The following is a 115,041-nucleotide window of genomic DNA, read 5'->3' as shown; positions in this document are numbered from 1 at the left end:
AGAGCTTCTCTGAGCTTGTTTTCATGAAGCTTTCGAAGAATTGATGGGTTTGAATCCGACCCATTTCTTCTTTTGCTGCTCTTCTTCTCCATGAGCAGAGCAGCACAATGAGATAGGGCTTCCATACTGAAAAATGCATGAAAGCTTATGAAAAATTCAATCTTAGAGAAAATTGGCTCAGAGCACAAGAAAAGCTCAGAGGCTTTGCCTTCATCCCATCAACTACAAAACCCTAATTTGATCTTTCCCCAAAATCAAAGAAACCCAATTCTGGATTTCATTAAAGAATTAAAGCAACTTTACCCAAAAACCAAAACCCCCATCAAAAGAAACAGGTGGCTCTATCAATTTCCAGGTCAAAAACCCACCCAAGAATTTCACTTTCAACCAAAAAGAAACCCCCAATTCCACACCAAGCGTCAACTATGTGACTGAACCACAATTAATAAAGAAAGAAAAAGCAAACCCACAAAAAATATAAAGCATTTACTGTGCTTCAAGTAAAATCCAAAACATACTGGTGTTAATTTTGGCAACCCAATATCTATCTTCGCCTCTCTGTTTTTGACCAATGATAAATTTTTATCACAGTACAATATTGCACACCAATCCCTCTTAACAAACACAGAGCAAGGACATTGACCTTCAGAAACCCAATGCTGGGTTAGGTTTTTGTCTTTAGCATTTATCAAGGAGAAGATGGATATTGAAAAGACAAAAATACCCTTCAAAAGTTAACGGGGTTAATGTTTTTACTGTTGCTAGGTACGAAAATTGGGTCGGGCTTAAATAGCCAGGTACCATTTTGATATTTGAAAAAGTATAGGTACGAAAGTTAATAGTCGAGCAAAGTCCAGGTGTTGTTTGGACGATTTTCCCAGAAAAGAAAGAAAATCATCCTAGTGTAAGCATATTTGAAAGTGGCTTTATTGATTTGTGCTATCGATAAGGTGAGCAGCCTTGCCGAACAAGGTATGAACATCAGTGGCAATCACCACAGCTGATTACACGCATTTTTATGCGTGTAATTGTATCTAAAACACTAGAAATAAGCTAATCCTTGAGCCAATTATAATGTAATTAATCTAATTTTATTTATTTTGTAGGAAATAAGCGGAGTCAAAGATATCGGAAGAAAATAATGCGAAATCGGAACAAATGATTAAGAAATGAAGAAAAGATTGATTTCATTAATTAATGATTAATTAATCATTGCATAATGATTAATTAATCATTCAAGTTTAGCATCTGTTCTATCATCACGTGAGAGGTGCATCAATTAAACATTATGTTTAATTGAATTAGCCAATTAAATGATGACACATGGCCATCCATACCTTATTCTTGCACGCCAGACCATTTCCTTCCTTTTCTTTGGCACCAATCAATTTCTGACACGTGCGCATCACCTTATCTCTCCTCTGCCTCTTCCAACTGAGGACGGCCACAATTAAAAAGGAGAACCCATACTCATAATCAGACCTAACCCCAAAACAGCCGCAACACCAAAACAGAGGCAGCCCTTTGGGCTGCTCTCTTTTCCCATCTTCTTCCTCCATTTTTTTCCCTCTTCATTTTCTTTAGTTTCATTAGTTTTATTTTGGGAATTTAGAAGGACTCACTCAAGCCTTCAAGGGAATCATCATCAAGAGCACCACACCTCTATTTTGGGTAGTTGGGTGAAGAAATTGTTTGGTTCATACTAGCTCATAGCTAGAAGTGACCAAGCTAACTCTCCCCTCTCTTCCTTATTATCTATTCCATAATTTTATTTGCCATTGATGATGTATTTAACTATGGATAGTGAGTAGTTCAATTTTGGGAGTTAAGGTTGTGAAGCCCTAACTCATCTTGTATAAATATTGATGCTTTAATTTTAATAAATGCAATTTCCATTATGTATGCTTTAAATCCGAATTTATTGGTCCTTAGAAGCATGTTTCTAGGCTTTGTCACCCTTTGAAATTATGTTGTGGGCAATTGTGATGAATGGATTGATAAATTGACAAGTTATTGGTCTTGTTGCATCTAGGATTTAAGTGTGGTAACCATTAGCTAGCTTAATTGTAGCTAAGCTTGCTTGGGTCTTTATTATATTGCACTCTAGGCCTCTAATTTTGGATATTGCGGCCTTAACCGGCGTAATGCCCAAATTAGAGAGTTGATTGTGGCCCTAACCGGCATAATCGATACACCGAAAGGATAATTGGTTTAGTAGCCTTAACCGGTACTAGATACGGGACTTGACACATATAGGAAATGCATGCATTTGTAAAATTGGCATTAATATTTGCAAGATAGTTAGTGTGAATCACCCGACACTCCCATGTTCCCATTAATTTGAAAACCCAAATTTAATTTTCTAGGTCGTTAATTAGTTGTTTAGTTTACTTTTCAGTTGCGTTTAATTTAGTTAATTCACAATTCAAAACTTCCTACAATTTTCGACTCATTTGTGCATATCCACCACTAGGTTCTTAGTTTTGATTAGGCTTTGGTGAAAACTAAAGCCGAGCATTGCTAAGGCTTGGTGCCTTAGAATAGCCTTTTTATTTATTTTCTTTTTCTTTTTCCTTTATTTGCTTAGTGACTCTAGTTCCGACTATCCAAGGATTGTGGGTTAGCCACTAATCCCCGTGGTACGATAAACTTTGGGCTCAATACTTCCCTATCTTGACAATGATTCGTACGCTTGCGAAAGCATATGTATCAAGTCAACAGCTTCAATCTCTCCTTGTTTGCATGTAGAGCCCGAATACACACTGTCACCAGGGCCTTTGGTCACAAAAAGTGACTCACCGGTAAGTGCAAACTACAAAGACCGAATGCAAAAAATTAGACTAAAATCCAAATAGCTCCATTCAATCATTATAATCTTGCGAAAATGTGATTGTTAAATCACCTGATCAATTTTCAGTGGATCATCGTCGAGGAGACGAGCATCTGCTGGAATAATATCCCCAAGCTCAATGCTGATTATATGATTTATATCACCAGGAACAAGGACGAAAGCATCCTCCTCAATCCACCTCCCAATCTCCCGTGATACATGAACAAATTCAACAAACCCAACCCACCCAAGAACTGGGATTTATCAGAATTTACAATTTCATTAGCTTAAACAATTTCAATTTGGGTTTTATCAATTTGGAGATGAATTAGGTTTTACTAGAATACCTCTTTCGGTAGAGTGACTGGAGTGAATAACCCAGCAATTTCAAACACTGATCAAGGGCCGAGCCACGAGCCGCCGAAGAACGGAAGAACTGAAGAAGAAGAAGAATGGAATTCAGAAATCAGAAACTTAAAAAAAAAAATGGAATATCCGAATATAAAGGAGAAGAAGAAGACGGAGAGGGGGAGAGAGATACCTGGAGCTGAAGGCTGGACCGCTGGAGCTCCGAGATGGAGAGGAGGAGAAGAAGTGAAGAAACGGCGCAAGAGTTCGGGAGTCTCGTAGTTCGGTCACTTCGGTGGGGCTTGAGAAAGGAAAAGAGTGTTCCATACCGCATAGTTTTTTTTTTTTTTTTGAGCCCAAAAATCTTGTTGGGGTTTGAGCCCAACCCATTTGGTACTTGGATCCGCCCCTGATATGTATATTTATTTATGCATTTTTGGTTATGTTGACATCTCTTAAGTTCTGTATGTTGTGGCATATTGTACCTGCTTTCCATTTGTTTCTTGGGCTGTTTTGAAATTTTGTGTTGGCTACGAATTAATGTAAAATAGTGTATTTCAAGTAGTTTAGCCTGCCATCTTAACCGACGCATTCAGGTTACTCGCCTTCTTGAAAGTGTGAATGATTATGCTATTTCTACACATCTTATAATTGACAACAATATATATCCTCTATTTCTTGACTGCCTTATAACAGTAGATGATATACATCATATAACAGCAGATGATATACATCATATAACAGGGCTCCCAATTAATGGCTGTAAACCATCTGATGTTTTGAAAAAAAGTATCAGAATGCTGATCTTAAGAAACTCTATGAAGAGCTTCTAGGGAAAGTTCCCGACGATTTTGGGAAAAAAGGTATTCTTCAGTTTGCTTGGCTCAGAGAAAATTTTATGACTGTACCTCCTGATGTGGAGCTTCATTCTCCCATATTTGAGTGATACGTACGTGCGTATGTATTGTTTGTGATTGGCTCAACGTTGTTTCCTACATCTTCTCCTTCATTAATGCATGCCAGTTTTTTGGAATGCTTAAGAGTTATTAGTGAAATTAAGGACTTTAATTGGAGCGGTGGAGTTTTAGATTATATCCATACATCCCTTGGAAAATGTAATAAGAGGAAGGATAAAAGTATTGGGGATAGTACATACACTCTGTTGGTAAGTACCGATATTAATCACGAGTTGCTAATAATTTTTTCCATCAGCTGCTTTTGTTTTATGTGTACTAACATTTAATTTTTGTTTTGTAGATTTATTTTTTCGAACACATCCCAAAGTTAGCAGACAAGTTTTGTAATTCTAAGCCAGATTTGACACTGACACCAACCTTGGTACACTGGATACCAATTACTGAGGACAAGCTTGATCGCTATTCAGTACAGTCCAAAAGAACAAAGGAACAAGAGATTTGAGATTTTCTAATGTATATTTACCTTCTCCAAGAACGGAGTATATATACAAGATACATCAAGACCTATTAGCTAGGAAACTAATTACAACAGAATAATCCTAATAATACACAATATTCACAATCCTAATTACATGGCATGACTCACGCCAATACTCCCCCTCAAGTTGGTGCATACAGATCACGGATGCCCAACTTGTCAAGTGAGTCACAGAAGGCTTTACTCGAGAGAGCCTTTGTAAGAATATCCACCAACTGTTCTTCAGTAGGAAAGAAGGGAAACATAATGACCTGTCCATCCAGCTTCTCTTTAATGAAGTGTCGATCTACCTCCACATGCTTCGTGCGATCATGCTGAACAGGATTGTGAGCAATTTCAATTGCAGCCTTATTATCACAATAAAACGGCATAGCCTTTTTCTATCTGAACCCTAAATCCCTCAACAAATTTCTCAACCACAACATCTCACACAGTCCTCGAGCCATTCCTCTATACTCCGCTTCTGCACTAGAACGAGCCACCACCTTCTGTTTCTTGCTCTTCCAAGTAACCAAGTTACCACCCACAAACGTGAAGTAGCCCGAAGTAGACCTGCGGTCTGTAATATTACCTGCCCAGTCCGCGTCTGTGTACCCGGAAACATCCAAGTGACTGTGTTTTGAAAAGAGTAATCCATTTCCTGGAGCAGACTTTAAATACCGCAAAATACGAAATACAACATCCATATGAGTCTTACTGGGATTATGCATAAACTGACTCACCACACTAACTACATAGGCTAGATCAGGTCTAGAGTGGGATAAATAAATCAACCGGCCAACTAAACTCTGGTATCTTGCTTTATTCGTAGGCACTTGATCCAAATACTTTGCTAACCTATGGTTCTGCTCAATAGGAGTATCAATAGGTTGACAGTCAAGCATACCTATTTCTGCTAGTAAGTCGAGAACATACTTCCTCTGACTCAACACAATACAGTCCTTCCCACGAGCAACTTCAATTCCCAAGAAATATTTCAAATTACCCAAATCTTTCATCTCAAATTCAGAAGATAACTGACCTTGTAACCTTTGAATCTCCTCAAAGTCATCACCTGTCACAACTATGTCATCAACATAAATAATCAAGGCAGTCACTTTACCACACCGATGTTTAAGGAACAAGGTGTGATCTGAATTGCTCTACCGGTACCCAATTTTCTTCATGAACTTGGTGAACCTGCCAAACCAAGTTCTGGGAGACTGCTTCAAACCATAAAGAGATTTTTTCAATTTGCACACCACCTGCTCTCCAGTAGAAGTACCATATCCATGAGGCAAATCCATATAAACCTCTTCATGCAGATCACCATGCAAGAATGCATTCTTAACATCAAACTGTTGTAATGGCCAATCAAGATTAGCAGCTAACGAAAGAAGTACCCGAATTGTGTTAATTTTGGCCACTAGTGCAAATGTCTCATCATAATCCACTCCATACTTCTGAGTATAGCCTTTACCCACTAGTCTTGCCTTGTACCTGTCCACTGATCCATCTGAATTATGTTTCACGGTATACACCCACCGACAACCAGCTGTCTTCTTCCCGGGTGGTAATGATACTAACTCCCACGTACAATTCTTCTCAAGAGCATCATTTCGACCGTCATTTCTTGCATCCACTTCTCATCCCTCATTGCATCCTGCACTTTACTAGGGAGAGACACAGAAGATAATTGATTCACAAAGGCTACATACGGTTTAGACAGCCTATGGGTCGACACGTAATTAGCAACGGGGTACTTAGCTTTTGCACTTAGAGTAGGTTCATAGTGTTTTGGGGGATGACCACGGGTGGAATGACTAGGCAGAGTTTTGGTGGGAACAATATCTGACACAGAAGAAGGAACACTAGCTGACACAGAAGGAGTATTAGATAAAGAAGGATTAGAACATACCTCAGGTGATAATTGAGCAGGTGAGACCGCTGAAGGAGAGGGAGAGACAGGAGAACTGTTCAAAACGGCATTGGCGGCATCGGGAATTTCATCTGAAACATAATCGAGAATTTCCTCTCCGGCGGACCGGTCGGACTGATCTGGTCGACTGGTCGGTGGCTGAATGCCCAAATGCTCTTCTTCGGTCGGTGGGCTGCTGTCCTTTTTTTCAAGTTCTGTTCCCAAATACTCCAGCCTTGAGAACTCAGATGATAGTCTCACATCATCTTGCCCACTAAACAAATCTTCATAATAACAAGACTTCTCCCCCTGACGAGGAGTCACAGGAGGCAAAAAATAACATGCATCTTCACTGAACGTAACATCCATGGTGACATAAAACTTCTGGGATTGAGGATGATAACATTTGTAACCTTTCTGATGAGAACCATACCCCACAAACACACACTTAAGGACTCTAGCATCCAACTTTGACCTCTGATTCTTATTCAGATGAACATAAGCAATACAACTAAAAACACGAGCAGGAAGAGTATTAGAAGATGGAATAGAAACGTAGTTAGACATGACCTCAAGTGGGACATGACCTTAAAGAGGGGCAGACGGAAGATGATTGATTAGATGAGAAGCACACAAAACGGTCTCTCCCCAAAGATACTTAGGCATATTAGCACTAAGTAGAATAGACCGAGCCATGTCCAGAAGATGACGATTTTTCCGTTCAGACACCCCATTTTTCTCAAGTGTCTGTGGACATGAAGTTTGATGTATTATGCCATGGTGTTGGAAATATTCATGAAAAGAATGATTGACAAACTCACCCCTATTATCGGAATGAAAGACCTTAATATGATCATCATATTGAGTACGAACAAGCTTATGGAATGCTGTAAAAGCAGAGAAAATAGAATCTTTGGACTTAAGTAAAACCACCCAAGATAATCGAGTAAAGTCATCAATGAATAACACAAAATATCGCATTCCAGAAAGGGTAGAATGTTTAGAAGGACCCCATACATCTGAATGAATTAACTCAAAAGGCATAGTACTAGAATGAAAACTCAAAGGATAACTAGACCTATGATTCTTAGCCAAAGCACAAGTTTCACAATGTAGGCTAGACTCACTAACTCCCAGAAACAACGAAGGCATGGACTTCTTCATAACTCCAAAAGATGGATGACCCAAATGCCTATGCCACAACCATAGCTCACTCAATCTGTCAGAATTCAATGTCAGGGCCAAAGGCTGTTCTGGTGCTTATGTTGGCTCTGCGTACATGCAATCCAAGTGAAACAATCTCCCCCTCAGGTCTCCCTTGCCCATGATCACCCTGGTGCATAGATTCTGAAAAATAACATACATTGGATAAAAGATTACAGAGCACTTATTTTGTGACCCCAACTGGGAGACAGACAAAAGATGATGAGACAATGAGGGTACATAAAGCACATCATGCAATACAATGGATGGTGTAACCTGAACAGACCCAATACCTAAGACAGGAAAAGACGCACCATTCGCATTAGAGACATGGGATATAGAAGGAGATGAGATAGAAATAAAGAAGGACTTATCATAGGTCATATGGTCAGATGCACCAGAATCAATTATCCATGTACCACTACCAGTAAAGTCAAAAACATGTAAAGCAACACCAATTTTACCTCGAGTTAAGGAAACATTACCCTTTGAGGGATCTTGCCCTGCAATGCCGTAGAAGTCAGGTTCTGGCACCAATTGGACTGCTGCTTTGCCTCTTTGACCACCACTACGTCCTCCACTATTATTGCCTCCTCTCCAACCAGAGTTGTTGTAATTAAACCTTCGCAGCTTAGGACATTGATTCTTAAAATGGCGAACTTCCTTACAATAGTTACAAGTCATTTGGTTATAATTCTGATTCTGCTGATATCCCTGATTCCGTGGTTGATACTGACTCTGAGATGGAACTAGGATAGAATTCCCAATCTGAGGTTGAGGTGGAGGTGTAGCATGGATTGCTAAACCAGAAATTTCAGTATGAAGGTTCTGAGCGACAGCCTTATTACCTTCATCTCTTCGGATATAGGCAAAAGCTTGTTCCAATGTAGGTGGAGTTGCAAGACGCAATAACTCATTCTTTGCCCCTTCAAAATGAGGATCCAGGCCAGCAAGAAAAATATGGACACACATCTTGTCCTGCTCAGTTCGATAGGAATTAATATCAGCTTCACAAGTCATAGGATTAGGATTTCGCTGATCAAGCTCCTGCCAAATTGTCTTCAAATTAGCATAAAAGGTTGCAACAGGCTGTCCACTCTGAGTTATTTTGAAAGCTTTGGCATTCAATTCATGAACACGAGCAAAGTCACTCCCATCATAATATGTAGCAGCAACAGAATCTCAAATTGCTTTGGGAGAATCATAGTTAGCAAATAATCTCATTACCTCTGGAGTTATAGCCTTGAGAAGAATTCCCATCACATTTGTATTTGTCGTATCCCATTCATCGGCTTTTGGTAGTGCAGCAGGTCTTGCTGCACTACCGGTAACATAATTCCACTTTCCAATCCCCTGAATATGAATCTTCATAAGCCTTTGCCATAACTGATAATTGGTGCCATCGAGCTTTACACCAAAACTTGAATTATCTGTGACATTCTAAACAATTACGACTTCACGGGCCACAGAACTCACCTCTCCAGACTCCTGGGATCCTCCACTTTTCCCATCGGTAATCTCCACCATCTTCTTTCTTCCTCAAAAAATCAATGAAGTTGTAACAAATGGAGCAGCAAAGGGCACTGATCAATGAATATTCAAAGAAACAAATATGTTGGCTTTATTAAATATTCTCTTGTCCAAGAAACCAAAAAAAAATGTCCAGCAACTAATCAATAGAACAAATAGGAGATCAACAACAATCAAGTCAAAAATAAGGGCCACGAAGCCACGAACCAACCACATGGACAGCGACTAATTAGCAAAAAGACAAGAACCAACAATCGAACCAAAAGAACCAGCAAACAAACCCAAAAGGACAAGAGACAAAAGAACAGTAGCGAACTAATTTTCTCACAGCGGAAACCAAATAGCACAACCAAGTCCGAATGGATCTCGGCTCTGATACCAAGTCCAAAAGAACAAAGGAATAAGAGATTTGGGATTTTCTAATGTATATTTACCTTCTCCAAGAACGGAGTATATATACAAGATACATTAAGACCTATTAGGAAACTATTTACAACAGAATAATCCTAATAATACATAATATTCACAATCCTAATTACATGGCATGACTCACACCAATAAGTACAACTTAATGAGAAGTTGAGAGAAGAATTGACTTCAATATTGACAACCTTAGAAGTACATGACGTATCATGAAGGGCGGAAGGTCTCGCCATCGACTCTCACGAGAGGAGAGAGGAAACCAAGAGCGAGAGGAAAATGACATGAATAATGAAATGTCGTTGGCATGCGCACATTATTATTTGTTATTGGTCATTACTTTGTTATTGTTAATGTCTAAAAGTTCGGCGGTAGCTGAACCTTTGATAACGCTGATCCGGTGGGCGGATCGATACTTAGTGTTCTCAGAGCCTCCGTTGCCTGTCAAGTAAAATACAAAGGGGCGTCAGAGGGAGACCGCGCTGGGCGGTCTTCAACTCTCCGATGCCTAAGTTAGTCAATGTATTTATGTTGACAGAGTAACAGTAGGTAAAGTATTGAATGCATAATTAATGAGGAGAGAGGAGAGGACCTTTTATAGGTGAGGAAGAGGTTGATCTTCTCTTTGTTTTCGATGTGGGACTGATATGCTTCAGTTCCCAGTTTCAGAAGCTTCTGACGCCATCTTGGAGCGGCGCGTGGCGGCGCGTCGTCGCCGATCTGGAGGTGGTCCGACGTTGGGGCTGTAGCCCGCCTGGCGGTGTGTCTGCATGTCATTCCTTTGGTTGGAATTAGTACCTTTGGCGGTACAATGAGCGTAGCCCATTAGAGCTAATTATGCTTGCAAATGTACATGTATGTACAAGTCCCCCAAGTCCCCAGTCAAGGAGGGCAATCTTGGTTGGGGAGTTGTTCGGCGGTTTGAAGCGTTTTCTTCCGCTAGACTTGCAAGAGCATAATTAGCGTCAGTGAATTGTCAACCGTTGGTTTTATCGAGCAAACGCTTTATACCCTTTCGGGTGGGCCCCTGCTAGGCCCTCCAGGGAGTCCCCCACTCCCCGGCTAAGATAGACCTCCGGATGGTCGGGAAATTGTTTGTTGAGGGGGAGCTGCACGGAGCAGAGGGTGTTGGGTAGCGAGCCCAAGCTTTAGGACCCAAATGACGGGGGTCAACGTACCTGATCAGGGCCGTCGTAGAATGTTGACCAGTCCCCGTGTCCCGTAGGGACGATCTGACGGTAACGCCGCGTGGCTGTCGTTGTCAGAGTGAGGCGTGGCCTCGGGATTCGCCGTTTGGCGGATATCCCCCCGCTAAATGCAGTAAGAGGCGGTGTCCGGTAGGCGTGCCTAGCGGTATTTTGTAGAGTGATATTGCTGAACATACGCGGCTAGCAAGCTGAAAAGGAGGTTCCGCTAGATGTTCATAGCGGAAGATGCCCAGCTTGCAGGATGGTAAGGGAGAAGTTCCGCTGGCGGGGTTTCGCTCAGCGGAGACTTCGTCACTTGGCCGATGACAAGTGAGAAGTTCCGCTGGCGGGGTTCCGCTCAGCGGAGACTTCATCACTTGGCAGTTGACAAGTGAGAAGTTCCGCTGGCGGGGTTCCGCTCAGCGGAGACTTCGTCACTTGGCAATTGACAAGTGGGAAGTTCCGCTGGCGGGGTTTTGCTCATCGGAGCCTTCGTCACTTGGCAGATGACAAGTGGGAAGTTCCGCTGGCGGGGTTTCGCTCAGCGGACACTTCGTCACTTGGCAGTTGACAAGTGGGAAGTTCCGCTGGCGGGGTTTCGCTCAGCGGAGCCTTCGGACGATTGGGGAATTCTGCCCAAACGGTTGCTCCCACCGGACGCTTCGTCTGGTGGTAGTTGACACGTGTTGAACCCGTAGAGGGTTAGCGTGTGCAGGCCTGTCCCCTAAGCGTAGCCGTCTTCTCGCCATTAATGATAGTAATGATGGATTTCGTAACCGAGGCGACGCCTCGGTTAATCCGGAGAGTAAGTGAAAAGTGATGACACGTGTACGGCTGGTGTGTGATGTCGTATTTCAGCGGACGGCTTAGAACGCGTTGATGTTGACATAAAAGGGGGGGAACCTTAGCGAGATTTGACACTTTGTGAAAACTTCAAACCCGAGTCGTCGTCTTCAAGCTCCCTGCGATTTGCGAATAGAGTTCTTCAGGGCGAAAACTGTGGAGTTACCGGGTCTTGGGAACGAGGTTTCTATTGGTGAGGACACGCGCTTGCAATCACAACAAGGGTTTCATCAGTAAGGTTGGTTCTCTGAATCTTATCCCTGTTCCATTGAATTTCTGTTTATTTGTTGTTGTCAGTGTTCTGGGTTTTGTGAAGTGGGTTTTTTGGGGGATGGGTTTTGGTGTTTTTTTGACAGTCGGGATTTCTGGGTTTGCTAGATGGTCAAATCTGGGTTCAGTGTTGGTTATTTGTTCTTGTTTTTGTGATTTCTGGGTAAACTGTGACTCATGTTCTTGTCGATACTGATGTACGAATAGGCTAGATCTGTTTGTGCTAACTGGTGTGGGTTTTAGGGTTTGGGATGGCTAACGTCATAGAGATATCGAGCAGTGAGGATTCCGGGTCTGACGTGTCGTTCAGCGCGGCGGATAGGATATTTATTGACTCGTTGCGTCCGTCTGCCCATGCAGGAACCTCACTGCCGGAACCGCTAGAGGTTGAGCCGCTACAGACCATACCTTGGGAAATAGCCATGGGTCGTACGTCACGTCCGGAGAGCTCTAAGGCGGGTGAGGTGGCGGCGGCCAAAGGTAGGCGCGACGAGCGCTTGGCGAGCAACAGTGCCGCCAGCGGATCCGCCGGGGATGAGGAAACAGCGGGGGAAGACGCTGAGTCCGCGTGGTTCCTCCGGGATGGCATTCCCGTCGATGAGCCGGGAGGGCGGATGACCGTCGCCGCTGTTGGCAAGATGAAGCGGACGTTCCGGCTGCCGGGCTCTGTGAAGCTGCGCCCGCCGACTGCGGATGAGAGAGCGTCAATTCTCCCGGCGGGATTTGCGGCCGTTCACGAAGCGATACTCCGCCAAGGGGTGACATTACCGCTGGTGCCAAATCTGCAAATCCTGGTGTGTGAATTCGGCCTTGCGTTCGGTCAGATTTGTCCCAACATGTGGCGCCTGCTGCTGGCGATGAACTCCTTGTGGCGGTTGTCCGGATGCGAGGGGCCTACCGTGGCGGAAGTGCTTCACTTCTACGAACTGGTGTACGTGAAGCGCCAGGGTTGCAGAGGGCAAGTGAACCTGAGCCGCCGGCAGGGAGCGCCAAAGTTGATAGAAAACCTAAGGGATTCAATGTCCTATTGGCGGGGGACCTTCTGTGTCGCCATGGAGGGATGGGAGTACCAGGCTGGAGCGAACGAAGAAGGGCCGACGTTTAGGATTAAGTCGGAATTCCAACCTATCCGAGGTTGGTGACCAATTTCCGCTGGCGGTAGCCGGCGGGGTTTTTATGTTGAAGGCTTTGTATTCTTACTAATCGAATTGTGTTTGTGCAGCGGGACTGCGGTACAACCTAACGCGGGAGGAGGAGTGTCGCATTGCTCGTATCAGAGGCTGTTGGCGGAACCGTAACCTGCTGGACTTCAGACTTCTGACTGGTTGGGATTTGCTGGTCGACCAGAAACTTACTCGCTCCATTGGTAAGAAATTTCCGTCAGATCGATGTTTCGTTTGTAACTAGTCGAGACTGACTGGCTTGTGTATTTTCCCAGAAACTCCGCCAGGAAATAAGTCGAGTCGCGACGCTTTCGAAAAAGCAATGGACCGCGCCGAGGTGGACAACTATCTGGAGACCATGTATGCCGAAGGGCTGGCAGCCCAACAGACGCTGGTGAACCCCGAGACACTGGCGCTGAGCCAGTCAGAAGTTCCGGTAGTGCTGCCAATGCCACATCACTCCCATCTTGGTGAGGATGGCCTGCCGGTAGTGCAGGCGGGAGTTTCAGTGTGTGGCGGGAAGAAGGGAGGCGCTGCGGCTGGGCAGCAGAAGGATCGGATGCCCGCCGATAGGCGTGGTCCTCAAAAGGAAAAGGCGGTGCCGCCGGCGGATGCTGTCATTGCAGCAAGGGAGGAACCGCCGGTGAGGGTGACAAAGACTGCCGCCGGGAACCAGAGGGCGCCGGAGAGAAAACGTCGGCAGGCCGACTCCCCTGACGAGGAAGAGGGGGAGGACGTGGAGGTGATCGGCTCGCGCCAACAGAAGAGGGCCCGAGGAGCTCCGTCGAAGACTGCTGTGGTGGAGGGAGAAGAGCCCGCCGCCAACGAGCTAGACTCGTTTGCCGAGTACGCACCGTTCATGACAGGCGGGGAGCGGGAGTTTCTCTTCCACCTATGCGAACGGCTAGGGTTCGGCGGCCTAGCGGGTATCTCACGCCCGACAGCAATTGACCAATCGCCCTTCAACTTGGCGTTTGGGCAAATATCGGCGGGACTGTACGACATGTTTGCGGCGGCGTCGAAGCAGCCCATGGTCGAGGGGGAGCTGCGGGAGGAAATTCAAAGTCTCCAGAGGGAGTTGGCGAAGGCTAAGGAGAAGCTGGCGGAAGCAGAGCGGCGCCTGACTAAGGCAGAGAGTGACCTTGCCGATGCCCGCGGTAAGCTCCGCTTGGCCATCGAGCGCGACCTGGAGAGGAATGACCGCGTCTCCAAGTTGGAGCGGGACGTTGCGTTGCTGGAGGAGCGGATTGCCGCCAAGGATAAAAAACTTATTATCGTCCAGCGGGAGTCTGCCGGTCGGGTGACGGAGTTGAAGCGGTTAGAAGGTGAGGTTGCTCGTCTGAGAGCTGAAGGGAATACCGCTGCGGCAGCCGCTGTCGAGGCTTTCAAGCAGTCTGCCGAGTTTAAGAAGGCGATGACTGAGTCGGCGAAGGCCGGGGCCCTGGCAAACATAGATATGCTGAAGCGGAAGGGTGCCATCGACTTTGCCAAAGCGTCGCAGCCTGATGTGCCGCCAACCAGGAATACGCCGCCGGTGAAAACTGTCGTGGCAGCCCCAGTGGGAGGCGCTCGGTCAGGGAGCGGGGAAAGTGGTGCCCATCCGGCGGAAGACTCCCAGCAGACTCCCAACCCCACCCCATCAGAGGTGTCGCGCGCTGGTTTCTTGGCGGCGCACACCCGTGCAGATGGTACCATAGAGACCCCGAGCCCGACAGCGCGAGGGTCCGATCAGACTAGTCGAGCGGTCGTGCCGCCGCCCGCCGGAGCAGAAGATGCCGAAGAGCACCCCTGAGGCCAGTTGGACCGCTCTAGATTTTGCAACTTCCCTATTTCCGTTGTAGCCGTTGAGGCATATCATTTTGTAACGTTTTTGCTGAATAGTATGAAATTCTGAGTTTGTTTGCCCCATGTGTTTGTGCCGTTAGTACTCTGAATTACATTTTGCTTTTGTCAATCAATGACACATTAAAGGAATTAAAATTGGTCCAAGTGCACTTCGTAGCGGACGAGGTCCGCTGACGATTGCTGGCGTTGCTAGTTGCCCTCTGTGCTAGACTTGGTAACAATGGTTTGAATAATTCCTCGTTTCATTGATAGCTGATTGATCAGCGTACAAAAGTGGGGTAGTACCCGTCGGGTAGCTTTCCTTAGCTAAATATTAAACAAAAATTTAGCTAAGTCAAGATGCTCCTGGGTAGCGGTCTGACTATTTGTAATAATACCGAAGGTGTTCGGTATTCCAAGGGTGGGCCGATTTGACGCCATCCTTGTCCATTAAGTAGAAGGTGCCTGGGCTCACGACTTCCACAATGTTGTATGGGCCCTCCCAAGTTGGGCGGAGCCTGGTCGGAGGTGGAATGACTTCTTTCATTACCCAGTCCCCCAGTTGGAGGTTCCGGGCCTTGACTCTGGCGTTATAGAAACGCGATACGAGCCTTTTGTTTTGCAAGTTGCGCAAATGGGCCTTGAGTCTTTTCTCTTCTAGGAGGTCCCTGTCCAGATTGATGCCGTCGCCGTTGGTGTCTGGGCAGTAGCCCTCGACCCTAGCGGTAGGCTGAATTACTTCAATAGGTAGGACCGCCTCTGCGCCGAACATCATGCAGAAAGGAGTTTCGCCGATGGCGGTAGTTGGAGTTGTCCGGATGGCCCATAGGACTTCTGGGAGCTTCTCCGCCCATAAACCCTTGGCGCTGTCGAGCTTCTTTTTTAGCAGCTTCTTGATTATCTTGTTTGCTGCTTCGACCTGGCCGTTGGTTTGGGGGTGGGCGACAGATGCAAAACTTAGCTTGGTGCCCAAGTTGGCGGTGAACGATATGAGTTCCTTGTTGTTGAACTGTGTACCGTTGTCTGTAATGATTGCGTGCGGGACACCATAGCGGCAGTAGATGTTCTTCCAGAGGAAACGAATGACCTTGGCGGTAGTAATCGCCGTTAGTGGCTCCGCCTCTATCCATTTACTGTTGTAGTCGATGGCTACAATAATGTACTTGAACTGGCCCTTGGCGGTTTGGAATTTTCCCATCAAATCAAGGCCCCACGTGGAGTGAACCCAAGGGCCGATGATTACTGACAGAGGTTCCGCCGGCGCGTGTGGGAGATCTGCGAACTGTTGGCATTTGTGGCAAGACCTCGAGATCTTCCGGGCGTCATCACCCAGTGTGGGCCAGAAGTAGCCTTGTCGCAATGTGCGGTTGGCTAATGATCTGGCGCCTGAGTGGTTTCCACATTCTCCGCCGTGGATTTCCATCAGGACGGTCCTTCCCTCCTCTGGGGTTAGACAGCGGAGGTTGGGGTAGGTGAACCCCTGGCGGTACAGCTTGCCATTCTGAATGTTGTAGCGGGTTGCTCGCCGCTTGAGCTGTCTTGCCTGGATCTTGTCCTCTGGCAATGTGCCGTTGCGCTTATATGCAATGATCTCGTCCATCCAGCTGGAGTTGACGTCAATGTTGAAGATCTCCGCCAGGGTCCTTGTGATGCTTGGCTTGTCAAGGTATTCTACCCTTGTGTCAGCTGGACTCTGATGTGGCTGGGCGGTTGCCAGTCTCGCCAGTGAATCAGCCTTGGCGTTCTTTTCCCTGGGGATTTGTGTGATGTTGTGGAATTTGAACTTTTTTAGCAACGTTTTGACGTACCCCAAATATGCCGCTAACTGCTGGTCCTTGGCCTGGAAGCTGTCGTTGACCTGGTTAACGACTAGCTGGGAGTCGCTGAATATGTTGACGCTGTCAGCCCCTGAGTCAATGGCGAGGAGTAGACCGGCGATGAGTGCCTCGTACTCCGCCATGTTGTTCGAAGCTTTGAAGTTGAATTTTAACGCATATTCCGCGTTCAGTCCCCCGGGTCCTGTTAAGATGATTCCGGCGCCGCTGGCCTTGGCGCTGGCGGAGCCGTCCACATGCAGGTTCCAGTCTGACTGTGGGGGAGCTGTCTCCTCAATGGTTACTATATCTGTTCCGGGACTTGTCTCAACACTGGGCTCCGGCCGTCGCTCGGTTAACTCAGCGATGAAGTCCGCCACTGCCTGGCCTTTCATGGCGGTTCTTGGCTTGTAATCTATGTCGAATTCGCTGAGCTCGATGGCCCACTTGCTGAGGCGCCCCGAGTGTTCAGGGTTCTGCATCACCTGCCGCAGCGGCTGATTGGTTAACACATGGATCGTGTGAGCCTGGAAGTATTGTCGGAGGCGTCTGGCAGCAACGATAAGTGCGAGGGCCAGCTGCTCCAAGGGGGGATACCTTGTTTCTGCACCGTTCATGCCTCTGCCGGCGTAAAACACTGGAAGCTCATCTTGGCCTTCCCGCCGGACAATGGCGCAACTTACCGCCGATGCAGAAACCGCCAGGTAGATGAATAGTGTTTCTCCTTGCACAGGAACAGAAAGGAGAGGGACTGCCGCCAGGTATTCCTTTAAGCCCTGGAACGCCGCTTGGCACTCCGGGTTCCAGTCGATGACCTTCTTGTGCGTTGTTTTGAGGAGTTTGAAGAATGGGGCGCACTTATCAGTGAGTCGAGAGATGAACCGGGAAAGGGCGGTTAACTTGCCCTGGAGGCACTGGACGTGTACCTTATACTCAGGGTCCGCCAGGTCAAGGATGGCCTGGACCTTGTCTGGGTTAGCCTCGATGCCTCGCTCGCTGACGATGTATCCCAAGAATTTGCTAGCGGTGACCGCAAAGAAACACTTCTCTGGGTTGAGGCGCATGCCGTAGGCCAAGAGAATGGTTACTATGACCTTGAGGTTTGCCACATGTCCGCTGGCCTTTACGCTTTTGACTAACATGTCGTCCACGTAGACCTCGATGATTTTTCCCAGATGCTCAGCGAACATGGCATTCATCAACCGCTGGTAAGTTGCACCGGCGTTCTTCAGACCGAAAGGCATGACATTGTAGCAGTAGAGGCCTTTGTCGGTGGTGAAGGTGGTGCATTCCTGGTCGCTGGGGTGCATCTTGATCTGATTGTATCCGGAGAAAGCGTCCATCATGCTGAGGAGCTCATGTCCGGCCGTTGCATCGACTAGTTGATCGATACGAGGTAGCGGGAAGCTATCCTTTGGGCATGCCTTGTTGAGATTTTTGAAGTCGACACACATCCGCCACTTGCCGCTGGCCTTCTTAACCATTACCAGGTTTGAGATCCACTGGGGATAGATAACTTGGCGGATGAACCCAATGTCCTGGAGTTTCGCGACCTCCTCTCTGATTGCCCGGTATTTTTCCTCATCAAAGGCCCTTCGCTTCTGCTTGATGGGATAAAAGGAGGGTTTGATGGTCAGTTTATGAGTGATAATGTCAGGAGAGATACCTGGCATGTCCGCGTATGACCATGCAAAGACGGCGGCGTTATCACGTAGGAACTGAGTGAGCTCTGCCTCCACCTCTGGGTTTAGATGGGCGCCTATGCGGACTGTCCGCTCAGGGTGTTCATCCGAGAGGCAGACAACCTTTAGTGACGTGTCAGGGTCGACCGGCTCCTTCCTTACATACTTCTCTTCTTCATCCCTAGGATCCTCAAAGATATTTGGTGGCGGTGCCTCATTACCCACTGTCAGAATTTCATGGCGGCGCGTCGACCGCGCTAAAGTTGTCGAGTAACACTCTCGTGCCAGCTGTTGACTTCCCCTGACACAGCCCGTGCCGTTGGGCGTGGGGAACTTCATAAGGAGCATGTACCCGGCAATGATGCACTTGAGCTTGTTAAGTGCAGGTCGACCGATGATGGCGTTGTACGAACTGAAACAGTCGACAATAATGAATTCTGTATGTACCTCCGCCATACAAGGGCTAGTACCAATAACCAGCCGCATGTAATCTGACCCCAGCGGTTGTGTGACGTCACCGGAGAAACTGAGCAGTGGCTCGTGATCCTGGAGCAGTTTTTTGTTCCGCTTGAGATGGTCGTAGCAACCATTGAAGATGACGTTGACGGCGGATCCGCTATCCACCAAAATTCTCCCCACCGAGAATTTGCCCAGAATGGCATCGACCAAGAATGGGTCGTCATGGGGTAAATTCACTCCGCGCTCTTCCTCCTCCGAAAAGGTAATAGGTTCCCAACCTGATTTCGGGAGTTTGGCGGATCTTTCGTAGCGGATATTGCAGACTTCCTTTGGGTGATTAGCGCGTGCATAGCGCTTCCTTGCCCTGTGAGACATGCTGGTGATTGGGGCGCCGCCATCGATGGTATTGATGCGGCCCAAGGTCTCAACGTTGGCAATTACTGGTGGTGGCTGACGCACCTTGAACTGGTCCATCTTGCCGTCACGGTATAGGGTCTCAATGGCCGTTTTGAGAGCATTGCAACTGTTGGTATTGTGGCCGCTATCTTCGTGGTATTTGCACCACTTGCCGGTGTTCCTGGGCTTGCCTGTTTTTGGGTATTTTGGAGGGGGTGGCGGTGGGATCTGATCCTTGCACTGATTGTAGATGTCTTCATATGAGGCAGTCAGGACAGTGAAAACTGCATACCGCTGCGAGGACTCCGCCTGCTTGTTGCGGTTATCCCCATGTGTTGGGCGGTTTCCCTTATGGTATTGCTGGTCCTTCTGCCGTTTGCTCTGGTGGTGGCCCTGTTGCCACTCCCTTTTCTTGTCAGTTGATGGTGCTGAGGGGGTCTTGCTAGCGGTTTCCTGATGGCTGGAAGATGGCTGTGCTGATTTTGGTGTTAGTGGTGGTGGTGGGGTTTCTCCGTATGTGATGAATTCCGCCTGGGCGTGAATGACCGCCTCACTCATGACGTGGTCATACGTCGCATTGGGATGATTGTAGTTGAGGTGATAGAGGAACGGTCCCTTGAGCAGTCCCTTCCTGAAGGCCGCCGACGCCATCGTTTTGTCTAGGTCACGGCACTGAGATGCTGCCGCCCGCCACCTTGTGACGAAGGCCTTCAGTGACTCGTCCTCCCCCTGCTTGACGCTGAACAGCTGACTTGTGTTGTGATGACCAGCGGATAATAAGATGAACCGGGAAAGGAAAGCATGGGATAGTGCATTGAATGAACTGACAGACCCCGGCGGACACTCAAAGAACCAGTTCATTGCCTCGCCATCCAACGTTTCGCTAAACAAGTGGCACAAGGTGGCGTCGTCGAATCCCTTGTTGTTGGTGACCTTCTTGAAGGTGTCCATGTGGACGAAGGGATCGGACATTCCACCGTAATGCGCCATCTTTGGGGTTTTTGCATATGCCGGTCTGACAGCCTGCAGAATGGCAGCGGTGAAGGGCCCGGGTCTGGAAGCGAAAAGCGGATTCTGAGTTGGCTCTGGGACGCCTGACTCCGCCCGGATCAACCTCTGCTCCAACTGGTGCATCCTTTCCAATATCTGGGCGGTTGCATCGTTGGTGGAATCAGCCTGAACAACCCGCTGGGACAGCCCGCGCCTCGGCACAGGCGGGACGTTCGCGGTCCCCGTCTCCGAGCGGTTGGTGTGCGGGAGTGATTCCGCCTCTTGCTCTAACATGGGTTGGGGTATGGGCGGTGGTCCCATTCCCAATAACTCGGGCGGGTTCAGCGGCACCTGCATCTGTATGACCGGCCCCGGTCCCAACGCTCCGGTGCCGGGTCGGCTATGCCTGGTGCTATGTGACTGCTCGCCCTGTGCTGGGTGGGCGATGGCCCCCAGTGTCTTCTTTAATTCCTCGAAACGTGTCATGAGCGTAGCCACCTGCCGCTGGGCTTCAGCCTTTTCCTTGCGTTCCGCCTCACGCTCCTTGTTTGCCTTGTGAAGATCCGCCAGTGCCAGCTCGTACATAGTGACGAGATCTTGGACCGGCGGACGGCTGCTGCTTGGATTTGCCTCACCGCCGGGGTTGGCCGGGGTTGTGAATAGTGCGCGGTTAACGCCTACTGCTGGGTCGGGAAGTTGGGGGACGGCGGGATGGTCTGCCTGCTCTTCAGCGTTTCCCCCGCTACCGTTAGTCATGGTGATTGTGGTGGGATGGCCTTTTGTTCAAGGTTTCCCACAGACGGCGCCAATGTTAATGTCTAAAAGTTCGGCGGTAGCTGAACCTTTGATAACGCTGATCCGGTGGGCGGATCGATACTTAGTGTTCTCAGAGCCTCCGTTGCCTGTCAAGTAAAATACAAAGGGGCGTCAGAGGGAGACCGCGCTGGGCGGTCTTCAACTCTCCGATGCCTAAGTTAGTCAATGTATTTATGTTGACAGAGTAACAGTAGGTAAAGTATTGAATGCGTAATTAATGAGGAGAGAGGAGAGGACCTTTTATAGGTGAGGAAGAGGTTGATCTTCTCTTTGTTTTCGATGTGGGACTGATATGCTTCAGTTCCCAGTTTCAGAAGCTTCTGACGCCATCTTGGTGGCGGCGCGTCGTCGCCGATCTGGAGGTGGTCCGACGTTAGGGCTGTAGCCCGCCTGGCGGTGTGTCTGCATGTCATTCCTTTGGTTGGAATTAGTACTTTTGGCGGTACAATGAGCGTAGCCCATTAGAGCTAATTATGCTTGCAAATGTACATGTATGTACAGTTATTTTGTTCATCAAGTTTTATAAGAATTTCGTATACTATGGACTAATAGTGGTTTATGGTTTAGGGTTGAGAGCTACTCAAAATTTCTTAAGCTTAGGTCTTGTTTAGTAGACATAGATGACAGGACCCACCCCGGATTTCACCCTGAAATCCGAAGTGGCCCTGCGGGGCCCACCTTAGAAGAAATTCTACCAAAAATTTGGCAGAACTTCCCCTAAAATGGGCTACCCAAAACCTGTAGAAAGCATTTACACTTCTAAATCAAATCATCCTTATACTTCTGGAGCCACCCTGCTCCCCAACTCAACATCAATCTCCAATTCACAAAACACAAACCTCAACTTGAAAAACATAAATCCCATAGGTAATCAGAGCAATTCTAATAGAAAGGTAAATAAAGACAACCTAACTCAAAGGCAACCGCAGAAGCCATGCTGTTGACTATGCCCCAACTCCGTGTACGCCCGACCTCAACCAATTCGCCTGCAAACTGGGCATTTGAAACCGAAGGGCCCAGGGGAAAGTATTGAAAACACGTTAGTGTGAGTGGACAAAAATAAGCAATTTTAAACAAAAGAGATTTTATACTTCCCCACATTTAATTATAAAAAAAAAATCTCCCAATTCATGCACTGATTTAGGAAACGAAACAAAAGGAGTTCTGCTCAAGAAAACCGACTAGCCCCGCTAGTCCCAAACAACTGAAAGGAAGGATGGAAACTCCGATACTCAACAGAATAAGACCAGCCCTGCTGGTTAAACGGAAATCAGACTAGGCCCCGCTAGTCTAGTAATGATAGGATATGGGGAAGAAATATCACCATACGGGTAATGGAGCCTCCCAGGCTCTACCTATCCTCGACTGCCACTCACACATAGATTGTGCGAGGAGGAGAACTAATAACCTCGACTGCCACTCACACATAGATTGTGTGAGGAGGAGAACATTACCTCGACTGCCACCCACGTGAGGAGGAGAATAAATCACCTCTACTGCCACTCACCAACATAAAGTAAGTGAGGAGGAGAATAAGCTACCTCAACTGCCACTCACCAACACAAAGTCGGTGAGGAGGAGACCTAATCACATGACCCGCGTATGGTGAGGAGAAACCATCGAAAACCAGTAAATCCGTAAATCCATAAGGCTTCTCCAAAATCTCTCAAGATAAAATCCATGTATTCAACGACGTGACCCCGCACGCCAAGATAGTCTCGAAATCATAAACAAATGGGCGAGAATTAATAAATCATTATAATTTATTTAGGAAATCCCATTTCCGATAATATTCCAGAAAAATCTCGAAATCATCATTAAGGCATTCCCAACGCCAAAACCGAAAGTCGATAAGTATATAAGAAAATCCAACCCATCGAAACTCATCTCGAGAATCTTCCAGGAACTTAAATCGGCAATTAGAAATATACTTAATTCCGGAAATTACCTTAGAAATAAGTAATTCGTCAAATAACATTATAAATCATAACCAACCTTTGAACTCATTATTGAAAGCAAAACCACGATATAAATCGAAATCAAATTCCGAAAATTAATTCATTTGCTCAAAATGTAATATGAATAAAACTAGAGCATTATTTAAGAAAATAAATGCATGCATCAATATTTAAAAATAAAAGTCCACTCACAGTACTATTCCGACGATCACGCATTTGTGTTCCGTCATCGAGCAATAGCTCGGTACGTCGTCATGTACACAATTATATTCCGTGAATAATTATTCGATAAAACAATACGATTCTATATTGAATCCCGAAAACCCCACGTAAACTAGCAACTCCAACTCCTTTCGACTTCAAGCCAAACTTCACCATTTATATCAATCCGTCGATTAAGGTATTCCATGACGGAATAAGGGAAATCCGAAGGCCGGATTCCCACAAATCAACAACCGAAACTCCACACTTTCAAAATTCACAAACAATTCCAAACTCCTCCAAAAATTACCAAACTTCATAACCAAGCTCTACTCAAATTATAGGATTTAATGGGCTAAAAATTGAAATTAAAAAGCTGCTCTACGCGCCTCCAGGCGCGACCTACAGTGGCGGCGCGTGGGGCCCACGCGCCGGCGGCCACCACCTCCAATGGCCACCAAATTTTGGCAGTAGCTGCAAAACAACAAACCCAACCTCTTTCTCAACTACAACACATCCAAATAACAAGTAAAAACAGCCGAAATCATTTGATGAACACAAACCCAGAAATTTCCAAGAACCCTAGAATTTCATTTCGTCAATTCGACTTCTACACAATAAATCATGATACAAGGCCATAGGGGAAATGATCTATGTCAAAAACCGAACCTTCGATGCCAATTTCGTGGCCGGAAACGGCCGGAATCGCCGGAAATCGATGAAAGTTCCGATCGGCTACAGTAATCTTCACAGCTCAATTCCGAGCTCCACCGGTCGAGCCACCGCAAAACACCACCCCAGGCGTGACAAGGGAGAGAAGGCGAGCCTGCCGGTGCCCGGATTCCGTCGTGGGTCGGCCGGAGGAGGAAGAAATCGAAGGAGGAAGAATTCGGACCGAAGAGGAGAAAGGGTCGGGGGAAGGAAAAGAGAGAGTTACCGAGTTGGGGTGGATTTCCGAAAATGGAAATCTACCAACAGTAATTTTCCATATATATATTAATTACCATGAACAGTAACTTCAATCTTTCGCTTATAACTTTTGCATACGAGCTCCGATTTTTACGTACCACATATGCACGCGCTCGGTTTAACGTCCCCTACAACTTTCATGAAGAACATTTCCTCAAATTTTGGCCCGATCAAAAAGTCAACTTTTAGGGCCACTAAAAGTACTTAAACGACAGTAAAAGTGAAAATAACGGTCGTTTACCGTCCACCTAACTTGTAAATTGGTAATTTAAGATACGGGACGTTACAATAGAAGTCCTTTAGGCATTATAGATGGTAGGGGATTTGGGTAGCTTGTGGTAGCTACCAGCACAAAATATGTTCTAGCTAGCTTCAGGTTCCCAAGGGTTTTCCAATAAAACCACTTGGTGTTGGAAATGGAATTTCTGAACTGCATTGGTGGAAACTGGACGTGGTTGAATAAAGTTGGAATTGTCAGTTTTGGGTGTCGATATAGTTTTGGATTCTTGCAGGTAATGAATGAGCTTAAAGAAGAATACAGTTTTATTTTATAAATAGAAGCATAATGGGAAGGTTGTTTAACTATCTATGGAGAAGGATAAAGAGAAAGAAAGAGGAAAAAACAAAAGATCAAATTTCTTTCTTTAACTTTCTCTGGCTTATAGCGTTTATGTATGATTTTTTACGTACATGCTCCTTAACCTTCGTTATAGCAAGATATGAACATTATGGCATTGAAGAAGTTAAAGAAAACTCCGTTCAAAAGTCATCGCAATAATAAGCTTGTACATAATTAATAACTTTGAGAGTCATCAAACAATCAGAAAAATGCAATTGATTAAATTCAAAGGCTAATAAAATTGAGATAGAAAATCTTATTTTATCTGTAATTTAATGAAACTTATATAAGCCAACACGCGGCGAATAAAATCTTAACCGAGATAGAGATAAGATACCGTATCCAATGTTTCACAGCTTATTATTGCGGTGATTTTTCAATGATATATTATTAAGCATATGCATCTGTGATGTACCTTTTCAAAAAGCTACAGTCTTCAGGAATAAATTAATGATACTCAAACCCAACTAATGAGCAGTCTTTAGCCATCCCAATCTCTCTAGAGGAGGTAAAAAAAGGCAGTGTTTGATCTTGGTCCTCTAAAAGCCCTGGGTCCGGACGGTTTCTCCGGTACATTTTACCAATCACATTGGAACACTATACAATCAGTGGTCCTTGACTCTGCCACTCATCACCACTCCGCAAACCACATCATTCACTCTCTCAATGAGACTCATATAGCCCTTGTTCCAAAAGTCCAAAACTCAACCAATGCGACACAATTCAGGCCGATAGCTCTTTGAAACTTCTCATACAAAGTCTTGGCTAAAATCCTAGCAAATCGACTTAAACCCCTCATGCCTCACCTTATCTCTTCCAATCAATATGCTTTTGTCAATGACCAGTTTATTCAGGATAATATTATGGTGGCCCATGAAGTGTTCCATCATCTCAAGCTTCTTCGTTCAGCCAATGACGGTGCCTTTACTTTAAAACTGGACATGAATAAAGCATATGACCGCGTTGAGTGGTCGTTTCTAGAAAGTGTTCTTATCAAACTTGGCTTCTCCATTCCCTGGACAACACTGATCATGAGTTGTGTAAGATCGGTTACCTATTCAGTTCTTCTAAATGGTAAGTCTGGTCCTTGGTTTGCTCCTTCGCGAGGTTTGAGGCAAGGAGACCCCATGTCCCCTTTCTTGTTTCTGTTTGTCAATGATGTATTGTCTAAAATGATTCTGAAAGCTTCTGAATTTCAACTGCTTCTTCATGTTTGTCTTGGCGTCGAGCATATTGCAATCAGCCATTTACTTTTTGCTGATGATTCGCTCTTCTTCTTGAAATCTAACTTGGATAATTGCCTTCATTTATTTGATCTGCTTCATACTTACTGCACAGCCTCTGGTCAACGCATTAATATGGATAAATCTTTCATCTACTTCAGTCCAAATATTCCCCTGCCTATAGCTCACTTACTCAGCTCTGTGCTTCAAATACAAGTTGTTACTGACCCTGGCAGGTACCTTGGTCTTCCCACCATCTGGGGTCGTTCAAAGAGGAAGGCTCTTGGTTTTGTGAAAGATGTTATTGAAAAGAAAGTTGCCGGTTGGAAACAATCATTACTGAGTCCCGCGGGAAAAGAAACTCTTATCAAATTAGTTGCCAGCACCATTCCTACTTACACCATGGCCTGTTTTAAGTTTCCTGCTTCAACCTGCAATGAGCTGAATTCTATCCTTAGTGACTTTTGGTGGGGCTCCTCCTCTTCCTCCGGAATTCATTGGAAATCATGGGAGTTTTTAGGCCTCCCTAAATCTGAAGGTGGACTTGGATTTCAAAATTTTCAAGATTTCAATGACTCTCTCCTTGCCAAGTAGGTTTGGCGAATGATTCAATTCCCCAACTCCCTCTCTGCTCGGATTCTCGAACAACTCTATTTTCCTAACTGCTTCATTCTTGAGGCCAAACGAGGCGCTGCCCCTCTTGGTTATGGTCTAGTCTTATGATTGGCAGCAAAGTTATTCGGGATGGTTCTTTGTGGAATGTGAGCAACGGCCTGTCTATCAATTTATGGTCTGATAGCTGGATTCCTAACTTGCCTCCTTCCCCCCTAAACCGAGATAAAGGTAATCTCAACCTTCGCTTGTCTTCTTTAATTAATTGGCAGCATCACAGTTGGGACCTCAGTTCAATTCAGGATGACATTTCCTTACCTCATAAAAACAAAATCTTGGCAATCCCTCTCTTGGACCGGAATTTGCAAGATCTTCTTATTTGGCCTTTTTCAAGGAATGGGGTTTATATAGTCAAGTCTGGTTATCACTTTCAATTCTCCAAATCTGTCCAAGCTTCTCCTATCCATCCTCATCACTCTCATTCCACTTCTGCTTCCACTTGGAAATGGCTCTTCAACATCCAGACCCTTCCCAAAGTGCGGCTCTTTCTTTGGAGAGCTACTCATAATATCTTAGCTATGAAGGATGCCTTATTCCGTCGTCATATTGCTCGAAGTCCGATCTGCCCCATTTGCAATCTTCACCCTGAAACTATGGAGCATGTTTTATTTTCTTGCCCTTGGGTTGTAGCTGCTTGGTTTGCTCACTCCTTTGGTTATAAGGTGGAAGTGTAGTCCATTACTTCAATTGATTTTTGGTTTGAGCTCATCCGTCAACCTCCTGCATCAAAAGATTTCTTCACTCATATGTCTTTCTTTATTTGGTCAGTGTGGAAGCATAGATGTTTCTGCATCTTCAATCATGCAACCCCCAACCCGAGCTCAATGAAAGCCTATTCGGCAGCTTTGGAATTCATCCAAGCATTTTCCTCCAAAATTCCGCAGATCTCCTCCTTTGGGTCTCAACCTTTGCTTTCCTCTTCTACCTGTTGGTCGATCTCCCCCCTTTTATCCTGGCTTCATGGTGAATACTGATGCATCTTGGCATCAGTCCTCCTCTTCCAGTAGGGTTGTGGTAATTGCTCGGGACCATTGTGGCAGATTTATAGCTGGCTTTGCTGGGGTTTCTCCGGCTCTTTCCCCTTTGGCTGCTGAACTCAATGCAATTTATGAAGGTCTTCTCATTGCTTCTTCTCTACTTCCAGGCCCTGTTACTCTTGCCTCAGATTCTCAAACTCTTATTTTAGCCCTTCAATCGGGTTCCCCTCCTCAAGATTGGACAGTATCTCACTTGTTTTCGAAAGCCCGGTACCTTTCTCTAACCTGACAAATCAGCTGGCTGTGACCAGCAGAAAAGCTAACCGAGCAACCCACCATGTTGCTACTCTTGCTTTTGAAGGAAAGTGCCCCTCAGATTGGGTGGCTAGCCTTCTTTTGACGAGCTCAAAGTGAGTTCTCAATATTAACCCTGTTGACAATTATTAGTATATAGCAAGTAGGGATCGTTCTATCCGGGGATTGAGGGTGCTTTTGTCATTTAAACGTCAAAGAAGAAAATGTTAATCACAAGTATACAATATTTACGAAAACTACAAGATAAATTAAGGGGATTCAGAATTGTTTTTATTTATAACCTAATTTAACTAAGTAATTACATTGACCAATCAACCAAGAATCAAAGATATAGTGGACGGCTGAGATGTATGATGAAGTTAACAACATTTAACATGAATTCAAGATCACAAATCATAATTCACGAATCAAAATACATACTTGAACGAAATCAACCAAGAACAAACCATGAACGCATGCATAAGTTCTTTTTACTTTCCTTAGTTAAATTAACTAGATGAACGCACCATAGTTAATCCTATTAAACATGCAATGCTAGTGAGTGATCAATCCATTAACAAACATGTTCAACTCATTATCGATTAGACACTTAGAAAGTTTGATTGATTTAAGAAAAACACACAAGTTAGAACGCTAATTAAGCATGCAATTCTCTTTGTTGATTTACCTAAGGAATTATAAGTTTTCCACTTTAATTAACAAGACCTAGAACGCTAGCATCTTGTTATGGCTTCAATCATGCAATTCGAAACCTAAGTTGGCCATCAAAGAAATCGAAAATATGAAAGATGGGATTGAAGAACAAAACCAACAAACATTCAAGAATATATTAAGAAATCGCAACTTATAAATATGAAAATCCTAAAACGAATTCATGCTTCAAGGTACTCGAAAACTAAACATCAAAACATATACTTTAATCTCACAAGAAATCGCAACATCCAATAAAACCAAAAATATAGAACGCCACATAATCTGATTTTTAAAGTACAAAACAAAGAAACCGAAAATAAAAAGTTAGGGTTCATGGTTACACTTTTAAAGATACTTCAAGAACGCAAGAAGATCTTCAAAGGTGGTGGACGGCTAGGATGCTCACGGCAAGGATGGAAGATGGAGATGAAACTTGCTTCACGGCTTCAAAGTCTTGAGCAATTGGAGAGGCCGAAAACTTTGAGAGAATAAAGGGAGAAATTTGCGATTTTGATTCAGGGTTTCATGATGATCTTCATGGAAAAACATCCCTCCTTTATATAGTGCACGGCCTAGGGTTTGATTCCCTAAGAAATATCCTTGCTTGCATCATTCAACCAATGAGAAAATTCCATTGGGAGTAGAGAACAAGTCATCCTTCCCTTTGCCGAAATTCTTCAATGTACCTAGCCATGATTCAGTCATCATGCATGTAGAATACAACTAGGAAACCTAAAATGATTTTTCTTTTTTTTTCCTAATTGCACACGAAGTAGATTTTCCTCAAAACTCTCCAAAATTGCTCTTGCCGAAATCTTCTATATATTTTCGGCAAAAATCAATAATAATTGATTTAGGATTCCTCCAAGACATCAAAAAGGGTCTAGAAACTCATGTGCAAGTTTTGGGCCAGACTTCTCAATTGAACAATTTCAAAGCCCAATCTTCATTTGCCGAAATTTCTTGTGCATTCTAGAATATTCTTGAGGAATCTTGAGTCATCTTGAAGCCACAGCATCTCCTAGTCTCACCAGGTCTCCTAGCAGCATCAAGTTTCCTAGTCCAACTAGGACTTTGTCATTTCCGAACATCATTTTCCCAAGCTCTTTCCTAGTTGCATTAGGATTCCTACTTCAACTGGGATCCCTTTTCCTAGCAGGATTAGGAAAGCTTCATTTCTCCATTTCTTTCTCTTCTTAGCTCATTTCCTACGTTTGAAGCTCATTTGTACCTAAATACAACAAAGTAAGTTAGAAATGACATTGTTAAATGAATAACTAAATAAAATGTATGAGAAATGATACTAAAAACATAAGAAATATTAGTCAGATCATCCTTCTTCCCTGTTGAGCATCTTGTTGTATGATGGGCTTCCTTGCCCCCTTAGTCGCTGTTCAGTTTCTTTTCTTAGGGGCTTGTATTTGCCCTTTTGCTTTTGTTCTGTTTTTGCTTGTTTGCTTCTATTTTTGTATTGCTGTTCCTTTCTCGCCAAAAAAAAAACTAATGAATGATGATTCAAACACAATTACAAAAAAGAAAATACTCGCTCCCTTCTTCGTTGGGCTCCTATCCCACTATTCTTTGTCGATCAGTATCAACACAAAAGCTGCTTGGAACCACTGCAAAGTCTACTTTAATTACTAAAGAGAAATTTTTCACATTCTAAAAATAAAATTAGGGATGTGATATTGTTTATTATTGCAGTGACTAATTAGATTGATGCGTACTGTGAATGGTGAAATTTTGACTATAAGTCTGTAAGTGTCTTAAAAATTGTTAGATGACTCTAAAGGTTATAAATGTATGATTTACAAAACTCTTTTTTGTGATTTCGTTTAGGGTGCGGCTATTGCCACCCTACAATTTTCTTTGTTCACCCTACTTGCTTATTACACCCTACATTTTTATTTTAATTATTAAATATACTTATCTAACCCATTTCTCTTTCCAAAAATATCCTTATATGACATATCCAATTAAAAAATAATTTTTTTTAACGAAAATCTGTCATTTAATTTAGAGTGTTTCTATTAAGACTTCCAAATCTGCTCACTTGACCTCACTCTATTATCAATTATTAAATGACATATATAATTACTATAAAATGACTATTAAGGACAATAATTATACCAAAAAAAAATATTATATTTATTTTATGTAGACTTTCCAATTCAATAATATTAGATTGTATTCTTTATTATTTTCCTTATCTATTTTCATTTTCCAATTTCACTACGTACTCATTAAAGCTTTCATATATATTTAATAAGAATTAAAAATATGAGTAAGATCAAGTGATAGAAAAATGTATGATATATATGTTTTTTTTTTTTTAAAGAAGAGAATTCATTGAACTAGCGATAGAAATCGCTCAAGAGGGCATCCCACATGATATTGGGAGCATACAAAAGCCAAATTCGGCTTGACCATAGAGCTAAATGAGAACAAATCAGAAGGTGTACTACACCAACGGTTTGTCGTTTTACAATAAAACATTGCTCTGAAGCACCAATAGGGAACCTAGCAAAAACTGAAGATAAAATCTCAGCCTCCTCAAGATAATTACCTACAATAGTACCGTTGTCATGACCTTGAGATTTGTAGAGTAAATCATCAGTATCTGCAATTCGGGTATGCAAGGACTTAGTAGACCAATTAAAACAAAATTCATCCCAGCCTAAAACACACTGCTCGCCAAGGCACTCAATTGTGGTACTCACAGCGTGATTGTACTGAGACTCTTCATAGAATGTAGCAATGATCAATTTACCCAAGAGTAAACGCAACACGCCCAAAATATTACAAGTAGTGAAATATAACCAGCAACGAGGTAGAAGGTCTCCTGGGTCCCAAATCCAGACCCAAGGGAAATGCAGGCCCAACTGCTGGGCTCGAATTTTGGCCCAAACCCATATTGATCTAGACACCCAAGAACAGGGCACCCCGATACAGATCCTCACCGTCTCCGGCGGCCTCTTCAATTCTATCAACTGCAGCACGCCTAGGGTGATGAACCACTGGACCTTCGACCAGCCCAGCGCAATTGCCGGTATCTACAGAACCAGAACGCCTGCAAATCCTAAACCCAGAATCATCATCGACACCCACAATTGCAGAGCTATCTCAATACCATCATCAAAGGTCAGCCAAGCCCGGGGAGATGAAAGGCGCCTACCTACCTTGATCCAAAATTTCCACCCCAGAAAACGGGATTGACCATGAAGCCTTCCCCGTCGTGGTCGATGACGGAAGCTGCGCAAACATAACAAAGCAGCCAAGGCTGCCAAGCAACGCACAATCCACCATCCCTGGAATGGAAGAATGGAAGCGATCTAAATGGCCCGTTCGTCGAGACAAGCAATGATGTGGAGGGGACGAGGTCTTCCCTGGAAGCCGTCTAGAGAAGGCGACGCTAGGGTTTTGAGAGACATCGCTAGGGTTTTTTTGGAAAATTCTAATTTACTTACATGCCAAATCTGTATGATATATATGTTAAACGCATACTGGTGAGGGAAAACAAAATAAATCCTATTATGATTTTTGACCTAAATCTAAGTTTATCCATTATATTTGCAAAAAAAAAAAAAAAAGAGCTAGAAATTAAAAAACAATAAAAAATATTTTAAATAATTAATCATGAGGTACAAAAAAAAAGAGAAAAAAATAAACATTGAAAAAATAGATTTCTTTAATTTTTTTTTGCACTGCTAAAATAGAAAAAAAAAATTATAAAAAAAAAACACAAAATAGTTCATGTTATTTTTTTATGAATTAGAAATTAATTCTTGAAACTCAATACCTTGTGTTTGATTTTTGTTTTTTATTGGAAAAGAGATTTATGCATGTTGTTTGATTAAGAAATGTATATGTAGTTAAGATTTATAGAGTAATTAAATCATTGAAATGACTAAGTTTTTTGTTTTAAAGATAATAATTTGTTTGCAAATTATATGAGTGAGGTTATTTGAGGAACTTTAGTGAGGTTTAGTGAGTACATTTAGTATTTAGAAATTTGATAAGAGGTGTAAAAAGCATAGAGGTCAAGTGAGTAAATTTGGAGGTTCCAATAGCAAAACTCTTTAATTTATACCAATAAAAGACCTAAAATATATTAAAATTTCTTAATAAAATCATAATTTGATTTACTTCCATTTTTTTATTTTTCCTTTCAGTTTCAAGGTTTTCATCTATTTCAATCCATGTCAAAAGATTAGTAAATTAACTACTATGAGCAATGAAGAAGAGATTGATTTTTTTTTTTCGTGTTTTATACTTTTACATCGGTGTTCACAAAGAGTATTGCAAAGATTTCGATGAAGTTAACACTGAGGGTTTTGTGAATTGAATAACGAATTAACGATGAGGAGGCAACAAAAAGACAAAAAAACAGTAAAAAATTCAAATTTGGGTGGAGAAGATGAAGATTAATGTTATCCAATAAGATGTATTTAGTTATCCTTACAGATTTGAATTTTAGAAAGTTAATGTACTTATTAGTCATTTTACACTTGAATAATATAGTCTTTCAATAATTCAAATATTTGTAGGGTGAACTAAGAAAATGATAGAGTGACAATAGCCGCACCCTTTGGTTTATTACGGGGGTGATTAACTCCGTTGTCAATTTACTTCTTGGCCTCTTATTGCCTGTCCAATCCTTTTAACAGCAAAAAATAAGTTTATTATTGTGTAAAACTTTCCATTTAAACAATGAAAGAATGTAATATTCTTCTGCCCAGTCCCTTGGTCTGCGCTCTCTTGTTCGAGATGTCAAGATGCTTATGGCTAAACTTGGCCTTAGTACGTGTTCTCATATCCTCAAGGAAGCTAATTTCGTTGCTAATGCTTTGGCGGCGTTGGGTCACAAGCTGCCTCATCCTACAGTTTGGTTTGACCATGTCCCGCTTGAAGCGGTTGTTGCCTTTAATTTTGATCTTTTAGGTTCTGGTTGCCCTAGAGGCTTCTCTTTGTAATCTTATTTTTCTTCTAAAAAAAATGTAATATTCTTTTGAGAAATTCTTACATAGGGCAACTGTACCATATGGTGGTAGGGCTGCCCAATCAAAACTCAGAAACTTTTAAGTGTGTTCCTTACTTTATTAAAGTAAATGCCCAAAACACGCATGCATGTTTCTTTAGATAAATAACTAGCTAACATTTGTGGTGTAGAGATTGAAATTTTATCAAATAGACCCACCATTTGTGGTGTTGTTATTCTCACACGAGGTATTAGTGTCAACTGATCGAGTCGTTGCGACGACTTGGATGATTTGGGAATCTTGGAGCCTTGCTGCAGCTGGATGTTGTCGATCTTGATCATCAGTCACATTATTAATCGTCTTCATCATCTCTTTGCTCTTCCCCCAGAGCACCATGTACAACCCGCACACAATTAGAATCCCTCCAAATACGCTGTCATGGAACGTCACCAATAAACAAGTACGCAAATTAATGCATGTTATAGTAATTACTGAATTCGTTTTACATTAGCTACACTAGCTACGTACTTCTATTTAAGGCATGCATATATGCAATTATGGAAAATTGCAACTTACCTTCCTAGGCTTAACTTTTCATTGAGAAATAAAGAACTAGCAATGGCCACAATCACTAGGGAAAGCGGAGTGAAAACTGACACAAACAATGGACCTCGCTTGCGTACACACCATGAGATCAAAACCACCACCATCCCCGAAGTCACAATTCCCTACATCGATCAATTTATAACAAGACACTATGATTCACATCCATTGTTAAGATTTCATTAATGCTTTTTAAAGGTTAATAGAGGGGATCAAATTAATTAATGAGCAGTGATTTTACCCCATATGCAGCTGTAAAAAGCTTGATGTTCCAACCCAATTTCCACTGGCTCCAATCCCTCTCCACGCAGAGAGCAAAAGCTACAGACTGAATCGATCCCATCACCGACAATAGAGCCGTGCTCGAGTAATGGCATGGATATCTCTTGCTCATTTTTGCCTGAAACTCCATATCCAAGTTATTCAAAACCTAATTCGTTATTTCAAAAAGCAAACACACCACACAAAATTACTACATAAACAAGCTCACCTGAACTATGAGCCACATTGCATAGGAAACGACGCAGCCGAGTGCCAAGAAGGAGCCCAGCAGGTGACTACCGGTGCTTCTGTGGGAGGAGGACGATGACGGTGATGTTGCCGCCTGATGTCCTCGAAGAAGGTCAACGTGAGTTGACCAGATGGAGAACTCTGGTCCTTTGAAGAAGGTAAATATCATAGCACCACCAATACCCACCACTGTCCCCACAAGCTTTGCCTTCCCTGCATGGCTTCCTAGTGCCAACTTCTCCAACCTGTACGTGCATGAATTCATTAATTAACCCTACATATACATCCAAATTAATTCAACTAAAATTAATCAATTTACTAACCTGAAAGAGATGGCCATGATGAAGGTGACGGCTGGAATCAGATTTGCAGTGGCTGCAACAAAGGTTGGTGATGTTAAGACTAATCCCTCTATGAATAAATTTTCTGACAATGATCCCCTGCAATATTGATCAAGTTTAATCTTAATTATTTCGATACGCATCTAGAGTACTAATTAACTAATTAATGGTATGAAATTATAAGTCAGTACGTACCCAAATAATCCGCAGAGAAAAGCTTGAAAGAGTACGACTAGAGTGAGTTTGGGCCTGCTGTTCCTGTAAATTAATGTGTATACCAAAAAAATTTACGAGGGTTTTATTTTTTAAAATTAAATTATGCTAGAAAATTTATTAATAGATACCTTTCGAGTATAAGAGCAAGTGGAACGATAATGGCTGATGAAAACATGAGACGGTAGGCAACGAGAATCTTGAGATTCATTCCAGAGTCTGCTGCAACTTTGTAGAATATACTCGTTGCTGCATATGCAATCTGAGCGATCACCATCATTATCACTGGCTTCATTAAGCCAACAACTACACTACTCTCACTACTCTGCTTCCCCATTTGGCTTCAAAATGCAGAGAGAGAGAGAGAGAGAGATGCTTTGGTTAGACTTTAGTTGTGAGTGGTGAGTTGTTATGTTATACACAGTTTGTCCGGTAGTTAAGTGATGCTCTTTCGGGCTAAATTACGATTGTGCCCGTTTTGTTTAAATCTGCTGAAATTTCCATTTGGTTGATCCTCAACTTTTCAACTTAGGATATTTGTTTTCTGTATACTTTCAGAGAGGCTAATAGGGTTTCAAAAATTGACAAGTTAATCAAGCTTCTACGTAGTTCAATCCCTTTCATATTCATATGTTTACTTTGATAAACGCTTCTATCAGATCCCAAGAGGATATTTGTTGTTATATATTTTCACATGAAAAAGAGAGAGAGGACATTGTGTTCTTTGATTTCCACTCAGAAAATATTAATTAGAGTGAGAACAAAAGGAATATATACAATTAATTAAATTTTTACATATAAAAATAGTCTTTATTAAATGATGGCTTAATTAATTAATTTTCAACTACCGTATTATGTCACTATTTTAAAGTATGTTGATCATCTATACTATTATTAAGAAAAAAGGGTTTATTTTATTCAACGTTTTTCCTCTAATTTACTTTGTGTGGTTTTGTCGTAGCTTTGAAGTCAACTTTATTTCTACATCACACCGGGTGAGAGAAAAAACCCTAGAGAGAGAAAAATCTTGGGAGTCGCGTGGTCCTTCTTGCCTGTCCGGCTGTGCCTCGGCACTAGCGCTGGCCTCTGGCCTCGCCGGTGCACGGTGCGTGCGGCCGGACGGGTGGTCTGGTTCGTTGGCATGCTTGTGGCTCAGTGGCTAGGGTTGGGAAGCTGCTTTTCTCGTCGTGCTCATGTGCAGGAGGCGGCTGAACGTGGATCGGGTTGGTGGCTGCTAGGTGGGATCGATGTTGTTTGGCTCTATAGCGCTGCAGTGGGACTGACGGCGACGCTACCATGGATAGGTGGGAGATCGGAGATGGGAGGCGGAAGGACAGGCTGGCTGGGACCGGTTGGGATCGGAGGTCGGTCCGGTTTGGTTCTGATATCCGGAGTGAGGATGTGTGGGGCTGGGGTGGTGGAGTGGGTGGGTAGTCTTGGCCGGTGGTTCGACGGCGGAGATGGCTCGCAGATGGTTGAGGTCCGACATCGGGGGCGGAGCGGCGAGTATGGTGGCGTGTTGGTTCAGGTGCCTTCCTGGACTGGGCTAACGAGGTGGGGCTTGGCTGCCTTAGCTCTCTGGGCCTGGGCTTGTTATTTACTTATAGTTGGTGGTTTTTGGTTAGGTTTTTTCCGTTTTGGTTTTTGTTTAGGTATAATAAGTCCCTCCTCAATTGAGCGAGGGTTAGTTTGTTTTGGGTTCATGGGTGTGTCGTGGTCTGGACTTTTGTCGGTGCTTTTTGGTTATCAACGTGATGGTGAATCACCCTTACACGTGGTCTGGCAGTTTTGGATCGCGGTGTCCGAACGGGTGGAAACAGTTCATCGTAATGTTGGCGACTGGGTTGTATCGGTATATGTTAGGTGGTTCCTCATTGTAGCTCGAGGGTATGAGCGTAAAATTTGGTTAGGGGTTGAGCCTTTTTGGCTCATGGAAGTCACTTATGTTGACGGTCCCGTAACTATGGATCTAATGTTATGTAATCTGTTTGGTTATTAATGGAATTATTTATTCTCAAAAAAAAAAAAAAAAAAAAAGGTTTGTTAGCTAAAATCTAGAATTTTGACAAAAATGACCTTAGAAAATTAATAAACTGTGAGAATTAATTAAATCACAAAGATAATTAAAACATTTACAAAATATATTTATATTAAAAAATAAACAAAGAAGTATCCACAACCTTTTCTCAGCAATAACCAACTCTTTTCTTTTTTATTTTCTGAAGAAGAAAAAATTAATAACTTGCACATGCAGAGCATGTGTGGAGAAAGACTAGTTTGAAATAAGCGAGACCCCTGAATGTCAGTCATGTCACATGTAAGTCTCACTTGCATAATGTCATGGGTGGGAATGGTTATTTCTAATATTCTAACGTAAATGAAAATTTTCAGCCGTAGAATTCATGAATGTCTTTGTTCAAAAGAACAACGAACTCGATCATGACTCTTTATTTTCATTGGAGTTAAATATTCTTGAACTGAAAAATCTAATTAATTTTCAAACAGTCCTGATCACACACACATATATAGACACATGCATTTTAAACCCTATAGCTGGAGCTACATAATGCGTGCCATAGTACTCATAATAGAGTTGGTGGGTTTTGATAACAATTGATCATTGTTTTGTGCGAGCTTTTAGAGGCTTCATTTAGAGAGATTCTACTAGCTAGGCTCTATATATCTTTTCATGTTCCCGTTATCTCTCACAAGTAAAATGCAAACTTTATGCTGATAAATGTATGGAAGCTATAGCTTCAAGTTAGATGGTTAGGTACGTCACTCAATGTTCCACTTTAATTAGAGTTCATTCCTTTCTCATACATATCAGACACAATCTTAAAATTGACAGCAATTCCAAGTTTAGGGTTTTTCTTCTTTTCTCACACGCATATATATTCTTTATCCGAATAAAGTTAGCTTTTAAAGTGTTTATCTTGCATTATTATTGCGTATGGTCATCGAGTTTGTACTATTTCTTGTAATATGACAAGTTTCAGTTTACTACCATGATGTTTGACCTCGACATTATGTTAGTCATTTCTCTTTCAATTTCCAACCGCCATGCTCTCAATTTCCATCAACCATGCCCAAAATTTTCTCAGGCATCCAAATTGGACGTTAAGTGCTGAGCTGGCACTGACAGACAGCTGTCGTATGCCCACTTAAATGGCTAAATTTGACATTTCACACAATTTTTCTCCCAAAAAAAAAATTTGGGATTTTAGGAGCCCAAACGGTTCTGATTTTTATTTGATGGAATACCAAAAGCAGAAGAAGTGATTTGAATTGGTAAAGAGTTTGAGGAGAAAAGAAGACGAGGATTCAGTGACTCCTCCTCTTACCTCCCCTCAAGCCCAATCCAGGCAACTCCTTCGCTGCCGCTCCTCCCGCCGGAATATTGAAGCATGTTTGGCTTCTCAAGCACCGGACCAAAGTCGTCGCCGTAGCCATCCTCATCTCCTCGGGATCGGGTTTCTGGCGACCCAGTCCAATGGCTCGAACTCTGCTCCGAAATCGACAATCTCAAGGGTCTCATCCACAGCCGGAGCTTCAAATTGGTCCTCGTCGTCTTCCACTACTCAAATCCCCTGATTTATGTGAAGATTACAATTAATTCATTGTAGATTCATTTGATTCATTGTTGGTAGGAAGAGTAAGGAGGGAAAGAAGAATGCTTTTCTTCTCCACAAGCTCGATTTGGAGACTATAAGTGTTTAAAGAGATATTTCTCTCCGTACACGATTGTATCGCTTTGCAGATTCGTCAATGGGTTTGTGAGAGGCTTTTCTCAATTGGCTCTTTAGGTATGTTGTTCTTTCTCTCTTTCTTAATTCAATTTTGAGCTTTCTGGTTATGGGTTTTGGGATTTTGGGGATTGGATTGGGCTCCAGTATTGACACCTTTGTTTCAGGAATTTTGTTGTTTGATTTTCTCATCTTCTTTAGAATGCAGGGATTTGGGATTGAAAGCAACAGTCTTGACTCTTGAGTAGAATTTGGTTTGGGGTTTGGTTGAAATTCACAATCTGATCATTTGATTCATGACCTCCTTCTTGTTATGTTCGTCGACGGCGAAGCCGGCGAGGGCTTCAGTTTCGAGGCTGTTCTCGGAGCCGGCAAGGGAATCGCGAATTCTGCCGAGGGTGGCCATTGTAGATGATGAGAAGAAGGATGAAGAGAGTGCAATGAAAGAGAAAAGGAAGAAGAGGACAAGAGTGAAGAATATGGACAGCTGAAGGGAACCATTAGGGGCACATTAGGAATTTAACCCTTCATATGGGCCCACTCGTTGGGTTTGTGAGAGCCAACTCATCACTTAACATCGGATTAGGAAGGCTGGCAAAATTTTGGGCACAATTGATAGAAATTGAGACCTCAAGGGTGTTGCTGATGAAATTGAAAGTGGAGGGACTGACATGATGTCGAGTGTAAACCACAGGGTCGTAAAGTGAAATTTGTCCCTTGTAAGTATATATAAGTGTGGAGCTTCCATTGCATATATCTAGTACTATAATTTTAGTTACTAGAGAAAGATCTATTTAGAAGTTGCTTTCTTTTAGTAAGGTTTTGCATGTAATTACTTCAGCATGGTCGGACTATTTTGTCCATCTACTCTCGATCGACTGTAAAAGCATCAATTCTTTATAGAAACACAATTCTTTAATTTGAATGAGAAGGATTCAACATAAAACAAAATAAGAGTAAGGCTACCCTTTTGGAAGAACTGAGAAAAAATAAAGTTCCTAATGCTTGCAGTACGTAAAACCCTGGTTTCTCTATAGCACCCAATTCGGCCTCCTCTATCTCAGTCGTATAAGTTTTGAAATTACAAAGGCATCAATCACTACTAGGAAAGTAGTCATTTTACATATATCACACAAAAATTTACATACTAAGAGGTATCTCTATGAGAAATACTTCAATATACACAGAAGATGGTGCAAAAACTATATTCACACAGTTTTATGTGTAAACATAGTCTAAAAGTGTGGCCGTGAAAATTTTATATGAACTCCCACAACCAACCCATGTGAAAAAAGGTTGAAAGGATACGGGATTCGGCGGATCTTGCAAATGCATTAGAATGAAAATTTTAACTCACGCAGATTTCTATATGAAGTATGCTGATATATATATTTTGTGAGTCTTATTAGTAATGTATTTTTACAGTAAACAAATAAGTGCCTGTAAATCTCAACGTAATTTAACATAAGTCAGTAGTCCTCAATAATAATCAATAGTGGTCAACAATAGTCAACATTTAACATATTCAACCTAATCTACTCAACCCAATAGAGGTAGGCACGGGCCAGGATGACTATGATCCCAAACCCAAACCCGATTCTAACAAGAGGACGGGATGGGATGGGACGGGACAAGATTACGTTTTTTGAAAATTGATCTTGTCTCATCCCATTCCTTTCGGTTTCAAGTTCATTTGGAGTCATTGAGCCCCTTTTTGAATAATCTAAATATAATTTGTATAATCTAAGTTTGTATCAATAATCATTCAAAGTTCAAAATAACCAAATAACTACAGTAATACAATATAGCATTATCCATATAGAAACCAAGCCTTATGGCATACTACAAGTTTTCACCAAAACACATAACAAAGCAAGAAGATGCAAGTTAACGAACATAGATGATTAAATGAACAAATGTGAGGTTGATTTTGTATAGGAGGTGACGCAGACGGATTTGATAAAAAGGTTTACCAGCAATAAACCTAGCAAAGGAGAGACAGGGAAGACCTGCTCTGATACCACCTGACGCAGACGGATTTGATAAAAAGGTTTACCAGCAATAAACCTAGCAAAAGAGTTCTGGAGTCCACCAGAGATAAAAGAGAATAATCTCAATTTATTGATTAAAAGTTGAAAGATGCGTTCTGCAGCCGCTTGCGGCTGCATAAATAAGAGAAAAGTACCCTAGGGCGACTAACAACGAAACCCTAAGGCCCATGGATAAAAAGGACTACAACAAAAAATAACTAGGAAAACCAAAAACGGGTAAAATAGAAAAATGCAGTTTTGAGGCCCTAAACGACCCCGAAAGCCCGAAAAATGCTACAGCTCATAGCATAGCAATGAGTCTTATTTCTGGCGCGATTCCCTTTCCGGAAAGGTAAGGTGCGTCCCAATCAGACACCGAACTGCTGTTTCCTGTCTACTAGTCACTTTTCGTTTTCCTCCTTTAGCACGATCTAACTGTTCCTCAAATTGGGCTGCCATCCGCTCTGCATCAGTCTCCTCCACCTCCGAAGAACTCGACCCCGAGTTCTCATCTGGATAAAGAACCTCATCTTCACGAAACTCATGCAGGTCAGCCACATTAAAGGTGTTAGAGATACCCATAGAATCAGGTAGAGCAACAACATAAGCATTGTCGTTGATCTTCCGCAGCACCTTAAAAGGACCATATTTTCTGGGCTTCAGCTTGTTATAGGTTCCAACAGGAAATCTCTCCTTCCTCAGAAATACCATCACGTCATCACCCTCTTGGAACAATTTCACTCTGCGATGTTTATCAGCTGCAGCTTTATTCTTAGCATTAGTTGCTTCCAGCTTGGCCTTAACTTCATCTCGAACAGCCTGCACATCTCTAGCCATGCCCTCAGCAGCAATACTAACCCCAGGAACCTTAGGAAGCTTCACCAGATCAACCACATGGTGAGGAACAGCAGTATAAACTAAGGAGAATGGTGACTTCCCTGTGGCGCTATGCACAGCACTGTTATAAGCAAACTCCACCTGTGGCAAAGCATAATCCCACTGTTTGGGTCGATCTCCACAAACGCTACGGACCATGTTACCCAAAGTCCTGTTAGTAACCTCTGTCTGTCCATCTGTTTGAGGATGAGCTGTGATGCTACGGTTCAAAGCTGTTCCAAACATCCTCCACAAGGTAATCCAGAAATGGCTAAGGAACTTGGTGTCTCTGTCAGATGTAATGGACTTAGGTACTCCATGTAAACGAACCACTTCCCTGAAGAACAGTTTAGCTATATTAGAAGCATCAGCAGTCTTCTTACATGCAATGAAATGCGCCATCTTAGAGAACCTGTCAACTACCACAAACACTGAATCCACCCCCCTTTGGGTACGGGGTAATCCCAACACAAAATCCATAGCAAGGTCCTGCCAAATATCATCAGGAACAGGTAAAGGTAGATAAAGACCTGTATTTTGAGACTGACCCTTAGAGACCTGGCAGGTGTAGCACTTTCTCACGATAGTTCCTGCGTCCTTCTTCAACTGTGGCCAGAAATACCTCTCCTCAAGGCTAGCAATAGTTTTGTCTCGGCCCAAGTGTCCACTCAATCCCCCTCCATGCAGATCTCTGATCAGTTTCTCCCACAATGAAGAACTAGGGATACAAAGTCGGTTGCCCTTGAATAAATATCCTTCATTCTCATAAAAATCTGCAACTGCATTATTATTGCTGCACTTGGCCCAAATTTCCTTGAAATCAACATCTTCCTCATACAACTCCTTCAAGAGGTCAAACCCCACAATCTCTTGAGCTAAAGTGACCAACAAGGAAGCCCTCCTACTCAAAGCATCTGCAACCCGGTTAAGAGTACCAGATTTATGTTGAATCACAAAAGGAAATTTTTGCAGAAAACTCACCCACCTTGCATGCATTTTATTCACAGTTTTCTGGCTATTGAGGTACCTCAAGGCTTGGTGATCGGTGAACAGTACGAACTCCCTCTGAATCAGGTAGTGCTCCCATTGCCTCAATGCCCGAAACACCGCATAAAACTCTTGGTCATAAGTACTCCACTTCTGACGAGTTTCACTCAGCTTTTCACTAAAGAATGCTACTGGTTTCTTCTCTTGTGACAACACAGCACCTACTCCCACGCCACTAGCATCACATTCAACCTCAAAGATCTTGTCAAAATTAGGAAGAGCTGTGCAGTACAAAGTTTCTCCTTGATTAAGGCAAAACTCTTCTCTTGTTCCTCTCCCCATTGGAATTTGCCTTTCTTCAAACATTCAGTAATAGGGGCAGTAATGGTACTGAAATTCTTCACAAACCTCCTGTAGAAAGTAGCTAAACCATGAAAACTCCGCACCTCAGAAACTGTTTTTGGAGCTGACCATTCTCTTATTGCTCTCACCTTCTCTTCATCAACCTGAATACCTTCTCCTCCAACCACAAATCCCAAAAATAGCAGTTTGTTGGTACAGAAAGTACACTTCTTCAAGTTAATATACAGTTTACTTTCCTGTAAAGCTCCCAAAACCTGCCTCAAATGTACCAGATGTTATTCTTTGGTCCTGCTATAGATCAATATATCATCAAAATACACCACGACAAAAGAACCAATGAAAGGACGAAGACCCTGGTTCATAAGCCTCATAAAAGTGCTGGGTGCATTAGATAATCCGAATGGCATAACCATCCACTCGAACAAACCATCCTTACTCTTAAAAGCTGTCTTCCACTCATCTCCTGGCTTGATTCGAACCTGGTGGTAACCACTTCGAAGATCTATCTTGGTAAACACTTTGGAACCCTCCAGTTCATCAAGCATGTCCTCCAAACGAGGAATGGGAAACCTGTACTTCACAGTTATCTTATTTATGGCCCTGCTATCAACACACATCCGCCATTGATTGCCCTTCTTAGGAACAAGGAGAACTGGAACTGCACAAGGACTCATACTTTCACGAATGAACCCCTTTTTCAACAAGTCTTTCAATCTGCTCCCTCAAAATCTCATTCTCCTTGGGACTCATTCGGTAATGTGGTAGATTTGGCAAACTAGCTCCAGGAACCAAATCAATCTGATGTTGGATGTCTCTCATAGGTGGTAGTTCGTTGGGCAACTCATCTGAAATCAACTCTTCAAAATCTACCAACAACTTCTGCACTTCTTTAGGGATCACCACATCTTCCTTTTCTGCAGCCAACAACCCCTTTATCACTACTGGGCAGAAGACTTCAGTTTCTCTAAAGGCCTCCTCCATCTCAAATTCACTATTAGACAGGGTCAGGAAACTCTCCCCTTTCTTTCCACCAGATTTTTCAAATTGACACACGGGAGCCATAGCAATTTTATGGCCGTCCCACATAAACATCATCACATTATCTTTGCCTTTATAAATCACATCCACATCATATTGCCAAGGTCGTCCAAATAAAATATGACAAGCATCCATATCAATAATATCACACATAACTTCATCTTTATAATGCTTACCAATGGAGACCGGTACTTTGCAAGAATCAGTAACTCGAACTTGTGGACCTTTCTTGACCCAGCCAAGGGAATAAGGTGCTTCATGAGGCTGCGTAGGTAACTGCAAGTATTCCACCAGTTTCTTGGCTACAAAGTTTTCGCAGCTCCCATTATCCACAATCAAGTTGCACACCTTGTTATTGACGGAACAAAATGACCTGAAAATATTGCGTCGCTGCCCATCTTCTTTGGGACATAATAAGACCCGCTGCAACACAATATTAACTTTTTCAAGAGACTCCTCCTCCGCGAACTCAGCCCCATCATAATTGTCACCTCTTCCTCCTTCTTCTTCATCTTCATCATACTCACCTATAAGAGCAGTTTGTCTCCTGTCTGGACACACATTAGATCTATGCCCAGGTTTGTTGCATCGATAACAGACATCTCCTGTAGGTCTAGCATAAGGATTATTAAACCTCTGATTCGGGGCTCTATTTTGAGCACCACTAGAACTGCCAACCCCTTTAAAAGGAGGATTGGAAGCCCTAAAAGCACCTTCTGTTTTCTGCAGTGTGGTTTTACCCTTGTCAGTTGAAGCGTTTACTAAATCTGTGCTCCTTTGGTAGTTATATCTCTGGAAAGAAGAAGCTCGTGAAGGCTTCTCTAACAACTCTGCCTTAAATGCTAGGTTTGAAGCTTCTGCCATAGTATGAACAGTTTGCAACCCGATTTTCTCCTGAATGGAAGGCTTCAGTCCACTGACATAGCGAGCCACCTTATGGCCTTCAGTTTCTCCTAATTCATTATGCTCTGAGTAGTGTAAGAACTCAGCGGTGTAATCAGCCACTGTCCTAGTTCCCTGGACACATTCAATATACAACCTGTACAAAATCTGCTCATAATCGTCCAGCAAGAACCTCTCCATCATCAGCTGCTTCATTCTTCGCCATGTTTTAACACCCTGCTTCCTTTGTTTCTTTCGAGTGTTCTGCAATTTATCCCACCAAACTGCAGCAGTACTCTTCAATCTCCATGCAACATGCTTAACCTGCTTGTGTTCAGGAACTTCCATGATCTCAAAGAACCTGTCCACCTGAAGCTGCCAATCTAGATAATCTTCTACACCCAAGTTGCCCGAAAAGAAAGGAATTTCGGCCTTGACTTTGTAATCTTGGTCAGCTTGTCCTTGTGGTTCATATTGCACCATCTCTTCTTCAGACTCAGATTCTGAAGTACGAACAACAACCTCTCTACGTGGAGTCCTAACTCGCTGGCCTCCATCCCTGCCTCTATTTCGATCGTTGTTGTTGTTGTTGTTGTTTCTCTCTCCCAACAACCCACGAATTTCTCCAATCTGCTGGTCCATCCGATTGTTCATAGTGTTGATGGCAGCGGTAAACGCTGCCGTGAGAGCTTCGATATCTGATTTTATAACTTCACCCATTGCTACCAAGGTAAATAGGAGAGACAGGGAAGACCTGCTCTGATACCACCTGACGCAGACGGATTTGATAAAAAGGTTTACCAGCAATAAACCTAGCAAAAGAGTTCTGGAGTCCACCAGAGATAAAAGAGAATAATCTCAATTTATTGATTAAAAGTTGAAAGATGCGTTCTGCAGCCGCTTGCGGCTGCATAAATAAGAGAAAAGTACCCTAGGGCGACTAACAACGAAACCCTAAGGCCCATGGATAAAAAGGACTACAACAAAAAATAACTAGGAAAACCAAAAACGGGTAAAATAGAAAAATGCAGTTTTGAGGCCCTAAACGACCCCGAAAGCCCGAAAAATGCTACAGCTCATAGCATAGCAATGAGTCTTGTTTCTGGCGCGATTCCCTTTCCGGAAAGGTAAGGTGCGTCCCAATCAGACACCGAACTGCTGTTTCCTGTCTACTAGTCACTTTTCGTTTTCCTCCTTTAGCACGATCTAACTGTTCCTCAAATTGGGCTGCCATCCGCTCTGCATCAGGAGGCGTGGTGATTTTCTTGTTATTTTTACCCTGCATGACAATGATAACATGAAATTAAGAGAATGATATCAACTATTAAGAACACACAGGAACAACACCAATTCTTCTTATCAATCCACTCAACTAATGATCCCTTAATTATCAATTCTTCTTATTTACACAGAACAAATATTCTAATTACAACCTAAGAGAAAACTAATCCACGCAAATAATGAAAATATAAATAGAAATATTCAATTGAAAAGCAACAAAGCTAGAAAGCTGCATCGGTACTTTAGTCATAAGACTCATAACTCATAAACAACTTCAAGTGTTCAGCTTTCTTTCACTTAAGTTAATAATACATTCACTATATAGTATCTTTGTATCCTTCACTTCCACAAAAACACATAACAAAACAAATGTTTATTAGAGAACTTCCATATCAACTTTCTTTAATTTCAACAACCAACAATTAGATTTAGAACACACCTGAATATGTATAAGCCAAATTCCATAAACTATCAATCCAATAAATAGATTAAAAACTTGAAAGCTAAAAAGAATAAGATTCCATCCTGACCATGTTAAATCGCGTTTGCTAACTAAGAGTCCGAGACTCCTTATGCACAGTGAAATTCGAAAGAGAAAAGGATGAGTGTTTGATTTTGGTGGTTAATTCGTGGAGTACTTTTTTTTTTTTTTTGTAGTGTTGCCGCCTTACTGCCTTTGAAAAGTTTGGTGAGTAAAGTCGCAAGTTAGAGATAAGAGTGGTTGCCCTATTTCTTTTTTAGGTCTAGAGTTAGTGTTACTATGTTAGACACTTAGACAAAAAGAGAATTTGTTATATGTATGTGTGTGTGTATCTATATATTAAAAATTGACACATATCACAAACAACCTATGACAAATTGACACATGTGTATTAAAAATTTATTTTAAATTATAAACATAAATATGGTTAAATATTGTTTACTACCCTGCGGTTTGGGTCCAAAATCAATTCAGTCTCTGGACTTTCAATTTCATCAAAAACACCTTCACACTATCATTTCTTATCTAATAGATCACTCCGTCATGGTTCCGTCAAATTGAGCCGTTAAGTAGCTGATGTGGCATGCAAACTTAACACTGGTGGGGCCCACATGGCAGGAAAAATTTCAAAATTCTAAAATAAAATTCCAGAAAAATAACAAATTGGATTCTCTCTCTCCCCCTCGGTTTCTCTCTCATCTTCCACTTCAGTATCTGCTCGCTTCAACGATGTGATTACACCAAGCAAGTTTGATAACGTCTACTATCAGAATCTTAAGAGGGGGCTGGGCTCTTGTCTTCAGACCATGCTCTGGTTAAGGACCCAAGAACAAGGCCTTTGGTTGAGCTTTACTCTATAATTAAACCAGGCAGGATTCTTCAGAGCTTTTGCTCGTGCCATGGAGAAGGTTATTATTCATGAAATCAGGACCGGGCGTAAGGGAGAGGTGAGGCGTAGGTGTGGTGCGCTTAACTCCATTAGCACTTAGAAAAGGAAGCAGAAACAGAAGAAGAAGATTTTTCATGGTTTCACATGCATGAAGATGATGATGATATATTCATGATTGTAAATGTTTACATGTATCTGAGCATTAATTACTTTGAGTCACAATGCAAATATAATTCAATACTTTATGCTGTAAGCAAATATTACATATATAAAAGTCGATTAGCCTCCATAATTCACTGAGATAACAGAACTGTTTAGTGTTTCTACCCATTCAAATGGAAATTAATAAAAGTTGTAGACACAGAGAAAACTAGAACCTAAGCCATAGCCTTTGCAATCTCAAACACCTGCATAACCATTCCAAGAGTCAGAACAAGTGCACTGCGAATCATAAAACACTTGAACCATCATGCTACTAACTACTCACATGGGTGTCCACAGGAAAATCATCTTGCTAAAGTTGGAACATTAAAACACAAGCCACATATCATCAAATTCCCAATGTTATCATCTCAAAGAACACACACAGCGAAATATATGAGGCAGAGTACCATGTATTACATCTCAACCCGAGCAAAACAGCTCAACGTCACTAACAAAAGATTTATCCTTTTTTTTTTTTTTTTTTTTTTCCGAAGGTAACTCCATAGATAACAGGAACTCAATCCATAAACAACACCAACTCAGATCCATACTCTTACTGTTGCCAAACTAGCAAGATAAATAGAATAGGGTCCGCACAACCATAAAAAAGATGAATTCAAGCGAAGACAAGACATGGCAAATAACATGAACTGTCTTCATAATTATTCTGGGAATAGGAGCAATGCTCAGCAATCTCCATTTCCAAGCAGTGCCAAAAGAAACTTCTCATAGTCACTAGAAGTGTCCTTCTCAATTGCGCGGTCCAAGGGAACACTGTTTTCGCACTTGTATTCTTCTTTAATGCGATGCAGGTCAACCTCTGCCCTGGTGGTAACAACTCTAGTAAGAGCACCTTCGTCTTTCCTGAGCTTGTTGATAGACAGACGCAGAAGCTTCTCAAAGTATTTCTCAGGGAAGGTCAATAGTTTGGCAGTTGCTCTTAGTAATTTGAGGAACTCATCGTAATCTAGAAGCCCCCAAGTTCAAAATCCTCCGCCCACCCAAGAATGAATGCTCAAAATTCTTCAAACCCCACTACTAGAAATCTGTTCATAGACATCGCATGTTTTAAATCGGTCAGACTTGCACACGATGTAAAAACCTAATCTAACATCGTTTTACAAAAATACCGATTTAAATGTATATCATTAACATCGGGTCTTAAAATGACCGGTGTTAAAAGTTTTGTTTGAAAATTTGCGGGAACCTATTTGTGCAAAACGCGCTAAGTGTTTTAAGTGAATTGAAGAAGCGGGTACTAAATCTAAAAACTTTCACACTTAGATAAAAAAATTAAAGCCTGATCCTAAAAGTTGGACAGAAAACCCTAAGCTCTCGCGCGGCCTCCATCTCACTCGAACTCGCCTTCATTCTGAACTCACCCCAAACTGGATCTCCTCCCAAACCCTACCTCCATCTCCTCCCTTCCTTCCTTCCTTCCTTCATCTACGTCCTCAGCTTCTTCGGCATCAACTCCGTCCAGTCCGGCATCGACTCTGTCCAGTCCGTCCTCAGCTTATTCATCAAAGCATTTCTAAACAGCGCCGTTCCGTCTTAGCCTCTAGAATCGAAGCAAGAGAGCGGCGGCCAGTCGGCGAGACTCACTTCAGAGAACGACTCTGTTGTGGGATTCGAAGGATTTGCCTGTCGAAGGATTCTAGGAGTCGCCGGTCGGAGACGAAGTAATCTTAGTACGTATTGTTCTAGTTCTATATATGTAAATGATAGAGTCAATTTCAGTCGTTTTACTTGTTGATGGTATCAGGCTTGTGGGAGATTTGTTGTGTTTACGAATAGGCTTCTCAGCTTATTCATAGCTTTTGTTCGTTCATATGGATTTGATTTCAGTCTTTTTAGCTCTTGATTGTTCGTTGTGGTTCATTGTTCTTCTTTAGCTTGTGAGCGATTGCATTTGGGGAGTTGAGCGACTATTCAGAGTTGTGATCGACAAGCAGGTCATTTACTCGAGCCCCTCTTTTTATTTTTTGCTCTTCCATGTTTTCATTTGTGAAGTTTGTTTGATTTTGGGCGAAAACATAGAGGACCTACATCGATTTCCTGGCTTGTAGCCGTTGCAGCCTTAAACCGCTAAGTCGGGGTTTTAAGGCAAAAGAAACCCAACCTTGTCTAGAGGTTAGAGACGGCGGGACTGTGGCAGGAGACGAAGGGCTGCTCTGAAATTTCCGATTCCTCGAAATAAGATGGAGCAATAAGCAATGTCAAGCATTCCCCAAATTGCAGATAACCGAAATTTCAAAGCTTTCGTCTTCAAATTTGATCTCAATCAGTAGAGAATTAGGGATTTGATTTTCCAATTTTGGGTGCGAAAAGGTGGACCAGAAAGAGAAGATAAGGTCTCTTTGGAGCTGACAGAGGAGATTCTCCGAAGCATGGAAGTTGGGCTGGCTTTCAGGGACTACGTAATGGCTCTGTCTCTCTCTGTTTCTGATTTCTTTTAGCTCAATTGAATCAAAACCTAATCTTTTTATTTCAAATGTTTTGTTTTGATTGTGAGGATGCTGGATTAAGCTGCTCATTTGTATGTGTTATTTGTACATATGTTTTGTTCTTTCATTATTTTAGCACTTTCTTTTGTCAACTGCAGGTTACTTGATAGAAAAGATTGAATTTGAAAATCTACTTCACAAAGCTTCAGTGTCTTTTTGTGCAACTCGAGTTGCTTCTTCAGGTACTTTTCCTTTTCTCAGGTCATTTTAATTGAAAGCATATATGCTCAAAATTTGATTACATCTGCAGGTACCACTAATCTAGATTTGTTATTTGAACTGCTTGTATTTTTCTATATATCAGGTTTTTTTTAGTTTTAGATACTTTAGACCATTATATATGTTGAATACACATAACTACCAAGAACTTGGCTACTCCAGAAATGTCATACATAGTCCCAATTGTAATTTATAGTTGGATTTTTTATTTAATTTTAGATTATTTATTTACTTTTGAATTTTTGTAGGCCATGGTGGGTATTCGTATCTCTTGGAGCCTCTGTGCTGGTTGGGATTGATTACAAGTAAGTTTCTTCTGACCAAGTTTTATTTTGCCATTTTTGGACTAAGTTATGATCTTGTTTGGCCAACATTGTGATCTGTTTTGGGTGTTGCATTGTTATTGAGATGGGCACTTGCTCCCCGTTGGTTGTAGCAAGCTCGTTCAAGCTTCCATGTCGTTGATCCCCAGAACCACACTCACACTCACACTCCCCAGAACACTCCTCGCCCTTCGATCCTTCTCCTGCAAAATGTCATCCGACCCGCCACCGTTGACTCACTCCCTCACTCTCCCGAGTCAACTCGCCGCCGAGCCCGTCCAGATCGTCGCCGCCCCCCACATCTCCTCCTCCCAGTTCAGGCCAGTCACGCTTTTCCCTTCCTTGTTCTTCAGAAAAGTCTAAAACTTCGGATATAAACTGAACCCAAGTATTCATAATGATGGTAAAACGTTGCAGGAGCGCTATTGATTCGTCTTTGTTTAAGCAGTGGCTGAAGAACATGGAGAGTGAAACTGGGATTCTAAGCGACGGTTCTTTGGCTCTGAAACGAGTTCTAATTCAGGTGATCCAGTCCTTCTTTAAAGTGGTTGAATTGATTTGGTTTTGATAAGTTCATAGTCTTGGAACTGATCAGCTGGGTTATAATAGGGTGTGGATATGTTTGGAAAGAGGATTGGGTTTCTGAAGTTTGAAGCAGATGTGATTGATAAAGAAACAGGGGAAAAGGTATCTAGTCATATACATACTTGTCTTTTTTATTCTAATGGTATATTTTGGAGGCCATAGTTGTTGATTTGTTTGTTGTGAAACTAAAACATATTTAGGTTCCAGGTATTGTGTTTGCACGTGGACCGGCTGTAGCTGTGCTTATACTTTTGGAATCGGAGGGCAAGGCTTATGCTGTTCTTACTGAACAGGTAGCTCTTCATTTCATTTTGGTGTTTTAGAGTATCTGTTATGACATTATGATGCTTTACTTAAATCGGAAAATCACGTTCGTCCTAATTCCTATATTATCACAAAAAGAAATTACGGCATTGTACTTCCATGTAATCAAACCCTATTAAAAATTGTTGCATATCGAAGGTTAGAGTACCTGTTGGAAGGATCATACTGGAGTTGCCTGCTGGAATGTTGGATGATGACAAGGGTGATTTTCTCGGCACCGCAATCCGTGAGGTCTCTCTCTCTCTCTCTTTCTCTCTCTCTCTCTCTCAATATGTATATATGTATAATGCCATGTATATTTGCTGTGTCATATCTCTTTCTGCTTGTATTTTGGAAAGTTCATGTAATCAGCTGAAAATTAATTTAGATTCCTTCTAAACCACAAGCTATGGTTTTGGTTTATTAAAAAGATTATTGTTCCAATAATATATGATGGTTGCATGAGCCAAAAAAGACGGGTGGTTGGTTATAGTTCATGGCCATCCATATCCATCATCACCACAAAACCATAAGCTTTTTAGTGATCAATAATATGCTTTTCCTCCGGCCCCTGTGTCTTGGAGAGTTTTATTACTTGTTTATATATTTTTCCTCTCTTTAACTTGGTACTGGTTTTCTCCTTTTTGTTTCGTCCTCAGAAAAACCAATCTAGTTTCTTTACAAGGTACTCTTGAGATTCATTACTGCTTGTTCTTGCTTATGCAAATATGCCTTGTTCAATACTTTTATTTTTCCTACTTGTCTTTGTATATTTCTATCGATCCTGAGTATGTTGCTTTTTAGAATCTTTTGAAATTTTATTTGTTTGACTGTTTTCTGCTTCTTTTGTAATCAACAGTCAAGTACTAAGTGTAAGATGCAAGTTTTACAACTTTAACCTAAAGCTAAGTTACATTATTCTTATTATAACACTCCAGGTGGAAGAAGAGACTGGCATATGCCTAAAACAAGAAGACTAATCAACTCTTGTAATGATTATATTCAGTTTTGTAGCCTTCAGTTACGTCTTCTTAATTTTTCACATTTACAGACTAATCAACTCTTGTAACGAACAAGTAGTATGTGTTTTATTCCAACATTGGTAGGTAAGCTGGATTTCAGGATCCTCATTTCAAGAGCATTGTTCAGTTATGTTGTTCATTTGTAAACACTTGACAGCTACTTGTGTCATTTTATGCTCGAACTTTGGTAAGACCTGTTATGCTAATTTGTTCCTCTGTTTTGTATATGCAGAGCAGGACATAAGTTAGAAGCTGCTATTTATCGATATTACTGGCAAAGTAGCTCTTGATTCATGCTGGTCAACTGGTGGATTTACCGACTGTTTACTTCAGTATGGTGCATTGTTTGTTTATGGAGTTGATATTGGATATGGCCAGGTAACAACCCCTAAATCCAAATAAAAATATCTTATCTGTGAGTATACCAATTCGCTTCTATTCTTGTTCAATCATTAGTTATGGTATGTTAATCTTTTTTTTCCTTCAAATTTTAGTTTACAATTGTAGCTGGGGTCATACTGTTAATCTTTTTTTTTTTTTTTTTAGCAAAAAGACTGAATCTTATATTTGCTATGGATTTGTTGGCTTAACTTTGTTGTACCTGGAGTTATGCTTTTGGATCTGCACAATCTTTTTGGGTTAGCAGTTGAATTAGTGTACTTGGATCACATGCTATACGGATCAGCAATTTGAGACTAGGGAATGAACTGAGCTAAAAGATAAGTTCTTTTTTAAGTGGCAGTATATGTTTAGTTGCTTGGGCAAAATTCAAACGGATCAGATTTACTGAAAGTTCTGCCTTGGTAAACATATTTCCGGAGTAGTCGGAATCACATTAATGTAAAGCATCCATTTTCTTGAATCAATGTAGGTCCTGGCATGGAGGATTTGAAATGCGTTGCTGTACTACCATTGTACCATATATATGTTACTGTTATTCATTTTGAACCTCCCTACCTTGTATTTGCTTTATTCTAAATCTTTCAACCTGCTTCACTTCTCCAATTGTTTCTCTAGCTTGTTTTGAACAAATCTCAAAAACCTTTGTTCTTATCTTTTTAAGAGAAAATTTGCATTGCTTCTGTGTTATCATGTAAAGTTGGAATAGATATCTAGAAGGGAAATTTGTAATGTTTTTGTCTGTTTCTCCTTTGGTTATTGTCACAGTGGTCCAGGCAGAGCTAGTATATGCACCACACCATTGCATTCCCACTTGGTTAATGTGGGGTTTGCTAAAGTGTAGCATCTTCCATATAACAGGAAAGTGACTAACTCATTGATTGATCTGGGAGTCACTAAGACTCACACCAAACCACATGTTCAAGATATAAAGTCACTAAACTACATCAATTTAGGTCATAGGGAAGTGAGAGATTGCTCTTTTTTGAGCTCTCTGTTTGATTACTCATAAAGTTGGTGCTTCTGCAGTTGTAGCATCTTTGGTTCTTCAAGGAGTTATCCGTGGTTTTAAGGATACAAAAACTCATCTTATCCAAGTTTTGTGTCCCTTTGTGCATGAACAGTCATTTTCAAAAGATAACCAGTTGTTTAAGTGTTAAGTTGTCTGCTGCATGCTGTATGAAGTTATAGCTTATAATATACCTTCATTTCATGGTCAATCCTTTGAGGAGTTGTATTATTGGCATGCAAGTGCCATTAGCTCAGTTACAGCCATTCAATTTTTCAGATTATACAAGTTCTCATTGAAATCTTATTGTAAGTCTAAGAGTTTAGAGTATTCCAGGTTGCAGATGAACTTGTAGCAGAGTTTTCTGACCCTATCAATGGTGTCACATCCCCTGATCAAATTGACGAGGTGCGCATTGAAGTGGCTGATTATATACAGAGTTTGATGTAGGAATGTGACTGCCAAGATGTTTTTTTAGTAAGGCTAGCTAGTTTTGGCTTTGAAGCAAAGCTTGGTGTGGAACTTTTGTACATTGTTGCTCGTATGTTTCCAAGCTAGCTTTTGTAAGTTTAGGGGTTTATTTTGTGAATTATGTTAAATCATGAATTTGGAAAGAAAATTAATGGGAAAGCCCCTTATTTTGGATGATGAGAAATGCAATTTTTTTCCCAGCAATAGCTAAATGCAAAGTTTTCACATCATACTTGTCAAAGTGAAGTGAAGTGTATTAAAGCATAATAAAACAGTAATGCCAAGGAAAACGAAGTCTGTTGAGAGATTAGAAATCAGTATCAAAAATGAAATCGATGTCCTATGATTATCAATATATCGAATTGTAACTCAAAATCGATGTAATCAAAATTACTGCACATCGATTTCTAATCACCAAACCGTAATCTATTATGAACATACAAATCACCTACCGTAGAGTAAACTGATGTGTGGTCAAAAGGTGAACATCGGTTTTGGAAATAATAAACGATGTCTTCAATGAACTAACACATCAGTTTGAATAAACATAGTCGACGTAAATAATACCGTTGAACATCGGTTTATTTAATTGAAAACGATGTTCAGTCTCAAAACAAACATCATTTCTGAATAAAAACACGATGTAGAATAAAGATACAGACATCGTTCCTAGGAAAATAATGTAGCAACCTACATGTAAAAATGACCACGAACAAACAATACTCATGGGAACTGATGTCTACAAGTGTACTGGACATCGCTTCTGGAATAGAAATCGATGCAAATGTTCAAGTAGGTATTGTTCGACATATATTTTTTTAAGCATAAAATGTGAAAATATGAAGAATTAGACATACCTAACATACAAAAATATGATGATTATAACGATTATACATCGATTTGTTTTTTAGAATCGATGTTGGTTGTTGTCTGGGACATCGGTTGAAAACGCGCTTATACTGATGTCTATACTTTTCTCTACACCCACTAAGACATCGGTCGAAAATTAGTTTAACATCGGTCCAGAACCGATGTCTATGAACAAAATTCTAGTAGTGCCCATTTCATAATCCAACCCATCTTCGAAACCCAGAACCCAATTTCATCAGTTTCACCGACCAAGACATCAATCCCCAAGCAGTGAAGTTGTAGTCTTTGACTCTTTTCTAGTCGACTCGAGAAGGGATTAGTTTAATGGAAAAATGGTTGGGATTAACAGAGAAGAGAGCAGAGGAGGAAGAGGGAAGAGAAGTGAAGATATGTTAAAGGAAGAAGGAACCTTCCAATTCCACCCCCGGTATTCATTGTTGTTATGAGACACACAAGATAGAGAAGTGACAAGATACTGAAGAGGAAGATGAGAGAGAAATCGAGGAGAGAGAGAAACCGAATTTGTTATTTTTCTAAAATTTTATTTTTGAATTTTGGAATTTTGCCTGCAATGTGGGCCCCACCAATGCTAAGTTGGCATGCCACATCACCTACTTAACAGCTCCATTTGACGGAACCATGACGGAGTGATCTATTGGATGAGAAATGATAGTGTGAGGGTGTTTTTGATGAAATTGAAAGTCCAGGGACTAAATTGATTTTGAACCCAAACCACAGGGTAGTAAACAATATTTAGCCCATATAAATATTTCGGGATGAGACGAGATCAACCCGATTGAAATTACAATATCATTTTAATCCCAAAGTATTCGGGACGGGATGGACAGGACCATCGTGTTCACTCAAAAATAATAATGATTCGATCCAATATCGCCCGGGACAGGTTCAGGTTCATTTGCCCACCCATACAACCCAATACACATGATGACAAACTACATACTGAATCTTTTATCTCATTGGTCTCATGTTCAATAGTTCATTTATGTTTGTCAGTCAAAACATATAGGATGTTTTTATATTTTGTCAATTTTAATATCTTCAATTGTCTCAATGTGTTCAATACTTCACCAACGAATTTCCTTATCACCCACAAATATTCAAGACTTTACCACATTAAACTCCAGTCCCCAATAGCAATAGCATTGTAGTATGAGAAAACATGACAACATAAAACCCTAGAACCAAACAAATCCTATACAATAAATTCTTGACTTTCATAAACAATCGATACTTTCTACACCACTGACATGCATAGTATCATATATGGGAGCCAAAACCCTAAGAGGAAAGAAACTCATATGAGGGGACCCTTTTTGCATACCTCCAAATACATGTGGATCCTCTCAACCCAAAAATACCTCTAATAGTTTGCCATGTCGATTCATGATTTAGGATTCCCGAATCTAATCTACTTTATCTAGACCTTGATTAATTTGCAGCAAAATCTCTTATCCTCTGCCTTTTATCACATCTACTTGAACAAAGAGTATGTGTGTGTGTGTGTGAGTAAGGGTGTACTCAGTTTCATCGGTTCAGTTTTTTGGTACTAACCGAAACAACAACAAAATTCGCTTAACCGGCTTATTGGTTCGATTAAGTTTGGTTTCGGTTAATTTTAACAAAGAAATTAAAAGTAACAACAAGAAATTAAACACATATATGAATTAAGGGTTAGGATCATAGGACACATTATTTTACACTTCTTTTTAGCCATTTAGGTTAAAGTGTTTATTAATGAATTAAATTAGAAAAAAATCCTAAGCGCGCTGCTGCACGCCCCTAAACCCTAAGCACCAGTCCAGATGGTCTCCGTCTGTCATCACCCACCAAAACCATCACACCATGGCATCCATTGAAGACGTCACTGCGTCTTTTGCTGCCTTGTTCATTGATCTCTCACGAAGAAATAGAGGTGCTCAATGCTGCCCTAAGCAGTCCAACCTGCTTACCAAACCTTTGGCGAAACAACCTTCTTCAAGTGAGTTTGGGTTTTGGATAAGGGTTTCAAGATCCAGGAATGGGAATAGAACCACTTCATGTTGGCCTTTAATCTGCTCAAGGATTGGAACAAGGTCCTATGGGGTGGACCATGGAGATTCAATCACGCTCATGTGGTTTCATAAGAATATGATGGCGTTGCACCTCTGCAAACTGTTGAAATGAACTCTCTCTTCTTTTTGGGTGCGAATCACTAACTTCCCACCCTTGTTTGAAGACCCTGATACAATCAGGGATATTGCCTTTGTGGCTGGTAAGTTTATTGAACTTGATGAGAAGCTTTTTGAAAACATGGGGAAATGTTAGGGTTAGGGTTTCACATGAGCTCTCTAAACCTTTCTTTCTCCAAAAAACCCTACGACTTGCTTCAACTGTGGAGGCCAACATCTCCTTCTTCTTTGAGAAGCTAGTAGGCAAGTGCAACATGTGCCATTTAATTGTTCATGAAGGAGATCATTGCCCTCGAGGCAGTTCATGTTTAAGACTAGAGCGTAGCCCTCTAGAGAAAAGATTTAAAATTGGAAGCTCTTTTCTAGGGTTTACTGCGAATAAGTTCGTGGACGGTGCATTTAGGTTTCAGGGGATCCAAACTCCTATTTTACGTTTTGCTGGCAGATCACTATTTGGACCTCTTCAGCATACTGGACGCAGACCTGTTGTACTGCGTGAGAAGATAGTGTCTTCCAAGGCTAGTGCAGGTCTATGGCATTGATCTCGGTCACAAAACCAGTGACCATTAACGACTCCCCTTGTGCACAAGGTGCTGCAACTATACCTTCTTATGAATTGGCATTTGAGGGGGTAAGTGAATGTGCGAATGACTCTACCATTGAGGGAATTACATGTTGCACCAACTGTGTCTGAACTTGAAATTGCAACTGTGGCTACTTTGCCTCCACCTGAGAAACCGAAACCTAAGAAAAGGAATAGGCCTCCATCATTTGCTTCATCTAAAAAAAAAACTAAAAATCTTATTGTCCGAGCTGTTCAACAAGGTAGCACTACATGATGCACCAACAAGAAACTAAAGGTACTGTTCCCTAGCAAATTCTTTGCTAGGTCTCTTGAATTGATTGAGGCACCTGGCAGCATTTTGGTGCCCAAGGGCATGATGCCGGAAGTGCAAGCTGAACCAAAGAAGAAGAGAGGGAGGTCGCTTGGATCCAAGAACAAGAACCCTCCTAAATTGAAAAGGGTTGCTGAAGCACAGGAGACCTGCCTTGCTTATCTCACCAAACCTCCTACTCCTAGTAAGAAAGGCAAGGAGAAAATTTAAGTTTGTGTTTGTGTGTGACTTAGTATATTTGCTATGTTCTTTGCATAGTTTATAGGCTCACTTTGAATAAGGGAGCATTGATTGCAATAGTGAGTGCTGCTAGAATGTCATTTGCCACATCAAACTTTAAATTAATCAAGACCATTGAAATCACTTAAATCTAATGGCTAAAAATATGTGTAAAATAAAGCGTCTCAACAATCGGACCCATGAATTAAAGTAACAATTTAGTGCTTGACTGGCTACAACAGAAATTTTTTTTTGATAAGAAAGACAAGTCGTAGTAAAAGAAGAAACTGACGCGAGTAATTTGTAGGGTCATAAATCTTTCTGTTTCCCGCCCCCCGATCCGGCGCCTCACTCCCTCTCTCTGCCTCCGTCTTCTGTGGGAGAGAGCTTTCACAATGGAAAATGTGAGAGTCTTGACAATCGCAGACTTACTCCAACGCGGCCGTTGCCTCACCGGAACCTCCTCTTTCGGTACCCCTTCTTCCTTTGCTCCAAAATCAAACCCCTCCATTTCTCCCATCCCCTCAAACCCTAACCCTAATTCCACCACTAAGGTTCTCCCCTCTCTCGACCACTTTGTCCTCATCATCGGAACTATAACTCTCCCCAGCGCCACCTCCACCTCCACCTCCGCTTCAAACGCCGCCGCCGCTCCTCGATGCTCCTACAACACTTGCTTCCAATTCTCAGACAACTCGGCCGCCTCGATCTGCTGCGACGTTCTTGATTTCGATGCTCGGATTCTCGACAAGAGAATCAATGTTCTCGCTTGGAATTTCATTCCCTTCAAACGTGGCGGTGGGTTCTTGGAGATTATCAGATGGGGGTTTCAGGGTTCAATAGGTGGAATTTGGCCCTGTTCGAATATCATTTCTATGGAGTTAGGCCCTTCCACTGCTAATGAAGACAGTTCCAAGGCTCGTCATGGCGTGTTCGGCGCACTGGAGTCGGTTAGCCCTTTCTCCATTGTTTCATGTAGAACAGGTGATAGCAATTCGAAAAGCTACAAGGCTTTGGATTCAGGCCCTCCGACAAGCCTCCGCGGCTTCTTAGTCCAATTTATGGTTTGTGAGTGTAGATCATGCAGTTCAAAGGAGTCAATCATGGTTTTGAAGGATTCAATTCAAGAAAGAGATACTCATTCTTTTACCAAACCAATGTTTGTATATTGTTGCGGTTCTGTTTCATCCTGGCATCCTGTATTTACGAAACTTGTGGGAAATATTGTTGCTATATCAGGCTTGAAAAAGAAGTTGGTTTTTATAGGGAAGGAAGAGTCTAAAGTAATGTGTGTAACTACAGGAAGTTCTGCCTTGCATTTGAGCAGATTGTCCAAGAAATTGACGCCGAAAGTTACAGTAGGTAGAAAGGGAAATGGGGAAGTTGGTTCGTATAGAGGGGTAGTTAAAGGTGTGTATATGCAAGGAATGGTTGCGGAATTGGATAATGAGGTGTGGCTGTTGTTAACTGATCAACTGCTTACTCCACCGCATAGTGTTAGGGCGGGTGCTCTCGTAAGTCTTCTAACTTTTATTAATCTGGCCTCCAAGTTTTTCCCTCGACTACCTTTTGATGTCTTCTTTTAATTTGGCCTTTTTGTTTGTTACTAGGTTTCTGTGAGAAATGCCCATTTTGTAAATCCCAGATTTTCTTGGACAAGAAGAATGCTTATACTTGGTGCTTGCTTTAGGACCAGTGTAATTGTGGAATCCTTCTCTCCAATTGGAACTCGGTAAAACATGTATTTTCAATTGCTATTGGGAAAATTCTCAATCATGGCCTTTTTACGGTGACTTCAGGAAATAAATTCATACTACTGACTTCTGGATAGAAAATCCGGATTCCTCTCATTGTATTGCTATTCTAATGTGCATTGTAGCTATTTAATTTCTTTGGGATACCCAGACATTCATGCATGTAGTAAGTAATTCACTTGAATGCTGCAGGTGTCATATAGCCTCACAATCACAGAGTTCGTTGGGGAAGTTCATCGAATCCTTAGCATTTTCTTCCAGATTATGGTATTGGTTTCTTAGTTACTTGATTGGGCTTTGGATTTGATTTATCTGGTTTATCTATAATCATTAGAGGATAAATTTCCCGGTTAGTTTATTTAGCTGGACTGTTGGATTCCAGGGTATTGCTGGTTGCCTCGTATTTCCGGAAAAAGTTTGCTGGTATCTTATCTGAGAAGGAAATTTTGGGCTCAAAACATGTAAATTACTTTTTTTATGAAGCGTATGTTTTCTTGCAATATAGTTTTTATTTGGTTTTCTGATAAGTTAATTTGGACGGTTGCAAGGTGCTACCAGAAGGGAGGATTAGTTGAGATGTATGCTAGTTCACAGATGCCTTCGTCAAAGCATCAAACTCGGGTAATTTAGTTTTGCTTTTGGATTGTTAACACCTTTTCTTATTGTACTTTGCTTTCATATTTTTATATAGTTTTGATTTGCAGGCGGGAGTATTCATGGAATTTTGCAAGCATGATTCCTGTGCCTGTGGTTGTGAGCCATACATAGATAATCTGACTCTGGTACGTCAGGCCAGGATAATTTATGTGATCTACATATGAATTGTCTTTTTTACTGTTTTAGATTGGCTCATTTGATTTGGTATATTATTGTTAATTTGTATGGCTGTTCATGGTCAGGTGAGTGCTAAAAGTAACTCTTTTCAAATTTCAGGTGATCCCCCTGTCTTTTTTCATATATCACTGTGAGCCCGCATGGATGAGGGCACTGGACCTGGAAGGTAACAGTAGAAAATTGCATGATGACAAACAGTACAGCCTTCAATTATGTGAAGGGAGATCTTATGTTCAGTCTATTAGAAAGATCTTTTCAAGTGAAGATATAGGCATAACTTTGATTGGAAGTTTGAAGGTTAGTGGTCTTGTTAATGGTTATCTATTTTCTGGTTGAAATACTTTGCATATTTACAGCAGTATTATTTGGTGTATATTGTCATTGCCATCGCCATATAGTGCTTGTGGTAATTCAACAGCTCAATCTGAGTTATGCTTTTCTATCTCCTTTGATTTTTAAGTAGTGCAGTTTATTGCTTGATTTATCCACCTCTGTATGTTGATGATATACAGACTTCTCCATCTTCCGGAAGACTGCAGTTGGTTGATGCAACTGGTAGCATTGATGTTCTTGTACCAGACATTCCATCTACTTGGGATGCCACTAGAACAATCAAGGTCATGTTTGACAATAATACTACTTAGGTCAATTAATTTATATTTCAAATATGTCCTTTGTATCTCTGGACTCACTTGGGTCATTTTGGCTTTCTAGGTAGTTGACTACAGTGTCATTATTGAAGGCATGCCTGGATCTGTGGATTCCGAAGGATTGCTTGAATATGATTTGTTCTCAACTCGAACTATCTTTGATTTTGTACCATTGGCAAGAAAGGTGAACTTAACAGTTTGTGTTTACTTTCGCTTGAGAAGTCCGTTGTGCAGAAATCTTTGCTTTTATCCTTGTACTGGATTGGGAGAAGATTTGAAGAGATTTGAAAGTGGAACATTTCACCTGCTATGGATTACCCACAAATTTCCTGTGCTACACAAGGTATACTCCTGCTTTATCGTTTATGTAATTGCTGCAATTTTTTTAAAGCAGCTCCAGGAGTTTCGTATATGTCTTTAGAAACCTAAAGCAGAAAAGGGAGAAGTCATTTGTTGTAGCAGTCTTGCTAGTAGACATGGATAGCTATATTTTGTTTTTACTTCATATGTTTGACCAGTTGTAATGCATTTTATCAGTTTCAAGGTGATGTGTTAACAAGCTCATTAAGCATGTTTGTTGAGGCTATAATCTTGCCATGGAATTTATCAGTTGCTGAAAACAATGGTATTGCATGTCAAACTGGGGTAGTTGGGGATGATCCAAAAAATTCCATGGAATTCTGTGCTGTTGGATGTTACTTGAAGAATGATTCTTTCAAGAGACGGAAGGTTTGTGATTCATCAAGGAAGGAACTAAGTTCTGGTTCAATGGACTGTTCCTATGAGGCCGTCGGAAAACTGAATTCTTGTTCTGAGTCTTACATTGAATCCAGTGAGGATAAAACATATAGCGACTTGAGTTGTCATGAAATATCTGGTTTGGCTATAATCAGCGAAGTTGCTCGTTCAGTTATGTTGTACTGTTCAAAAACCAAATTAAATAGTGGTGGCTTTTGCGGTCCAAGTGGACAGAAGATATTGCTCGAGTTTAAGTCTGACAGCTTTTATAAGTATCAGGTGTGTCAGCTTTCTCCTTTTTGTAATTAGTACATGCTGCAGGGGGAATAACTATTTCTGTAAATAACTTTTTTTCTTTCATATTTTACATTGCAGCTGTTGCAGATTGGCTGCTATTATATCACAAAGCATGATATAGAAGATTCTTTTTGTAATCTTAAGGGCTCTGACTATTTCATTGGTAAAAAAATTCTCATCCCTCCCACAACTCATCTGTGGAGCCTTTCATTTGGTTCTGATGAGATTTGTCAAAATAACAGTTCATCAAAGTGTATTCCATTGGATGATTCTCTTATAAGTGACGAGCTTCTATCTGGATATCATAACGAAGTACTTCTTCAGACATCCAATGAAAATTTGTCTGGAACCTCTTCAGACATGTGTCTTTGTCTGTCTGCAAGCGTATTAGGTCTTGGAGAGCTACAGCAAAAGGAACTGAAAGAAAGCCTGATCAAGCCAGTTGTGACACCAAAAGACATTCCAAAAATCTCTTCATGCATTAGGCCTGTAACGACTGCGCCTCCACTATCAACTGAATCTAACCGCATGTTTCCTGAGGGAAACCTAATATCTATGCGTGGGCATGTGGTTGCGGTTCATAGCGTTGAGGACAACTCTGTTGATCCATATTTGAACCGTCAAAACCTTCGTGATCCTCTTGAGCTGAGATTCTTGCAGAGGACAACAAGCAGTTGCATTCACGTGTTGGTGGATAATCAGATTGTAATTCTCATATGCTCTTTCTTTCTTTCTTTATTCGTTAGTTTTAATTTTTTAATTTTTTGCATGTCTTATAGATAAGAAACTATAAATATATTTTGATCTCATAGGATCATTTTAATCAAATAGGTAAAGCTATCTGGTTCTTTGCGCAATCATGATTTTCCAGTCGGATTTGGACCTGGTGTGGATGCAACATTTTATCGGATTCTTGCATTGTGGTATGCACTATCTTGTCCTTCAGTCAGTCTGTTTCTTCTTTTCAGAATTCTTGCTCTCATGTGTAATGGCATAGTGTGATATTGCCTTTAAGGCTTTAACGCTTTCAGTACTAGTCCTTTAACAGATTTTATGTAACTTTTTATTTATATTTTCTTGCTTATATTTTTTCATTCCGAAACTGTAACTGATAGTTTTAAAGTTTCAACTTTTTTTTTTTTTTATTCAGGAATTTTTTTTTATTAATTTTTTTTTCCAGTTTTATTAATAAATAAAGTTAGTTTTTGACCTCCATTTGGTAGTTGTTAGAACCCCATCTGTCTAACGATACCAGGTCTTTGTATACTCGAAAGTTACTTTCCAGTCGGGAAGAGAATTTCCAGACAAAATCTTTCAGCTGAACGGGAAACTGTTGGTATATATTAAGTTGATTGATTGACGTCTGTCCTTTGGTTTTTCAGGGAGCAGAATAGATGGATCTTGACATCGGTATCATTTATTACAATCCATTCCATAAGTGGAGACAATGAATCATGTGGTGTCAAGAGCTCTAATCCTGCTTCATACACACCCAATGCTTCGCCTCAAGAGATTGTTCGTTCAGGGTTGATATCTGAATTGGATCAAAGTTTGGACTTCAAGCCAATGCTGTTGCATTGCAGGGTGAGTTCTGTAGATTTGTTTTTTCACTAGCGGCCAAGCTAATTACTGCTCTTTTCTATACCTTTAATCTTGTTCCTAGAGGGATGAAGCTTCTTCTTCACGTATCAACATTGCAATTCTATAGGTTGTTGCTATCCATTTCCTGGTTCTAGAGAAGAAAAGTGGAAATGTCAATTATCAACTAAAAAATCACTTGAGGCAGCATCTTGTTGACGTCCCACTTGCTGGCTTTGTTCTAGGTAATCTATTGATTTATTTCAGAAAGATTAGTGTGGAGTTTGCTTGGGGTGTTGAGAATGTATACATCCCACATGGGAAAAATGGGACATTGCCTATGGGTTTATAAGGGTTTGGGCCACTCCATCCATTGCCAATTAGTTTTGGATGTGAACCCCAGATTACTTTATCATGGTATCAGAGCGGGTTACTCACGTGTGCATGCCTGACGGCCACACGGGCTCTACGTCACCCAAGTTGTCCACGTTTCGCCACACGTGCGGGGGCGTGTTGAGAATGTATACATCCCACATGGGAAAAATTGGACCTTGCCTATAGGTTAGAAGGGTTTGGGCCACTCCATCCATTGCCAATTGGTTTTGGATGTGAACTCCAGATTCCTTTATCAGGGGGTGTAAAAAGATGTTAAAATATTCAAAGTTTGGTCTTTGTGTCTTCATTCGTTAAATTTGTTTATCCCTTGAATTTTCAGGTTCTTTAAAAAAAAACTGAATGTGATTTGGATGAAGTCCAACACTATATCCCATAAATGCAAACAGCGATGCTAGTGTTACAGAATCTGATGTGGTGGCTTACACGGGAATGCCCGTGTTAAATTATTGGAATGAACTGATGGCACTTAGCGTGAAACACATGGCACGTTACCTCAGTGGCCTTGTCAATTTGTAAACTAGTTTTTTATTGATTAATTAATTTATTTGTTTTTATTTTTTTTAAGCACTTTCTACCAATAGCATTTTAAATGTAGAATTCTACTGTTGAATACCATCTCTCCCTTTGTTAATATATGTTTCTAGATGATGGCCATGTTTAAATATCAACACATGCGGACAATGTATGCATAATGCAGTTGGTGCTACTTTTTAGTCAGTATTAACAAAATGATATCCAGATCTCCAACACTAGGAAGCAGTCTGTTTGCTTGGTGATGAATAGATGAACAAAAATTATGTTGCTATTGTACTCCTTTTGGCGTTAGTTAATATTGTTTTAATCTCTACCTTTAATGTGCAGATGACGGTTCTTCTCCATGCTGTTGTTGGGCTAATGCTGAAAGAGCGGCAACCTTGCTGAGGCTGCATGAAGAATTCCCAGAGTTAGCTTTTGAAAATAGTGGCTGGACCTTAAAGTGGGTCAGAACGGACAATAATTCATGGAGTTCCACTATCTATCATCTCGAGAGAATTTTAAATAATCATCATCGGATTGTAGTGAGGAACTATGGATCAATGTTTGATTCGTCTTATCAAGATCTCGCTGTGTCTGTGAGTTCAGATAATGCCCTCAGCAGCTATGATGAAAACCTTCTAAAGTTTATAGTCTTCAATGCTTGCTTCAGCAAATTTTGGGTTAGTTGGTTTTCAATTTGGAATTGGTTCATAAAATATAGTTGGCTCTCCACTAAACCTTTCCATGCATGTCCAAATTATCTGCGAGGTGAGATATTTTTTCATTTGTTGCAGACCATTGGTGCTAGTATGATGGATTTGGATGCTGTCAGGCGATTGAAGAGAGAGAACCTTGTGGAAATGGAGATGTTTATGCATTCCATGCAACATATATGGGCCGCAGAAGTTCAACACATTAACCATCTGGGTCAGGCCAGGAATGTTATTCAAGAACTGATAGACGGGTAAATGTATTGTATATTTGTATTGATTAGTTATCTACTGTGTGAGATTCTGAACAGTGTGTCAAGCGTTTTCATGAGATATGACGATAGCATATTTTGGTACTAATTGATTGGATTTCTCTGTTGATCAATGAATCCATAGCATCTTATGGCTCATATCTTCGGTTGTTCATCATGCCGTCATAACGTATTGTATGTAAGTTCCAATTTGTGCAGAAAAATAGAGTTTCAGTTAGAACATGCATATCCAAATCTACAATGGTCTCACGAATACCCAAAACTGTTAAGGTAAGTTGATCTAGATTTGTTCTTGAACTAGTTTGACAACCAAACAAGATGACATGAAGCCATCAGTACTAGTGACTAGGTGTGCCCAAGTTCCATTGATCTTCAGATTCCTGGGAAGTTGAGGGAGAAGAGGAGCAGAATATAATGAATATGGGTACAACAAATGGAGAGAAGTGGGCTTTAATCCGGAATGATCCTTTAATTTGGTTTTGTAATTAAAGACTGAAAATGGTTAGAAAGAGGAACAGGAAGATGGAAACAAGAACAAAAACAGGGTATTTTCGAAATTTGAAATAACAAAAAGATCAACTTAATAAAGTATAAGAACGAAGGGATTAATTGTGGTTTGTCAAAAAGTGGTGTGAATATCAATTTGAATATACAAGATAGTTTCACCCAAAAAAAAAAAAATTACATACAGAATTGAGTTAGAGCTTTTATTACAAACAGTTTTTGGCTTATTAACTCATTCAACACTTGGAGTTGAAGAGGCCGCCGGAGATGGTGGAGATCTGCATCGGGGTACCCTGCTCATTGGTGTCCAGATCAATATGAGTTTGGGCCAAAATCCGAGCCCAGCAGTTGGGCCTGCATTTCCCATGGGTCTGGATTTGGGACCCAGGAGACCTTCTATCTGGTTGCTGGTTAAGTTTTACTACTTGTAATATTTTGGGTGTGCTGCTCTTACTCTTTGGTAAATTGATCATTGCTACATTCTATGAAGAGTCTCAGTACAATCACGCTGTGAGTACCACAATTGAGTGCCTTGGCGAGCAGTGTGTTTTAGGCTGGGATGAATTTAGTTTTGATTGGTCTACCAATTCCTTGCATACCCGAATTGCTGATATTGATGATTTGCTCCACAAATCTCAAGGTCATGACAATGGTGTTATTGTTGGTAATTATCTTGAGGAGGCTGGGATTTTATCTTCAGTTTTTGCAAAGTTCTCTATTAGTGCTTTAGAGCAATGTTTTATTGTAAACGGACAAATTGTTGGTGTAGTACACCTTCTGATTTGTTCTCATTTAGCTCTATGGTCAAGCCGAATTTGGCATTTGTATGCTCCCAATCTCATGTGGGATGCCCTCTTGAGCGATTTCTATTGCTAATTCAATGAATTCTCTTCTTTAAAAAAAAAACACTTGTTGGATTCCTTACGTTTTAAATTTTTTTTTTTTGAACGAAAATAGGTCAGCCCTTTCATTAAATTTAGCAAGCAGTACAAGAACGAAACACCCCAATGGGGTCGACAGAAAGCAATCGTTCCTTAGAACCTCAACAAAACCCTATTCTAAACGAATAGCATCCCTGAAAGTCCCTAGTACACCCACCTTTTAGGAAGTCCATGCACCATTATTCTAACAAAAACCAGAAACTTCGAAGCAAACATAAAAGGTAACAACTAAGGCATTGGTTTTTACGACCCAAGAACAAAGATTAAACTAAAATAGGTCCATCCTCAATTTGTATAAAAAGAGGAAGGCCCAAAATTAAAATAAAAAATAAAACCCCAGAGCCCATATGGACCCAAATCATCCTAGTCCAGACTAAGCCCAATACTTGAGCCCAACAGCCCAAATTTTCTGAAACCCTAGCAAACAGCTGCTCCTCAACATAGCCGCTACCAAGTTGCATGTCGCCGTCGCCGGAAAAGACGCCGCCGCCCCTACTGACCTCCTTCAGGCCATCACCAGCATAGCCTAAATAGTCACCACGTTGAGCATCCCCATCCCGAGATCGATCCCCAGCCCAGAGAGCCCAAATAGGAACACCGTCGCCCTGGAAACCTCCAACCCCATAGCCGACAAGCAAGTAGAAACACCCAGTACGTGGCTGCACGAGAACGAAAATCAAACACCGCACCGCCACAGCCACTGAAGCTCCACTATTGTCAGAGGGTCAGAAGCATAGCCCCTGTGCAGTACCATCGACGCCACCAACAGAAGAATTAAGAAGGGGAGGCCGGCAACGCCACCCCACCTGCACTGCAGTCCTCTGATCCGACAATAGCAAGTCGGATCTAGCTTCTACCATCGAGAAACATGAACCATACATGGCACCAACCCGCCGCTCCCCTCCCCCATAATCACCACCGGGATCAATCTTCCAAAGAACTTGTTTGGATCCAAACCCACAACTTCCGCACCGCAGCCATTGCTGAAATCAAAACACACACCAAGGATTAGCAGACGAAAGCCTGCCATGGTCTCCATTGACAAAACGGAGAAGGTACAAGAGATTCACGCCGCAAAGGAGAGCCTCTCTCAAACCCTAGCAGAGCGCTAGGTCACTTCTTTTTTTGGACTACAATACTTTTCCTTACGTTTTAAAATTAATCACTGACATATTTTTAGTACTCTGTTAATAATATTGTTAACTCTTTTTTTGGCCAAATGACCAATGGCAAGGAAACAGGGGATTTTTGGGGTAAAGCCAGAGGGGGAGTGGGTCCCATTGGAGGCAGTAAGCAAGGTCCCTTCGAAGCCTGCAGTGAAGGCTGGACTTTGGGAGGATCCAAACACAACAAAAACCAGGGATCTAGACAAACCTGCATAGACAATATGTTACATATTCAAAGTCCAGCTCTTTCAAAAAAATTCCAACAAATAATACGTGTAAAATGGTGGGAAAAGTTCGTCTAGATCCATCACCACCAGAGCCCGAACAACTTCATTTTACAACAGACAATGCTCATCCACATACACCATACGGGCCCAAACACAACCCAACCTTCCGAGCCAAGCCGGCGTAGTAAAGGCAGGCGGCAAACCAATAACTTGCACCCAAACCGGAAGGTGGTTAGGTAGCATTGCCGTCACCTTGCCGATTTCGTCATAATCGGCGAAAACCAGCATAGCCATCCGATAATACCACAAGTACTTTGGCAACACCCGTCGCTTGTTTCCCGATTCAACGAAGGGGAAGAGAAACCAACCTTTAGGCCATTCGCAAACCACCAAGTTTCGCTATGGCACCGGCCAATTCTGAAGAATCTGCATGAAATGATGGAGAGCGATGATGGCCGGATCAAAGGGCTCAGGCAGCCTAACCCTGCATAGCAACTGCAGCAGTGGGCACGATGAAACATCCTCAATGCTAGATATGGTATGGATGTTGGGGAGCACCGGAGAAGGTAAAGGATAGGGAGGGGAGGACAGAGGGGTGGGAGTGACCGAGAAGGGAAAATGAAGGAGAAAAGTGCAGCGTGAAAACCAAGGATGCCTTGCAGCCAGCTAGCTACTGAGTAAGATCAAGAGGGTTTCTCTTACCTGTTGTTTTTTCAGTGAGAAATGAACTTATCTAGTGCAGCACCTTACCGAGTGAACTGATTTATACATTTGCTCTACAGAGTTTGTGGTCACTCGGAAAAAAAACTTCAGATTTAGGTTTCAAAGAGTACAAAGAGGCAGCGGCGGACTCGCATAATTAATTATACGTTATGCATGTCAGTGTGATTATTTGCCTTTTGTATTGCTTATGAGTTGAACGATAAATATGACACGAGATGCACAGCTCCTTGACTAGAATAGAGACGCAGAGGATCAATAATATATACTATTACAGCTATCAAATAGCAGGGCCGGTCCTGAGATTCTAACGGCCTAAGGCGAAGAAGAATAAAAATGTGACATCCCATATATACGTATATATGTGTGTGTGGGTATCTATATATATATGTATACAGATTTTATCCAGAGCGGAGCTCCGCTTTGAAATTAACGTGTAAAGTTTGAGTTTTCGGTCACTTTTAGGTCGCATATCCACATCTCGACCGTTCAGTTTTTAGGTACTACTGTATAGATCATCTCTGCAAATTTTCAGCCAAATTGATGATCGTTAAGGTATCTAACTCGCTTAAACCAATGGACGGACTGAATCAGTCAACCTGAACCGTACTAGCTTTAAAGAAATTATCAATGCCTTAACGACCATCAATTTGGCTGAAAATTTGCAGAGATGATCTATACACTAGTACCTAAAAACTGAACGGTCGAGATGTGGATATGCGATAAAAAAGTGACCCAAAATTCGAACTTCACACGTTAATTTTCAAAGCGGAGCTCCGCTCTGGATAGGATCGGTATATGTGTGTGTATGTGTGTGTGTGTGTGTATATATATATATTTTTTTTGAGCCAAACAACAATACAAAATCATGTATTTTAAATAAAAATGAAATTAATAACAAAACAAAAGTATATGAATACTATTCCCTATATCAATTTGTGAATTAGAAAATAACAAAACTAGTTAAACTAGTTAGTTATATGGAAAAAGGAAAGGAAAAGTTTATATGAAAAAGGAAAAGGTCAATGAAAAAGTAACTTCAGTGATTATTTTTTCAATCTGAAAGGGTGAAGCACTGATTTGGGCCCTCCTCAAGTCGCTTGACTGAGTGAAAAAAAAATAGAATAGAGAAGTAGAACAGAACGGGATTCTAGGATTCAAACATTAGTGGGGAGGACATAGACAGGCTTCACTTCCGCTGGAGCAACGAGCCATTAGACGTGGAAAACGCAAACAAATTATACATACATACATACATACATACATAAACTCCATTCTTGACTACGAATGTGACCATTCTTGACATTTTGTGAACAGTATCTGACCAGCCAACCTCAATAGTGGAAATACAAGGCAAAAAAGCAGTGAATAGTCTTGACCGGTCAAGCTCAACAGGTGGACTTGCTCTGAAAGAGCCTGGTGGTGGTAGCAATCAATGTTTTAAAACGCTGAGGCTTGGAAATCATAATTCTGTAATACAATACACATTAACGGAAAGGAAAGAGTTGCATTTGAGTAATCAAATTCATAAAGGTGATGCACTTAATTGTGTTATTAATCTCATTGTTGACAAACACAAACGGACAGAGAACATCATATTTTTAGTTCTATACTTGATAACTGATAAACTGAAGTAGGCAGCGACTCTGTGGTCCATTCTCTGGCTCCCACCCACAACACAACAACAATAGTAACCAAAAGCAAGTCTAATAAAGGCCTAAAGTCTCAACAGAGTCCGATGAAATCTGGGCAGCGAATTTGAACAATACCAAACAACATCTATGCATTTAGTCAATGATACAAAGCAATTCTGAATTAGTTGTAACAATCAACAACCTTATATTCACAAAGCCTTTAAAAAGCAGAGCCTAAACATTCAAAGTGCGAAAATCAATTGGAATCGTACCTTCAAATCTTTTGCTGCAAATTGAACTCCAAGTCTGCAAATCGAACTCTAATAATCAAACTCCAAGTCTGCAAATCGAACTCCAATAATCGAACTCGAAGTCTGCAAATCGAACTCCAAATCGGACTCCAAACTGAACTCCAAATCAAACTCCAAATCGAACTCCAAATCGGACTCCAAACCGAACTCCAAATCGAACGCCTTGGTCGCCGCCTCAGAAGATTAGGCGAAACTCACTCAATTTAAGGGTTGATTTCCGCTTTTTGAGCCTCAGGCGTGCCTCAAGGCGCGTTTTTTAATTCATTGGTAGCAAGATAGAACTTTGAAATTGGTAGCTCCAGCAATAGTACGTAGAACAACTTTGAATGACCCCTGTTTTTCACATTTGCAAATGCCAGCCATTCCGTTACAAACTTACAGGAAAACATGTCACTGAAGTTAGGCTTAGATCCTTGTTTTCATTCATGTTAAAAAAAAAAAAAAAAAAATCGTTGTTTTCATTGTTGTGAATTTCCTTGTGGAATAGTAGTAATGAAGCCCCAATTGTAATACAAAAGAAACATGGGAAAGATGCAGCAGGAATTAACACTAAGCACTGATTTTGTTCACAAAAGAGGCATGTAAAACACGATCGCAGAGAAGTTCAATATACTGATGTACATACCATATTGTTTTTTCTTGATAATCTTTTTTTTCTCTGAACCAACAGAGAGGTGGGTGAACATGAAATTAATAAAACCGCTTAGATAAAAAACAATTGGCATAGGCCATACAGAAAAAGAGCAACAAAGCAAAAATGAAACGGCCATGAAGCTTGAAAGATGTAGACACACAAATATCTAAGATATAAATTCGAGGATTTAGTTCCCGTTTATCCTATTCAGACCAACGATGGTATCCTTAGTCGTGGGGACAAACCAGGTTGATTCTTGCCGGAAGAACTTTTGTGGTGGATTGTGGAATCGTTTGATTCGCTCATATTTTAGAGAATACACACCAATTTTATATAATATGTTCATGAAATATATGTGATTCTCTTCAAATAGTGAAAATCTTCCAGCTGCTGGTAAAGAAATGCAGCCATCTCTACCCCAAAACAATGCTTGATCCCCCAAGCTTTGCAACTTGACACAGCGCGCGGAACCATCCTCCTCTACAAGCAGTAGTTTAAAGACCTGGAATCCAGTCGTGTGCCCTTGCTGCGAGAATTGTCTCTTTACGAGCAAGAGATCTCCACGAGACTCCACCAAGCAGGCCTCTACCCTTGTCTCAGTTTCTATGTCTTGACCAACATACCTGCGACTTAGAAGGGGCTGCAATTGTTCATTTAAGCTATAAGCAGTAACAATTGTCTTGGACTTTTGGATCTCCAGTGTATATATTTTCCCATTGTAAAATAACACATCATTGAAGACCTCGTGGAGGGCGTCCCTCCATGGCCCATTGTCACAAGTACATACAATAAGAGAATCCCATTGAGTATGTATAAACACACCAGCTGGGAGAACTGAATTATCACCAAAGGTTGCTACAAGAAGTTTCTTCATGTCTCCTAGGTCATCATGTCTTTTTGGTAGGATTGGTAGCATAATTTGGGCATTCAAGATTGGATTCACAAGGATAAGTAACCTATAGCATTCGGGATGTTCAGTAAGCACCCAACCATTGGAAGCTCCCACAATTATATGTTCTTTCGGTGGTATTATATTGTTGAATCTGTACACTCTTTCTTGTGGGAGAGACAAAAACTTACTCGTGCCGCGAAACAGGAGCCATGACTCCGGCACAGGTGGAGGAGGAGGAGGCTTGGCGGCGGCGATGGAGAGCCAATCCTTGCATATTGAAGCAAAACGAATTCGATCAGACATGGCGGGCAGTCGCTTATAGATTTCCTCCCAGAGTTCCGGCGGTAGAACAGACCAGGTTTGGCGACGGACATGCTTCAACGGTTGCATATTCTCTCAGCTCACTCGAGACCTGTTTCTCAAATTTTGAATGTGTTATCAAAAGTTCAAAACCGTCCTTTATATAGAGGACTAATCCTTTCCTAAACTAGATAGGAACAGATCATAATGAAGGCCCAACATGTCTTTTCACTAATCTCATTCTATCAGGAATTCCTATTTATCACAGATTAGACATCAACCGTTAAAAGCAAACCGAAGTCACGTCTAATTAGGCTTTTAAGTCTACAATGCATGGGTTTACTAATCTTTCCGTCCCAATATTAGCAACAACGAATTAAAAATGCATATTGATAAAGAGGAATGCTAGCAACCTTCCCTCATCTACCTTCCCTTTCAACATTCCCCACTTGTTATCTGCCAAGTGTCTTCTAATTTCACTCAATCCTATAAATTAAATGCTGTGAAAATCAATTTTTATTTCTTCCAAATTTGCCCATAATTAATGCAATATTTCTTTTATAATTAATGAAAAGATCTTAAACTTTACATTATTCTTTTCCATTCATTTCTCTTCTTCTCTCCCTCTCTCTGAACGTTTTTTTTTCTTTGATACCTCTCTGAACGTTTGTGCTCATTCTCTCCCTCTTATCATTTTTTTCTGGCTCTAACCTTTAAATAACGAAGCATAGGTATTATCTCTCCTAAAATTTCTTCACATTGTTTTTCTGGAATGGAAAAAGGTCTCTAGGTTCCTCTTCTAATACTCTTTATTTGTTGAAACCCAAATTTTTAAGAAATCTTATGGATCAAATCATTGCTATATATAAATTAAAATTATTAGCCAAACCCAATTCCTGTCCTCCTATGCATCTCAATTGAAGTGATTGCTAGTCTGCCTTCATATATTCCAAAACCCATAAACCAAAATTGAATATATATATATATATATATATATATATATATATATATATATATATATATAGAAAAAGAGAGAGAGAGAATTAGATTTTGGGTTTCTATCAACATAGATAGTTATCAAGTTTTGAAATATTATTCATCAACTCTTTCTAGGTTTGTAACTTTGTATTGAACAAAAAGGAGTGGGAAAAAAATAAGAGAAAATTAGAAAAAAAACCCAAAAAATGAAGCTCCTTTTAAGAGAAACCCAATCCTATGTTTTCTTTTAATCTACACCCATTCATATAATTAAACCTACCGTATAGGTTTTAAGTCTATAATTAAGTTTTTTTCTCATTTTTTTAGTTTGACTATTTTACCCTTCTCGTCGAAGAAGGAAAATATTCCTCAAATATAGGTGTTTTTTTTTTTTTTTGAATTTGAATATGGTATCAGTTATAAAAACAAATTAGAATTTAATACCATCAATTTATTTTTCCTGATTTAAAAACGATTAATTGCTTTAATTATTGTATATCTCTTCCTTTCTGATTTGACCTATATATTTGCCATTTTTTAGTAGATATGTCTGTGTAGATAATCCTATTATTAAATATGTCAACGTGATTAATTGCCTTAATTATTGTATGTAACTGATGCCATATTTTAGGAGATATGTTTGTGGAGATATTCCTTATTTAAAAAGATTAATTGCCTTAATTATTGTATATCTCTCCCTTTCAGATTTGATCTTTATATTTGCTATTTTAAAGTAGATGTGGTTGTGTAGATATTCCTATTAGATTTCGTAGATTTCTCAATCTGATTAAACATCCTTTTGTGGAGGTATTCCTATCATGTAGTGATTAAACATCCTTTTGTCTTTTGTCTCGTATGAAATTTCAGCTATTACTATGGAAGTTATGTGTTTTAGTTGTGTTGTTGTATTCCATTAGTTAAGTTTTATGAAATACTCTCACACGTCACCACTCAATACACAGTTCGTTCACTTGCTACTTTGGGTATCTCTAGATGAACCATAGGTAGAATTGTGTACTTTTTCCTATCGTGCAGGTGTCAAATATCGTATGAGTTTTCACATTCGCAAGTGATTTAGATACCTATCATTTATGAGTTTACATTTTGTGTCTATCAATCAGGGAATAACTTAGGTACAATAAACCGTGGGTAAAATTGCATAATTTTGTCTACTATTCAGGTGCTACATATATTGACTAACTTTGGTAGCATAAACCCTAGGTAATATTGAATAAATTTGCCTACCATTCAGGTGTTTAACATCTAGTGGGTTTTAATATACGCAACTAATTTAGGTACCTATTATCTAGAAAGTTCACAATTTGTACGTAAATCGTCCAGCGAATGCCTTATGCACCTATAACTCCGGTTTCAGGAAATGCATTCTGCTACCTATACTATATGAAACTACTTCACGACCCTCCCCCCTTATGCCCAGGGAAAATCACATACTACCCGACTTTCCCATAATATTGCCTCCAACGTAAAGACAACCCTATTCACCCCATTAACCCTGTTTAATTGTGCATAAAAAAAAATTATTCAGAAATAAAATGATTTCCACACGATCCATCGTGTTTTAAGAAACACACTTTAATCATACAAATTCTCAAACATTGCAAAAAATACATATAAGATCACTTTAAGCATCCACAATCTTTAACATTCCAGAAAAGACATAAAAACTGATGAAAGGCCTTCCAAATGGCATTCCTGTCCCTCCCAAACTCCTTTCACAAAGATGAGCCTAACCGTCATTGTTGTCACTTAAGAACCTTCCCAAAACATGTGCTCTCTGCTGAGTCATGGCACCTTTTTTAAAGGTAGACTCTAATTCAAGACCTTCCGATAATCGCTTGATAATGTACGTCACAGCAATCCCGCTGTCCACACTGTACATTAGAAAACAAATGAATAAGCTCATACACACACATATTAGGAGTGCTGATAGTAAGGAACAAGATAATTACATGGAAGGATCTTGTTTAGGACATTCCTTGCTTGAAATAATAGGGAAATGATGAACATTATTCCTTCCCAACCAGGTAAGCAAGTCCCTGTCTTTGTTTGATACATTGAACGTAAATAGACTCACTTGCCCTTCTCTTTTCACATGTTTCCATATCATCTTGCTCTTAATAATTGATTTACCCTTATCTTTAAAAAATGCCAAGCGTTTTGAGATTTCACCATGCTGCACATTATGTTGTCATAGAGGTAGAGCATTAATTGTGGTATACGTCATATATCTATCAACAAAGGGAGTTGTCCAAGTAATTCTTCACTGCGGGTGCCCAGGCATAGAGAGACATTGAATCTAGGTCCTCTATGTATGGAACTATAAACCAGCTAAGGTCATTGCCACTATTGCAGAAAAATAGTGTTACACAAAAATAGAGACAAACCAACCTAACAAAATCACATTCATTCTCAAGCCCCCTCAGTTTAGATACATCTTTGATTAGTTGCTCTAGGATCACCTTGGACAACCTTTTCACTCCAGGGAATCGTCTTTTAATGAAGTCAGAATCCCCTTTTCTCTTCTTCTGGTTAAGGTTGATCTCACGACCTTCAATATTCAAACCAAACAGTTTTGGAATGTCACCTACTGATATGGTACCAGTAATTTCCCCAAACTGAAACGAGTTTTTTTCCTTGTCAAAGCATTTTAAAAGAGAAACGATGTCACTATTAGACTTCCTACAATCAGAGTCTATTATTTGCCGCTCATAAAAAGCTCTAAACAAATCCCTGAACGGTGTGGACTCTATCAGATCAAGCTTCACCTCAGTAATATCTGCCCTTAACTCGTCGGTCATAACACGTCCAAACTTGAGAAGGTCACACCGAAATTCCAGGTGGGTGTACTCTTTAGCCATCAAAATTAACTTGTAGTATCTATTGAGAAACAAGAAGATGAAACAAAAACCTGCAATCAAGAACTTGTATAGTCTATCATACCTACTCAATAGCAAAAACCTAGAACCATCACAAAACAAATACCTCTTCGTCAGGAGCACACACACCTTTTGAATAGGTAGCAACCACAATACTCATCAACCGTACCAATCGGATATGCTGTCGAACACAGGCAACCCACCAACCTCTGATTGTGCAATCCATTTATATCACAAGCTTGTAGAGATATTGACACCGGCTTTGAATGTACAGATTAAAGTCTTCAATATGGAGATTACGTAACCTCCAACCCAGAGGAGAATTTTCAATTGCTGAAATCAAGGGTTGAGTAATTTTGGGCGACGTCTATGGGCAGCCGTTTCATGATCGACTTCCATCGGCAACAAATCTGGATTTTATTATCAATCCTATTTAATAGGTGAATGGGGAATTTGATAGTGGCAGCTTTAGTAATTCTTAACAACATTGGGTTTTATTATTTATTCTATTTAATAGGTTTTTTTATTTTGCATAAAAAAAATTAATTGATTTGGGTGTATATTAAAACACTATTATGGTTGGGTTTATTCTAAAAGAGGTGTGTCAATTTGGGTATAGAATCAAATTCCCCAAAAAATAAAATGAAAAAAATAATAGAAAGAGACAAAGAAGTGGAGGTGTGGAACAGAGATAGAGAGAAAAAAAAAGGAAAAGTAAGTTATTGCATTAATTATGGGCAAATTTGGAAGAAACAAAAATTGATTTTCACAACAATTAATTTATAGGATTGAGTGAAGTTAGAAGACACTTGGCAGATAACAAGTGGGGAAGGTTGAAAGAGAATGTAGATGGGGAAGGTTGCTAGCATTCCTCATTGATAAATGCCCATATACATAGCGCAGTATTAGTGCACAACTGCACACCACCACCGCACACCACCACCGCACAGAGTTCTAAGAATATTTGAGTATATATGTCCGGCCTATCCTCATACATCCGGTCAGTGTACTGCACACATCCGAAAGAGTGTGATAGTCTGAGGAATGGAATAGGAATTAGTTGTTAAGTGTATGGGATTGGAAACTAAGCACAACCCTAATTTAGGATTGAAAACTGATATCAGTACTCCTAATGCAGGACTAAAGACCTGAAGAAGAATTCCAGCATACCAGCAATCCTAGCAAACAATCCAGTGGACCATCAGACAAGATACTCTACCGTATCTGAAGCACTAGAACAGACTGAAGCAATTTTGCAATGTTCTCAGAAGCATGCCGATGTCCATCCTTATGATACAAGCTCATACAAATTTGGAGCAAATACATCAAGATAGACAAAAACCTTGTCAGCCACACCTTGTTTGGCATCAGTAGTTTAAATATGTGTTCCCTTTTGTAATCAGTTATTCAGTTCAGTCAAGCAAATGTCATAGTAGTAAGCCGACGCTAGAGCCGGAATGTCATTGTTGCCAGAGATGGCCCGGCGCCCCCCCTTACCCACCACAAAAAAAAAAAAAAAAAAACATATATTTAAAATCTGATCCCTTTGTCTCAGGCTAAATCCGAAAGTGGCGATACAGCTCAAGTAGAACGAATAGAGAGTACAGTTTTGTCAAGCTCATGAACTATTTCATCCGATTCACAATCCATTCCAATCTAAGTTTGAGGGCTAGTGAGGAAGAAAGGTAACTCAATCTCAGTAGTAGAATAAGGACGAAGTGACTCGAAGGTAGCGCGACCTGCGGGTGAGGGATGAAAGATCGAGCTAAGTACTGACCAGGCCGGAAAAGAGCATTTCAATATCTTTCAATTGAAAGGGCTTACCCATCAAAAGTGGGCCTTTTAAAGCCCTTGAAAACGTAATGATGTGTCATAACAGACAAGGCCAGGCCAATCCATCTGTTAATTCTAGGTCAAAACTAGTGTAAAATATGTCTTTCTCGTCCTAAGCCCTAAAAGTGCTTCCGCCCTACCTGGCGTTGAAGTTACCATTGGAGGCCTTTGAGTTCCAGTCTCAGTATTGGCATTCCCAATATCAATATTCGTAGAAATGCTCCTAATGGCCATGGCCATGTATGATTGGCTGGAGTTTATTGAGAAATTGAAAATTGAATTGCTAACTCGTGAAGTTTGAACCTTTCAAAATTTATCAAGTACAAGGCTGATGAATTAGCCACAACTCTCTATTTGCATAATTTCCTGGTTATACAGAAACTTTAGACAAATACAATGAAATTGTTGTCCCAGATGATGATTATGCATGGCCTGTATGCAATTATATTCTAGACCCATCTCCGGTGAGAATATTACTTATGTTTCTCTTTGTGTTATCGTTTTGTTATGATTCCAAAAAAGTTTCCATTTTTTTTTCCTGCAAAGCCATGAAAACACCTTTTGACTCTTCAATTTCTCTGTCTTGATGAAAAGCACAGGTGCAACTGTAATTCAACTGTAATGGATATTACAGAATTGATGTAAGTGAGTCTTCTGTTTAAGAAAATTCTAGCTACAACTTTTTTGGAACATGTAAATCTGCTCCAATTTGTGATGAAATTGTTTGGCTCCAATAAGGGAAGCTGATTTGGTCAAGTAGGTTCTCTAATTTAATTATGGGATCTTACAACGGTTTGGATCTTGGGTTAAAATTTGTTTTCTATCTAATATTTATAAATGCAGTATCATTAAACTAAACCATATCAACGATAAACCCGTAGTATCGCGCGGCTTTATTCCTAGATCTCTTTTATTTATTTTTTATTTTTTATTTTTGAGTGGAAGACATCAATAGAACCAACACACACACCCATGCAGTGTATCCCAGCTTAGCCAGACTAATCACTGCACCGCAACGCACGAACCTTTGGTGTTTCATCAAACCAAAGTCCCTAAAATCTGCTGGCCACGGGATGGAGCTGGGAATCGAACGCTAGACTTGGGGGTTCCAGACTAGGCCGCTCAACCAGCACACCACACCACGTGGTTCCTAGTTCTATATTCTAAAGCACAGGAGCCGGTGAACAGTAACCCGTCAAGTGATTTGACCATTTTGCCCCTTATTGTGGTTTTGATCATGTTTTGTCATCTTTCACCTGTTCGTTGCTGGTCTGTGCAGTGTAGATATGTTGCATGGCTTCTAGAGAAAACATAGTGGGGAGAGAGAGGGAGATAGCGAGAGAGAGCCAGAGAGAGGAAAAAGACGTGCATTTTGGAAGAAGACCTACATCCGTCTGGGTTTGTTTTGAGATCGTTCTCAATTTTTTAAGGGTTGTTGATAGGTTTTTGATTCGACCGAGAGGAGGAGCAAGGGGACAAGAGAGCATGAATATGGGGATTTGGTTTTCGATTTCGTTTTTTTTTTTTTTCCCTTCTGATTTCTCATGCATTCGTTTGTTATAGTGGTTGTAGTTGGGTTTTGATAATGAAGCGAAAGCCCGGGGGGGAGGGAACGGATTCAAAAATCAAATACCCATATTCATGCTCCTCCTCTCGGTCGAATCGAAATCTTATTAGCAACCTCTAAAAAATTGAGATCGATCTCAAAACAAACCCAGACGGATGCAGATCTTCCAAAACGCACGTCTTTTTCCTCTCTCTGGCTCTCTCTCCCCCCACTATGTTTTCTCTAGAAGCCACGCAACAAATCTATACACTGCACAGGCCAGCAACCAACCGGTGAAAGACGACAAGACATCATCAAAACCACAATAAGGGGGAAAATGGTCAAATCACTTGACGGGTTACTGCTCACCATCTCCTGTGCTTTGGAATAGAGAATTTGGGGTATTTGGTTTTCCATTCATTTTCTTCTGTTTCTTCTGATTTCTTATCCATTAATTTTTTGGTTTTGATTGCAATGGTTTGATGACTGTTCTGCATCTACCTGGAAAGAGTACTCCTGTCGTCTTTGAGTTTTGGATAATAAGATTTTGAATAGAGACAAGCAGAGAGGATATTTAGTTAATTAGTTTTTGGGGTAATTTGAGGATTAATTACTAATTTGGATGTTGGAAAGTTAAAATGAAAGTTGAAGTCTTTTAGATTGAATTTAGTGAATGTAGCCTTATTAGTTGTTTGCTTTTTTTTTCTTCTTACTGAACTATAGAACTATGGAACATTTGGCAAATTAGGTCCAATTCACTCTCTTATGGTCAGCCCTCCAAAACTGTTATTCTTTTACTATCCCCGTTTTGTTTTATGGAGGAATAAGACATCAAATTGGTGAACCATAATGGAATGATGGAATTAAGTCTGGCTAAGTGACAATTAGCCCAGTATCATTAGTGGCATAAGTTTCCCATTTATAAACCACGTGGTGTGGTGTGGTGGACGAGCGGCTTAGTCTGGAACCTCCAGGTCTAGTGTTCGAATCTCAGCTCCGCCTCGTGGCCAGCATATTTGAGGGACCTAAATTATTTAAAAACACCAGGGTTCGTGCGTCTGCGGTGTAGTGATTAGTCTGGCAAAGCTGGGATACACTGCATGAGGGTGTGTGTGTGGTTACTATTGTCGTCCAAACCTAAAAAAAACAAAACAAAAAAGTTTGGCTAAGTGACTAAAGTCGATGCGAAATAACAATCTATGCATCACACACTCGCACAAGTATACTTGAACTTAGCCAAAAGGTCGACAAGTCGAGAACGTAGACGTGTTTCCAGACACGGATGTGTTTTGTAAGCATATTAGTTTTGGGTAGTGTGATGTTTGTATTCTTTATGCAATGTTTTGGTAGAATGATGTATGTATTCTCTATGCAACTCCAGCATGTTACTTCATTTACAATGTTTTTCTGGTGTTGTTGATTATTAAATCTTTATGATACGCTTCTGAGTTTATGTCATTTATGGTAGAGGAGGAGACGAGACACCAGGGCCTTTCCTCTTCCTAATAATCAGGAGATGAAGAAGAGGATAAAGAGCAGCAATACCATTGTTCAGACTTCAGAGAGCCAAAAGTTTGAGGAGCGGATTTTGTCTTCTTGATGCCTCTTCTCGGATACGGACTATGATCTGGCTTTAAATCATAGTCCACACTCAACCCGATAAGCAACCATTCTCTATAAGGTGATTATTTGCAATGTTTTAAAACGCTGAGGCGTACCCCGAGGCGTTTTCGGAAGAGTTTTGATAAGGCGTAAGCCTCAAGGCAAAAGGCGTAAGCTTTGCATTATATGAAAATGATACATATATTATAATTATAGAGCATTAATAATGTAAGGAAACAATTTTATTCACTAATAATTATTGGTCGACCTAATCTCTAACTCTTTTTTCCAGTTATTTGGTAGACTTAGTCTTTATCCTTATCTTTTTATTTTTCTAGTTTAAATGTATATTCACCCCTATCCCAACTCCAAGAGCATATTCTTAAACCCCATCCTGTTCTCTTTCTTTTCTTTTTTCAAAAACGGATAAAAGTGTTCAAGTAAATCCAGTGTTCGTGTCTGGCCCAAACTCAAGGTTACTTGCTCTAGTTGAAATAGGATTAGAATTAGAGATAATCTCGGAGAATCCTAGAGATATTCAATCAATGTACGATTTCCTTTCCTTGTACAACTCTGATTCTATGCCCTATAATCCTCTATATAAAGAGACCCCTATTATCAATGAAAGCACAACAATTTCTCTCTCAAATATCGATTCCCTAAAACACGTTATCAGCACGAAGCCCTAACCTTGAAACCCTAAAATCGTAGCCTTCAAACCCTAGCAACCTCCGCCGCATACATCAAAGCCCTTGATCCTAGAAGCCCAGAACCAGTCGGAATCAGCCTGAACTGGCCGTTGGAAGATACTGAACCGCTAAGGTTAGCCTCGCTCGCGCGCGCCGCTGCGCCCCCTGCCGAGAATGTTAACCTCGCTCTGCCCTAGCCCTGCCGAGACCTGCCGAGACGATTAGCCTCGCTTGCTCCCGACACCTGCCGAGACCTGCTAAGACAATTAGCCTCGCTTGCTGCCGAGACCTGCCGACAGCCCCGCCGAGACCTGCCGAGACCCCTGCAGAGCACCTGCCGACACGCTGCTGACAGCATTAGCCTCGCCTGCCGACCACCTGCCAACAGCCCCTGCGCAGCCCTCGCACGCATCTGCCGACAGCTGCCAAGCAGATTAGCCTTGCCAGCGACAGCCCCCGCAGCGCAGGTTAGCCTTGCTTCGATTTTTCCGGCGATCTCCCGTGACTTTTTCTCGACATTTTCCAACGACTTCTCCGGTCATCCCCGACAACTTTTTCAGGCCAAATTTTCCGGCGACACTATTTCGAGGTTTTGTTTTACTAAAAGTTCCCGTTTTTTGAGTTTTTATTCCTTTTCTCTTCTTTTTTCTTGGGGACTTGCAACCTCCCTTCTTCTACCCCCCTTTCTTCTTCATAGGGGAGACCAAAAAGCCAAACTGTGGGGGTTCGCGCTCACTCCAAGCTTGGAGGTTGTAGAGTCCTCCAAACTTAGAGTTTGTTGAGAAGAAACGATCGACCACAAACATCATTGTTTCGATCTAATCTTGGAATCAGATTTCTTGGAAGCGACTACGCTCATAAATTTAATTATTTTCGTGGTAGCTTTTTTGGTCCGAAACTAACCCTAACCTTTTATTATTTTTAGGATGAGCAACCTGAACAAGCTGAACTTTGTCCCACTGGAGACAACAGGCGCTGGATACCACAGATGGCCGGGTCCGTGATGTGCGCCAGCATCTTAAGGCTGATGGAATTCTTGATACCATCCAAGAGCCAAGTCAGAACGTGCTTACTCCTCAACAAGCTACCGCTTATGAAGCTAATAGAGCGACGAGAGAGGCCAATGATGCCAAAGCCATAATTCACATGACAAGGCACATGAATGACGCGCTCCAAACTGAATACCTCAATGAAAAGGATCCTAGAAAGCTATGGATAGAACTTGAGCAGCGATTTAGCAACGTTCATGACTCCCCTGCTTCCTGAGCTAGAAGTGAGATGGCATAGCCTCCACTTCTGTGATTTCAAGACCGTTCTTGACTACAACTCGGAAGCTCTTCGTATCAAGTCTTTGATGAAATTCTGTGGCAAGAATATCACTGATACGATGTTGATCGAGAAGACTCTCTCTACCTTCCCCGTCTCTACATTGATAATTGCTAAGAATTATCGGATTGATGTAAATGCAGGACGCATCACAAGGTTTTATGAGCTCATTAGCGCCATGGACGTAGCTGAAAAGCACGATAAGATCCTTGTAAATAACTATAACTCTAGACCCGTGGGAACCAAGTCTATTCCGAAGTCTAACTATAGTCGTGCCCCCAAGGGAGGATGCAAGGAGCGAAACCCTAAGAGTAGGGATAATTATGGACGTCCTAGTCCATATACTCACCCTAAAGAGGAAGGAAACCGCCAAGAAAGGCGTACACGGAACCGTGGAGGTCAACGTGTGAAGAGAGAGAGAGAGGCAGAGCCTCCAGCCGTGGTGGTGACGCCGCCAAGGAGAATGGCCATGCAACACACGCCCCAAAAGCGCCTCGATCAAAGGAGCCTGACCATAATGATGCTTGTCTTCGGTGTGGATCATCCGGACATTGGGCCAAAGCATGTAATGCACCCCAAAATGTTGCAAACGCATACAAGGCATATCGTGAAGCAAGGGAAGCAAATTACATGGAGCAAGAAGATCAAGATGAAGATCTCGCTCTTAGGGTGTGGAAGACTACAAGGGCCAAGAGACTGGCCACTTTGATTAAGTCTTTATATTTTCCAAGAGATGTAGGTAATTGCCATATTATTTTTGTAGTAAATGCCAATGGTTTAGTCTTTCTTCAAAGTAGCCTCCACCCAAAGTAAGTGTAATGTCTAGGAAGGTTTTGAGATTAGTGGTACTTAAGCGAGCCTTGCTCCACCGACATCTCTCTACTCACCTGGTCACATTTGCTTTGGAGTTACCGAAAGGAGTTAGATGACCGCCATTGTTTTGCATTAGCTAGTTTGTTGGATTAGATTTTCTTTGGCTAAAGAGACAATGATGTAATTCCGTTTGGCTTATTAATAAAAGTTGAGTTCTTTTCATTATGACTCATTTTTAATTAAGAGCTTTTTCTTTTAGGAATGGATTCTGGAGAACTGCAATGTCTTGTGATAGTGCGACTACGCACACCATTCTCCGCCATAGGCAATTATTCTTGGAGATGTTGCCTACATATTCCTCTGTGACTACAATGGCTGGGCCATCAGGATTAGTTCAAGGACATGGAATGGCCCAATTCCCCTTGCCAAATGACACCTTGATTTATTTGAAAGTTAATGTTCAAACTTTCAAATAAATATTTCATCTTATTTATTTAAAATCACCATCTTATCAAAGCTTCATCAAACCTAGTTGGGCAATCAAGACTTATAAGGTTCTATAAACTTTCTCATATGGAAATCCAACTTCTATCAAGTCATGCCAAATTATTTGAAGAATAACACAACATGGGATTTGAAATTGAGAGCTCAAATTAGTAGATCGTAACTGCCGGAAAAAAAAAATCATCATTAATCGTGAAAGATTTTTTACCCTCAGCTGAACGTGCTGATAGCGGCAAACCTCCCAAAGCCTGACGCTATGCTCTTTCCCTATTCACCAGAGCCAACATTTCTTGAAGGTAGCTTCTGAACGGAGTTTGCATAGCCTGAAGATCTTCGGGGAGGTGTCCATGCTTCTTAGAGAGGTCCATGGCGCGCTTCAGACGCTGGCTGCACGTGTCGACTATGTCTCTGGGCAACCGATTCAGAGCCCCCTTGACATCCAAATCATAGTAGGGATCGTACAGATTGGCGTAGCGAAGCCCGTAATAACGGAGGTGCGTGAAGATTGCCTTCATGTGCTGGCGGGCGAACCAGTTCTTCCTTGGCTCTATGAACGACTGCAAAATCAACGCCATTCTTCGCGATTTGCTGGTCTTTCGCAAGACTTCAAGGCTACTCCCGGTTGATCGTGAAAGTTAACTGGAGGGGTAAAGAGGTGAATTAGGAAGGTTAGTGGCAAAAAAAAAAAAAAAAGTTTTTTATTTATTATTATTATTATTTTTTTTTTTTTGTGAAGAATGATTTGTAATATGAGAGATCTTAGGATTATCTCAAGCTTAACCTTGTAAGGTCGTATGATTTTATATCGATTAATGGGACATGTCATCCCTTGACTAAAAAACAAAAAAAACCTACCAGAAATTAGGGGCATTTCATTTTACAGCCAAATTTAATTACACCTATTACATTAAACCCATCTATTATTCTTTTTAAATATACACCCAAATTTGTTGATTAGATTGATTACATAAATAAATTCTTATTAACTGACATAGAAAATAAAACATGTTTTTGTCAAAAATTACTGAATATGCAACAAGCTCTAATCAAATACACTTGATGAACTAGACCCTTGATTGAAGCTCTCGTAATGAAGACCTAAATCGAGATTTATACCTGATTTTCTCTAGTTTGTGGTATGTTTTTTCTATATAAAATGTATATTATCTTTTTCATATAAACATTTGAATGCAAAGAAAATATAGGTTAATAGCAAATTATATAGGTGTTCTATTTGTAAGTTATGTATGCTATTTCCAATTGTAACATAAAATTTTTTACCGATAATTTGATTTCTGGTATGTATCTAACATATAGGAGGTTTACTTTTTGTTTCTATATATTCGATTACAGCCTAAATGTTAATAGTTTTTGTATAACATCTCCATATTAGAATTTATTATTATTTTTTGTATCATACCTCTTTGTGAGGTTTTTTTTTATTATATTATACCTATGATTGTATAAACAAAAATATTATACCTACGATTGTGGTATATATCATTGCGTGTCGATATCTATTAAGCTTGAACATTTTTATTATCTAAGCCCTACCTACATATACATATTTAGTAGGTACAGACATGTATTATTTGAGAGAATGTAAAAGGGAAATTAGACATATATGAAAATAAGGAAAAATATTGGTTGTAGGCATACACTACATATGGAAGGTTTATTAATCTGACTTTGGGTGTAAATTAAAAGAAAAGTAAGTTGGGTTTTTTCTAATAGAAGGTTGAATATTTGGGTTTATATCTAATTTTCTCCAGAAATTAACTACCATGAACCCATAAACTGAAGAACCAACAAAAGACCGAAACATAACTAGAGTAGTAAAGGAAAAGTTGGTTAAAGATTGAGGTCGTTTGGTGAGTACGTAAGCTAATTTGAGAGAAGGTGATGTGTTTGGAGGAGGTTTTGGGGCTGTCGAAATTATTGAGGAATATGGTGACATGGATGTCGGAAAAAGGCTTTTTCAAGACTCCAATACCTGAATGACGGCACCGGTCAACTTCTACAAATTTTTCTATCTCGTTACTTCTCTATCAACATAATCATCAAAGAAGAAAAGACGACAACACTGCAAAACATGACATAATCAAATGATCTCAGATTCTTGGTTTATTGAAAATAAGACAACGAGCATTTGCTACTATTTCTTGACAACTTTTGCTCAACATGTACGAACAACTCTTTGTGTTATTGTGATTTGTTAGTAAATGATTACCGATCAATTCAAATACTCATATATATATATATATATATATATATATATATATATATATATATATATATATAGTTGTTTTAGAGAGGACCTCCTTACTTTATAAATTTGAAGATTTTCACTGTTTTACATTAGTATACGACTTAATTTAATTATTTCAACTATTTGCTCATTTACATTCCTATGCAAAAATGATTTCTACAAAAAGTCAACCAAATCCATAATCATTTGGTCATTCAAAATTGTGTAAAAACATGTAATCCGTTGGATAAAATTAAAACGAACATTAATTATACTAATCAAATGGTTAACTGTCTTCCAATTTGGCTAATTTTTTGTATTATTCATGTGTGTATGTAACTAGAGAATAAGTGGTTTAGATTATTAAAATACATACTAAAAATAAAATCATCCTCACTTTTTAAGTTTAGGGAGGTCCTCTATATATATATATATATATATATATATATATATATATATATATATATATATATACTGTCTCTATGTGTGTGTATAGTGACAAGTCTAGATTGATCTTTTCAACTTAAACTTGTCGACACGGAATTTGATAAATAGTTGAGAGAAATGAAGCTCCAAATGGCAGACTACAATGTAGGTCAAGACCTATATATAAGGAAGCAACAGCATGGGTCTGGACCATACAAATTGGCTAGTGTAATTAGTACTTCTTGAGCGTTGGTTAGAGAGTATTAGGTCATGCTCAACGACCAATTAAATCCTAAGCGACACAAGAGAAAGGCCCAAGGTCCAACTTGGAGCCCAATATGCATTACAAATTGGCTAGTGTAATTAGTACTTCTTGAGCGTTGGTTAGAGAGTATTAGGTCATGCGCTACATATTGTTTTGCGATCGGTACTCAAAACCCAACGACCAATTAAATCCTAAGCGACACAAGAGAAAGGCCCAAGGTCCAACTTGGAGCCCAATATGCATTGGGAGCCCAGTATGTGGGAAGTAAAAGATGACTGGGGAAAAAAAAGAAAATGGTCTACACCACGACTCGAACGTGGGTGGGAGTCATATCCTACTTAACGGAAGACCAACGCTGCATGACTTGGGGCTGAGTTGATTAACAAATGTGCCCTATATGTAAGGGTCGAAACAAACGATGACGAATAATCCACAAGGCCGTCCCGTTACAATTGGCAAATGGTAGTGCGCCAGCTCAGTGGCCCAAGTTTGTTACAACGGGTTTTTGGCGGCAAATTAAAAAGAGTGATAGTCGGTTCTTCTCCTTCGTAAACCCGTCTCCCTCCTCAAGCCACTCACAATTCTTCTGCTTCGTAAACCCTCAAGAAATTTCCGACTTCATCTTCAACAACCTCTCTCTCTCTCTCTCTCACTCACTCAACCCACTCCCAATTCCAGGTCTGGTGCGATCGGGATGAACCATCCGAACGGAAATCAAGCCGGAGCCGGACGTTACTTCTCGGCAACGTCCGCCGGCGAAGCGGAGGTAAGTGCCGGCGCTGTGGATTTTTACGGTTAATTAGGCATCAAGATCGGTTCTTTCAGATTTTCTTACCTTGTCTCCGTGTTTTTACGCAGGCCCAGGCCCAGGCCCAGGCCCAGGCCAGAGCTCAGGCCCATGCGGCGGCCCAAGCCCTAGCCCTAGCCCGAGCCCGAGCCCGAGCCCACCCTCGGTACAGAGCTGTGAAGGCGGCTCGCGATTTCATTCTTCACCACCTCGACAACGAGCAGACGCTTCGTCACTGCTACAGGAAGTTGGAACCATTTTATTGCCCTGAACACGCTTTCGCTATCCAAGCCAAACTCGAGGCCGCCGCAAATCTTATTATCAGGCGTACCGGCTTTTACAACATCAGGGATATGCGGAAATCGGAGATCGAGGCGGCCGACCTGCTGGGGACCGTGGTGGCGGAGCTTCTCCGCCGTCCCGGCGGAGCCTAAATCGTGGCAGATCCTTAATTTATAGGGCCCGCGCCCGATCGTTTACGACGCGCCGCGGGTCCGTGTCGCTAAGTTATATTCGTGGTTCTTCGCGGCGGCGGCGGCACAAGCCGGAGACGTCGCGCCACCTCCCTGCCCCGCCCGACCATCAAGGTTCGTCTCTATCTGCTTCGAATTCTTGCTTCTCTTTTGAATTGTGTTAATTTGTTTGAAAGGAATTTGGGGTTTCTTGCGATTGATTTGATGGCTTAGGTTGCAATTGGGGGTGTAATTGTAGAGTGTAATATTAAGATGTTGTAGTTTGATTACTTCCTAGGTTGTAAATGAGAGTTTTGGTTCTCTAGTGGATTAGAAACTTGTGATATATCTGAGTTCTTTTCACTGGAAACCGATATCTGTTAACTTTCAAAGTGCTCAACTCTGTGTTTCTTTTTCTCTAACTGCCTTCTTGACATGGCCTTGTAACATTTTGCTTTCTCTGATAATCAAATCGATTAGAAGATCTTATTCGAAGTGCAACCAAGCTGAAAATTTTGTTTTATAATGTATATATGTGGCTTCCTGAAACATGATCGAAGTTTAGATGCTTTTACGTTTCCAGTTGTGTCATGGGGTCAACCGCATCTTGTAAAGATTTGTAGAAAGTAGAGAAATGGCATACTTTGAGAATTTTGAATCACATTACACCATGGCTGCTTTTTTATTTTCTTAGTCATTTTCTGCTGATAGAAAAGAAGTAAGCATGTATGCTGCCTTCTTGCATCTGTAATAAATATGTAATGCAAGTTTGTAAATCACCCCCTTTTCTTGGACATATAATATTTTTGAAGTTTCTGTCATTTCTGAAGACGACTTTTAACAATATTCACCGAATCTTCTCAGCTTGTTTCACCTGGATGTTTCCTTTCTCTTATATCTTATCTGGTTTCATGTGTAAACTCTAAAGCTTTACCTCATTTTGTTTGTGCTCTTTTTAATTACTGTTCTGTGTTATTGTAGATTGCGCGTGGCATCAAATGTTCTGTGCAGCAAAACTGGTGCAAGAAGCTTGGCTGATGGTGGAATCTTCCTAGAAAAGTATTGCATTTCGTGCACACTCAATCAGGTATGCCATGACAACTTTCTTACATGAAAACTTGATGATTTTGTAACCTAGAGTATGATGCAAATTAATTGGTGGCCCTTCCAAAAATGGTCAGGCTGAGCGTTCCATTACATTCTCAACCACCTCAAGGACTAGGGGTCCAGATATTGTTAACAAGGCTAGGGATCTTCTTGAGCTTTTAACATTGACTGCGGTTCCACCATTTAAGGTACATATGCCAGATCCTGTGTCAGTTAGCTTATTGAATAACTAATGAACTATTCTCTGTAATTTGTAACGGTTTGATTTAGTTGTTCATCAATTTCTCTCTCTGTTCCAGCTACAGAATGTAAATATATTCTGCTTTCCCGCGGCTCTTTACTTGAAATCTCCAAGCAGTTGAACTGATATTTCATTTGAGGTTTTCTCAACTATTCTGATTTGAGAGCACCATTTATGATTTCAGGCCATACAAATACGGGATGGTCTGCCATATGACATCATCCAGACCAAGTATCACAATGGTGGGTTTCGCTCAAGACTACCACTTGAGGAGCAGGTATCTATCGCTCTTCTTCTTCATCTTGTTGCTGTTTTTTTTTTTTTTTTTTTTGAGAATGATGTGGGGCATTTAGTTTTAGCATTTTGTGGAATTAATGTGGTAAGGGTGCTCCTTTATTTAGGTGTTCTGATACCTGGTTATGCCATGAAGAGTCAAACCAGAAGCTGCTTTATGATTATTGCTGGATATCTGAAAAAGCTCACTTTTCCGGCTGTTCTAATCTTTCTAATATTGTCGGCAGGAGAAATAATTTATCTTGGACGGCTGAGAAGAATTGAACAGTCCTTACACTCCTACTATCAGCACACACATCAGGCAAGGTAATAGATGGGAAATCTCACTACTTTATTTCTGCATTTCTGTTTAACTGTGGCTTTGAATATCTGAGCTTGATTTCTGCTTGTTTAAATGTTATTCAACCAGGTCTGGAGTTACACAAGTCTCTGTTTCTGAGGAGTGAAAAGGGGAGAACCGAAGTGAAGAACTGAATATGCTGCTGCAAATGTCTCACGAGGACCTACAACTTTTCAGTTTTTATATTTTTAATTTTCAATTGAACCTGGTTTGTAATTTGGAATTTGAACTGCTGTTGGATGTGTGCCGGTTATGTTTCTGCGTTAAACTTTGAACTGTGATGGGATGAACTTGGTTATTTACAACTTTGAACTGGTTTGTTACATTTAAGCATAATATAAGGATATAACCACAACCCATAAACGAAACTTCAATAATCTTTTACTAATCTTTAACCGGTTACCTTACAACTCGTTCAAAAAAAAGAAAAAAAAAAAGAGGGAAAAAACTCATTCAAAACAAATACCTTCCAACCACTTTACGATCACCAGGATCTCCCTCGTCTCTGTTCTTCTTCTCTTCCTTCTTTTCCCGTCCACAAATACCTTACCAAGCTTTTCTTTTTTAGGTGTCGCCGACTTGCAAATCTGACGATTCTGTATTACCAAGCTTTCCTTCTATCCAGATTATGCAAGAAGGAAGACCAAGGGCGAAAACGACTTTTCCTCCATCTCGATGTTACACTTGAACAGTAAGGACAAAAGCGACTTTTCCACCCCCTCTTGTGAATAGTGTAACAGTGAACTGACGCTTCATTATATGCAAGCGTATTTACACATCTCTATGTACTTATTGCATAGAAATTCACCCTAGTAATTACGCCATCAAATTTCACTCATATACTTGAGAAAACCCAACAATGGATAGTTGGGTTAGCTGTGTGGCAACACCACGTATAAGTCTAAATGAGAAATTGAGACATCAATGTCTGCATATAATCTCACAGTAATAGAGTAAGGAATGAAGTTGCTTTAGCTTTAACCATGATTTGCATCATTCAATCAGACAGACTAAAGGAGAAAGCTGAATTTTCATTAAACTGAAAACCATAACAGGTTTAACAAGCTTTTGGGTAAGAATGATGAAGGGTGTATACATCCTGTGCCTCCAATGATGACGCTCTATAAAGCATTCATCAGATAAAAATGCGCAGGAAAGTCTCCTTGAACAAGCAGACAGATGAATTCCCAAGCATTCGAAAACTAATGATGGTGTCTGGTTGGTGTTAAGGATTACCAGCCACAGGGTTTACGTTGCTCATTTTATCCTCTTGAAGATTCTGAAGAGGTCGGGATTTATCAGCCAACCCAAGCAAAAAGGTGGTGCTGGAATAGAAATCACCTGCGAGGAAGAACAAGAAAATATGTAAGCGAGCTAATCCTCTATCACTGCCAGACAGCTGACTCGAAGCTACACACAGAAGAAAAGATTGGTTGGAATGGGGGCAAGTTCCAAAACATTCAAAAGCAAGAAGCTCGTAGATCTAGCTAGTAGCTACAAGACTTGATAACCGTGATATCTGAATGAAGGTTTATATAACACTTTTACTTAAAGAGTGAAGGTTATCACAAGGGACTGAGGAAGCAGAAGAAAAATTCATTTTAAAACAAGATATGAACATATGCAAGCTTACCTAGTTGCTTCAATGGAGACTGGCATGCATCAGCTGTAGCCATTATTCTTGTTCTGCCAAATAATCATACAAAATTTGTACAGACTACAGACATTCACCACAATAGAATCAGGCTTTTTTCCAAGGTACTGCTAAGACTGTCCTGCAATGCAACAACTGTCCCATAAACATTCTGAAAGTTGGAAGGGCCAGAGACTGACGCGCCAGAGATAGGTCTCAAGCCAAAATTTAGTTGTTAGTATTGTTAACTGCATTATCAGCTCTCACATAACGCGTCTTCCTGTTCTTCCAGAACTCATCTTTCTTTCCCTTCTTCTTAATTTTCAACATCCCCATCTTGCTATTAATTATACCCAGTATAGCACTCTTGTCCTTCTTGTTCTTTCTTGCAAGTTTTACATCGAAAATTGCCCTAAGCTTCTCATAAGACCTGGCATCTAGCGCTTGACCAATTTTTACTATCTTCTTGTGATAGAAAAATGCTCTTGAAAATCACGAACGCGGATGTAGGCATAGATCATGGTTGAGTAAGTTACAGAGTTAGGTTTTAAATTGAGAACTTCCATCTCTTTCAACAGCTGTGGCAACTTTAAGTGTTGCCCTCAACGTGCATATGCATTCATCAGCATATTATATGTCATCACTGTTGGCTGCAAACCAATATTGCCAAATTCAGAAACCACATCTCTTGCTTCAAGATAGTGACCTTGCTTAGCAAATCCATCAAGAAGAGTGTTGAATGTCACCTTAGTCCCTTGAACCTTCTCTTTGATCATCAATTTCCAAATTCTCATCAACATCTTAGTGTCGCCAGCACACCTAAATGCATCCAGTAAAGCAGTATATGTTTCTCTGGAGGGTTTTAATCCATCCCTTTGCATGTTCTCAAATGCGATGTAAGCTTTCTCATGCCAGCCACTGACTGAATATGCATGGATAATTTTGTGGAGTACGTGGAGAAGTAAAGAGAAGAAGACTATTTCGATGCGGATGGGAATTTTGTGGAGTACGTGGAGAAGAATCAAGTTAAAGACGCTTGGCTTGATAGCATCACCAAACCTGTTGATCCAGAACTGGGAACAACGGTGGTGGTGGTGAAGGTGATGATGAAATTGGTCAGGATTCGAGTTCCGATGAGATTGGGAAGATTACTGTGTTGCAGGCCCTGACGAGGCTGAAGCGAAACAAGAAGGAGAAGATATCGGCGGAGACGAAGGCGGTGTTTGATCAGTTGACTGAGGATGCTATGGCGTTGATGATGAAGAACAGGGAGAATAATGTGTATGATGAGGAGAAGGAGGTTTTCGAATGGGAGGCACAGGGGTATGAGAGTTTGGCTAAGGCGAGAATGGGGGGAGGGAAGTCGGTACTGGAGGAGCTCGAAACTAATGCTAGGACGTCGAATTCGATTGCGTCCATTGTGTGGCTAATGATGATGCTTTTGATATGTTTAGGGACGATGATGAGCCTGCAGTTGTGGCGAATGCTGCTGCCCCGGGTTTGGAGAATAATGGTGGAGGGGTGGAGAATGATATATGTGTTTGATAATGCTTCTGGGTAATATTATAGCCACAGCTTGGGGTACTATTATGATCCAGCTACAGGGCTGTATTGCTCAGCTCCGCAATGAGGAGACTAGGGCATATGATGAAGTTGCACAACAGGCGCCTGAGGCTGCCGCCCCTGCTGTGAATCCCAAGCCATTGATACTTGGTGCTTCATGAGTTTTCAGTTTTGTTCAAAATTTGTAGTGAGTTCAATACTGATATCAGTTCTATTTTCAAATGACATTAGAGCATCTCTGTAGCCTTGATCATAGTGTTGTCTTCTAGTTAAAATCACTCTTGACAGGTCTGGAATTTCATTAACAATGAACAGTGTTAGTTGCCTTATTATTTTTCTGGTATTACTGGCATTATTAAAGCTTTGATTTTTAGATGAAAATGTCCATCGATGATCAATTGTCCATCTACATCTCACAGACTCACAGTTAGGCCCTTTGCCGTTCAGCTACAACCTATCTTCTCCATCCTTTAAAGCCATTTTAGGTAACCAAAAACCAAATCCTAGGGCGCACGGGTAAACCTGTGGGGTAGCTCAAAGACTCATTTATTTGGACCCAAATAGCATCAGTAAAACTATGGTGATGAACAAGTACCCAGCTGTAATCACAGCCGAAATTACAGAATGAATTTCAATTACTGACACTGATAACATTCACTTTACCTAATGTTTGTAAGTAGCTATAAACTGCCTTCAAATTTGGAAGTCATTCCTACATGGTACAACCGTGTGTGATTTTGAAGATATTTTGCAGTTCAAACCATGTTAGGCCTCTGGGAGCGGAAAATCGTGGGACTTATCATGCAAGAAGAAACTCTTTCCCTTGCTATCGACAGCCTTTTTCCACCCACACCATCCGCCGACCCAAATGAAAATACTGAACTTCTGGTAAATGATATATTGAAAAAAGATGCAAAACATGTTATGACCAAGAAAAGAACAAAAGTACAAGCAGCTTCTGAAAAGGATGTTACGAAATGGAGAAGATGAGAAAACTGCAATCCAGAGCCTACGACAAATATTAAGAAGTGGAAGCAAGAGGCAAAGGCTTGCTGCAACAAGCCTCTAGAGTAGTAATTTGGCACCAAATGTTAAAGCATTCAAGCCACTTTAAAAGAGAGCAACAATATTAATAGCAGAAGACCAGACAAATATAAAACCTGAAAACCAAGGATGCCTTGCAGCTAGCTAGCTACTGAGTAAGATCAAGAGGGTTTCTCTTACCTAGTGTTTTTTCAGTGAGAAATGAACTTATCAAGTGCAGCACCTTACCAAGTGAGCTGATTTATACATTGCTTTACAGAGTTTGTGGTCGCTCGGAAAGAAAACTTAAGATTTTGGTTTCAAAGATTGTAAAAAGTGGTGCATAGTGGCGGACTCGCATCATTAATTATATGTTATGCATGTCAGTGTCATTATGCTGAGTTGAACGATAAATACGACATGAGATGCACAACTCCTTGAATAGAATAGAGACGCACCAAATGAAAAGACACTTCTGGTAAATGATATATTAAAAAAAGATGCAAAACATGTTATGACCAAGAAAAGAACAAAAGTATATGCAGCTTCTGAAAAGCATGTTACGAAATGCAGAAGATGAGAAAACTGCAATCCAGAGCCTACAACAAATATTAAAAAGTGGAAGCAAGAGGCAAAAGCTTGCAGCAACAAGCCTCTAGAGTAGTAATTTGGCACCAAATTTTAAAGCATTCAAGCCACTTTAAAAGAGAGCAACAATATTAATAGCAGAAGACAAGACAAATAAGATAAAATCCGCATCATATTAAGATAATAAGAGGTTTGCACATCTTAGAGTCTAAGCAACCTAAAAAAAGAAAATGCCATTCCATTTAAGACAAAAGCAACCTCTAACCCCTAGAGGGGAACAATGAACGGCCAATAGCTATATCAACATTCCTATCACCATCTCATTCATAATATCAACATTGAGATGAAAGCCCTTGGCTTCACTCAAATGCCCACTGGTTCTCCCTCCGAACCTCCTCCTCTTCTTCCGGAGTGAAGTCATTCTTAATGTTGAAAGTCTTGCGGATCTCTTCAGGAGTCTTCCCCTTAATCATATCTGCCACAGTCTGGCAAGTCAGATCCAGAAGGCCCTTGATGTTCAGATAGTTGGCAGCCTGAAAAACACAATTCAACCAACAAGTCAATACAATGCACCAAGAAGCCAATTTTAAATTCGGGCCCAGAAAGATAATGATACAAATACACACACACAAGAGCCAAGAAACAGTAGTTTCATGCTAATAAGCAGATACCAAAGATAAGCAGGAAAAGTATGCTATCCCCACATGGATCAAAATATAAGTTTTGCTTGATTGAAATAACCATAAAGGTGTAGCAGCATCAAGAAGAATCAATTTTTAACCATCAAGGAATAGGCCTTCATATACAGATACCAAAGATAAGCAGGAAAAGTATGCTATCCCCACATGGATCAAAATATAAGTTTTGCTTGATTGAAATAACCATAAAGGTGTAGCAGCATCAAGAAGAATCAATTTTTAACCATAAAGGAATAGGCCTTCATATATAACTCATTAAGCTCACATTTAACAAATCAGTAAACCTACAAATTCAACAGACTGTAATCACACCATCAATCTTACATTACTCAAAGTCCTAGATGTTATTAGAAAACAAACCTGGACAAAACAAAAAAAAGAAAAACCCCTCTTTTTAGATTCACATAAGCCATTGTTCAAGACTAGAAAACGATGTAGCACATACTAAAACATAGACGTGATCACAATACCAATGTTCTCAATGCCATGTAAACAATTAAGAAAATTCCTTTTACTCTGCTTCCTTAATAATCAATGGTTACCAACAATTTTGAGTGAACCTTTAATCATATGCCACTCAAGTAAACCTAAAATTTCATCAAAAACTAAAATTCAAGAGTGGATTGATAAAAACCCCTTTTTGCCCACACAACAAACCCTAAACCCAAATTTCCCTAGAAAAAGATTCAATCTTTCACACAATAGCAAAATTAAAGAATGGGGTTTTCGGAACCAACCAAGATGAGGTCGAACAGGACGTTCTGGTCGACCTTGATGAAATCGGAGTCAAACTCCTTCAACGGCGAGTCGCCGGCCTTGTCCTTCTCGGCATCTTTGCCGCCCTCCTCAACGTGCTTCTTGCAGTACTCGATCACCTTGGCTAGGATGGCACCGGTGACGTTGGGCAAGGGGATCGCATTGTCGGCGCAGCCGTCCTCCACCATGTGCTTGATGGTCTGCGATTCCAGGGCCACCGCCTCGTCGACCTCGAATGTCTCGTTGTCGGAGCTCTTTAGGGTTATGATCTTCTTCTCGGACGACATCGTTTTGGGTTTCTGGGGTTAGGGTTTGAGATAGACAGAGATTTGGAGTTTTGCCGCACTCGGGGAGATTTGATGTTACTGTTGCTCTCAACCCTAAAGTCGCTTTATTTATAGTGACCGAGGCTTCGGAGTAAAAAGAAAGGGAAGTCAGTATTTTGGACGGTCACGGTAAATTAAGCTTTTCCATAGATTCCAGAATTTGTTTTCTTCAATTACACACCATTTCAAGTTTTACTCTTTTTTCTGATAAAAAAAAAAAAAAAAATTTTTTTACTCTTTTTGGTCTCTTCCTCGAACATTTGATATGGACGGCGTTTGTTGCTGGTTGCTTTGCGGCGGTACGGTGACTTTGTTCTTTCCGTCGATGGTTGCTGGTTGTGGTGTGGTTACCCTTGTGTTTGGGTCGGCTTGAATTTGGGCCCATTATGTTTGTTTATGTGTTGTTTGTTTGGGCTTAAAGGGAGGCACGAGTCGAGATGGGCCAGGATGACCATGATCCCAAATCCAACTCCGATTCTAATAACGAGACAGGACGGGACGAGATCCCCTTTTTTATTTTTTTATTATTTTTATTTTTAAAATGAAACAGAATTAATGCATTCCATAATCAAAGCAAGCCGATTAGAGTGAAAACCAAATCTAGATAATTAGGTAAGTTTGATATAGTTCCAATCCAAGTAGTCATAGACTTTTTCCACTCCTTGCTAGGTGAACCACCTTTTGGGAAACCACCTAGAGCCCATTCGATTTTCTCACAACCAAATGTTCCATTTCCAAGGCTTTAAGAAAACCCATGTATTTTTGCCCCTGGTGTCTTGGACGGGCTTCAAAAAAGCTTAAAATGCATTGCAATATATTCTGCTAACTACACCCAATTAAGAACATAGTTGGAACAAATAAAAAAAATTAAAATGAGTTTCTTTGTGCTCGGGCAAGAGGAAGAAGGCTTCGAATTAAGTAGTAAGCAACTATTATCCACTATCAGTTATTAGAGTTTTTATTACATATGATTTTCAATTTGTTGATATTTTTGGATGAATTGGGGATTAGGTTGAAAAGGTTGATGAAAGTGTCAAGGTTACAGTTATTGAGGAAGACGACAAGGACTGGTTGCTTCCTCCGCCCAAAGTTACTAAGAAATTGGGTGACGATTCGATCTTGTAGCAATGGTTATGCCTGTTCATCAAGACACCAGGGGCAGAAATACATGGGCTTTCTTGAAGCCTTGGACATGGAACATTTGGTTGCGAGGAAATCGAAATTGGATTGAGAAGGCACTGATCAATTGAAGAGGAGGTGAGAGGAGGAAGGAAGAGAACAACGTCTGATGAATTTGTCACAAATAATTAGATCAGAAAGAACAAAAAAAAAAAAAAAGGTTTAAAAGATAAATTTAAGAAAGTGAAAAAAGAAAAAGGAATTTTGGTAATTGAGAAAGACAAAAAAAGGGGGGGGGGGTGAAATTTGCACACCCCTAATTGCAAATTTATTTATTTATTATTATTTTTTTTTTGAATAAACCCAAATGGGGTGATTGTCATTCATCGAAAGCCAGAAAGGGCCATTACATATCCTCCCTCTACCAACATGGGGTAGATAAAGAGTTTGTGGTAGTAGCACAGTGATACATAGATTAGGTCCAATCATTTGACGGTTCCATGCTCAGAAAGGGAGCCTATAGACTATTGACTACTACATAGTAAATAGGCAGAGTAAACGAGACTCGATGACGCTACTAAAAACCTAGAAGCATAGCTTCCTAAAACGAAAGGAAATTATTAGAAAGTAAAAACTAACTATTAGAAAAGCCCAACAAAACAGACCCCAGGAAAGTCACCATCCCAGCCCAATAAGCATGGTCTGACCCAAGCCCAGAAACCAAGCTCCTCTGCACGACGATTGTACGCACAGCTGCCTCATCACTTTCGATCGATCAAGGCCCCACGACCATGCCGGCACGACCGCGCCGCCACTCCTGCGCCGCAATTTGCACCTTCATGCTCATCGTCTTCACGACCTGCCAGATCCAAATCTCATCGCCAACGAGTCTTGGATACTAGCGCCGAAGTTCCACCACCGTACACCACAGCCCCGCGCATCAGAGATTAGGTGTCAAGAACTCCGCCCCAACCACCATGCCGAGAGATAGAGCAACAACCTTCCCACGAAAACCTGCCGAGCCATAGCCTCAAGAGAAGCCCCGTCCGGCTGCACTCACCATACCTCGACAAGGCCAGAGGCTTGCCTCGGACGGGAGCCGCCGGACGAGACGCAGAGATGGAAAACTGGAAAAAAACCTAGGTCTCCACAGGATTCTCTTTAATCCCCCTAATTGCAAATGACACACCCTTTCATTTTTTTAATACTATTTCATCCCACAATTTTTTACACTTCCTAAAATACCCTAAAATCAGATTTTTTTTTTTCTTCCCTTTTTGGGTCCTCTCTCTCTCTCTCTCTCTCTCTCTCTCTCTCTCCCTCCCCAAAACCAGACTGTTCCACCAAGACCCAACCTTTCACTCTTGAATCTCACTCAAAACTGCACCTTCCCTTTTCTCTTTCTCAATCTGAGACCAACCCACCTCCCAGATTCCTCAATTCTCCGAACCCATCTCAACAATCACTGTTTTTCCAAATGGGTTCCGATACATTACCCATGAAACCCTCCCCGATTCCGACCCAAGACGATGGCCCGCCGAACCCATCTGCGGCTCTGCTCTCTTTCAACATGGACTCGACCTCTTCAACTTCAACCCCTTCTCACAAACCCACCATCATCTTCATCTCTCTGTTACTCATCACCTACATATCTCTCTCTGTTGTGCTGATGGTTCTTAACCGGAGGAATGAGCTTGAGATTGGCTAAGATTGAAGGTGAATCGTTGACGTTGAGGAGGAGAAGAAACATGTGTTAATTGATGGTCTTTTGTAATTATACATTACTGACATTGTTGTTGCTTCTCTGCTAATTGGACCTTGGTCTCTATGTCCTTTGAAATTGATGTGCAGAATGAGCTTCTCCATCCAATCATTATTTTGGAATTTTGGAGAATCAAATGGATGAGCAAAGTGTTAGGAGCATGAAATGGATATGGCCAAATGGATTTCGTGATGGATGATGAACACTAATACTGGATTCAGATTTTTTTTTTTTTTTTTTGTCGAAGGATTGAAATTGGATCTACTTTCTGGGTTTTGGTTTCTACTTCAACCTTGTTCAGAGCTCTGAGATAGCATTATTTTGAGCATGGATTTGGATTCTTGTTGGACATTTTTGTTGCATGTTTCATTACTTTACAATTTATAAATAATGACAAAGCAAACTGGATAGAAGAATGTATTCTTAAATTATGTTCAATAGTCTTTGAAGAAAGTAAAACGATGATCAACCGAAACAAATTAAATAAGAACAATCGATCATTGCATAGTGAAAAGAGATGCCCAGATTGTTGTGTGAGAGAGAGAGAGAGAGAGGACCCAAAAAGGGAAGAAGAAAAAAAATATGATTTTAGGGTATTTTAGGAAGTGTAAAAAGTTGTGAGATGAAATAATATTAAAAACAAATGAAAGGGTGTGCCATTTGCAATTAGGGGTGTGCAAATTTCACCCCCCAAAAAAAATTATGCTTCGATGACGTGGTTATGCCACGTAAGCTGTCACCTAAGGTGGGCTCTAGGTGGTTTCCCAAAAGGTGGTTCACCTAACATTACTCTTTTCCAAGTCAAGCTAATAGCCATAGCTCCAGAGTTAGCGTTCAATTTATTGAAGTTGGTAAACAACTCATGATCAGCTATAAGAATGTTGTCCAAAATAGATCTTCCAGGGGCAAAAGCACCCTGGTTTTTAGAGATACATTTATCTAGCAGAGGTTTTAGTCTAAAAATAAGCACTTTTGAAATAATCTTACAAATCACACTTTTGAAATAATCTTATAAATCACATTATGAAGACTTACAGGTCTAAAGTGATTAACCTGCTCAAGATTATCAATTTTTGGAATCAAGACTGTTGGTATGATTTATTATGTTCAGAAAAGAGCCATGAGTAAAAAATTTAATGAATTACTTCCCTTTACGTATTCTGGTAAAAGAGGCAATTCAGACCATTCGATCCAGGTGCTTCAAGGCTACCAATCAAATTGACGGCATTTTCAACTTCCTCAAGAGAGATTGGATTCACAAGGCTGAGATTGTCAGCCTTAGAGATGACTGGTTCAATGATATTAATAAATTCCATCTTCCTTTGGGAAATAAACCTCTCATTAATTATGCTTGAATCTCTTTTGAAACTCCTACACAAAAACATGTCCAATTTCAGCTTGATCAAAGGCCCAAAGGTTCAAATCATTTTTAATTTTAACTATTCTATGAATTTTGTTCTAATAGTAGCCTGAGTGTGAAACAATTTTGTGTTCTTGTCCCCCAAGGCAAGCCCTTTGAGCCTAATAGACCACTTCATTTTTATGAAAATTCAGAAGCTCTCTAGAGACATCCCAAACTTATTTTAGAGGAGGGGAAAAGCAAAAGCTGTGATTGGTCAAAAGAAAGATCCTTATGTAACACATTACACTTAGGATTAAATTCAGTTTAGTCCCTCGAACTTTAGGGCTAAAATCAGTTTGGTCCCTGACTTTTTTTTTTAATCAAGATGGTCCTTGCACTTCTAATTTCCATCACCCGAGTCCAAATTTCAAAATTGGCTCGAAAGATGATATCATGTGCTGAGTTGGAGCCGACACAGGGGCCCACTTTTCATATTTTAGAAGGGCAAAATGGACACTTCTAAATTAATCTAATTTCTATTTTTTTTCTCTAATTTTCTCAATTTTCTTCTTCTTCTTCTCTCTCTCTCTCTCTTTCTTCTTCCTCTCTAGATCGACGACCACGAAAACCCTTCTACCAATTCCACCTCCACCTCCCTTCGATCTGAAGCTCCACACCACGCCGTCTTGCTCCTCCTCCTCGTCCTTCTCGATCAGAATCGGTGGCGTAGACACAACCTTCTCTCTATCTCCCCAAACCCGATTAAAGCCCTAATTTCTCACATTCACTCAATTCCATCAAATGTCACCCCCGATTAGTTTCTCCATGACCTCCGAGTCGAGCTCCGGCGATGAAAACTTCGACCCGAAGCCCAACCAGATTGCAAAGTGAAGGAATCGAGCGAGGGTTTGGGGTGTGATGGAGGTGGTGGTATTCTGTGGGCGAGGACCAAATCGGAGCTGGAGGCCGACGGGCCAGAGAGCCCTAGCAGCATCGGTTATGCCTGCAGGTGGGGCACTCCTGACCTCCGATCGCCGGTGCAGATCTCTGATTCATCCTCAGGTAAACAATCACAAAGACGTGCTCTGTTGGTTTCGTTATTTGTTGGGAAGAATGTTCTTTTGGGAGGCCTGTGATTTGGATGTCCCCAGAAAGAAGAGGTTTTGGGTGTAGAGAGAAGATTTAGGGGCCGGCCATTTCAGTTTGGGAGTGCTGCTGGTGAAGCTCCAGTCAAGACATTTGGCGGCTGAGGACGTAGTGAACGTCATCGTTGCAGGCGGTGCGGTTCCAGCTTTGGTGAAACATCTGCAAGCGCCGCCGTCGACCGGAGTTTGGTGGAGAATTTCAGTGGATAGTGGGAGCGTGTGAGGTGTGAACCTGAGAGAGGGAGAGAGAGAGAGAGAGAGCAGAAAATAGAGAAAATTAGAGAAAAAAAATTAGAAATTAGATTAATTTAGAAATGGAAACGCTGAAGAGCAGGCGGACCAGTCCGCCACTCCCCAACCCACCAACCCAGCGGTAGGCATTAACCGCGCACTAGTCAGCACCCCGGCCAACCCTGGCGGTGAGGTAAATCCAAGTAGCAGCCGCCCACCAGGCCAAGATCTCGCCGCTCTGTACGAGCTGGCACTGGCGGATCTTCACAAGGCAAACAGAGAGCGTGAAGAGGAAAGCAGAGAGAAGGCCGAGGCCCAAAAACAAGTGGCTACGCTGATGTCACATTTTGATGAACTAAAGAGGACACTGGATGCAAACGCCAACCCAGCGCAAAGCGAGCAATCACAAAGCACCAGACGTAGCCGGCCCAACACTGGTACGTTGGTACCAGGACCAACTATACAGATGCAGGTACCGCTGGACCCACCTGAACTATTGGGACACTACTAGAATTTTGTTCATAGACATCGGTTCTGGACCGATGTTAAACTAATTTTCGACCGATGTCTTAGTGGGTGTAGAGAAAAGTATAGACATCAGTATAAGCGCATTTTCAACCGATGTCCCAGACAACAACCAACATCGATTCTAAAAAACAAATCGATGTATAATCGTTATAATCATCATATTTTTGTATGTTAGGTATGTCTAATTCTTCATATTTTCACATTTTATGCTTAAAAAAGTATATGTCGAACAATACCTACTTGAACATTTGCATCGATTTCTATTCCAGAAGCGATGTCCGGTACACTTGTAGACATCAGTTCCCATGAGTATTGTTTGTTCGTAAAACCGATGTTCACCTTTTGACCACACATCGGTTTGCTCCATGGTAGGTGATTTGTATGTTCATAATAGATTACGGTTTGGTGATTAGAAATCGATGTGCAGTAGTTTTGATTACATCGGTTTTGAGTTACAATTCGATATATTGATAATCATAGGACATCGATTTCATTTTTGATACTGATTTCTAATCTCTCAACTGACTTCGTTTTCCTTGGCATTACTGTTTTATTATGCTTTAATATACTTCACTTCATTTTGACAAGCATGATGTGAAAAGTTTGCATTTAGCTATTGCTGGGAAAAAAATTGCATTTCTCATCATCCAAAATTAGGGGCTTTCCATTAATTTTCTTTCCAAATTCATGATTCAACATAATTCAGAAAATAAACCCCTAAACTTACAAAAGCTAGCTTGGAAACATATGAGCAACAATGTACAAAAGTTCCACACCAAGATTTGCTTCAAAGCCAAAACTAGCTAGCCTTACTCAAAAAACATCTTGGCAGTCACAGTCCTACATCAAACTCTGCATATAATCAGCTTTGCCCATCTAAAATCTGAAAAGTGGGCCCCTGTGTCGGCTCCAACTCAGCACATGACGTCATCTTTCGAGCCAATTTTGAAATTTGGACTCGGGTGGTGGAAATTAGAAGTGCAGGGACGATCTTGATTAAAAAAAAAAGTCAGGGACCAAACTGATTTTAGCCCTAAAGTTCGAGGGACTAAACTGAATTTAATCCTTACATTTATTTAGAAAATTTCCAAACACACTTCTGCTCCAATGAGAAATATGGTAAGTGAAAGATCTAGAGATAGCTAAAAAATTCTTAAGGGGTTTAGAATCTAGGGTTTGGTCCCAAAAGAATTTAACAATTTTTGAGAAGTCTGGGTGAGACAGCTAACTTGCTTCAAATTTGAAACAATTTGCATGAATCTTTTTCAGAGGGAGAGTGGTCAAAACAATAGGGCTGCGATCAGAGCCTATCATAGGAAGATTTTCAAGAGAAGAGGAAAGAGTTATAACCAGCTAGGGTTAGCTAAAGCTCTATCTAATTTTTCAAAAATAAAAGTATGAACTATGTGTTTATTACTCCAGGTAAAGGGTAGCCCCTCAGCAGGTAAAGTGGTCACATTAATATCAAAGTTATGCATATAAGTGTTAGAAGGATTATTTCCACCAATTTTTTCCTATGTAGTTGTTTTGTGACTATCAATCTGTGATTGAAATCTCGCAACATGATTGAACAAAGCATGTGGAAGTTGATCGATATTTCATTAAGGAGAAGTTATCGTTGATAAAAGGAAACTTTCCTTTTGTTCCAACTGCAGAACAATTAATAGATATATTTACCAAAGCAGTATGTAGCAAGTTGTTCTATGACTCACGGGGCAAGTTGGGTCTTCAAGATGTTTATGCCCCAACTTGAGAGGGAGTGTTGACTTATGAGTCATTATTAGAGTTATTAGGAGAATATATGTATTTAGTAGTTACCTTATAGAAATAGATCTCCTATATTAAGTTGTACTAACTTGTAGTACAATTGCGTAGTACTCATTTAGGGTTGTATAATCCCCTAACACGATTGTGAATAACATCTCATAAATTTTTCTCACAAATATTTCTCTTCTCCAACTCAATATTTGACTACTGCATCTGGTTTGGGATTTTCCTGTGTGGATCAATAGGATATCTATTCTGCTTTACCTTGTATTATTGATTCTACGTACTATATTTGATTTTACTGACGATGCAAATGCAAATTCCTTCTCACCCACGCAAAGCCACAACTCTAGCATTGATGTTGATTGTCAGGCATTGGCTTCTATTTATTGGCATCCCCTGTTAATTTCGATGATCTATATATTATGTGATGCTAATCAAAATAATGATGCAGGCTCTTCACAGATGCAAAGCATGAGCTCATTTGTATCTGATGATAATATTTTTATGTGATGCTACTCATAACGATAATGCAGGTTCTTCACATGCACAAAGCATTGCAGCTATTGATGGTCAGGATTGATGCGGGAAGCGTGAACACGATAGTAAGAGGCTCCGTCAAGCGTCGAAAGCCATATGAGATGAGCTAGAATCTACTAGCAATTACGGGCACAACCGTAAGAAAAATAGAGAAACTTCTCTAATATTTGGTTTTTTATTGATAATTTGAATGAAAATTACAATCTAAGAGGTGCCTTATATAGGGCACATAGCATAAACCTAATACAACTAGAAAATATAAAGAAAAATTTATTGTAGACTAAAACTAGGAAACCTAATTAAACCTGATTAAATAAAAATCGGAAATAAAATCCTAGATACTAAAGAATATTACGTTTGGAATCTCAGTCAAGATTTTGTTCGAGAATCCCGATATATCCAAAAGAGTAATTTATGATAAATTTCATCATTAAGAAGCCTATTTGAATACCAATTTCCAATATTCAAATTATTCTTCTTAATGTGAAAACGCTTCTTTCTTTTCTAAATTTTTGGTTGAAATTGGTTAAAATCTCGTCCTACATCATTGATGGTCAGGATTGGAGCAACCAGTTTGAAGAATCATATTTAGATTACATTGGAGAGTTGGAGTTTTCTTTTGACGATGTGTACGATCATTACCTACTCCATTCTCGTGTTATCAATGATGATCAGCAAGTGACCATTGACTAGTTCTGTGCCCTGCCAATACTGTAGATGCCAATTGACTGGCTGTAGATTATAGTTTGTTGTAGATACTTTTCATGGCATTTCTTTCTTTAGCCAAAATGAGACAAATGTAACATCTTCAGTTGCAAACTTGCAATCATAAATCAATAAAGATCAAATTTGTTTTCTTAAGCATTGGTGTTACTTTTCAATTCTTATTCTTAAGCATTGGTATTATAGTGTTGTTTGTTCAGATGAATCAATGTGTGTGGTTATAAACTAATGACAGTCAGTGAAAAGGTTCAACTGTAATGGCAACTATGCTTAATCATTGGCCTATCATTATCCAGTTGTCAAGATTTGCTGAATTCACAGGAATGTTGAATCCTTTGTGAGATCACAGTGTAAAACTATTCCACCTTTCAGGTTTCAGTTCTCAGGAGTACAAAGTTGCAAAGGAAAACTGGAGCACACCATTTTCTGCTGACAATAAGCTATGACTGCAATCCTTGTTTGCTAATTGGATTCTGGTGATCATGTTTGGAGGTATAAGATCATCTATCTCTTATTGTGTAAGAAAAATATTTGAGGTGGAATAATATTCTCATTGATACTAGAAGATTATATACAGACTAGGTTCTTGTACAACAAGTAAATCCCTACAAGTTAGGGATACAAGGAATATTATTACAATGATTTCCTAAAGATACACATAATTACAATAGTAATTACAGAATATTCTTAACACTCCCCCTCAAGTTGGAGAGTGAATATCAAGCACTCCCAACTTGCATAACAATGCTTTGAACTTGTCTTTGCCCAATGCCTTTGTGAATATATCTGCTAACTGTTGTAAAGAACCAACGTATCTGGTGCTGACTGAACCGTTCAATATCTTGTCTCGAATAAAATGACAATCCATTTCAATATGACGTGTTCTCTCATGAAAAACTGGGTTTGCGGCTATGTGTAGAGCTTCTTGATTATCACAATGCAAAATAGCAGGTCTAGAAATAGGCATATGTAAATCAGCAAACAAATATTGTAGCCAAGTGAGTTCACAACATGTACCAGCCATTGCTCTATACTCGGCCTCGGCACTAGAAAATGAGACCATCTTTTGTCTTTTGGTACGCCATGAGATCAAAGAATCTCCTAAGAAAACACAATATCCAGTAGTAGACCGACGAGTAACAGGACAACCCGCCCAATCTGAATCACAAAAAGCTCTCAAATTCAAATTGCTATTGGAACTTAAAAGCAAACCTTGGCCAGGAGAGGATTTTAAATATCTGACAACTCGAAGTGCAGCAGCCATATGAGGTTGACGCGGCTCATGCATGAATCTACTAAGAACATGAACATAATAGGTAATGTCTGGTCTTGTGATTGTAAGATATATAAGCCGTCCAACCAAACGTCTATATGCAGCCGGATCCTTAAGTAGCTCACCTCTATTTGATAATTTGGCTTCTTCCATGGGAAAATCAATTGGCTTTACACCCAAAAATCCAGTGTCCTTGATAATTTCTAAAGCATACTTGCGTTGAGATATATAAATGCCCTTTTTTGAACGAGCAATCACAAGTCCAAGGAAGTATTTAAGTTCACCCAAATCTTTGATGCGAAAGTGGGTGTGAAGAAATTGTTTGAGAGCTTTAATGGAGTCAAGGTTGTTCCCAGTAATGAGGGTGTCATCAACATAAATTAATAATACTGTGAGGGAATTACCAACCTTTTGAACAAAGAGAATAGTAAGCTTTTGATTGAGTGAATCCGGCAGCAAGAATTGCTTCTGTAAACTTGGCAAACCATTGACGAGAGGCTTGCTTCAAACCATATAAGGACTTGTTAAGGCGACACACATAATTCTGCCCTGTCGCCGAAGGCTTGGAGGAGGAGACATGTACAACTCTTCTTGCAAATCACCATTAAGAAAAGCATTATTAACTTCAAGCTGGTGAAGAGACCAACCTTGACAAGCAGCAATGGCAAGGAGGCAGCGGACAATAATCATCTTTGCTGTGGGTGAAAAGTATCATGATAATCAATCCCAGCAGCTTGAGTGAAGCCCTTGGCAACAAGGCGAGCTTTATACCTCTCAATAGAACCATCAGCATTATATTTAATTCGATAAACCCATCTGCAAGCAATAAGACGTTTTCCAGGAGGAAGTGGGATAAGTGTCCAAGTATTATTGGCATTGAGAGCGGCAAGTTCATCGTCCATTGCTTGCTGCCATTTACGATCAGAGGCTGCATCTGCATAAGAAGAGGGCTCCTCAGCCCTGCTGATGGAAGCAACATAAGAAAGATGGGACGATGAGTACCGTTGATAAGAGATGAAATTACAAAGCGGGTAACGCGTACCTGGTGGAGGACTTGGTGGAGGAGATGATAAATGGTGTGGTGGCAGAATCACCTGCGAGCAGACATAATCACGGAGACGAGTATTAGGAGCATGGGAACGTTGGGACCGGCGGAGCGCGGGTTCAGGCGCTTGTGCTAGCACAGGGTTAAGCACGGGTTCAGGTGCGGGTTCAAGAGTGGGGTCAAGCACCGGGTTAGGGGTAGGCATAGGCGCTTCAGGGGCCGGTTCAGTCATTGAATCGGGCTCGTGTGCGACAGAAAATGGTGGAGAGTGAGACACAGGTACATTAGAGGAAGATGATGGCTGTAAATCTGGGACTGGATTAGGTAACACGGGATCAGAAGGAGAAAAAGGAGAATGAGTTTGGGGAGGAAAATGAAAGGTATCTTCAAGGAAAAGAACATCCCTATTGGTAAAAATTTTCTTTGTTTCTAGATTGTAGAGCTTATAAGCTTTTTGGCCCATTGGATACCCAAGAAAAATGCATTTTTGAGCTCGTGGAGCAAATTTTGAAGCTGGGTGAACAGAAGTAGCAAAAGCAACACATCCAAAAACACGCATTCGAGAATAGTCAGGAGGCTTATGATAAAGAACTTCAAATTAATGGGGTTTTCTTATTCAATAAAAGTGTAGGAAGTCGATTAATTGTGTAGGCAGCGGTAAGAACACATTCCCCCCAAAAATCAATTGGCAAGTGAGATTGGAAGCGGAGGGCCCTAGCAGTTTCTAGAAGATGTCTATGTTTGCGTTCAACAACACCATTTTGTTGGGGTGTGTAAACGCAAGAATGTTGAAAAATAACCCCTTGTTCAAGAAAAAAATCCTGTAAAGAAAGAAATTCTGCCCCGTTATAAGTACGTAGTTGTTGAACATGAGTCTGAAATTGAGTTTTGACATAAGCAAAAAATTTTCGAAGCAAAGGTTGTGTTTCACTCTTATGGCGCATTAAGAAAACCCATGTAAAATGAGAAAAATCATCCACAATAGTTAAAAAATAATGAGTGCCATTGAGTGAAGGAGTTGTATGTCGTCCCCAAATATCACAATGTATAAGAGAAAAGCATCGAGAAGTTGATATTGAACTAGAAGGAAAAGGTTGGCGAGTTTGTTTAGCTAAAGGACAAATTTCACACTTACTGTTGGAATCGAAATGAAAATGAAGCGACTCATTGGCTATATATTGTAAACGGGCAGGAGAAGGATGCCCCAAACGGCGATGCCAAAGGTCGGAAGAGATGGTAAGGTGAGAAGCAAAAGGGTGTTTGGATGAGGAGATGGAAGCTAGAGCCACAAGATAATAAAGGTCTCCTCGTCGCTTACCCACACCAATTATCGTCCTCGAAGCCAAGTCCTGCAAAATACACCAAGATGGAAAAAAAGTTACCGAGCAATGTAAGTCATCTATAGTTCTTCCAACAGATAAAAGATTGACATCAAATGAAGGCACACACAGAACATCTCGAAAAAAGGCATCATTGATTTTAATTGACCCCTTCATGGAAATATGAGCCTTGGCACCACTAGGCAAAGAAACTGGTGGTAGTGAAGTATTCTTCTGACAACTTGCGAACAACTTTGGTGAGTTAATAATATGATTGGTCGCTCCACTATCGATAATCCACTTATTAGGGGCAACTGGTGACAAAGCAAACTTAGAAGCACAAGCCATGAGAAGATGATGAAAAAGATAACGCAGCAAGTGGTGCGGCGCAAATAAAATGAGAGCTAGGGTTTTTAGGCCCGCTCTGATACCATGTAAGAAAAATATTTGAGGTGGAATAATATTCTCATTGATACTAGAAGATTATATACAGACTAGGTTCTTGTACAACAAGTAAATCCCTACAAGTTAGGGATACAAGGAATATTACAATGATTTCCTAAAGATTCACATAATTACAATATTAATTATAGAATATTCTTAACATATTGATCAGTACTTGTTTCCCAGAGTTCGAGATCAAGTTCGCATGTCCTGATTAAATTTATGTTAAATTCACAGACTCAATCCATTATATATTGTCATTTCTAAACCTATATATGCGTAATGTGTTAGTATTAGCCAATTTATGATATTTTTTGTCTGTCTCTATTTGTTAAGTTAAAAACTTAAGAAGTTGTTAAATATGAATGTGAGATATATGATCTGATTCTATGTTGTTCTTCGCATGCTTTCTAGTGAACGGAAGTTTTTGTGCTTTCGTTACAAACTTTTTGGTTGATTTTAGCTTGAAAACATAGCATATATATATGTTATATAACGCTTTTCCCAGTTCAAGACAATATGAAGAGCTAAATGTGGGAAAAGTGCTGTACTCAAAGGCTCATATGATGGTAAAGAGGAAGTGTCCCCTACACCCCAGTAATCTAGCTAATGTGAGGCTTAAAGCATTGGACAGTGTTGAGGAGAATTTGAAGAGTTGAAGTCTCTTTTGAAATACGTAGAAGAGGAGGAAGCTCAAGGGAGAATTATACTGCTCTATGTTCTGAGGGAAAGGTATTCTAGATTGAATTGTGACAATCAGAAATAACATAATACTTATTTCTTTTGCTTGGATTAATAGAAAGGTCCATTTTCAAGTTTATCCCCAAACATGGTATTGTCAAATTTATTTGGAGCTCTAGTTTTGACCAAAAGGCAGAGAGAATAGTCAGAGGGGCCATACATCATTTATTCAACAAGTAGAAAAAACGGGGTCTGGTAAGAAATTGATCGGCAATATCTAATTAAGATTTCCCAAATTGATGACCTCATTGCATACAAAACTATCTAATCAAGATTTCCCAAATTGATGACCTCATTGCATACAAAACTATCTAATTAAGATTTCCCAAATTGATGACCTCATTGCATGCAAAACCTGAAGACAATGGTAATACGTCAATTAAGCTGAATCTAGCTATAAAGTCCAGCTGTTTATGTGTGGTTTCTCCACTAAAAAGCTAGTAATAAGCTGAAAGAACATCAACAATGGCAGAAGCCAAAAAGAGGTAATTCTTGGTTCTTTTGTAAAGCGACTTTCACATTTCTCATTGTGTAATAGAGGTTTATTATTCCATCAGGTATGCAGTTGTCACAGGGGCTAATAAAGGAGTTGGGTTTGGAGTAGTAAGACAGTTGGCTACAAATGGGATCATGACAGTGTTAACTGCTAGAGATGAAAAGAGGGGTCTTGAAGCTGTTGAAAAATTGAAAGAGTCTGGCCTCTCTGAGCTTGTGGTATTTCATCAGCTTGATGTGACAAACCCAGATAGTATTGCTTCCCTTGCACATTTTGTCGAAACCCAATTTGGGAAACTAGATATCTTGGTATGATAAGACCCTAATTTCTCAAACTCAGTTGTCATATGTCTATAAGACAGTCTTAAAATCTGAAGTTGATTTTTATTGCTCAGTATTTTTATTGTGATGCTCTCCATTAGAATTTAACTGGAAGTTTTTTTGTGGTTAATCAGATGAAAGGGACTGAAAAGTTCATGAAATATCGAGCATACATGCCTGAATTTGTTTTGGAAGTTGATTTAACGATAACATAGATGTAAATGGTGGATTCTGGACTTTGTAGGTAAACAATGCAGGAGTGGTTGGATGCATAATAAACCGTGAAGCTATTAGAGCAGTAGCCGGTAAGGTAAGATTCCATATACCCTATGTATCTTCTTCACAGTATATTGATGACTTTGCTTGATGCAACATTAATTTTGATAATAACTGTTGTCCTTATTTGGCTTCTAAAAGTAAATGGCCTTTAAACAGATCTATGTAGTTCACTGCCATGTACTCCCCCTTCTTCTTCTTTTTTATTTTATTTATTTATTTATTTATTTTTATTAAGAATGATCTTTACTGCGATAATGAACTAGCTTTTAGGTAATAACAGTCTCCAAATATGAATATGAGAACTGCCCCTTCAAGCTCTTACGTACACCATTGTTTGCATCACATAAATCAACAATAGCCAAGGTGGCCCAGCCTCCTGGCAATACATTGCTTGAACTAAAGTTAAAGCTCTCCTAGCCAAGCCATGAGCAATTAGATTCTTTTTCTTTCGAACATGCTAATTCCAAGACACAACCTCTAATTCCATCAGCAATTTCCTGACTTCGTCCATGTATTCCCCTTCTTACAAAAAAGAACTTGTTCCTTCAGATTCTAAGACCATTCCAGCATCTGTTTGAAGGAATTGTGTCCTAAAACAATCATTTTGATGTAATTATTATTGTAATTATTATTATTCAAAAGGGCAAGTTTATTGTTCATTGCTTATACTTAATATTTGATTGAACAAGGTCCAAGGAATATGAGTTAAAGAGAAAGTAATCTAAAGAGTTAGATGTGTGAGACATTTACTCTTTCACACTCTTATCCT

The 115,041-nt window shown here is 40.7% G+C and overlaps 9 protein-coding genes and 2 long non-coding RNA genes across 14 annotated transcripts; 4 read left to right on the top strand and 7 right to left on the bottom strand.

The window, feature by feature from the left end:
- Window positions 1-2,554: 2,554 nt before the first annotated feature.
- On the bottom strand, window positions 2,555-3,510 carry LOC133742416 (uncharacterized). The gene is made up of 4 exons (XR_009862561.1): window positions 3,372-3,510; window positions 3,178-3,266; window positions 2,903-3,084; window positions 2,555-2,812 (listed from the first exon to the last, which is right to left on the bottom strand). It is a non-coding gene; the product is annotated as an uncharacterized LOC133742416 (long non-coding RNA).
- A 30,364-nt stretch (window positions 3,511-33,874) lies between these two features.
- On the bottom strand, window positions 33,875-35,737 carry LOC133707361 (WAT1-related protein At1g25270-like). The gene is made up of 7 exons (XM_062132917.1): window positions 35,532-35,737; window positions 35,383-35,445; window positions 35,170-35,286; window positions 34,827-35,091; window positions 34,578-34,736; window positions 34,310-34,461; window positions 33,875-34,166 (listed from the first exon to the last, which is right to left on the bottom strand). The coding sequence occupies exons 1-7, from the start codon at window positions 35,735-35,737 to the stop codon at window positions 33,938-33,940; spliced, it is 1,191 nt and encodes a 396-aa protein (XP_061988901.1). The 3' UTR covers window positions 33,875-33,937.
- An 8,343-nt stretch (window positions 35,738-44,080) lies between these two features.
- On the bottom strand, window positions 44,081-46,042 carry LOC133744459 (uncharacterized). Its single transcript, XM_062172564.1, has 2 exons — window positions 44,617-46,042; window positions 44,081-44,511 (listed from the first exon to the last, which is right to left on the bottom strand). The coding sequence occupies exons 1-2, from the start codon at window positions 46,040-46,042 to the stop codon at window positions 44,081-44,083; spliced, it is 1,857 nt and encodes a 618-aa protein (XP_062028548.1).
- Window positions 46,043-48,983: 2,941 nt separating this feature from the next.
- Window positions 48,984-53,152, top strand: LOC133744458 (nudix hydrolase 14, chloroplastic-like). Its single transcript, XM_062172563.1, has 10 exons — window positions 48,984-49,095; window positions 50,532-50,597; window positions 50,783-50,866; window positions 51,152-51,208; window positions 51,312-51,546; window positions 51,644-51,749; window positions 51,836-51,913; window positions 52,012-52,104; window positions 52,274-52,366; window positions 53,053-53,152. Exons 1-10 carry the CDS (start codon window positions 48,984-48,986, stop codon window positions 53,092-53,094), a joined length of 966 nt encoding a protein of 321 aa, XP_062028547.1. The 3' UTR covers window positions 53,095-53,152.
- Window positions 53,153-59,496: 6,344 nt separating this feature from the next.
- LOC133743143 (CST complex subunit CTC1) lies at window positions 59,497-67,072 on the top strand. Of its 3 annotated transcripts, XM_062170960.1 has the most exons (16): window positions 59,500-60,703; window positions 60,800-60,921; window positions 61,136-61,210; window positions 61,326-61,404; window positions 61,502-61,564; window positions 61,648-61,725; window positions 61,877-62,074; window positions 62,290-62,394; window positions 62,492-62,770; window positions 62,965-63,444; window positions 63,541-64,167; window positions 64,294-64,385; window positions 64,845-65,046; window positions 65,171-65,285; window positions 66,298-66,632; window positions 66,747-67,072. In XM_062170960.1, exons 1-16 carry the CDS (start codon window positions 59,585-59,587, stop codon window positions 66,918-66,920), a joined length of 4,143 nt encoding a protein of 1,380 aa, XP_062026944.1. In that variant the 5' UTR covers window positions 59,500-59,584; the 3' UTR covers window positions 66,921-67,072. The 3 variants fall into 3 exon arrangements, with proteins under 3 accessions (XP_062026946.1, XP_062026945.1, XP_062026944.1); XM_062170961.1 differs by lacking the exons at window positions 66,298-66,632; window positions 66,747-67,072 and adding an exon at window positions 65,756-65,917 and having other exon boundaries at window positions 59,498-60,703; XM_062170962.1 differs by lacking the exons at window positions 65,171-65,285; window positions 66,747-67,072 and having other exon boundaries at window positions 59,497-60,703; window positions 66,298-66,508.
- Window positions 67,073-73,258: 6,186 nt separating this feature from the next.
- LOC133744457 (uncharacterized) lies at window positions 73,259-74,266 on the bottom strand. The gene has a single exon (XM_062172561.1). It carries the CDS (start codon window positions 74,264-74,266, stop codon window positions 73,259-73,261), a length of 1,008 nt encoding a protein of 335 aa, XP_062028545.1.
- A 12,439-nt stretch (window positions 74,267-86,705) lies between these two features.
- LOC133742545 (cytochrome b-c1 complex subunit 7-2, mitochondrial-like) lies at window positions 86,706-87,043 on the bottom strand. The gene has a single exon (XM_062170232.1). It carries the CDS (start codon window positions 87,024-87,026, stop codon window positions 86,706-86,708), a length of 321 nt encoding a protein of 106 aa, XP_062026216.1. The 5' UTR covers window positions 87,027-87,043.
- Window positions 87,044-90,367: 3,324 nt separating this feature from the next.
- Window positions 90,368-92,923, top strand: LOC133745324 (uncharacterized). Of its 2 annotated transcripts, none has more exons than XR_009863545.1 (6): window positions 90,368-90,764; window positions 91,611-91,716; window positions 91,811-91,924; window positions 92,162-92,254; window positions 92,379-92,577; window positions 92,681-92,923. It is a non-coding gene; the product is annotated as an uncharacterized LOC133745324 (long non-coding RNA). The 2 variants fall into 2 exon arrangements; XR_009863546.1 differs by having other exon boundaries at window positions 90,369-90,764; window positions 92,499-92,577.
- Window positions 92,924-97,572: 4,649 nt separating this feature from the next.
- Window positions 97,573-99,248, bottom strand: LOC133706676 (SKP1-like protein 1B). The gene is made up of 2 exons (XM_062132221.1): window positions 98,854-99,248; window positions 97,573-97,951 (listed from the first exon to the last, which is right to left on the bottom strand). The coding sequence occupies exons 1-2, from the start codon at window positions 99,157-99,159 to the stop codon at window positions 97,778-97,780; spliced, it is 480 nt and encodes a 159-aa protein (XP_061988205.1). The 5' UTR covers window positions 99,160-99,248; the 3' UTR covers window positions 97,573-97,777.
- Window positions 99,249-109,055: 9,807 nt separating this feature from the next.
- LOC133744456 (uncharacterized mitochondrial protein AtMg00810-like) lies at window positions 109,056-110,318 on the bottom strand. Its single transcript, XM_062172560.1, has 2 exons — window positions 110,212-110,318; window positions 109,056-110,130 (listed from the first exon to the last, which is right to left on the bottom strand). The coding sequence occupies exons 1-2, from the start codon at window positions 110,316-110,318 to the stop codon at window positions 109,056-109,058; spliced, it is 1,182 nt and encodes a 393-aa protein (XP_062028544.1).
- A 3,189-nt stretch (window positions 110,319-113,507) lies between these two features.
- On the top strand, window positions 113,508-114,805 carry LOC133745631 ((+)-neomenthol dehydrogenase-like). Its single transcript, XM_062173741.1, has 3 exons — window positions 113,508-113,662; window positions 113,735-113,981; window positions 114,238-114,805. Exons 1-3 carry the CDS (start codon window positions 113,643-113,645, stop codon window positions 114,358-114,360), a joined length of 390 nt encoding a protein of 129 aa, XP_062029725.1. The 5' UTR covers window positions 113,508-113,642; the 3' UTR covers window positions 114,361-114,805.
- The last annotated feature ends 236 nt before the right edge of the window (window positions 114,806-115,041 follow it).

This window comes from Rosa rugosa, chromosome 4 (assembly GCF_958449725.1).
Source record: "Rosa rugosa chromosome 4, drRosRugo1.1, whole genome shotgun sequence".
In the NCBI taxonomy this organism is placed as follows: Eukaryota; Viridiplantae; Streptophyta; class Magnoliopsida; order Rosales; family Rosaceae; genus Rosa; species Rosa rugosa.
The sequence above is the reverse complement of the archived record's forward strand: the minus strand, read 5'-3'. Positions and strand labels throughout refer to the sequence as shown.

Bases quoted from the DNA above. Each gene is read 5' to 3' on its own strand.
- LOC133707361 (XM_062132917.1), bottom strand. From the start codon at position 35,737: ATGGGGAAGCAGAGTAGTGAGAGTAGTGTAGTTGTTGGCTTAATGAAG. The intron at 35,287-35,382 runs GTACGTACTGAC...TCAATATTGCAG, and splicing joins TTTCTCTGCGGATTATTTGG to GGGATCATTGTCAGAAAATT. The intron at 34,167-34,309 runs GTAAGTTGCAAT...GTTCCATGACAG, and splicing joins GAAAAGTTAAGCCTAGGAAG to CGTATTTGGAGGGATTCTAA.
- LOC133744459 (XM_062172564.1), bottom strand. From the start codon at position 46,042: ATGGGTGAAGTTATAAAATCAGATATCGAAGCTCTCACGGCAGCGTTT. The intron at 44,512-44,616 runs GTAAGCATTATA...TGATTTATAAAG, and splicing joins CAAAGTACCGGTCTCCATTG to GCAAAGATAATGTGATGATG.
- LOC133744458 (XM_062172563.1), top strand. From the start codon at position 48,984: ATGCAGGTCAACCTCTGCCCTGGTGGTAACAACTCTAGTAAGAGCACC. The intron at 50,867-51,151 runs GTACTTTTCCTT...GAATTTTTGTAG, and splicing joins AACTCGAGTTGCTTCTTCAG to GCCATGGTGGGTATTCGTAT. The intron at 52,367-53,052 runs GTCTCTCTCTCT...ATAACACTCCAG, and splicing joins TCGGCACCGCAATCCGTGAG to GTGGAAGAAGAGACTGGCAT.
- LOC133743143 (XM_062170960.1), top strand. From the start codon at position 59,585: ATGGAAAATGTGAGAGTCTTGACAATCGCAGACTTACTCCAACGCGGC. The intron at 61,405-61,501 runs GTAAATTACTTT...AGGTGCTACCAG, and splicing joins AAATTTTGGGCTCAAAACAT to AAGGGAGGATTAGTTGAGAT. The intron at 65,047-65,170 runs GTGAGTTCTGTA...GCAATTCTATAG, and splicing joins CAATGCTGTTGCATTGCAGG to GTTGTTGCTATCCATTTCCT.
- LOC133744457 (XM_062172561.1), bottom strand. From the start codon at position 74,266: ATGTCTGATCGAATTCGTTTTGCTTCAATATGCAAGGATTGGCTCTCC.
- LOC133742545 (XM_062170232.1), bottom strand. From the start codon at position 87,026: ATGGCGTTGATTTTGCAGTCGTTCATAGAGCCAAGGAAGAACTGGTTC.
- LOC133706676 (XM_062132221.1), bottom strand. From the start codon at position 99,159: ATGTCGTCCGAGAAGAAGATCATAACCCTAAAGAGCTCCGACAACGAG. The intron at 97,952-98,853 runs GTTGGTTCCGAA...TGTGTTTTTCAG, and splicing joins TCCTGTTCGACCTCATCTTG to GCTGCCAACTATCTGAACAT.
- LOC133744456 (XM_062172560.1), bottom strand. From the start codon at position 110,318: ATGATTATTGTCCGCTGCCTCCTTGCCATTGCTGCTTGTCAAGGTTGG. The intron at 110,131-110,211 runs GTACATGTCTCC...TATGGTTTGAAG, and splicing joins GGTGATTTGCAAGAAGAGTT to CAAGCCTCTCGTCAATGGTT.
- LOC133745631 (XM_062173741.1), top strand. From the start codon at position 113,643: ATGGCAGAAGCCAAAAAGAG. The intron at 113,663-113,734 runs GTAATTCTTGGT...TTATTCCATCAG, and splicing joins ATGGCAGAAGCCAAAAAGAG to GTATGCAGTTGTCACAGGGG. The intron at 113,982-114,237 runs GTATGATAAGAC...TGGACTTTGTAG, and splicing joins TTGGGAAACTAGATATCTTG to GTAAACAATGCAGGAGTGGT.